This window comes from Artibeus jamaicensis, unplaced genomic scaffold (genome assembly GCF_021234435.1).
Source record: "Artibeus jamaicensis isolate MK-2021 breed Jamaican fruit bat unplaced genomic scaffold, CSHL_Jam_final scaffold_916, whole genome shotgun sequence".
Taxonomy (NCBI): Eukaryota; Metazoa; Chordata; class Mammalia; order Chiroptera; family Phyllostomidae; genus Artibeus; species Artibeus jamaicensis.
Window position 1 is genome coordinate 25,199,144 of NW_026522059.1, and position 120,922 is coordinate 25,320,065.

The 120,922-nt window shown below is 47.6% G+C and overlaps 1 protein-coding gene across 7 annotated transcripts; it reads right to left on the reverse strand.

Annotated features, from left to right (window-relative positions):
- Positions 1 to 10,486: 10,486 nt before the first annotated feature.
- On the reverse strand, positions 10,487 to 80,974 carry BAALC (BAALC binder of MAP3K1 and KLF4). Of its 7 annotated transcripts, none has more exons than XM_053661248.1 (4): positions 80,680 to 80,974; positions 69,847 to 70,011; positions 25,578 to 25,744; positions 10,487 to 13,360 (listed from the first exon to the last, which is right to left on the reverse strand). In XM_053661248.1, exons 1-4 carry the CDS (start codon positions 80,837 to 80,839, stop codon positions 13,250 to 13,252), a joined length of 603 nt encoding a protein of 200 aa, XP_053517223.1. In that variant the 5' UTR covers positions 80,840 to 80,974; the 3' UTR covers positions 10,487 to 13,249. The 7 variants fall into 7 exon arrangements, 6 of the variants coding, with proteins under 6 accessions (XP_053517223.1, XP_053517224.1, XP_036989302.2 ...); XM_053661249.1 differs by lacking the exon at positions 80,680 to 80,974 and adding an exon at positions 73,421 to 73,477; XM_037133407.2 differs by lacking the exon at positions 69,847 to 70,011 and having other exon boundaries at positions 10,489 to 13,360.
- Positions 80,975 to 120,922: the final 39,948 nt, after the last annotated feature.

Consider the following 120,922-nt stretch of genomic DNA (forward strand, 5'->3'; position numbering starts at 1 on the left):
ATCTGCCTTCACTTTCTTCCTTCCTTTCTTTCTTTTTAGAGAGTGAGGAAAAGGAGGGAGAAAGAGAGGGAGAGAAATATCAATGTGTAGTTGCCTCTCCACACCACATCCTGGGAACCTGGTCTACAACCCAGGCATGTACCCTGACTAGAATCGAACTAATAACCCCTTGGTTCACAGGCCAGCATTCAATCCACTGAGCTACACCAGTGAGGGATCGCTTCCCTTCTAAACAGAAGGTCTCTATGCTTTGCCCTTCTTTTTATAAAGCAATATCACTTGAATCTGCTCAAAAAATAATCTAATATAAAAGAGTGGAAGAGCACAAATATTTGTAACAAATTTATTCTGTGCCAGGCAATTTCACATTTTACATGCCAGTTAACCTCACTTAACTTCCATACAAACCCATTAAGCAACACCTCATCTTCCTTTTGATGGAGAAGAAAATTTAGGCCTAAAATCTTTTAGGCAATTCACCTCAAGTCATACAACCAGTGAATGGGAGAACCAGGATTTGAACCAAAGTCTGTTCAATTCCAAAGCCTGTGTTCTTTCTTCTCTATCGGTGGTTCTCAGCCCTGGCTTCAGACCACTGTCACCTGGGGACCTTCTAAAACTATACCAACACCTTGGCCCCACCCTAACCCACTTCACAAGAACCTCTGAGATTGGGCCTGGTTGCGGTATTTTTCAAAGCTCTTCCGGTTACTCTGATGTGTAGCAACGGCTGAAAAATCTCTGCTCTCTGTCCGACTTAATGTTAAATATCAAAGTTGGAGAATAAACAAACCATTACAGAGCCCAAAGTAGGTATGACTAATGTGTAACAATCTGTGAGTTTGAAGAAGTTATTTTGACACTTATCCCAAAAAGGCTTTCCTTCCCATTTTTTTTGCTGCTGTGAGAAATGCAAACAGCACAGTTTTTTTTTTCCAACTTGAATTCAGAGTAGGAAACTGAGCACAAAGACCCAAACTGTTTTCTCCAGGTTGCCTCGGTAGTAAACAGAGAACTTGGCAGGAGAGTAAGAGAATTCTCAGTCTTTTGTGCAATCCCAGAGCCCCTCCACTTTACTGCCCACTGCCCGCTGTGAGCAAGCAGCCTGACTCCAAAGCACCAGGGGCAAATGCATCTTAAAACTGGGGCAAATCAGAAACTGCTTCCCAGGGACAAGTAGAAAATATCTTCAGCACCTTGTTTCAACACCCATGTTTCTGAAAGACTTCATAAAAGCTAAGGAAATGATGCCCCAGCTTGTAACAACAATTTACCAAGAAGGAAGAGAGAAGTAACAAGTTCTACCAACTTTGGATGCAGGGAGTTGAAGGCTGGTTGCAAGAAAACCTATCAAGCCGTGAATGAATCCTCAGAGGCAGGAAGGTTTGAAGTTTCTCCCGTATCGTCTTCTTAAGATCTTCCAAAGGTGTCAGGATATAGGAGTCAACAATCCTACCAACAGCTCGGCAGCATGGAGACATCAGGCAACGAGAGCTTAGAAGAGGAATTACTGTGGGGAAGGAAAGAGAGCCAAGAAGACTTTCCGAAGGAGTAGAGAGCACTCTGTTGCATCCCAGTTCTTTGCTTGACCTTCAGGTGTCAAGAAGGGATGAAAAGCATTTGGAAGAGCTTTGTCTTCCCAGGCAGTAAAGGCAACGCCCTTCACTTATGTCTCCTGAACTGAAGAAGTAATCTGAGGAAGGGGAGAGCCAGACAACAGCAGGCTGGTGAGGAGCAGGGCGGGTCTCCTAATTGTACTCCCATCATCTAAGTGAGATCACCTGCTTTGCCTCCTTTGCTGGCCCGGGCGCTCTCAGAAGAAGGTCTGGGGCTGCTGTCTTCCCTCCTCACTGGGTGAAGGACAAACACCCAGGTGTGCAAGCCGAGTTAGAGCCATTCGGCCTGTCTCAATGTGCAAGGAAAATGGGCCTCCCCTAACTGAGTTTGTGTTTCCAAATGGTAAGTTGTCCCTGGCCCCAATATCTCAACATAAAGCATGCCAGTGACTCAAAGCATCAGCATCTTGATTTCCCTAAGAGAAAACTAGTATTTGTAACTATCAGAAATACAACAGGTCAAGAAAGCTAAATAAATTGCGCTACAAACACTTTAAAATGTATCTTTGTCATTGAAAAAGCCCACTGGTTTTTGTTTGTTTTTAGAAGAGGAGGTCATTTAAACTCAACAACGAAACAGACTATGAGTCCGTTTCTGGGAGGGACCTACCTAGTCTTTTCCTGCAGTCGTTTCCAATACCCCACACCCTCCCCACCCCTTTAGTCAGGCTTTGGAGTTTTAAAGGTGCCACCCTGACAGGGACAGGGTCAAGAAAACCCGAGGACACATTTGTAGGATTGAAGTGAGCCGACGAGGGGACCAGAGGCTCTTTCCCAGGTGAGCCCCCGGAGGGAGGGCAGACAGTGACAGAGAAGGAGCAGCGAGGTCTGTCCGGGCTGGAGGGCAGAGCCCATGCCTCCGAGCCCGGCCTTGCACAGAGCAGAGCGATGGAATCACCCGCAGGGTCTTAGCAACACAGAGTTTCCTGTGCCCAGCATGGCTTAGACACCACAGAATGCTTCCCAGCCACCCAAGAGGATGTGGGAGAACCACTGGGTAAGAAGGGACCTTGCAGACTGGAATGAAAAATTGCGCAGTCCGAAGCCCTGGCGCTGTCTTACACGAATTGACGGAGATTACATTTCTTTCATCTGGATGAATGAAGACTAAATTGTAGTCCAAACTAGAACTTCATTAAAAAAATTGTTACATTTCTTGAATGCCTAAGTGTGTGGAGTGATCTTCATTCCAGCTGCGGTACCTCCGAATCTATTCTTGTATATGGTTGTTATGATGACCCGTTAGACTGGTTGCTCCCTGCCCCCTCCTGACGGGGAAAACACATGTTTAGTGGCACTTAGAGGTCTTTGGGTAAAGACAGAAAAATACAAAGTCTGCTCTTAACCTCCTCACATTCTTATATACAAATGAGAAAACACTTTCACATCATGTCATTTGTTTCTGTCTATTTTATGGTGTAAACATCTGTGTTAGGCATTATTACATTTTATTTCCAGAAATCCATCTTCATAATCTTTCCACAGAATCTTAAGAATGTTTTTGCTGCTTTTTCTCTTTAAAATCACAGCGTAATGCTCCTCTTAATGCAACTCCAAATGGCATCGTTCTGAGCTTACACTCTCCTTGCGTCTTCTGGCCCTAATAGTTGGGTGAAAGCTAGGGTTAGTGGATAAAAATGGAGACCAAGAACAGGCCAAAAGAGGCAGGACTTCAGGGAGGGCACTCTGTGTTCCAACTTCAAAATGGTCCTTCTTTCCTGAGTTGTCACCTGGAATATTGTACCTGTCCTGGTTGAATGGTTCCTCTAGGTCTTACTGTCTCCAGGCCAACCTGGAATCTCTGCCTTACCCAAGTTATGCAGCAACTCTTTTTTAATATGATTTATTTTATTTCTTTTCAATTACAGTTCACATTTAATATTACTTTGTATTGGTTTCAGGTGCACAGCACAGCGGTTTGACAATCATATACTTTACAAAGTGTTCCCCCGAGACTTCCAGGACCCACCTGGCACGACTGGACAACAGTTCTAGTGGATCACTGCCACGAATCTCAGACATAAGGTTATCTCCCATTTCCCAGTGAGAAGATTCAAAAATGATTTTCTGATCTGCTAGAGAATCCGATTAAAGGTGATGGAAGGAGCTAGATTCTGAAGCAGGTATTTAGCAAGCCAGTCTTATTGGAGTCTGTTTTGAGGGTGGGGAGTGCTCTTGAGGCAGGATAGGAGGGAAGCCAGGGAAATTCCTTGGCTAGTGGAATTGGGAAACTGAGACAGACAGCTAAACAAACTGGCTGAGCAACGTACAGCCAGATGCAGAAAGTCACCAGGGCAGAAAGCCCCGGGGTGCCTGGCAATGGGCAAAACCTCTGGCACTCGGTTTAGACCCCCTGACCTGACCTCTAGAAAACCTCTAGGCCTGGGTTGGATGTCAGCCCCAGGCCCCAAAGCAGCAAAACCAAGTGAGCAACACCCAGAACCAGCTGCAGTGACTGATGACCCCCTGCCCACACCTGGGAAAGCTGATGACCATTCTATTGAGATCCTCCCCCAAGACTTCTAAATCCCAGGCTGTAAAACACTCAAGACAGACAAGTGTGGCCCCCCTCCCGGGAGCATGCCTACCCTTTTCCCTCCCCTCTCATCTTCCCTTCACCACAGGTGAAGCATCTCCTAAACTCCAAGGGACCCACGAGACTCGCAACCAGGGGAGCAATGGGCAGTGGCAGCTGGTCCTGGGCTTGCCCCTTGAACCCCTCTCCAAGTCCCACCTTTCTCTGACTTTCCACTGAGCTGACAGTTGCCCGCCTTGGCTCACTCTTTCCCATAACATTTCTAGGAAGTCAAAGCAGCCCAGCCTAGGTCATCCCGTTGCTGCTTCTATCCTAGGCCCTTTCTTGTTCCATCATCCCCAGCAAAATAAACAGACTCTCAAAATCACCTGGACTCCCACTGTGAAATCTTTCCTACACGAAGTTAGGAACCCACACACCACAGGCTGGCCAGAGGCAGACCCGCTCTGGGCCAGTCCACCTGCAGTAACGCTCCGATCGGATTTGCATTTTAGAAAGGCAGCTTTGTCGGCAACGTGGAGTCTGAAGCAGAGGCAGGCTGGGAGACTTCTGCAGAAACCCAGCCCGAGCGAAGGTGGTGGTTGTAAGACAGGAGTGAAAAAGGTGGATGTGAGGGGACAGCTGGACAGTGTATGAGGCAGGAGTTGATAACAGAGGGAGACAGAACAGTCAAAGGCGGCTCCAGGTTTCTGCCCTGAGCCACTTGGTGGAGAGTGGGCCCTCGACAGTGAGATGCAAGGCGCGTGGATGAGAACAAACTTACAGAGCTGGGAGGTGGTGTTAGGAAGGCAGAGATAAAGGTGAAGGGTGGGCAGAGAAAGGACCTGGAGCAGGAGAAGCAGAAGGGTCGGGAGGAGTGGCTGAGGGGTGGGAGTGGCAGCCGTGTCTGGGGAACTTCATTCTCTCCCGCCTCTCTCCTACTGGCTTAGGCTTCAGTATTGTCGAGAGGGTGAACGTGTGGCACCCTCAGAATGATTCTCTTTGTTGCTCTGATTATCCCAGGAAAACATGGCAATTGCTGCTCCGCAATTTCCTCTCAGGAAAAGCGATATCTCCTTGGAAATGAGCATCATATTTCATTGACAGAAAAAAAATGAGACAGAACGAAAACTATCTTCCTTTGAAGACAAGAATAAACAAAGTCACTGCCCGTGATCACTTCCGTCTCAGAGGCCCTCACCAAAGGAGCAAAAGGCTAGGAGATCATGGGGCCCGGCAGAAGGTGACCCGCTGGTCCTGGCTGCCTGGGGATTTCATGGTTTTAACCCCAAAAGGGCCACAGTCCTTCAGTGGTCACCCTCCCCAGGAATTAGACTTGGATTCTAATCCTGATTCTACTGCTGACCGGCCGTGAAAACTGGGGACACAGGTTTTTCTGAGCAGTTTTTTCATCCTTAGAGTGAGGGAAAGGACTCTTCATGCAGTCTCTCCTGAGACGAGCTCCAGTAGCTCCATGAACTTAAATGTCATGTACTGCCAGTGTGATATTGTGGCTTAGAATGAGAAATAGGCCTTTGGTCTTTGTCAGATTCTTGGCTCCTGAAACCCTTGGCATTTCCTAAGAGATGACAGCAGGGGTTAAAAGGGTTTCATATTAAGCTAATGAGGTGCCAGAAAGTCCCCAGGTAACCTGAGGTTGGGGGCTGGTTTCCAGGGAAACCGACCCTGTGATTAGGGGGTTAAAAGTTTCTGGTTCCACCTAATGACCTCCTAGCAGGAGGGAGGGCCTGGAAGTTGAGTTTAATCACTAATGGCCAACGATCTGATCCATCTTGCCGGTGCAATGAAGCCTCCCTAAAACTAGGGTTTGGAGAGCTTCCCTGCCGACGAACACGCGGAGGTGTGGGGACAGTAGTACCCCTGAGAGGACAACAAGCTCCGTGTCCTTGCCCCCATACCTAGCCCGTTACGTATCTTCTACCCGGCTATTTTTGAATTACATCCTTTTATAATAAACCAGCAATCCAGTAAGCAGAATGTTTCCCTGAGCTCTGTGAGGTGCTCTAGCCAATGAATGGAACCCAAATAAGGGTGTTTGAACCTCTGATCCATAACCTTTCAGTCAGAACCACACAGGTAACAACCTGAAGTTGAAATTGGTGTCTGAAGTGGGAGTGGGGGTGGGGGTGGGGCTGAACCCTTAGCCTGTGAGACCTGGAAAGAGCTGAATTGTATGCTCCAGGCCTTGCCTGTGTCCTGAAAATTTCGGGGCCGGATCACAGTTCAACAACAACAAATAACTTCATGTGTGAAATCACACGCTGGGCACTGTGCTAAGTGCTTTACATGCACACCCCTACCAAACCTTCCCGCTACCATGAGGTGCCATCAGCAAACAGGAGCATGGTGAGGTTAAATGAACTGCCAAAGGCCATAGAGCCAATAAGTGGTGAAACTGGGATTCAAGCCCAGGGAATCCGATTCAGGACCCCATCGTAGAGTTTCAGAGGCACCGATTCTGGTGACCTGCTAAGCCCGCTGGTTCTCAACCCTGGAGGCGCACTAGATCCTCCGAGCAGTTTTGAAACATCTTGATGACCAGGCTGCACCCTGGACCAATCAAGCCGGCATCTCTGGGGCGGGGCCCCAAGCAGGAATAGCTGCGATAGCTCCCCAGGTGATTCCAGTGTGTGGCCATATTGCAAACCGTCGTGCCAGTCAATCACAGGTATTCCAGCTGCTAATTGTCTTTAACCAGAAAACAATTCTATTCCATTTTGTTCCTTTCTACAAGCAGTGGCTGAGAGGTCACTGCGTGCGAGACATGGTGCTGCCCCCGGCACTGACATGTCCTTCCTCCTTGGGGACCCAGCCAGCCCAGGTCTTCATTTTCCTATTACATGGAGGGAAGAGTGATCACTCTGGTAATCACTGCTTAATCACTCAGATTACTGTTACTAAATTACTTAATACTTAGGTTTGCAATACATCCCAGAAAGACTCAATATTTTATCAATATTACCCTCTAAAGGATTTTACTATTGTGGCACGATTCAGAAGATAGCTCTTGCCTTTTTGGTTGTTAAGGGGAAAAGTTAAAAGAAACAAAGGCGAACTCTGGCAGATTTGTATTGAGGCTGCTGTCACTGATCCTGACATGAGCATTGATGACTGGGAAGTGCTGAGACATGATGCTATAAAAAGAGCTGTGAAATCAATCGCTACCCATTGTGACAGGAAGGAAATGCACATTTACTGATCACTTAGAGCAGGGGTTTTTATAGACAGGCAGACATGGACTCAAATCCCAGCTCTGCCCTCTAATAGCTGTGTGGCCTTGGGCCTTGGAGTCTCAGTTTCCGCATCTGTAGAGGGGACCCGGCAAGGCTCGCCTGGCAGGACTGCTTTACTGAGTAGAGAGAACGTGTGAAGCTCCTAGTACTGGACCTGGCTCAGGGCCGTAATTATCATTATGATGGCAGGCACCATGTGATCTACATTCGTTATCCAGCTTAATCCTCACAACCCCCTCTCAAAAAAAAAAAATGCTGCTATTTCCACCGGCAGGAAGTGAGCCTCAGAGAGGCCCCTCCGTTTGCCCCGGGGCACACAGCTATGAGAGGCCAGGTTAGAACTAGTCCCCTCCGCCTGAAGCCTGTGTTCTCCGCTTGTCCTGGCTGGCTGGCTGCCACCTCCTGTTTCATAGGCCACCCCACCGCCAGCTTATCTAGGAACAGAAGGAAATATCCTCTGGATAATGACATGTAATTAAAAAGGCAAACAGAAATCTTCGGCTATCTCCCTGGCACATGGCAATGTTACGAAAAGGGCTATTTGGATCAGAAAGGGGAAGAGTCCCCCTTCCCCTTGTAAGTGGCGTTCTGCCGGAGAAGGCCCAGCCAGGAACTGAAGCTGCAGAGCTCGCTGTGGCCACGAGTGTCCAGACTTAGCTTTTTGCTGCGTGATCTGCTGTCTGATCATGTCAGAATCTTCCAGTAGTTCCATATTCCCAAGAGAATTACGTATACGTTCCTCCTGATTCTGGCTTTATGCTCTTCTATTGGGGGGCGGAGGTACAGGGAGGCTCTGGAAACAATATGGAGTGACTTAAGGAGAATTAAATATTGGTGAAATAGTTTAGGAACTCACTGCAAGGGAAACTGGGAACTATATATAGCCCAGCTGGGTGGACCACCCTCCCCACCAAAAACACCTTCTCTTACCCCATCTCACCCTGTCTTACCAAGAACCCTCTTGATCAAACCAAAAATGTAGAAATCCCACTGATTTCTCCCTTCTCTTCACTTTCCACACCTGATCTATCAACAAACTAAATTAATGTTTCCATTTCCAAACTGTACTCAGCACCCGCCCACGTTTATCCATCTTCACACCCATCACTAACCCTGTTCCTGGTCACTACCATCTGTCTCCAGTGCCACTGTGGCAGCTTCCTGAATGGTCTCCCTGTAGCCCAATGGTCTGTTAACATTGTTTTGAGCTTCTCCATCTTATGTTGTTGTAATTTACATCTCCATGTTGCGCCTGCCTCCTCCAGAGGACGCCAACTCCCTGAGGGCAGGGAGTCTCTTTCACTCCTCCCGTTATCCCAACTGCCGACACACTGAAGCCTCTTGAGAAACACACATGGGGTAAATGAAACAGGGTGCCGATACGTTGTTTTACATATTAAGTTATATCTGAAATTTGCTAGCTCAGAGGTTCTCCTGAGACTGACTTCCTAGACCAGTGGAAAAGATTCTTGAAAAGAACATGAAAACGATATATCAGGAACAGTCGGGATCAGGGCTTACAAACACAAAGGTCTCAGGGCTCAAGCAGGGAACAGGAATGGGGAGGCTGCATCATGTAAGCCAAAATGATTGGGGGATCTCACAACCTGGAGACCCCCCAGCTTCAGCGGATGCAGCTTTATCAGCTCCAGCTGACTGCATGTGAGTGGCAACATGCAGGCGCATGAAAGGTGCTCTAAGTTTTGAAAAGAAGGTAGAAAGTTTATATATCTATTAGAATTAGGTTTAGCGATGAGTAATGAATCAGCTTAAATAAAGTCAAAGTGTATTTCTCTTTCTCAAGAAGATGCCTGTGGTGTACAGTCCTGGGTTTGTAGGGACTCAGTGGAATCAGGGACCCAGACTTCTTCTAATTTGTATCTCAGCATGGCATGTCTTCCATTCCAAAAGTCACCTCATGGCCTAGTGGGCTGCTGTGGATCCAGCCATTGCCTCCTTATTCCAGGAATTGGAGGGAAAAAATAAAAAGAAAGGGCCTGATCATTCTATTATGCCTCATTCATTTCATTTCGCTGGCCCAAGCTTAGTCATGTAGCCACTCCTAGCTGCGGTGGAAGCTGAGAAGTATATTCTTTATTCTAAGTGGGCATGTGCCCAGCTAAGGAAGAAGGGGAGAATGGAGTTATAAAATAGGAGTCTCTGCCAGAGCATCTTTATCTGTACATCTCTGAAGTTTTAACACCACTACAGCCAAATAAAGCATGTCTGCCATCTGGTTTAGCAGAATGGAGTTTTGTGAACCCTGCTTGCAAGGGCAAACTTAGATGGGGTTCATTTCTGCAGCATGTGGGCAGCCAGTGAGTGCAGCTAGTGAGGGTCATACACAGGCAAGGTTAGCAGGGCTCAGACAGGAAGGGCAAACAGTTCAGGGACCCTGGGAAGTTGGGGGTGGGGCAGCAGGAAAAGGGTGAGGATAGAGTCCTTCTCCTGTGCATCTAAGAAGTGCATGGGGTGCTGGCAGAATGGGGAGGTCCTGGCTGCCATGAATCCCCTCGCCTTTAGGCCTTGGCAGCAGCTCTGAGGGATGCAACTTCAATCTCTTCTGAATTGTGTAGGGGTCTTTCTTCTTTATGACCTTCACCAAAGGTGTCCTGCCACAGGTCAGTCATCCCTCTGGGGGAATGAGCCACACCCAAACCCCCCAAGAGCTCATTGGCCCTTTCTAGTTACTGACACCACCTTCTTAGACTAGGGCTCAGTGTTGTCTCAGGCTCCAGGACAATCCCCCTCTGAGTGGCTGCATCTCCCAGCCATGCTAGACGTCCTTGCCGGGAAGAGCACCGTGTGACCTGGGGGAAAAGCACTGGACTTGCAGACCAAGTTCTCTCGATTGAATCGCAGTGCCATCCCTTGCTGGTTGAGTAAACTACAAATATAATACTTTTATGACTATAACTTGGTGCTAATAGTGTTCTCCTTACCTTTTTTGGAGAACACATAGGGTCTCTTATGTGAAAGGTCTTTGCTTAAAAGAGAAAAACATCGAAGCAGCTCTGCATACAAATTTAAGGTCCTAGTAAAGATTCGTTGTAACTGTCCGTATGTTTGAAATTGAGAACTTTATTGACATAAACCTTGCAATAGAAAGTGTTATGCTAACAAGAAAGTAAGAATTAATTCCTATACCATCTACCCATGAAAATTTGCTAGATGCATTTCCGGTAACATCGTTGAGCTTCTGGTCGCTGTCTCGGTGAAACCCGGGTTGTTCTGCAGAGGTGCAGATCTCACACGCCCTTTATTCCCTTCTCCCCGGAAGTGAGAAACTGTTTCTATGTACTGGGTTGGCCAAAAAGGTCGTTTGGTTTTCCCCTAAGATGGCTCTAGTAGCGCTTAGTTGACTTTAATTTCATCGAAAACAATGTTGTTAGATTGTATTGTGACAGCTGCCATATCAGTGTTGCATGTAAAAAAAAATCAAAGTTTGATTAATTTCTGCGTAGCCATTTTAATATTGAAGATGGAAGAAAATACATAACATTTTTGGCATGTTATCCTTTATTATTTCAAGAAAGGTAGATATGCAATTAAAATGCAAAGAAAGATTTGTGCAGTGTATGGAGAAGGTGCTGTGACTGATCCATCATGTCAAAAGCAGTTTGCGTAGTTTCCTGCTGGAGATTTCTTGCTGGATGATGCTCTGTGGTGGGGTGACCAGCTGAAGTTGACAGTGATCAAATTGAGACATTAATTGAGAACACTTAATGTGATACCACACAGAAGATAGCCAGCATACTCAAAATACCCAAATCAATAAAGTTATTGGTGAACATGAAAAAAATATGTCTTTTGTTTTATGGCAAAAACCATACGGACTTTTTGGCCAACCCAATAAAACAGAGACATCCTTTCAAGTCAATAAATTCCGAACAACATGTGGCAGCTAAGTGACGGAAAACAAAGCTGTAAAAAGAAATGAGGCTTAGCCAGTGGCTGACAGCCGTGAGCAGCGAAGGAACCGCCCTACACAAAAACCCACGCATGCACCCTGGGAGAGTGAGCCCTTGACCTTGCAGGAGCAACGCCGACTTTGGCAGTTCAGGCTCCTGCTAAATAATGCCACTGGGGGCATAGGAGTCACAGGTTTTGCTTTTATTTTATTATTATTTAAAAGTTCAAAACAAAATTCCTAAAAAGCCCTTTCTCAAAGAATCAGATGATAGAGGGTTGGGAAAACTGTAGTTTTGTGTATGGTAAAAGTCTTGTACAGTGATTCAGAGGAAACTCAGAAGTTAAGGCAGAAATCTGCCCCGAATATAAAAGTGAGATCACCCTGCAGGGCAATGCACAGCACAGTGTCTCAGTCACCCTCCTCGTCATGAAGTCCACCATGGGATTCAGGACATACAATGGTGACTAGCCAGACTCCAAATCTCTCAGCATCCACATGGGGCCTGACACAGGGTTGGCATTCAACGTTTTATGAATAAACAATCTCCTGAAGGAAGGCAGGAAGGAAAGAAGGAAGGGAGGGAGGGAGAGAGGAAGCGAGGAAGGGACACTGCCTACTTGTGTTGGAGGAACAAGGGGGTTGGCAGGCGAGGAGACGGGGTATCTGGGCCGTGGCCTGCTGCTGTCAGTTCTCTGGACTGCGTGTATAAGCACACACCATCAGGCTGCCTGTTTCAGCTACACACAAGTTTATTGGTATCATTTGGTACAACTTTTGTCCTTCCTTTCCCAAGCCCATGCTACATTAATTACTTTGGAGGAAAATACTTCCACTTAACCATGTTTAAAGAAATGCTAGAAAAATTTATTTTTATTAAAACATATGGCTGGGGGATTTTTTGCTGCATCAACTTCCTGACTCCCAACACAGTGCGTGTCGATCTAACGTCAGTGTGAATGCACATCCGCCAGGCACTGACTCTCCAAAGCGATTCCTTTGCAGGTGCCAAAATGGCATCGTCCTGGAGCTGCGCCCAGAGAGGGTAAGGGAAGCCGTGTGTGCAGCCAGCATGTTCTGAATTTCTCTCCCTCTTGTGAGCAGTGTCCACTCTTTGAGTAATAATTGCAACTGACCTGATCAGAGAGAGAAAATACTCAAGAACGCAAGCAAAGGGAACTGGAAAGCTATAAAAAATGCAATGTCTGGCTGAGCCATTGGGGGCGTCCCTGATTGGACGCACTGACCGCAACAACCGTGGTTTTATGGCTCAGTGGCCAACATGGATGCCAGCATGGGGTGGGGGCGTGGGAAGGGGCGGAATGGGTGTGACTGCATCCCAGAGACCTCCCAAAGACATGCTGTGGGCGTTGGCAAGGTTAGTCTGAGCTCAGGAAACAAGAGTAACAGGGAGTTTTCCTGCTTCTTGATTTCTGCTGTATCTGGGTTTAAAGTTGGGTGAGAGCCAACTTGTGAGCGAACACAGCTCGCATTGTGGTGGCGGCATTCAAAAAGAAAGGATGGAAGAACAAGCTGGCCTGGAACTGCACACACCACCGTGGCCAGGAGAGCACAGAGCTAACGCATGACCCTTTCACCCCCAGAATCCACCTCTGCTACCTTCTCTGCACCATAAACTGGCCTGTGGCTTCAGCTCAGCACTCCTATGTCAGACCTAAGTGCCGACATTGCAGAGAGGCAAACTGAATAGCTCTTTTCAGTTTATTACCATAGGTGAGTATTGTGTCAATACATTTATGTGAAAAACAGGAGGCTGAGAATGTCCCAGCAGCGCAGGCAGCTGTTGGCTGCTGGGTAAGACAGTCAGTCTCTCAAGGCACTCAGCCCCACTCACGCTCGGCAAGGGGCACACGCTTCTTCAAGGTTCCTTGGGGGGGCCCCGTATGTGAGGGGCACCAAAGACGTCCATCTGCCCTTCTAGTTAGACGCTCAGCTAGTTAACGCAGTTCTTTGTGATTCTTCGACTTCTGTCCACCTGTTGGATGCTGCCTGTAACATTAATGGTCACTTCTTTCGCAGGCATTCGCTTAGTATCTCTTTTAGTCTGTTAAAAAATTTAACACGGTGAATTAGTTACTAGAAGAGATTCAAAGGTCTTCACATTTGCATCAGTCTCTTGAGATTGTTACACACATGCATGCATGCAGGCAGGACAAATGACTTGGGAGAACACATGCACCCTAGCTGCTTTTCACGGGCTTCTCTGTTGAATCTCTAATACCAAAAACCAAGCCCAGCACACAGCCTGGCATAAGGCATGCTCAGTAAAGTTTTGTCAAATGAATGAATGAATGAATGAATAAGCTAAGGTTCATCAAAGAGTAACGTGAAAGATTTCACAGTTGGTTTCAGTAAAATAGTTAAGGGTTTTTGATCTTCGGAGTCAGACTTTGGTTTAGACACTGACTACATAACACTATGGGCAAATTTTTTTGAACCTCTCCAACCTTCAGTTTCCGCTTCTGTAACATGGGGAGTAATAATAGTACTTTCTCCATAATGTTATTATTTAAGGATTAAATAAGGTAATGCATGTAAGGTACTTAGTGCAATCCCTGTCACTAAATAAAAATGAAAAAAAAAAAGACTTAGTAAGTATAACGAGTGAAAAATGGAATAGAGTATCCACTCCTCAGTGAAGGTACACCAAGGATAAAATTCCAGGATTCATATTAGGTTCTTCAGTCATATGTCCTCAACCCCCCCCTAGACTCCCCCAAGTGGAAGCAGCTTTAACTAGTGAGGACTGATTCTGTGCCCCTTCCACCCAATGACCACATGCTTGGTGTGAGTCAGATGTGCCCTGGGAGTGGTCCCCACTGTGGCTGGACAGAAATGTGCCACCAACCCCCATTCGAGAAGGGACCTGCCGCCCAGCCAATGGAGGTGCAGTCAGCAAAGAGCCTCCAGCTGTCCCTTCCTTGTGGCTTCAGCTGCAGAGAGCCACCTCACCCAGGGCCTTGACCTTCCCAGGGTGGCCCAATGAGGGGTGGTAAATGCAGGGGTACAAAGCCTGGCTATTTGGCCCAAAGCAGGACATTTACCTTCAGAGCTCTGTGTGGAATGTGGTCAGCCAAGGCGGTAGTCAGGCCTGGACTGTGGCTCAGCCTCCCCATCTGCTGGCTCTGCTTCCAGGCCCCCCCCCCCCACAGGTGGTGACAGGGCACTTTCAGTGAACACCCCACCTAATGAGATCCCAGGGTCTGCTCCCTGGGAAACGCACCCAGTCGCTGGTCTACTGGAGCAGCCCCCAGGGCATGAGTATCTCCTCATGCTGGGTGTGAGCCTACTGATGACAAGTGCATATTTTTAATATAATGCAGCCCGAGAACATAAGGCAACTCCTTCCTCCATAGTGCGTCCAAAGAAATGGTGGGCTGTCACCCCACTGAAGAAAAAGAAATTGCTCTGTTGTCTTTATCAACAGATGACATGTAGGCTTCTCTCATGTCACACAAGCGCTGTGTAGTAGCTGTTGGTGATACCCCTCACAATTTCCTTTACTTGGCTGGTGCATCCATTCCCCAGCTGCTGGGAGTTGCTAACTGCTCACAGCAGCACCCTTCTTCTGAGAATTATCTTCACTTGATTGGAGTCACTTTGCCAGAGACGCCCAAGAGGTTACATCCTAATTCCTGGAGACAGCCCAATGCCAATACCTGATTGTAGGGGACATACAAGGCTGGCCCTTTTGTCTCAAGGGGTATAAATCTAGGGCGCCACTCATGCTCCGGAGTTCCCTTGGAGCAGGCTGCAGCCTTACTACAGCTGTTCAGCTGGGCTGACATGTTTGCCGCTTGGCCCTCTGCTCCACCCAGCCCCGCCCACTCTTTGTGGGTTTCACCTAAGACTCTTTCACTCACTCACTTGTATGAGAATCCTGATGCAGGATCTGCCTCTAAGGAACCTGATCTAAGGTAATGCTCTCTAGGTAATTTAAGAGATGTTTAAAATAATTTTGAATATATGCAATTTTAGCTTCGTTCATTGACTCCATGACATAGGATTTCCTCTTCATGTTCCCGCCAGTGCCTAGCACTGTCTGAGACACAGCAGGCTCTCAGTTTAACTATGGCTGAGTAAAGAGATGAATGAACGCACAGCACACCATGTTTGTCCTTGTCCCCTCGCTTTAACAACCTGTAGTCAGTGCTAAGCCATCAGTCTGACACTCAGCTCTTCCAAGCCCAAACTGGCACCAGGGTTAGCAGTGATGTTGATGGGGTTAGTTTTCCCTAAAAGCAGAGAACTCATAACGTCCCACAACCAAATCTTATTTCCTAAAGAAAAGTGTGGCAGTTGTGAAGCTAATTCCATCTGATTTCAGGTGCTTTGCATACAACCTTTGAGGCTCGGGATGGAGGAGAGACACAGAGGCCCTATTGAATGGGGCCAGGTTGACGGCCCCTTCACTGGGGCAGGGTGCAGGGGAGGGGGGAGTGAGAGAGCTTTCCGGAATGGAAATGGAAAATTTCCAAGCTGCCTAAATGCTTTCCTTAGAGTTAGAGTTATTGGCAAGCTTTCACAAATGGCTATTAAAGATTATACACAGCAAATGTGCTTCCCTATATTTCGGTCTGTTTTTCTACGCTTAAAAACCTAAGCAAATATCCAGTAGTTGGTTGATTCTTAATTTTGCAACCTGTCTGAGCAAAGCATAAAAGGCTATAAAACAGGCATTCTCAGAAACAGCCACAGAATGTGTATGGTGAGCATCCCAAGTGCAAGGGGGCAATTTCTTAGTCCTGTGTATCACCAGAACAATTCGGGGGCCGGATAGACCTAGACTTGGCCCAAGGCTCGGCCACCCACCTGTTTGCTGGCACAAGACCTGTTGCTTTGACTTCTGAATCTCAGCCCCCTTCCCTTAAATTGGGGAAATAATGCCAGCTTCTTCAATTTTACCGAGATAATGAGCGTGTCACTCAGCATTGATAGGGTGACCCACTTCTTCCCAGTGTGCCCAAGAATGACCTGTTTGAAAGCAACGTCCTGCCCCCTGGGAGCCTCTGCAGGAAGGCAACTCACCCCAGTGATAGCCGTTAACGTTAATCCCACTCACAAAATGATGTCAGTCCCGCATACCAAATTTACAGAGAAAACTCGAATTCTTCGGAAACCATAGCTATTGCTACTTCTTTTAAACAACGTCACTAATAATAAACCTTGAAGACATGCAGGTGGATAAAGGACAGACTATAGTTCTCTCTTCCAGTGATGGGCATAGTTTTCATGCCCCAAGCAAATCCATTTTCCAATAATTAAATTCTATTACATTTAGAAAAGTAAACAATCAGAGCAACAGTGTTTGCTTGGAAGCATTTTATAAAAGAGAAGCTTTAAGTCTGAGGCATCAGTGGGGAGGAGGCCATCCCTTGCACAGCAGCTCCGATATTCAAGGGGTCAGGGTCACTGCACTATAATTATAACTGGGAAACCTCAGGTTTCAAGCCCAAGTGAAAGGGAGAAAGAAGATGAGAAGGAGAACCACGATGCTTTTCTATAGAAGTTCCAAGGAGTTGCTTTGCCCTTCGATGAGAAAAGAGCAGTGTAGACACACAAGACAATTATACCATTTTGTTCCTCAGGGTTTATGAGTTTTTTAAAAACATACAGGTTTTCCCTTCTGATGTGGCTTTCAACCAGCCAAACCTTTTAATTTAACCCACTCTCTTTATTCAATGACAGGGAAAATGAACAGAAAGTGTCCTTATTGCAATTACTGCCTTTAAAAAAATCTTACGGTTCCGAACTCAATGATGACAGAAACCTGTTTGGCACCTTTAGCGTTCTTTGCTGCCTGCTAAGTCAATCCTTCTCCCACTTCTAAAATTCTTGTTTTGTGAGTCTTACCACCACTGGCTCTTGTTAATGGGCTTCCTCTTGTTTCTCACCCAGTTTTACAGCTTTTCCATTCTCCCCTTGCCTCTTTTTAATTTCCACAGGTTTGGTACTCTGTGAATCATCTATTTTAATCCTCTTAACACTGTCTCTTTAATTAGAAGTAATTCATTGGCTGCCATTTCTCAAGGGTAAGCAGATGGACTTTGATATCTTCCTGGCAGCCTCAAACACAGATGGACTTGTTTCTCTTGGGGTGGAAAGTCAACACCGCAGGTCATTCCCTGCAGAAGTGGGGACAGCCGGCTGCTCCTGGGGCGCCCAGACTCAGGAGTGCTGCCCAATCTGCTTGGCCTTTTCTCACTCACCCCAAAATGGAAACAGAGATGTTTCCACAAATACATCTATACCTAACATAAGGTTGGATGACTCTTTTCACAGTTCCTTGCAGACAACAAAGAAACAAACAGCTGAGATTATGATTTATCAGACACTGATTTTCCTGTATAACTAGTATTTTAAGTGCACAAGCAATACAGAATTATGCTAAGCAAAACCCAGAGGAGAGAAGGACACAGTGGAAAGTGACACTGGCTCCCACGTGCTGGCCACGCCTGTGCCTCTCCCAGAGGTAACGGGTGAATGATTTCTTATGGAATGTGGCTGGCTTTCCTGAGCACTTTCGAGCAGACAGCTACCTTATTCTCTCTCCCCGTACTAGGTACCTCCTTCCTGGCCTCGGATCATGGCTGGATTACATATCTCTTTGCTTGCTAACTTGCTTATGTTCTACACCCTCATGAGATTATAAACTTTAAGGAAGTAGGGACCCTGTCTGTGGTGTTCACCACAGAATCCCCAGAGTCTAACTTAGTGCCCGTCTCATAACAGATAACTGTCAAAGAACACATGTATGAACATAAATCTTCAGGGGGCGGGGGGATCTCTAGAAATAGAACCTGTTTCCATTGTCCTGCCTAAACTTCAACTTTCCTACCGGGTTCAGTTATGCTCCTAATTGACTATTCCTTGCACTGTCCCTAGGAGGTGACAGGGACTGTCGCTGTGCTCCCATTCCTGAGAGGTTGGTGAGGTCACTCAGGCCATACAATTTGCCCAAGGCCAATGCCAATATAGGTGGTGTGCTGAACTAAAAATAGTGGCCCCAGCTCCCACATCCAGCCCCCCACAATGGTCACAGCTCACTCAAAATCCTCCACCATTTGGTTTTAGGTCACGGGAAGGGAGATTGTTGGTTCCTAGGCAGACAGACCTGGGTTTGTATTCTGACACAGCCGAGTCTCCACTCTGGCCGCCACGTTGGCCGAATATTGCCTTCCCAAGCGTGTTTTCCCGGGTGGGGAGTGCCACTGCTTACCTCTTACAGAGCGTGTCTGGCTCCTACTAGACACTGAAAATGCTCGTTTCCTCCTCTCCTCCTTCCCAGAAGATTAAAGACTGAGACTTGCCAGCTGTAACTCAAGACATTTTTCTTCTTTTCAGTCAAATCCCATTAGAGACAGACAACAACAAACTTGTAGCTGTTCCCGAATTCCATAATTTACTTGCTGCTGCTTCATACATTTTATGGCATTCATTCAAGGTTAGTCAGGAAAAAATTTAATCTCAGCAAGCCCACCAAGGGCCAGGTTGCTGCTTCCAGGCAGGGACCTCAGACCCAAGGCTGGAGAACGTCCAGAGCCTGGAGCGAGTCCCGTGCAACCCCCAGCCCCAGGTGAGGCACTCACTTAGGCAGAATCAGCCTGGGGCTTCTATCTATCAGGTGTCAAGTGCTAAAAGCAGGTGTTGCTTTGCAACTTGAACCTGAAATAGATCAAACACTAGGAAGGCAGTAGAACCTGCTCTGGAAAAGCACCGGGCTCCCACAATAGTCATCGATCATATGACAGTGGTGCTAGGGTGGGGGGGCAGGTAGAAGGGAAGCCTTTTTCATTTTAGTGAAGTATTAGCCGGTCTCATTCAATCAGCAGGTATTTAGTGAGTGCTTATGAGGCCCCTAACCCTGAAATCAGCTCATGGGGCAAGGGAAGAATACAAAGAAGAAGGAAGTTTCTGCCCCAGGAGGCGTCTAATAGAATTGGCTTCTCTGCAGGACCTTAGATGAATAGTGAGTCTTGCCATTCTTCAACTACATAAGGTGGCAGCCAATGGCCAGATGCTTGGCGGAGATCACTGCGCATGCTCACGCACACACATCCCTAGCCTGCCAGGATCGAACTAGGGAGTACCTCCGGCTCCCTTCTAAGAGGTCTCCCTCTTTTTTGTTTTCCCCAGTAGTTTATTTTATTCTCTCTCCTTTTAATGTCATGTTTTCATTTTTCTAGGAGAACTTCATAGTTGCTCTGCAAACTCTTCTCAGAAGCCTCACGTGGCTGCTGTCCAGGAGGAATTCTGGGTGGGCCCTCGCCTCCCTTCTGGGTCAGGCGTCTCGCTCCAGCCACAGCCATCTGTGTGACAGGCTACACCCGTCACCCCTGGACTGGACCAAACCTTGCCAACAGTCAGACATGGCGGGGAGGGAGAGTAGGAGGAGGAAACTAAACTGAGACTCAGCCCAGGCATTGGCTCACTCCCTTAGTGTGATCTGGTCACTTGGCCACGAATAATAAAGCACCTCCAAAAGACGCAGGCTCTGAAGATACGAAGCTCCCTGGGAGGCCAGCCACGTGCCCGGAGCTTCAACCTCCCAGAGCTGTGGCCACATCCAATTTCTGCCTTAGCTGAATGCTTGAGGAGGTAGCTTGGGGAGAGAAAAACACAAGGCCTAAGCCCGAGGAAAGGGCACGTGGAGGCCGGAGAGCAGAAGTTTGGAGGCAGCCACATTTCCCGACAATCACTTAGCAGGAGAGAACAAGCAGCGACAGAGCTTCTTTTGTGTTGTTTGCTGAGCTGGGAACACAGACGAGTCAGCGATTTGTCAGTGCCTTAGCATCGAAGGGGTCCCGGGTGACTGGAGGGAAAAGGTGCCACAGGAAAAGAGAGCTCCCCGCTAAGACAGCCAGTTCCAATTTGCGAAAGATCACTTTGGTCACACCGTTTTTTGCCAGTTAGCACCTATTAACACCAGGCCAAGGACAGGGCCAGAGGGAACTGAGGGAGGAAAGGTCCGGTTGGTTTGATGGAACAGAAGTGAGCCCTTCCGCTCCGAGCACCAGACGCTGCTGTTTGCAGGCCTCGCAGCCCCTCCTCACTCTTCGGAAAACGATCAGAACTGCGGGCTGATCTTGCCTGTGTGAAATGGAGTGGCTGCTAACACCTCCAGGTGGACTTTCATGTCTTTCAAAGCACCATTTATTTCGTATTATCTGGGTTCCCACCCTCGCCGCATTAGTGTTGGCAGCTGCTTCATACATGCCTTTTCCGCTCCCGGATGGTTGGTGCCTGGTACCTAGAGGGTTCTCAATAAACGAACAGTAGATGAATGACCCCAAAGACTGCTTGTGGGAACTGGCAAGGAAGTTTCCGGGCCTAACAAGGGTCAGCTTTAAGGCACAAATGTTTTAAATCTGAATGGGGATACCGCAGTTGGCCTGTGTGTGATAATGCATGCTTTATCTAGGGAATGCATCTTGTTCTGGGGAATAAGTTCTTCTGGGGAAGGGAAGCTTTAAAATAGGGCCAAAGACCCATCAGCCAGGCGGCCCGATGACACACAGGGAAATGCTGTGCCACACTAATAGATCATCTTGGGGGAGCAAAAGAAGACAGGAAGAGGCGACAAGATACTGCCTGAGCCAGACACTGAAAAAGCAGGGAGCTTCAGCCCAGGGCGTAAGAGACAAGCTAGGAAGAAGCAGTACATCAAAGCCCTGGAGGAAAGAGAAAGAAAACTGATTTTCTTGGACAGAGCCTAGGCAGCTGAGAGCTGTGTCCGTGTGAGCAGGCTCTGCTGACCAAAGCTGACATCAGAGGGAAGCTTGTGCTGTAAGCCAACACCTTGGATAGAAAGACTTTGCCACAGCCTTGCAGGGACCCAAGGTATCTGGTGGCTGGTGGGGCCTCAGCATAGGAAGCCCACCACTGGGCTTCAGCAATAGTCTGAATACTTACCATTAAAGTGACTTAAAGTGATCTGCTCTCTGACCTTATTTTGGAAACAGTTACAACACAGCCACTGTTCATTGAATTGTGAAAACAAAAGCTGCAGGGATGGCTTATCCACACAGGCCACCTGCCTGTGGTGCTTGGTTGGTCAGGGGGGTGCGGTCCTCACTCCCCTGCGGCGCAGTTTCCATTGCTGCTAGAGTCAGGGGTCTGGACCTGCTTTAATTACCACCCAAGACTCCAGAGCATGTGTGAGTGTGGACCGAGGAGGTGCCTTCCTTAGCTATCTACAGGTCTCCATTTTCACCTGTGCACTGCAGACGACAATGTCGACAGAGTCATTGGGAGGATTCAATGAGATCACAGAACAGTGAGCTAGCACCCCGTACTATGCCTAGGACGGGCCTAAGGAAGAAGGACTAGACACAACTAACTGGCTTGAAATTCTTATGTTCCGCAACCAGAACTCATCACCTGCTGGCTGGCATGTAAACTGGTGTAACTGCTTTGGAAAACTGTCTGTTGGTATCTATTAAAGCTGCATACGTCCGTGTCCTACGAGCCAGCAGCTTCACTCCTACCTATCACACGCAAAGAAGAGAATTCCCACAGACAGGCATGCACAGGAGTGTTACATGGAAACAACCTCGTGTCCTTTGGCAGACGATCAGATAAAGACGACGAGGCTCACACACACAGTGGAACACTACTCAGCCATAGGAAAGAGGAAATGCCGCCATTTGTGACGACACGGACGGACCTTGGGGGCATCGGACTAAGTGAAGCCAGTCAGATGGAAAAAGACAGGGACAGTAGGGTTCCACTCACATGTGGGATATAAAACATAAAGCAACACGAAGGAACGAAGTCCAGATACAAACAACCGAGTGCTGGTCAGCAGAGGGGAAGGGATGTGGGCGGATGGAGAGGCTGAAGGGAGGCTCAAATGTATGGTGACGAGAGGAAACTAGAATTTGGTGGTGAGCACAACAGAATATACAGACAGTGCACTACAAAGCTGCACACCTGAAACATAATGGTATTAACCAATGTCGTCCCAATAGATTTAAATTTTTTTAATTAAAAAAAATTTTTAAACACACATACAACCAAAAAAAATGGTAATATCTGTATTGTTCACAATAGCCCCAAACTGAAAACAAACCAAATGTCCTTCCAGCAGAATGAAATACGCATAATGAAAATGAGGGAATTTCTGCACCTCACACCCATGTGGAGGAGCCTCACTAACATAATGGTGAGCAAAAGAAGGTGAGTGCACGCTGTGTCACTCCCTGGATAAGAGTCTTGAGAGTAAACAAACCTGGTGTACGGTGCTGGGTGCAAGGAAAGTGGTCACGCCGTGGGCGGCAGGTGGTGACCGGGGAGGGGCACAGGGAGGATTTCTGGGTTAGTGATGATGTTCTACGTCTTCATATGGAAGATGGTTATGTGGGCGTGTCACTTGTAAAAATCCATTGAACTTAGGACTTGTGCATTTCTCCATATGTACGTTATATGTGGTAGATTACATGTTTGCTCCTCACTATCTCTCCACTGGGAACAAAGAATATTTCCTTTCCCTACTGATGTAGAGCTTGCCCACATGACTCACTTTGGCCAATAGGAGGCTGGTTGTTATGATGTGAGCAGAGACATGAAATGTGCCTTGAATAGTCAGGTTATGGCCCTCTTGGGTTTCCACTGTTGGGGAGGAAAAGTATTTCTTTATGCCCTTCAGAGTTCTGCTGGCTGGTTTAAGAATTAAATTGATGCAAGCCAGATGAGGAAAAAATCAAGTTTAATTTCATACCTATTGAGGTCTCACAGATATGAGACCTACAGAAATGACCTAAGCAGGCAGCTTTGATACTTTTTAAAGAAACCATAAATTCATGAAGAATCGACAAGACTAAGAAACTTAGGCTTAGGGGCTTAATTAGTGAGGAATCCAGGCGAAGCTGGTTTGCACGCCCTCCCGGCCCCAAATTTCCCATCTCTGGAGATCAGGGGATCTTTCACCTGGGAGAGTCATTTCCTGCTTCAGAGAGACAAAGAACAGTCAGGGTGTCCTTTTCACACCAGCTATTTCTTAAGTAATTTAATTCAAAATAATCGATATGCTCAAGTGGCATATGTGGGACTCAGTGCCTTGAGTCCCAACACTGTCATAGTCATAAGAAGAAGACACCTGGGGTGCCCCTGCCCTTTTGGCCTCATTCTCAGAATAATTCACATGGGAAAGAAGGTTCCGCTCGGCTTAGAACGGGAGCCTAGAACCTGAAGTCAGGCCTCGCTCATTCAAGTTGCAGCGGATTATGAAGGGGGAACAAAAATTGCTGTTGTAAGTCAGTGAACGTTGATGTTTTTTCCAGCATTATTATGATGATAGCTAATACACGTAATTCTTCTATTAAAAAGTACTTTATGATCTGTATGCTCCCCCTTTGAAATAGTCACCTGTTTCATTTTAAAGTTATTGACACCCACCTCCAGCACTTAAACAGCCCACTCACATCATGTAATTAAATGAGCTTCAGTTTCTCTGTCTATAAAATGGGGATGATGCTTATTCGCCAGTGCTCTTGGGAAGATTTAATGAGCCAGTAGACCTAAGAGTGCTCTGTAAATTGCAGAACACACCTTTGAGGTGACAGATGACGAGGGATAGGAAGTGAGGTGGGAAAGCAAATGTGAAGACCGTGTCACGCACCAGGCAAGGCTGCGTCCTCCCTGCCACAGCACACCCTGGCTCAAAGGGTAAGGTCACAGGTGAGGAGAGTAGGCTGGAGGACACATGTCAGGGCCCAAACTGGCACTTCTGAGTGTAGCTCTGTGGGGCCCAGTCGGCCTTGGGAGATAGCAACAATTAGGCTTCTTGAAGGCCAGTTTATACACAGGCAAAGTAGGCATTAAGAATTCCAGGACGGCCACTGAGATCTTCCGGTCTAGTCCCTACCCATTGCCTTCTACAGTATCCATCAGTGTCATTTCACTGAGTTTTAGCACTTGGCGTGTAACCATCCCTGGGAATCCTTACCGCCTTTCTTTTCTTTTTTTCAGTCCTCACCCAAGCGCATGCTTATTGATTTTTTAGATGGGGGTGGGTGGGTGGGAGGGAGAGGGATAGAGAGGGAGAGAAACAATGATGTGATAGAGAAGCATTGATGGGTTACCTTACATGCTCCCCAGTGAAGGCTGAACCCACAACCTAGGCATGTGCGCCCTGACCGGGAATGGAAACTACAAACTTTTCATTTTATAACACGATGCTCCAACCGACTGACCCACACTGGCCAGGGCCTTATTGCCTTTCTTATGGCACTTCTCAGTTTACAAAGAGCAGGCCCATCTGTTCTCTCATTTTGATATTATTTCCATTGTGTGGATAAGGAACTTGAGATTCTGAGAGATGAAATGATTCCTGCAAGTCTACTTAGTTAATTAGCACTAGAGCTGAAGTTGCAACAGGTTTTTTGACCAAAACTTTGAGTGGTAACTCACTGACATGAGCAGGAATTCCATCATTAGATGACCAGTTGTAGCCTCAGAAAACTGGTGGCATAGCCCTGAGGGGACAGGACCAGTAGGTTTTGACAGGGGAGAAGGGAAAAATGGGTTTGGAGCATCCAGTAGGCAGTGGACTTTGAATGGGGGTGGGGCATGGGCAAGACAAGGAAGAGGGACGGAGAGGGATGGAGTGGACAGAGGAAGAGCCTGCAGAGCCTCAGCTGGCCTCCAGGGGCGCTCATCCCACAGGAGGAGCACTTCCCAGCAACAACTCTAGGAGCAAAGACAGGATCGGAAAGGATGCTAACTAGGCCTGCTTCCTTTCTAACAGCAACAGTCTGGGGGTGAGGCTTCCACCACGTTCTGCAGCAAGAGTTGCCCTTGGGGAGTCCCACTGCCTCCCTGTCGGAGGGTCTGAGGTGAAATGCCGGACTTCCTCCACCACACTGGTCGTCCCTCTCTCCTTCCCTGCCCACTCCCCACCCTGCAGATAACCCTTGAGACTGGCCAACTCAGCTGTCTGGCCTGAGACTGGTTGCTGTAACTAGCACAGTCCTCATTATCAAGATAGCTAGACCTGAACAAAACTATATTTAAACAAACACACTTCCTTTAGAGTGCAAATATCAAGGACCCACTTCAGCTGATTCAACAAACAGCAACCCTCAAGGCAGGGGTTGCTGTTTTGTTTGCAACAGTTTTCTCCTGGGTGAGGCAGAGCATTTCCTCAGGCAAGGAGGGTCTTCTCTGATCCTTCCCTGGGTACAGGCGCAGCGGAGCCCTGCCCTGAAGCCAGCTTCTCTCCCTTTATCCAGGCCCAGGTTGGTTCTGTGGCTGCGACCTACCTCTGTGGTTCGAAAACCATTCTGTTTCTGGGTCTGGGTGCCTGAGCTGAGGCTCTGAGGATTCGGGCACTGGGTCCCACAGCTCGTCTTCTTCTCTGGGTTGGACATTCCACCTGGGGCTGTAGGTCGGGGCGCACCATTGGAAGGCAGTCCGTCTTCCAGGACACCTGGCGAAGGGAAGCGGAGAATGGCACTAGAGTCTTGCACATGGCAATTGCTACAAACGGTCCCCAAGAGCCTGGAAAAAATACAGCCAAAGAGAAGAAAGAAGAGTCGCCAGAATTCCTGCCTTGCCAAGTTACCCTTTTCTAGAAGAACATGTGCTTCTTTTGCTTTATTTTATAAAAATGAGATTAAAAAAATTTTATAACCTGAAAATTTTACTTACTACCTCAGTGGCATTTTGCCATGCCATGAAATATTGTCATATTATTTTTTTGTACATAGCCTGCTGTTGTGCGGAAGGGTCACCGTTTATCTTGCTAACCACTTCTGGTTGGATATGTGTTTTCACTTTTCCAAAATAAATGTTTACTATGATGAAATTCTTTGTAGTTAAAGCTATACTCCTAATTACTTCCTTAGGATGAATTCCTAGGAGTGGATCACTGGTTTGAAGGTTATACAGTTTTTTACCAGAATTCCACCTCCAGGTGTTGGACTGTGTCCCTCCCATAACGAATGCCAAGAAATGACAAAATAAGGTTTAAATGGCCTTACTGAAACACAAGAGGGGGACCACAGGGAGGAATTCATGCCTAAAGAGTGTCTGATGGACAAGAGAAGCATAAAAGCACGAGGGGGAGCACCAAGGGGGAGACCAGAACTGGGCCGAGGCCGTACGACAGCCACAGGGAGGCCAGGAGCAGCCAAGTGCGTTGCTGCTCCACTCCACCAGCTGAGCCCAGTCAGCACGGAGCAGCCTGTGAGGGTGGGATACTGTGTAGCATAAGAACTACATATTTGGTCTTCATCCCCAGTTCCTGGTGCAGAGCTTCTAAAGCCCTTGTAATGTCCTAAGTGATGGGGTGATAGGATCATCTTTTGTCATGACCTTGGTCTTGCTCCTGGTACAGGACACAGAGCTCCTACACCCCTTGGAACTTTGTGAGTGACAGGACAGGTAGGAGCACCGTTTTTTCTAATGAGGCAACTCGTGTCCCCCTCTTGCCACACCCCAGACAGCTTCAGGGGGGGGGCCGTTTGCCAGGAAGGCTTCCCTTGATGAGAGGCTTGGGACCTCCAGTCTCACCTCCTAACCCCTGGGGAGGGGAGAGGAGCGAGAGACTGAGTTAGTGCTTGATCATACTACATGATGAAACTCCATACCCCCCCTAAATAACAGTGTTCAGGAAGCATTAAGGTTGGTGAAAGCACCCTACGTGCGAGGAGGGTGGTGCACCCCAACTCCACGAGGACGGAAGCTCCCACCTTTGCGACTCTTCTGGGCCTCACCCTACGTTCTTCTTCCTCTGGCTGCTCATCGTGTCCTTTGGAATGTCCTTTACAAGAAACGTAAGTACAGTGCTCCTGAGTTCTGTGACTCATTCTAGACAAATCTGGCTTAAGTATTTACCCAGATAGATCTTCATGAGATTTCAGAATGTCACTGATAACAGGAAAAGCTCCAAAAAGGGGGGAAAATCGAGAATGAGATTCACTTCAGAGATTTCATCAACAGCCAACGGATATAAGACTGAAGTAATGTGTTCAAGACTTCAAAGAATGTGTACATTTTAAGGTCTTTTGCAACGTATTGCTGAATTTATCCCTATAAATCTCCTATTACCCTACTGCCCTTTTACTAACAGTATATGAAAGGACAATATTCCCCAAATCCTCACAAACACTGAATATTTTCTTTTTTGTTTCTCATCTTTGCCAGTTTAAGGGGCAAAATAAAGTGCTCATTGCTTGGACTTATACTTCTTGATTTCCTAGAGATATTACAATATTTACCTGCCTATTGGCTAATAATGTATGGTTTTTAATTGTCAAGTCGTTTGCCTGTCTTTCCTTTTGGGGTGTTTGCCTGCGTTTGCTTTCCATCAAACTTAAGGAAAACAAACAAAATCCTTCCCCAGAGTGTTGAGAAATTGTTGGCTCGAGGCGCAGCACAGTGTCTCCACTATGCCAAGGGCGGGGCGGGCAGGCCATGAGGCAGGGCCGATGAGGCTCCAGTCCCGACACAGCTGAGGGAGTGGTGAGCCAGAGGAGGCACGTCCACAGGCCACCCACTGAGTCTGCAGACTGGTGACAGGCTCCCACCTGCGGCCACAGACAGAAATCAGAATTCAAAATGTTGAGAAAGTCATGACCGAAAGTGCTTGGTCCATTGTTTCCCAACTGGCAGGCTAGGTACAAGGGAACACTGTGAATGGGTTCCAGATGTGCAGAGAAATGGGCTCCTTCAGCTGGGCTGACCCCAAATCTTTGTGCCCCCTTCCTCTACCAGCTGGGAGCCTGCACCCCTTTTCTTCCCATCTACCCTCCATCCTGCACCAAAAGGGCCTCCACTGCATGTGTATGACACCCCAGCACACAACTCAATCTTTATCTCCCCTTCTTCTTGCGAACGGCTGCCCCTGGGCCCTGTGCAAAGCTGCAGAACCTGGGAATAGGCATGGTGTAATTTGGGCTGCTGATTCCAGGGCACCCACACAAGAGTCTAGAGCAGAGCTTCTCAGGGTGGTCCAGGCACCACACACTTGTTACTGTTCTGCTGTGGGGTAAGAATGAAAAATGCAAGCACTTGGAAATGTCTATGGCAACTTGACATTGCTGGAACATTCCAGGGTGAGCAGTGCATTAGTCAGGCACGTTGGCCACTTGCTGGTCTGTGACGATGGGAAGGAAAAGCAACTGGCCCTGAAGGAGCGCTGCGGGCTCTGGTGGGTGTGTCCCCTTGGCCCCTAGATATTTTGCTCTGTGGGGAAGGGTGGGGTCAACGTGGGGACAGAAAAAGGGCTTCTAACACACAGACTCAGCTTAATTACGTCTAGGGCACAGCTGCCTTTGGCCCTTGGGTTGGCCAATGCCACCCTGGCCGTTTACCTTGGGCTGTATGCATGTTACCCTTTCCTTTTCCTTCAAAAAAATTTTTTTAACTTCCTGTTACAGATTCATTTGATAGTTGAACTGAATCAACAAGTTCAGACCCCCCATGTGCTTCAGGGTTGTCAGAGGTGAATGTCACCATTTTCTATGTGGGTCATGACTTGGAACCTGGGCCGAGGGTGGGTGAGAGCCACCCAGTGAGTGCCCCACGGTGCTCCCAGCCTGGGTGAGGACAGCTACCTTTTCACCCAGAGACACTTCAGGACGCGCATCTGGCCGTGGGACAGTGACCTTTAATTTAGGGAGAAGAAACAGATGTTCAATCCAGGTTCTGTATGTTTCCAAAGCTTGTAGTTGTAGCAAATGTTTACAGCTCCTTAGAGGAAAAACTCCTGAGTAGGCAGTTTTCAAATTTTAATGTGCCTGAGCCCCACCCGTGGTCTCTATTAAAATGCAGATTGCTCCTGCCAACCCCCCAAACTTCTGATTCAGTAGGCGTCCCAGAACAGGCACTTACCCAGTTCCCTCTACCCCGTCCTACTCACAGGGATGCTGAGGCAGGGAATTCTAAAGGCTGCAGTTTGAGGCTTCCACAACACCCTGGCGGGTTTTGAGGGTCGCATGCAAAGTGCCCATGCACATTTCTTCCCACCGTGAACTCAGCAGCAGTAAATGGAGGGACATTTGTGTGCTGCTTGAGTATGTCTTTCTTTGATACTCCTCACAAAACTTTCATTCCATCCAGAAGACAAGCCAAGTCACTGATTTTCCCAAAAGATAGGAAACAGCTGTGTCCAAAGCAAGCTGGGTTTTTTGCCATTTTGGAAGTGGAGTGAAGGGGGCAGAGAATGGAAATTAAAAATGATAGCTGCACACCATGTGGAGAGCAGGCCAAAGGGCAATTCCTCCTTAACTCTAGTCCCTGGCTTTTTCTGATGACAGTGATCACAGAGTCTATCCAAAGTCACCGCAACCACCTGGAGGCTATTCCCCTAATGACCGAAAACCAAAGTACAAGATATTAGCAATCTGTCTGGGAAGAAGCTCTCGAAGTCACATCAGACAAAACTCCGGCTCATCAAACAGTGACCAGGCTCAGGCCCCGAACAAACGGCCAATGATAATTTTTGTCTGAATGGCGGTATGTATGGAATAAACCGCAGCTGCAGCCAGCTACTGAGAATTTGTCTCCTCATTTTTCAAAATGAACTAGAATAGGAAGGTGTTTGTCATTTCCAATCTGATGAGTAATTTTTGAGCGCGCACTGTATAAAATAATGATGTATGGCTTTCGGTGTGGCTAATATAAGAAAATCCTTTAAAATGGTGCATAACCATTACATTTATGGTCAGTTGATTTTGGGCAAAGATATTAAGATGATTCGACAGGGAAAGAATTGGTTTTTCAACAAGTGTGGAACAACTGGATATCTACATGAAAAATAATGAAATTGGACCCCTACCTCATACCATATACAACAGTTACTGAAAATGGATCAAAGATCTAAATGTAAGACCTAAAACTATAATACACTTCAGAGAAAACATGGACATCAACCTGTATGACCTTGGGTGAAGCAATGGTTTTTGAAAGATGATTTCAAAAGCACAAACAACAATGAAAAATAGATAAATTGGACATCATCAAAATTTAAAACTTTTGTACTCCCAAGGACACCATGAAGAAAGTGAAAAGATAATTCCCACATATATAATTTGCAAATTGTATCTCTGATGAGGGATTCTTATTCCCAAAGAGCTCTTACAGCTAAATAATAAAAAGATAAATAACCAAATTAAAACAAGGGCAAAGAATCTAAGGAAACATTTTTCCAAAAAGACATGAAAATGGTCAATAAGCACATGAAAAGGTGTTCAATATTCTTAGCTGTCAGGGAAATACAAATAAAAACCACAGTGACATACCGCTTCACAGCCACTGGGGTGGCCATAATAAAAAGACAGATAATGACAAGTGTGGGCAAAAATGTGGAGCATCTGAAACCCTCAGACACTGCTGGTGGAGATATGAGATGATGCGACCAGTTTAGAAATCAGTCTGGCGACTCCCCCAAAGGATAAACATAGATGTACCTTATTACCCAGAGATTCCACTCCTAGGAATCTACTCCAAAGAAATGGCAAAGCCTGTTCATGAATGTTCACAGCAGCATTACTCAAAATAGCCAAAAGGCAGAAACACCCTGAATATCCATCCACTAATGGATGTGTAAGCAAAATACGGTATATAAATACAATGAGATATTATTTGGCAATAAACAAAATACAGTTCTGATACATGCTACAACGTGGGCAGGCCTTGAAACATTATGCTAAGGGAAAGAAGCCAGTTACCAAAGGCCATGTATTGTATCATTCCATTTACATAAAATGTCCAGAAATGGGCCAATCTATAGATAGAAAAGTTGATCAGTGGTTGCCTGGGGCTGAGGTTGTTGGGGAGAAAATAAGGAGTGACTGCTATTGGGTAAGAGATTTCTTTTTAAGGTGACGAAAATGTTCTAAAATTGACTGTGGGGATGGTTGCACGTTTAATTGCACACTTTAAATAGATCAGGTGTATGATATATGAATTATAGCTCAATTTAAAGAATGGCAAGCAACACATTTTGAAGTGTTATATTGACTCAAAAAGCACATTTGAACTTGAACAGCATTAGTTGGGCAGAGGAACTGGCTAATGGACCTATAAAGTCTGTAAGGACAACTGCAGTACTAGCCTAACTGTCCCCAAAGGCCTTGGGTCCTGAAGAGGAGGGCTGTGCTCGCTGAGATGAGTCATCAGCCTGTCACATCTGTACTTGGCCTTGGGAGCTGGTGGTGGAAAAACGCTTCCCCTGGTACCCAGCAGCGTGCAAGAAAGACGCCTGCTGAGAGCAGCAGCTGGAACAGAAAGGGCAGCGAGAAGAAGCAGGCAGAGTCCTGTCTGTCCTTGGTGAAATCGGGCCTGGAGTCTTTTTCCCAAAGACACACCGGGAAGCAACAAACAAGCTAATGACCTGGGAGGCAACCAAGAGGAAGAGTCAGACTCTCACTTGCCTTTTTCCTACTGATGACCCTAGAATCGGATGGAGATCTCAGAGGGCTCACTCACCCTTCCCTGTCTCCTCCCTTTGATGGGTCAGTGGCACCTTCCTTCCTGGAAGTTTCCACCTCGGCTCCAAGTCACCACACAGTGGGGCTGGTGGGGCTGATGACTGTCCCCATCTTTACCTCAGTCCCCCAATTTCACACCAGAGAGGATGCTGGGAGATGGAGGGCAAAGGCCGAATTCTCACCAGAGGGAGAAGGAGGACAAGAATTTGAATGAACATTAGCAAATGCTCTTTTAGAAAGGGAGAGAGAGGCAAGGCAGAGAACATTAAGATTATACATCGTATCTGTCCATGTATTTGACTTCTCCTTCCTCTTTAAAAAAAATTTTATTGATGTTAGAGAAAGAAAAAGAAACAGAGAGAGAAACATCGATTTGTTGTTGCACATACTTACGCTTTCATTGGTTCATTCTTGTCTGTGCCCTGACTGGGGACTGAACCCACCACCTCGGTGTATCCAGGCGCTCTAACAAACTGAGCAACCCAGCCAGGGCTCTCCCATTTCATGTGACTCAGTTTGGATTCCCTCTTCTTCCTCAGGCAGAAACCGCCTCTCCAGGGGACAGTTTACTATGCAGTCCGAGGCATTCTGACAAGCGCACCACTATCAGTGAATGTTTTCCAAGGGTGATGCATGGGAGGAGAGGAGTGAGGTGGGGGGAGAAGGCCCTGTGGGTCACACAGCACCTCCCGTGGCTCGCACAATCGTCGTCCAAGGCCCAGTCCACGGTGGCCCCATTTCTGCTTGGACGGGGAGGCTTTCTTTGATCTTTTCTTCTTATCCTTCTGTGTGCAGACCAGGCACCCTGCTTGTGGCCTGGCTGCTTCCCATGAAGTCGGCAGACTAATCAGTCAGGGATGTAAAATCACCCTCGCACAGCTCCAAAGTGGCCTGCCCTTTAGACTCATTTGCTTAGTCACTGAAATTTTTCCATAGGGAAAGAGTCTTCCAGTGCAATCTTCCTCCCTGTTTCCTTTCGTTCATTGGTTTACTCACTTTGGGGGTGCTAGCCCTTTAAGAAAGTGGCAGCTGGCATCTGTCGTGTTTTCCCTCCTTGACATTTTCCGAGTTCAGTACAAGCAGCTTCTGCAGCAGGCTCTTTCCGGGGATGGGTGTAGCTGGCACTGAGTTGTTCTCTTAGGTGGACGTTAGAGCTTAGTTGTATGTCTTTGTTAGAGATAAGAAGTATATTTGGGTCCATCAGAATTAGGAGAATTAGGTCAATTGAATTGTTTTATTTCTGGAAATTTCAAAAATCATCCAAACCAATCGAACAGTCCTCTAGCCTCTATCTACCTCTAGCACTGTTATTAGAAGATACAAAACGCTTATCCAAAGTCTTTATGCTTCTGTAACTTAATTGGCAATTTAACAGATTATTTAAGAATTACTGAAAAATGGAGCCACGCAAAATTTCAATCACAAGGTATTTTTTTCATCTATCAGAATGGCAGAAGTGAAGAAGTCTGACAATATTAAATTTTGAAAGGGTGTGGGTTGGTGGGTCTCTCATCTGGTGCTGGTGGGAGTGCACAGAGGACTGTCTATCGGGGGACAGCCGGCAGACTCTATCCAAGCCTAATCTGCACATACCGTTTTGACCCCGTGGCTCCGGCGCTCAGTGCCCGCTGCAGAAAACCTCTCACGGCTGCCCAGAGGCTGGTGGAGCCCCACTACTAGTGCTTCGTCCCACTACTAGTGAAAAATAGTGAGAAATGGAATCGATGCCGCCATTCATCAGCTGGATGACTAAATAAGCTGTGGTTTACCTGTACCGTGAAATCTGACTCAGTCCAGAGCAGCCTACCCCAAAGTATCCCACGGTAGGATCCTGATAACCTCGATTTAAAGTGGCTTGGCTGGCAGCAGGTACAAGAGATCGCAGGCTGACCCTCCCTTGTCTCCTCGGACGCAGGAAATAAATCTCCCCTGTGACTTTGCCCTCCTTGCCCCGGGGGGCCGCAGGGAGTCACCCTTGTTTCTAGCGTGGAGGAATCCAGGGCCGGCAAGCCGACATAAACAGACGCTTCGTTACCCCTTTACTAATTTACTCCAAGCCTAAACTTTGTTTAGATTCCTCACTAATGAGCACCCAAGCCCGAGAGTCTGTCCGATCAGTTCTTCACAAAGTTATTGTTTCTTTCTCTGAAAAGGATACAAGGCAGGCTGGTTCATCACTTCTCTGGGCATGACTTATGACCTCCTGGGCACGTGCACTAAACTGGATTACCTCATGGTAATCTGGCCTTCTGTAAGTTTTATTGTAAGTTTTATTGTAAATTGTATTGTTAGTCCAGCCATAAGAACTCAAGGAGGGGAGAGGGGGGACTTCCCCCTGCCCAACACTACAGAGCAACCGAAAAGTATAAAGTAGATTTATACTGATAGATATCTAATGCATAATAATGACTGAAAAAAGCAAGTAGGTGGCAAATATGTATAAACCACAGCTTTTGTATAGGAAGGAAAAACTACATTACATACTATGCTCTGATGACTATGCATTTTTCACACAGATACATACGCGTGTGTGCATGTACATGTAACAAGTTGACGACTACATCTCTGGGGAAAAGTCAGGGGACCAAGGTCAGAGGGGGGCCAATGGGGGGCCTTGTCCATAACCTTTCTACTTTTAAAATATATTACTTATGAAATAAAAATGATTTTTAAAAATAAAGCTGTCATATTCTGCCTTTTTTCATTGGTCAAGGCTTTGGCCCCACCCAGAGTGTTTGCCTCTGTGATTTTTAGTGATTGGATCACATTAAATCATCACATAGGCTAGCAAAATTAGTAATCGAATATAATGACACACAAGAACAGATAATAATGAACACCTGGCTTTTAGCCCGTCTTACGAAGAGAGTTCGGTCATTTTAAAACGAAGAGGGGCAGGTCTGACTCCGCACAGCCGTCGGTAATGTCCACTGAGACACCTAACAGGTCAAGGGGACGGGATGAACCGTAGTTGTTTGTAAGAAGCCGGTTGGCCCCGTGACTGACATCAGGCGGGCTTAGTCCGCCCAGAGGAGAGGGTTCCGGAGCAGTGCTTCAAAGGAAGGCCGGGGGCGGCTGGCGCGAAGGCGGGTGGAAGGAATGAAATGCAGGTCACACTTGTGGGCTCCTGCTGGGTGCCAGCCCCAAGCTCAGAGGCGAGGACAGAAAGGAAGACTCCTGCAAAACTGCTCCACTTCATCGTCACTGGCACCTCGCAGGTAAGCGATACTGTCCTCCTCCAGCTCCCGTCCCTTTATTTTTCAGAAGAGGAAACTGAGGTTCAGAGAGGGTGGGTCACCGGCAGAGATCCTACAGCTGCCGCCCCAGCCAGGCTCCCACCCAGGTCCCAGAACCTAGAACCTTCAGTTTTACAGGCATTTGTGCTGACTTTCATCATTTTAAAAAAATCTTCCATAAAGCATATTCTCCCTTTTCAGGGCTAGGCAATAACGAGGAGATGTATGATGTCATCAAAATAAATGAAAGGCTTTTTGTTTGTTGTTTTAAAGGTAATCTGCAGCACAGAGGTCTTATTCCCCAGGGTGGGGCAGATCTTTAGAATACTTTAGAATCCAAGTAACTTGCCAGCAGGATTGGGTGGGTTGCACTGAAGTGCAGACAGTGAGTGGGTGTATTTATTTAAACTTCCTTGGTGCATTTTGTAGCCCTCAGTGCTCTGACACTGTCCTCCTGCCGGTGCCCAGCCCTCAGGGTCACCCCGTGAAGATTCGCCGCTTGTCCCCTCACCCTCAGAAGCCGCTGCCAGGCCCCCTTCCCCACCAGCTCCTGCCCCAGGGGTGCGGCCGACTGGCCTCTGCTCCAGGCAGGATCGCGACCGCTGCTCTGGGGCAGAAAATTCCAGAGAAGCTCACAAACCCAGCGTGTACAGACATTGGGGATCCAATCCAGGGGACAGAGGGAGGCCGCCAAAGTACGAGGAAGGAAGGCAGATGTGAATCCCAGTCTCCCAGGGCAGCCAGACGGTCTTTTGGCAGCAAGAACCTGATCCTGGCCCAGGCCTTCATCGACTTCTCAAAGCCTTGAGGGTAAGATCCCCACTCCCTGTGTGCACTGCAAGGCTATGTGACCCCTCCTTCTGCTCCCTCCTTCCCGGGTCTGTGGTCCCCCTACGCTCCCCTTGTAGTCTGTATGTCCCAGTCTTACTGGACAGCAAAGGTACCTCACTGCCTTGACAACTCTGTCCCTTCCACTCAGAATGCTCTCTCCTCGGCCTGGTGAACTCTGTCTCAACATAAACGTGACTTCCTGAGGGGCCCTTCCCAGACTCCTCCCTCATGTGTGTTGGGTCCCCTGGTCCCCTCCTATAGCACTCGTACGCCTCTTTGGAGCACCCATCACTGTTGCAACTTTTTGTTTCATGCCCACCCACCCCACTAGCCTGGTTGCTCCAGGACGACAAGGAGCTTGTTGTGTTCATTACCATGCCTAGCATATATTAGGCATTCAAGAAATGTTTGGAGAAAGCCTTGAACCATCGAGCGGAGGCCAGAGATGCATAGAGACCTCTACGAGTGCGGTGTTTTCTCCCTTGAGGTACGAAAGGGCTGCAACACCGAAGGCAGCCATGCAAACGTGAAAGGAGCTTGCTGTTCTGGCCTCTGGGGTGCCAGAGGGTGAAGGGAAGAGCTCACATAACCAGTGACCTGTCCTGTGCCTCCCCGTACACCTGTCCAGGTGGCTGTGGCCCCCAAAGGCTCCCAATCAAGGCTGGTACATTTCCAGGGGCTGAGTAAAGGTGCGACCATAGCTCCGTGGTCTCCCCAGATTTCATTTGCCCTTTGGGGATTTGTGCTGCAGGAAGGAAGGATGGCTTCTCATTGTCAACATCACAGCCCTCTTGCAAAAGCAGTTCAACAACCTCGGCTCAGTGAAGGTCACCCTGAAGCAGCTACAGAAAGGGCTGGGGCAGTGCTGGGCATTGCTGTCCATTGGAAATGGGTTTGATGAGAGGCGGTCACGCTGGGCTTTCCTTTCCTCTCTCCACAGGTGGCTGCATCGCTGATGGGAGGTGGAGGCTGACCACGGGGCACCAGAAAGGTGCCGAGAGCCAGACGCCTGGGCCTTCCATTCCAAGCTGCAAGGTTTACAGAGCAAACATGCGCCCTCCTTTCCACAGATGCTCGAAATTCCTAACCAGGGAACAGTATCTTTACACTACGATTAGCACTAAGGTTAAATTTTAGTAGGAATCTCATCTGCTAGGATGACCCCACAGTGTACTTATGGGTGGAAGAATCCAGGTGATTAACCACTGGAAAGGAAGTCAAAGAAAAGGGAGACATTAAGATGATTTACTTCAGAGGGTTTAGGTAGAGAAAAGATGGGAAAGGAAAGAGAGGTGTCAGGAGGAGAAGAGGAAGGACAGGGACTCTCAGGGACGGTGTCCCAGCCTGGTCTGTGAGAAAGTCTCAGTCACAGGATTTCAGAGAGGTTTCGTGTGTGTCAGAAGTACACTCCTTCCAAAATCATGCCGTCTGCGACAATATGGATGACCCGGAGGACAAAGTGAAGTAAATCAGACAGATAAAGACAAACACTGCGTGGTACCACTTACGTGTAGAATCTTAAAAAGAGAGAGAGAGAAAGAGATAAGAAAAGTGGTTGCTGGGCAGAGTGTGGGGAAGTAGGGAGAGGCTGGCCAAAGGTAGAAATTCCAGCTGTAAGAAGCATAAGGTCTGAGGGCCAGTGTATAGCCTGGCAACTATATATCATTGATCACGGTTATCGTATAATTGAAGTTTGTTAAGAGAGTAGAACGTAAACGTCCTCACCAGAAAGCAGTCAACGTGTGGTGGTGGATGTGTTAACTGGATTGGGGGTAGGGGAATCCTTTCACAAGTGTACATATATTAACTCACAGGGTACACTTTAAATATCTTATGATTTTATTTGTCAGGTAGGCTTCGATAAAACCCCCAAATAGTGAAATCCTTCCTTCACGATATCCTCCTGGGAAGAGCAGGATTTGAATCACTATTGATTCTTCATTCACTGTCTCTGAATCTGACTCCATGATGAGACTGAACCTCCTGGCGTTCTCACTGTCAGTGAGCTGAATGATTCAAGTTCACGTTCATTCTGCAGGCATCACTGGTAGCCAGCGTGCTGTGTGCCTGGCAGGAGGGTGCTCCGGCGAGGTAGGCGCTGCCCTTGGCGCCAGGCGGGCCTGGGATCCTGTTCCAGCTCCAACCCTTGCGAGCTCTGCAACCTTTCAGAAGGGACTAAATAATAACATTTACCTTTTTTTCCCCCGGTCTACCATGTGTCAAACTCGCTGCTGTGATTACTGCCACTTTACAGACCAGGACACAGTGTCTTAAAAAGGGCCAATGGCTTGCTCAGAAGCGACCAGACAGTGGTGGAGCCAGGACTTCAGAACCCAGATCTGCGTGACTCCAAAGACACCTCGTGTCCATCTCCTGTCTCTGTCACTGCCCCCTTGCTTAGAATCACTATGCCTTGATTCCCTTCGGTATAAAATAGGAATAATGCTATCCGCATTGAAGATGGGCGACCGAAGAAAAACAAGTGAGCCTGGCACACAGTCAGGGTTAATTTCACAGCCTCCCGCGCTGAGCATGGCAACGTGCAAGGGACCGATGTCAGATTTTTTTGTGACAGCAAGGGGAGGGCACCAGGTAGATGAAAGGAAATGGATAAAAGGAACAAGCAAGTATCAGCAAAGATCAGCTTCGGTAAGTCCACAACTCTGTCCCAGGTGCGGTCAGGGTGTAGCCATCCCGAAAGGGTCTAATACCCAGAGACTAATGGGCCCCAGGAAGCCATCAAGAGGTTGGAAGGTTTAGCTGAAGCGGAGCCCAGATGACAGAGCAGATCACTGCTACCTAGGGTCCGCTCACTGCATGTTATCTGAGGGCTGACATGTTAGGAAGCCTTCACAGCATCTCACCTTCATTAAAAGGACGGATCATTTGGAGCTTAGCCAGCCCCAGGACCTTTGCTGGGCTGAAGAGAAATGGACGGAGCCAGAGAAAACCAGGCCGTGGCAAGACGGTTCATGTGGTCATGAATATTTATTCATCTCTCGGAGGTGCCCAGGTCTATTCCAGGGCTGGGGAGGCAGAAGTGAAGGAGAGAGACTCCATCCTTGCCATCTGGCAATGACACCTGAATGTGGAGAAGAGAGATGTCCAAGAAGTATTGCTGGTGGCAGAGTACAAGACAGGCCAAAGAGAGGCAGAGGCCAAACCACAGGCGGCTGTATGCACTTTGTTAAGGAGTTTGGACAGTGGCCTGTGGCAACTGCAGCCTTGGGATGGTGTGGAGGATCCATATGAAGGGCTCAGACCTGAAGGCAGGGAGTCCAGCCAGGGGAGAGCCTCGCCCTCAGGGACCTGCCTCCATCGAGTCTCCCTCAGCGGTCTGCATGCATTTTTGAAATGACTGTCTTCCCAGCCGGACTCACCAAGCTGGCAACCACACTCATAAGGCTGCAACTGGAGATTACGTCCCTTCAGAAAGGTGGCATTTGCCAAAATACACCCCTGACGCGTGCAACGGAGTATTTAGAAAGAAGGGCGGGAGAGGGGAGAAAAACAATAGTAAATTAGGATAATCATCTATAACCACAATCTAAAAGGTTTTCAGTGACAATTTCAAAAGAACACAGCCAGAATGAAGGGGACTGAGCTCACTGTGTAGCTCACGCTTCATGTTTAAGGAGTTGCGGTATCCAGAATCCCTTCCGAGGCAGCCACATGGGGCGGAGGGGCTGCGGGGGTTCTATCAGCAGCAAAAATAAAAACTTCAGTTGGGCTGATTTGATTTTGTGTTTCTGTAATGCAATAATTGGCTCTCAGAACCCCAGTTCCTCCGTTTGCAGCTTTGGCTGGATAAAGCAGGTTTAGGCTTTCTTTTTTTTTTTTTTTTTTTTCCCTGAGAAGTCAAGTTCAAGCTCTCCCTCCTTTGGCAAGTTCCTGCAAGGTTCTGGGAGTAGGTACAGTTAGCTTTGATTTAAGTCATATTACCGTTCTTGATATTTACAAAAGGAGGTGGCCTTTCTAATGGAAGAATTTGGACAACCTGATTCAGAAAGTCAACAGCTGGCCCGTGAGGCCTGGCCCCACGCCAAATGCATGGGTCCCCTTGTGAAGCACTTCTGCTGTGCTTGGCTGAACAGGCCTGGGGGATACGAAGCCTCAGAGAAGTCAGTATCCTTTCTGGGGATTTTCCTCCAAGGCAGCTTTTCTTTGGTGTAAAAAAATAGCAAAAGTGATTTTCTTCAAGTTGCACATTCTAAATATCTAGATCAGACCTTAGGGCTGTACAAGAAGGTAGGTAGCCCCATGGAAAACTTCATGAACCCAAGGTCACGCACGGATTATATGATGCACATGCTACTGGACCTTGGCTCTGTAGTTCCCATCCCCAAAAATCAGGACATGGCGCTCAAACATCACTGGGAAGATGGCCACCCAAAAACTCTTGTTCTCCACTCTTCGTTCTAGTATTGCCCTCCGTCAGAGCACACAAAACCATCTTCACTCACTAGCTCGCAGCTGATCCCCCAGTCCATGCTCCTATCAGTTCATCTCAAGCAGTATTTGCTGAACCCCAACACATGCCAGACACTTCACCAGTCTTGGGTGACTCACAGCAGCACCGGGTACAGTCTTCACCCTGCAGGTATCCCATCTACTCGAGTCAGAAACAGAGCAAGGCAGTCCTTAGAGGTCAAGCCAGCCCCGTGGTCCAGGCTCAGAAGTGACGTGAGATTGAAGGGAACAATGTTCAACGCTCACAAATTGTCAGAGAGGAATCTAAATCCCTTATGTGCCCTTCCTGGAGAAAACCGAAGGGAGTTCGACTCATAGTCTCCTGCCACACTTTGTAATATCCCCAGATAAATATTGAATTCGTGATCTGGAAAACAAAACTATGGGCACAATGAAAACGCTAGGAATGGTTTGAAGACATGATGGGGGATGGATGAAAGAGGAGCAGATCGGAGGAAGGAAAATGATATACTATCATTATATATCTATCTGATATACTATCAGATAGTATAGGATAGATATACTATCCTATAGTGTATAGGATGATATACTATCTGAAGGCAAGAGGCCGTGAAGACCTCAGCTCGGACAGTGGGAGGGAGGTGCACTGAACAGGACGGATTCAAGAGAGTGGGGGCAGCAGAGAGGGGGAGATTTAGGACGGGCTACGGACGGTCCTGCAGCAGCAGCCGCAGACCCATTTTTCCACCGGGAGGCCTCTCACATCACTTTGGACTCAATGTGTCCAAACTCATCATGTTCCCCTCGACCCAGTTCCCCGTCCTGCCTCTCCCGTACCACGCCAACAGTTTTCTAGCCTCTGGCCTTAAACACTTGGGAGTCGTCATTTCCCTTCCCTGCTCCTTCATGCCCTACGATCACAACCGAGCCCTGTGCTTCTTCCTTTCCCACAGCTTCCCAAAGGGCTCTTTGCCCTCCAGCAAGGTTCTGTGAAGAGGCCCAGGTCACCGCTCCCCTTGTCACTGCGGGGGCCTGCAGCGGGCCTCCTTGATCCCCTTTTCCCTTCATCCCAGGTTTTAATGACCCTAAAAATAAGCCAAAGGGAGTTCCTATTTATAGAGAGCCTGCTACGTGTCAGGCACTGGACCGGTTGCTCTGTGTTATTTAAGCTTCACTACTGGACTGAGGCAGGTACACAGGCATTATTTCCCTTGAAAATAGATTTTCATTTAAAAGTTATGCTTAGAAACAGTACTTGCATATGAAGTTGAAGTGTACTTTAAAGTCTAATGAAAATTAAACATACTTCAGTTGCCATATATTTTGACTTTTCAGAGAAAATAATGGAATATTGTTTTAGAAAGTTGCCAGTTAAAGAGTGAGGTTCCACAAGCAATTTTTAGGAAAAGTCTGACACACGAATAAATTAAGATACAAAATACTGTTAGTACTCATCACGGTCAAATACATCTTAGCATACTGTCAAGCAAAAATCAAGATGTTGGTAAATTTCAGACACTGAAAGGCTGAGGAAGCAGAGGGTGGGCCTGTGGGGGGCCATGGAAGCTGTAACTGGGGGAACACTTTTAGTAGAAGTCTCTTTAGATCTCCCTGCACTTCCCGGCCCTCGCCCTGCCCACACCGTGCAGTTCTGATTTGCTGAAATGCACAATTATCCATCCTTTCTCTTATTTTGGAAAGATGTTTTCCTTATTAGAGCCCTCTTCCTGACCTATCTAATAAAGCCACAGCCCACTGTACCTAACATTCTCCAACCGTATCCCCCACCCCACCCCCCACCCACTGGAGAGTCTTTTCCCCAGTAACCCGCCTCCCACTTTCAGACCAGGTGGCCTGGGTTGGAGCATGTGACCAAGGGCAGGGCCAGTCCCCACTCTGCATTCTCGGACCGTGCGGCTGGTGCAGGGGCCTCACTAGACATGAGTCACCAAATGTCAGGACCTCTCAGGGCTACTGGAAAAGAACCTCTCTCTTTGCCATTGGACTTGAGTCTGGCAGCTGTGAGGTGGGGCTGTGGCAGTGCTCTGGCCCCCGTGAGGGGAGAGCCTCTTTGACAATGGAACCCACACAGGAAAAGGGGCTTGAGAGATGAAGAGGGGTCAGGAGTCCTTGACAGCATCTGAGCCTTGAACCCTGCCTCACCCTGAGCCAGCCCTACCCTTGGCCTTTCCGTTCCCTGAGCCAATACAGTCCCTTCTTCCCTCCATCCTTTTTTTTGGGCTGACAGTTTCGTTTTGGTGGCTGTTGATCAGTTCATTACTTGTTAACAAGAAAGTCCCAGCTGACACACAGTGCAAAACACAGCTCTGTCCTTCAGTAGCATTCACCCGAGCTCCCTAGTACCTGGACATCGATTCACAAAAGATTCTCTCTCGTTGGAGCTTAAGCTGGCATCTGCCTGGAGTTCAGACATGTCAGGGCGAATGGGTGGGTGCTAGCAGCGTATTTGCATTGGGAGCAAAGGAGCCTCCCCCAAAATAACTTGCCTTAAGGGAAGGGAGCCAGGCCCAGCAGGCTGCGCCCAGTAGTGAGGAGAGCCAAGCTTCAAGGTTGGAGGAGAGAAACAGCTCTAAAGAGAATCAGCGTCTGTCCCTCAGATCTGTCTTCTGTCCACAGCCTGACCTCAAGGAGAGGGGCGGGGGCATTAGCAAAAGTCTCAGAAGCTAACTGCCGCAAATTATCCGAGAGATATAGGAGATAAGCGACATGACTGGGAGGTCCCCTCTAAAATCACCGCATAAAACGAAAAGGGGAGAGGTCTTCTCCCTCTTTATAAGATGCTCATGCTAGGTATGCTGGATCTAGAGAAGGGCTTCTCACCCTCCGCAGTATCGACATTTGGGGATGGATAATTCTTCATTGTGGAGGGCTGTCCTAAACATCTCAGGATGGGTGGCAGAACCCCTGACCTCTCCTCCACTGGGTGGCAATAGTGGGCACCCCCAAATTATGATACCCCAAAGTGTTACCAGACCTTGCCAAATGTCCCCTGGGGGGCAGATTGGCTTGGTTACGAATCGCTGCTCTAGAGCAGCTGTGGCGATGATGAACAGTGCAATAACTCAGTGCCCGCTGGGTGTGGGCAAAATAAATGCTGCAAAAATAAATGTGCCTGGACCACAGGCCCAGGAATGTGCAGGAATGTGCAGAGGGTGGAAAGTTAGCGAGGGAGGGGGAAGTTTTTTAAGTAGAAAGTTAAAAGCCAAAAGGTGAAAAACAGGACCCCATGGTAGCAGAACAGCAGCTGGTGGGACTTACCTGTGAGTCGAGCTCTGAGATCTCACGAAATGCTTTGGGAGGGTGCCAAGGGCTCTCCTGAGAGGACCAGTTGTGGCAAGAAACGATGCAACAACCACTTCACTTTTCAGGTGAGCCCATCTGTACTCAGAGGCCAGTGAGACCCCGCAACATCTGGATTGACTTTGGGACGTCCCGTAGCCTTGAACAGCACTGAATAGCCTGATTCTTGATTCCCCGCTGCTGTTCTCTTAGTCGCAAGTCAATTTACCAACGGCCGCGGGGTGGTAAACTGCAGGCTCCATTTCCGAGTCACGGGGGACAGAGAAAGCAGGGTGGTGTTACCCGGGCAAATGTGATCGACTGTCCCCAGGGCAGCAGGAAGAGGAGGCATTGAGACTGACAGAAATGAGTTCCTGTGGGCAGTGGAAGTGCAGTGTGGTGACAAGAGGCAAGCCGCTGGAATTTTTAGAAGGAATGACATTCATCTAGTCACCACATTTTTTAATAATTTGGCCTCTTATGTCTAACACTGAGGTGCTAGAGCATAATGAGTATAAGGAGAATTGGCTTTGCTCTCAGAGCTGGGGTCCAAGCCCCTCGCCCTCTCCGCCTTGTTACATGCTGTTGGGCAAGTTGCTTCTTAAAAAGCGGCGAGAGCAGGCCTAACATTTAGTAGGTGCCTTACCACGCTAGCTGACCTTTCACAAAGGGAAGCAGGAGGTGACTCTGGGCATTTGCTGAGTGGACAGTGATCACTTTGTGCTGTTGCTTGATAGACCCTGGGGGGAGTCACAGACAGATCAGGCTTGGTCCCTGCCCTGACACAGCCTGACATTTGTGTGTCAGTCCCATCCAGCAAACCTTTAGATTGTCTACAAGTACAGAACCCAGCACGTGGGCCACGGTGAGCCAAACACAACTCCTTGGCAACAGGTGGAGAAGAAAAAAGAGGTCTCCCACAAAAAAAGAAATGGAAGGTCTCTAGGCACGCACTAAATAACCAAAGAGACAAAGAAGCGAACCCAAGTTTCCCGAATACTCACTCCCACTGTGCAGTGCATCTGAAGTTCAAAGCCCTTTGCACACTTGTGACTATTTCATTAATGATTTGGTCAGTGTTTTTTCTGGGGTTAGAGGACAAGCCCTGTGAGGGCGGGGACCAGGTCTGACTTACTCTCCATTACACCCTTAGCAACAGCACTTAGAAGACACTCAGAATAGTGCGCAGTCACGTGCCACGTAAGGCTGTTTCAGGCAAAGACACACCACACTCAAGGTGGGGATTTCGTGAAATCATAACTCAGTATAATCTTTTAGGCCGCATTTTTGCTGTGCCTTTTCTATGTTTAAACACAGAAATGCCCACCATCGTGCTGCGGTGTCTGCACTGTCCAGTCTAGTAACGCACTGTGCCGGGCCGTGCCGAGCAGCGACAGGCTCCGCCAGATAGCCCAGGCGTCCCGTGGGCTGTGTCATCTGCATCTGTGCAAGGGCACTCGGTGGTGTCCGCACGAGGACGAAATCCCCTAGTGACACCTTCCTCAGAGTGTGTCCCCGTGGCTAAAGGAGCACATGGCTATACGCCTTGAATTTTAAACATCACATTTTGTTTCTGAAATTAGAGCTTAGTTCTAAATTGATGTGCCCACTTAACCTCCTCAGTGTCTTTTCTCCTAAAAGCTGTTATTAAAAATGATTTCACAGCCCGCAGAGTTCCTGGAGTCACAGAGAGGGGTTTTCTAGCTAACCGAGCAAGGGAAGCAGTGGCTGATCAATTGCCCTGGGTGCCTCTGCTCCCATTAGAGATGAGGGATGGGTTTGCATTCTACTTCTAGTGCCCAGAAAATTCAGGGAGCCAGATGCCCCATCGTTAAACCATGTCTAAGGAAGACAGTTTCCCACAGGTGTAATGGGAAGGTGAGAGAAACAAACACAAATTTAAGATAGGTGCACCTAATGAAACATACCTCTAGGTGAGCACAGGTACCTGTAGAATTGCAATACGAGCTATCCCCCAGAAATAAGGTGTCTTCCATGGAAATGCAGCAAGCGGTGTACACCTGGTGCTTGATGGAGGCCACAGAGGTCTCCGTTCTCCCAGGACACCTGTGAGGCAGTGAGGCAGGCCACCTGCCTGTGGAGGCCTCAGCATAAGGTGTACGGCTTTCTCAGGGGGAAAGATAGTCTCATCAATAATGGTCTTGGGAAAAGTGGATATCCACAGGCAAATGAATGAAACTGGACCCTCACAAAACTCAAAATGCATTAAAGATCTCAGTGGAAGACCTGAAAACTGTAAAACTCCTCGAAGAAAACATAAAGAAAAAGCTCTTTGACATTGGTCTTGATGATGATTTTTTAGAATTGACACAAAAAAGCATGAATAAATAAGCAACAAAAGCCAAAAGAAATGAGTGGCAATATGCCAAACTAAAAAGCCCAGCACAGGAAACCATCAGCAAATTGAAAAGGTAACCGGTGGAATGGGGGGATCAGATATATATTTTCAAATCATATATCTGATAAGGGGTTAATATTCCAAATATAGAAGGAAGTCATACAGTGCCGTAGCAAACAAATAAGTAAGCAAACATACAAATAACAACAAAGAAACCCAAACAACCCAATTCAAAAGTGGGCAAAGGACCTAAACAGACATTTTTCCATAGAAGATACACAAACGGTCAACAGGTACATAAAAATGTGTTCGACATCACTAATTATCAAGAAAATGTAAATAAAAACTACAGTGAGATGTCACCTCTCACCTTTCGGAATGGCTATCGTCAGTAAATCCACAAATAACAAGTGCTGAAGAGGAGGTGGACGAAAAAGAACCCTCGTGCACTGTTCGTTGGTGGGAGCATAAACTGGCGCAGCCACTGCAGGAAACAGTATGGAGGTTCCACAAAAACAATGAAACTGGGACCGTCCTATGATCCAGCAATCCCACTTCTGTATGGGAAACCTGCATCACATGAACTTGACCAACTGGAACTTGGCTGATGTTTCCCCTCTAAGTTAACAGGCACTGCCTGTAATGCATTTCTGTGTTGCATGTCTCCCTTTCTTTCTGCAGGAGTTTCAGGTATTTGAGATCTTGGACCATCAAGTTTGAACTTTAGAGAGCGATTCTGACTCAGATCCTCTGTTTTATCAGAAAATGTGTCTTTCTTGCTGGAAAAATGGCCATCTGCCAACTTTATATTTACTCATTTTTGACCCATGGAATACAGCACATACATTGTGCAAAGGGTTGATCCAGTAAGACTACAAAATAAAACAAAACTACTGAGGACCTTAACAACTGCCGCTACCGCAGCAGCGTTTAGTCTTCCGAGCACAGCCAGTGTTCTGCCAGCTTCTGATTGGCACCTGCAGCCTGCCCTGTGACTGAAGAGCTTTTCCCAACCAGCTTTACATCCTTCGGGAAAAATCCCTTGTTTGCGGCTGGATATTGACTGTCTGCCGGGAAACTGGGCTCCAACATGTTGGAGCTGCAGTGGTTTCATGGTAGCACACTTCCCTGACCTGCTCCTTTTCCTCCCATCGCTGTCACTCTTATTTTAACTTTTAAAATATCTATAGCCATACTTATGAGCTCTTGATTTGGTGATTACACCAATTGATTTCACTGAAGTCCAAAGATAGCAGCAAATCTTTAGGTATATTTTGTACCAAATTAATTTAGAAGAAAAAAATGTGCTTTAATAGTTGTTACAAAGATAAAGAATGGAGAGGTTTGGTGGACAGCAACAAAATACAAAAATATATGTATGTTAGTTACATGCGTGTGTGTACATATACACATACGGCTTATATATAGCTAATAAAAGTACCTGAGGAGTGTAATGGTTGTTTATGTTTTGTACATGCCTTTGCAATCTATTTCTATATATTGACAAAAGAGACTGTAGAATATTTAGCCCAGCGGAACATGTGACCAGACCAGTGCACGTGCAGGAAGACATTGTGGTGATCATTCACTTCGCCTGGAAACGATGGGCTGGCTGCAAGTTATGCTGTGTGTGAGCTACACTCAGTCAGAGATCTTAGCAATGTGGTTCCAAAGGGCAGCCACAGTGGTTTGTTTTCCTTGTACATTTTTTATCCTTGATGTTACAGGGCTGTAACTGGGTGGTCCTTTTTAAACAAACCATTATTTGCAAAACAGAGGGTATTATGTTTTTAAAGCTTTTGTAAATAAAAGCTTCAGAAATGTTTTCTTATATAAGGAAAAGAAAGGAGAGAAACCCTACCATTTGCAACAACAGAGATGCATCTTGGGGGAATTACGCTGAATGCAGTGAGTCAGACAGAGAAAGGCAAATACTGTATGACCTCGCACGTGAAATCTTAAAAAAGCAAAAAAACAAAAAACTGAACTTGAGGATTAAGACCTTAGTCTGCTCTTGCAATTCAAACAACTGCAGTTTAAAAAATTAGCTTTTGTAGTAATGATAAAAATTGCCATCTACCCTTTCGAGAAAAATTAAAAAATAATAAAAATAAAAAACTCAACTCACAGAAGCAGAGTATCATGCTGATTGCCAGGGACTGCAGGGTGGGGGTGAAGTGAAGGGGGTCAACTTTCCAGTCCCAAGACAAATAAATGCTGGAGACGCACAGCTTGGCGACTGGAGTCAGCACCGCTGTGTGGGTACTTGAAAGGTACCAAGAGAGCAGCTTGTAAAAGTTCTCACCACACACACACACACACACACACACGCACACACGCACACACGCACACACGCACACACGCACACACACACACACACCACAGAAAGGTGATGGAGGTATTCACTAACCTAATTGTTAACATTTTGCAATATTTTTGTATATCAAATCATCATGTGGTACACCTTAAACTTACCCAATATTATATGTCAATTATATCTCAATAAAACTGGGGAAAAGATACATTATAATGCTTTATTAGTACCACTGGGGTTAAACCCTTAGGTTCAAAAATACCCTTTAGATAACACTGTGATTTTTTCCCACTAATGCATTAGAAAGTATTACTTAGTACAATGGGCTGTGTCCTCCCAAAATTCATATGTTGAAGCCCTAACCCGCAGGACCTCGATAGGACCTTATTTGGAGACAGGGTTGTTACAGATGTAACCGGGTCATACGGCATTAGGGTGGACCCTAATCCAAGAAGACTGGTTTCCTTATAAAAAGGAGAGATCAGAACTCTGACGCAGACACGTAGGGAGAAGCCACATGAAAGCAGAGATCGAGGCCACGTTCTAAAAGCCTAGGACCCCCGAGCCCCTTTGCCAGCAAACCCCCAGGAGCTAGGGGAGAGCGAGCAACAGAGTCTCCCTCACGACCTCCGACAGGAACCCTGCCCACACCATCATTTTGAACTTCTAGCGTCCAGAGCTGGTAGAGAATAAATTCCTGTTGATTTAAGCCACCCAGTTTGTGATACTTTGTTACATCAAACCCTAGGAAACTCATAGCTTAGGAATCAAAGGAGCAGCAGGAACCAGGGGGTGGCAGGTGGCCGAATCCTTTTCCCATGAGAATGGCGGTGTCTGGGGGAGGAGAGAAGCCGGCTATCGCACAGACTCCCATTTGCAACCCAGTCTCTCCATCTCCCCATGTTTCTTGGGACTCACTTATCTCTGAGGTCCGGGGCAGAGCCCCCCAACCCTCCAACACCATGTTCTTCGCAGCCACCAGCGTCTTTTTTATAGGAAGGAATTGAAGTAACATGGGAACAAGGAAAGGTATTGATAAACTTTAGACTTTGATAAATTAACTATGTATGTGAAAACTTAGGGTAACCACTAGAATATGCAAAAATCCCAACTAGTATATCAGAAATGAGAAATAAATCTTAAAGAAGATTAAAACAGAAAAAGAAAAACCCAGAAAATTTTGAAGGGTAAATCTGAAGAATTTATGTGTCCATTTCTCCGCAGAAGGCAGCGGGCTGCTCCTAGGAAACAGGGCAATAACGGGAGAGGGGCCTGAGGGGCGTGGAAGGCTCCGAGTGGTTAAAGAAAGGCAGTGAGAGAGGCCAAGCCAGACCAAGCCACACGATTGCCCTGCAGTTATCAGGGTCTGGCTGAGGCGTAAAATCGTGATTTTGCAGAATAGCCAATCAGCTATATATAAAATATCAAATCAGGCACAAACTTGCTTCGTGAGCATAGAATCAGACCAGAGAGAGGTAGAATGGAAGGTTTTGAGGCTGCTCCACCCAGGCTTTGGAGTGGCGACACTGGGGACAGTGGGATTGCCCTGCTACCTGTCACTGCACTCGTGCCCTCCCTTTGTACAGGGCTGGAGAAAAACTGAGACCTTATTACTCAGCTCCCGCTTTGACCAGCCTCCGAAGGTGCCCCTACAGCAGGCAAGTCGGAAATCAACTGAGTAAATGAGAGCTGTCTGTGGTTCAGCCCAGATGGGTCCCCTGAGTCTGCACCCCGACAGCCTTCTGTCGTCAGCTGCCGGTCGTCTGTCCTCCTGGGATGAGTCACCACTTCTGGTTGCTGCTCTCATCTATTTTAGATTGAAGATTCTCCTTGGCTTCAAGTTCAGGAGGTGACTTCCCACTGTGTTTTTGTTCCTCACCCCCACATCTGCTTACAGGTGCTCACATACATTTTGAAGTCCCTGGGCCTATAAGGGGAACAGAAGGCAGCATGAACCAGAGGACCACAGTCACCAGCTGTGTGACTTTGGGTAAGTTACTAAACCTCTCTGAGCAGCACGTTCTCACTTGCAAATGAGGGGTTGAATGTGAGGAGATTAAATGAGATCATCTCTATAAAGCATCTAGTTTACTGTCTGATATATAGTAGGTGCTCGATAGATGGCAGATGGCTTCCCCTGCAGCTCTCTACACTTTGACCACAACTCTTACAGGAGATATCGGTTGGTGGGCAGAATAATGCTCCCCCTCAAAAACAGTCTTAGCCCCCAGAACCTGTGAATACTTTAGGTTACGGGCAGTGAACCAAGAAATGGGCGGGGGCGGGGGGAGAACGAGCCCTCCCCTACAGCCTCTAGAAAGGAGCACAGCCTTGTCGGCACCTAAGCCTGGCAACACTGCATCAAGCTTCCAACCTGCAGAACTGGAAGTTAATGAAGTGTTTAAGCCACTGTGTTTGTGGTCATTGGTTATAACAGCAACAGGAAACCAACACATCTGGCCTAGTGGGAGTTTTCCTATCCTGCTTTCAGGGATCGCACATGGGAATTCAGTTAGACTTCTATGCCTGGGGTCTGTTTGAGCAATCCTGGGCAATATTACTTATAGTGGGTAGGGCAGTATGGAGTAGGGATGTGGGGCTGGATAGTCATTCTCCCCAACCTCTGTTAGAAAAGAACTGACCCTGCTAGCAGTTCGGTGGCAGCTGAACTGAAGCCGAAATACCCACCTGCTGCGGGGGAGCGTGCCTTGCGACACTTGGGCCAGAGAGGCTCTCCCAAGGTCCGAACCACCTGGTCTGTGCGCCCTCCCCAGATCTAGTCCTCCCATCTTCTCCTCTCTCCCTACACCTGTGCAGCACATCCTGAGCCAGCAGGGCCCTTGGATGGTTGTGTCTCTGTGCTAGTGCAAAGGCAAGAGGGCAAAGGGCTGGTGACCAAAACCAGGGGAATAAGGACAATGGGATTTGGTGATGGAAGCACTTTGAACACATGTAAGAGAAGTAAGTCGTTCCCTGTTGTCCCCCACTTCCCATCATCTTTAGCTTTCTTACTTGTCACCCACCCAGCAGCCATTCCCTTCCTTCTTGAGAGACCCCGTCTCCTGTGACAGAGGCTGAAATGCCAGCCCAGGTCTCCCAGCTCTCCCAGCAGCAACCTGAGGGGACGAAGCACCTCTGGTTTGAGATAATCATGCTAATATCTTGTCCTCTCCCAGGGATTTGTTCTGGGGTGCATGTGACTTTGTTCTGTCCCATGAGATGCGAAGGTCATCTTCTAGGGGGCTCCTGGGAAGGCGACAAAGGCAGAGACCGCACTCCCTGCCTGTGAGCGTGAGAACGAGTGAGGGCCTGTCCTCACAGCAAAGGAGACCAGGAAGGCGGACCTCGCTGTACAGAACAGTTAACCTGCTCTGGAGCGGCGCCGCCTCCCAGCTCCTTGCTTGGGGAGATGACGAATTCCTTACAGTCCAGCAGCCCTTGGTGGGGATTCTGTTACTTGCAGCTGAAAGCTCTCTCGCAGATAAGCATTTTGGGATTAGTGCAGACCTCAGAGATTCCTGGTCACTTAGCTCCTCCTGATGGAGACATATGCACAACACATGTCCCTACCCTCAGGACCTCACAGTGCAATGCTGTGAGGGCAGAAACCCCTTCCTACCTGCTCCCACTTCTGGATTCCAGAGTCATGAGAAAGTGTGTGAGCCCTGTCGCTTAATTTTCAACCCAGTTAAGTCTCACTAGAGAGCACTGATTTTTGGATGGCAAACTTGTTCTCTTAAAAGCTCAGAAGGTCCATATCTATTCACCTGCTTAGCCTCTCTCTCCCTTTTCTCCACACCACGGAATCACATAGGGTGCAAGAAAAGCCACATGGGCATTACCATGGCTGAAGCAGTCACTTTGCAGAGTTTACCTCAAAAGTGAGTAACCTTCCAACACTCTAAGATTGTGTGGACCTAAACAATAGCCTCAGGAAACATAGTTAGAGTGTAGATGTTGCACAACTGCAGACAAAGAAGTGCAGAGTTCTCAGATGTTAATTAATTCAATGGCAAACCAGGGTGGGACGTGGGGCAGCAACGGAGGCAGAATGAGGACGAAAGGAAGAAAAGCTCTGGATGGAGAAGAGAGCAAATGTCACATTTCATTCTCAGCTAAGTGCTCCACTCAAGATCTTCATGAGAAGAAATCAGGAGCTGGCCCCAGCAGGACACTGGAAAATCCATCTGGTGTATAAGGTCCAGTTATATGTACCCATGGCCAGTGAACAGCTTGGGTTTACTCTATAAGACAGCTCAGTTGCAAAGTCCCAGGTTCATGGCACACAACTTTAACCTGGCAGTAAAATGGGCCCCGCCACCAGGGCAGCACAGGGCCACGCCTGAGCAAGGCACATCTGGCCTGGGGGTGCCCAACCGCAGGGACACGAGCTAGAGGTGACTTCAAGCAGCAGGGAAGTCAGGTTCCTAGCAGTCTGAATTTCGCCTCCTGCAGTTACCCTGTGGGCCTCGAGGCAAGCTGCTCCTTCTCACAACCCTTTGCTTCCCGGTCTGTGAAATAAGACGCAGCACCTACTTTACAGGACGGCTGTGAGAATCAAGTGAAATAATCCATGCGGCATGCTTGGCTCATAGAAAGTGCTAAGAAGGGTTAGTGTCTGTAATAGCTACCATTAGCCAAATTCTCTTTGATTCTGTTAGGGCCATTAGGTCCAAATCCTCTGTAGCTGTGTACTCCCCAGGTCCTGGGGAAATCAGCATACCCAGAGACAGATACGGTTCAGCTACGGCTCATGAAGAATTTCATTAGTGGCATTGAGTTACCTCAGACCACTCACACTACTCCCAGTCACAGCCTGACACCCCCCGCCCCAGGATCTTGTGCAAAAATTAATGCTCTAAAATTAACACTTCCCATCAACCCAGCCCTCCCTTCTCACCCACACCCTTTGACCAGGACAGTGGTAGGGAGGGACCCTTACGGAGGGCCAGTGGCTACTGTACCCCCACTCTCTGTCCCGAGAATGTCTCTCTTCCTTTAAATATTCTGAAAGGCCCTAAACCCCAGGGGCAAACCCCAGGGTGGTTTTCCTCTCTTCATCTTTTACCCCAGGGGGAGGCAAACCATCTCTCTTCCCCTTTCCCTATCAAGCTTTGTTTTTAGGGATGGTCTCACCAAATTAGAGAGTTGTAATCTAATTCTCCAGAAAAGAAAGGAGAGCAGAAAAGCCATAGATTTGGGGTTATCCAGAGTCACCTGTGTTAAAGAGGCTGGGCTGATAATAAAATCTGAAGATCTGAAAATCTTTGTTTTGGTTCATTTTTAATATTATCTTTATCTTCATATAATCTTTGCAATTATACTTCAGCCTATTTTTCTACTTTCCAGGAAGGGTTTCCCCTGGAAAGCTTGCTGAACTCCAAAGAACTTAAGAGCAGTACCCCACCTTGCCCCTCACTCTCTCCCTTATTCAGTCCGATCCTCCTCTGAAACCCCACTGGTCTGTAGTTTCCATGTTACCTCTCCCTGGACCCTGCCATGAATCCCAGGAGAGGGGCCAGGGCTCCAAGCACACTGAAGTTGGAAGACTCCTTCCTTAAGCTGCTCCAGTGTGTGAGGTTGATGCTCTGCATGTAAAATATCTGGGAGGCAGCTCCTGTGCCAGCCAGACCTGGACTCATGCTCTGCCAAGATTTTATCCAGAGGTTAGCATCCAAGTCCCGGTTCCAGAAGCCATTTCCTCCCTGGAGCCAAGCACAGGGGCCCTGGTGCAGCCAGCCTGGAAGTCCCAGGTTCAGGTTCCTGTGTAGTCAGTTCCCTGAGAGCCACAATGACTGGTACTAACGGGCCACTGGCAACCGTGCTCCGGACTGCACAGGGCTTAACCCACCCATTTTCTTCTTCCTTGGGCTCCAGTTGTCTTCCGTTCTCTGTCTTGCAGTTACACTCCTCTCACTAGCCCACCTGTCCTAGCATTGGTCTCTTGGCTCTCCATCTGCTCCCTTGGTTTTACGGCTCCCATTTCTGCAGACCTGCCCTTATCATGCTCTGCCAGAATCTCAGAACCTGGCTGTAATATAGAAGTAATACTTGTGAGTGAAGTTTTATACAACATAGACTAATAAAGACAACTTAATCTTTCAAAAGCGACACACACAAGGAGCTGCCCATCTGCCAACACCCTTGGCACAGCTGAATTGCAGGGTTTTTGCTTTTTTCATACTATTTCCTCAATCCATTATTATGGTTCTAATTTGGAAAGATATTCACAGAATAGGTTTTAATACAGGTTCTTTTTTCTAAAGACTGTTTTGTTCTTACTCACAAAGAAAATTTTCTTTTCATGCAAGTAAAAAATGTAATTATGCTCTGCCCTGGGCCAGAAGGCCCTGAGACCACGCTGACCTTCCACCTTCCCCCACCCACCTTCACACTGCTTCCACTCACTGCTGATTAGGCATCTCCAGTAACGACCTGCCCACAGCCTCATCTATCCTTAAGGCCACCAATGTTTTCGGGACACAAACCCAGTGTCAGTCATTTTCCAAGCCTGGAGCCCAGTACAGCACCCAGCACATACCTGGTGCTCAGAAGTTTTAATGACTCCAAAATGACCACCTCAAATCCGTTTTGGAATAAGACAAGGTTTAACTGAACACACTCCGCCACGAACTGGCTGTTTGCCTTTGGGGAAGCCATCTCCACTCCCACTGCTCAGCTATAAAATGAGGAGTTGGGACCAGGACTAGTGAATCTCTAAGGCTCCTGTACTGCTAAGTCTGTGACTCCTCCTACGATGTATTGCATTTCTGCCCAGCACAGCGACCCTGTGATTGGTGGTTTTATTTGTAAAGAGCAGTTACCCAGAGCTTGCGAACGTCAAAAGATGATTCATGCCACGTTCGGAGCACTTCCTAAGGAGCTCACCGGAAAGCCCTCTGACTCTGTGGGCCCTCCGGTCTGGAATCATTGTTCTTCGGACTGTGAGTGGTGAGTCTCTCTTCCATCTGATAGAGAAGTTAACCCCCAGACCATGAGGTATTTCTCCCCTCAGAGGATATAACAAGTTTTGTATTTAATTTAGCAATCTCATCTCGTATTTCCTTCTTTCCACTGCCTCCTTTAAAATGTTCCTAATATTCTCTTTTTCACTTGAGTTATTTATTTTGTTTTTAAACTTTTTATTTTGAGACCGTGTGAAGATTCACACACACTCGTAAGAAATAATACCAAGAGATCTGCGTGCCCTTTCCCAGCTTCCCCAGAACTATAGCTCAAGATCACGTCCAGGATGTTGACATTGGTACAATCCACCCATCTTATTCAGATTTCCCCAGTTTTACTTGACTCTTTGTGTGCTTGTAGATAGTCCTATACAATTTCTTCACATGTATAGGTTCACATATCCATCACCAGTCAAGACACAGAACAGTTCCATCAGTACCGGGACCCCCAGTGCCGCCCTTTTAATAACCACACCCTCGAATTCTCTTCTGACCTGGCTTTATCATCCTGCTGTGACCCTCATCAGTGAGTTAACAGATCTTTGCACCTGCTGACTCTTTGTACGAGAATTTAAGTTTTTAATATTTTGAGAAACATACATTAGTATATTTGTATGGCTTTAAATGAAGTTATCCAATGACGTGGCAGCTCCTGGCTGCGTTCCAATGACAAGGGTCAACCAGATGGCTCCTAACTGCTCCACCCGAGACTATATCAGTGAAAACCACCCTATGTGCCCAGAACACAGGGTGACCTTCGGAAAGCTTCCATTTTCTTTGTGGTTCAGTTCCTTCTTCTGTAAAATAAAGACAATAACAAATCCTATTTCAAAGAGTTCATGGAGAAGTCAACCACAAATGCTTCTCAGCTTACAATAGGCTTACATCCTTGTAAATCTATTGTAAGCTAAAAATGTGTTTAATAGACCTAACCTACGGGACATCATAACTTAGCTGAGCCTACTTTAAATGCGATCGGAATGCTAACATTAGCCCACATTTAGGTAAAATTATTTAATACAAAGCCTATTTTATAATAAAGTGTTGAATCTCTTATGCCGTTTACTATGTGTATCACCTTTGTACCATTATAAAGTCCAAAGAATCTAAGTCAAACCACCTTAAGTTGGGAGCCATCTGTAGCAAATATATAGGAAACACTTAGAATAGTATGGCATGTTCTCTTATTTAATACCTGTAACAACCCTATGAGATAAGGACTCTTGTTATCCCCAAAACAGATCAGAAAACCAGAGTTAAGGAAGTTCAAATAACTCTTCCAAAGTCTTGATTTAGTAATAGGCCGAGTCAGAATTATAACTCTGGACTCTGTGATTTCATGACTCCTACTTACTTCGTGAGGACACTGGGCAGCTATACTCAATAAAAACTAGAAACTGAGGTTCCAGAGGAACCGGGCTGCTGAGAAGGTGGGGGGGATTTTGTGTGGAATAGGTAGCTATCAGAGAAACAAGTTCTGAGATCTGAATACTCTACCATCTTATTTCTGGAGTTTGAGAAATATCCCTTTGAACAACAAATCCAACAACAAAAATATACAAAGGAAAAACCTAGGTAAATTGAGTGAAAGAATGTTTTGCCTACATTTTCTTCCCACCCAAAGCTGGAAACACATGGGGAAAAGACACCAGGACTCATCAGCTCCAACTCATTCAGCAAAGAGAAAAGCAGTGTAGGAGAGAGGCTCCGGGAGGCCCCAGAGCCTCTACCCTCAAAAAGCCAAAGTTTTTGACTCATAGTTCTTCTTTAGAAATATTAATTTAAATTGAGGCACAATGAAAACTTCCTGGATTGTATCTTAGGCAAGATAAAAACTTCAGCCAATCAACAACCCAGGAATGGAAAGCTCATAATTGGAAAAGGCCGGGACAAAACCAACCAGAGGCAGAACTTGAACTATCCTCCCCGGTCCTTCCCATCTCAGCTTCTGTGGAGCTCAGATCACACAGGGTGAGGCCTCCAAATGCTGGGCCACAGAGAGGAGTGGGTGCCCCAGGCCTGGCACAGTGAGAAAAACGAGTTAGTACCATGGGCGTGTCTGGGTGCTAAGATGGTCCGTGTCCTTTCTTAGCAAGATCGGTGTCCTCTCCCACCTTCTTCAGCAGCGGCCTCTTCCTCCACACACTCACATCCCTCTTCTCTGCCCTTTTTTTCCCTACGGCTCTCATTGCTAACATACCAGGTATTTTCCTTTTATTTATTTTTTAATTAGTCTATTATGCCTTATTTAGGATTTAAGTATGAGGACAGGGATTTTTGTTTATTTTGTCACTATTATATTCTGCAGTGCCTGGAACAGTGAGTGCCTGACATGTAATGGGTGTTCCATAAATACGTGTTGAATTAATTTGGAAGTGATTTTTCTCATGTGTGTAAAATATCCTTTCCAATGAAATGGCCTTGTTCACGCCCTGATGGCAAAATTTAAAATTAGCAAATGTATATTAGCCTTTGCACACACACATTTTTTTCCTTTTTAACTTTACACAATTTTTTTTTAAAGTTTACTGGCCCACCCTGCCTGGTGTGGCTCAGTGGATTGAGTGCGGGCCTGTGATCCTAAGGGTCACTGGTTAAATTCCCAGTCAGCGCACATGCCTGGGTTGCAGGCCAAGTCCCCAGTAGGGGGCGTGCAAGAGGCAACCACACATTGATGTTTCTCTCCCTCTCTTTCTCTTACCCTCTCTCTAAAAATAAATAAAATCTTTAAAAAAAATAAAAGTATAAAACAAACCCTGTTTAAATTATCTCTGGGATCTATGAACCTTTATACCTGGGAAGTTGGCATTAATAACCCCGTCTCATTATTTATTTATTTGCTTACTTATTTATTTAATCCTCAGTCAAGGATATATTTATTGACGAGAGAGAGACACGGATCGGTTGCCTTCCGTTTGTGCCCCATTTAGGGGTCGAACCCACAAGTGAGGTGTGTGCCCTGACCCAGAAGGAACCCACAACATTTCGGTGGACAGGACGATGCTCCAACCAGCTGAGCCGCCTGGCCAGGGCAAGAGCCCCTCTTTATAGGGCAGCTAGAGATTTGGAGATGCAGAAATTTGCCTTGGCAAGTAAGAAGCAAGCCAGAAAAGAACTGAGTACTTAATCCTCGCCACCTTCTACTGATTTTCCTAAAGTAAAAAAAGATGCTCCCTTTCATAGGATGTTTGGCCTCTGGGTCAGTTTGTCAAAAAATAATTCACCCAAAACCAAGTCACTGAAAGACCAATTTGCCAAAAGCTAATTAGTCAAATGCTCTTTTCACTGGGGGGGGGGGGGGGGGGGGGCGGGGCTCACGATCAATCACTGCCCTGAGCACTACCAAAGCATTATCTCTGGCGTAGTCCAGAAACGTGGGCTCTGACTGTCTGCTGCCTCCACACAAGGAGAAGCAGACAAGGGCAGGGCAGGGCAGGAACAGGATCAGGGCAGACGCCAAAGAGAAAGCGAGGACAGCAAAACTTTTGGTGAAGGAAAGCCCAGTGGCTCCACCTGAGAGAATCCTGGATTGACATGCTGAGATAAAGCGGCGGCAGCAAAGTCGAGGCAGCACCAAAGCCGGTGTGTGTGGTAGGTTTGCTAACAAGCAAATTAATTCATAGTGAGTCTGCTTTTGGACTGCGACAGAGTCAACTCTTGTCCCGTGTAAGTCTCGACTTTCATTGGGAGGCCCGTCCTGCCTGGGCTTCCTGAGCTCACTCAGGTCTTCGCCCCGACCAGACCCCGACCAGACAGAGATGGCAGACAGCAAGTCCTCTAGTGAATCCTCTCCCCCGGGCTCCCCTGTCCTCGCCAGCGCTCTCTCTCCACAGGTCCCTGTGGTCCGCCCAGCACTTATTAATGTTGGCCTGCCCTTTAGAATTAGCGTTCCCAGCACAGCTGAAAAAGCCTAGTGATGGGAGCCAGGCCAGGTGAGGAAGGGACTTAGAAAAATCCCTGCCAGGAGATGAGAATCCGATTGCACAGGAGAATTTGGGGGACTCAGACTGCACTCTAGGGTGGGTCCCGGTAACCTCGGAAGGAAGGGGCAGCGGGAGACGGAGAAGGAAGCCCTACTGGTTTCATCGCTGCTGGAAAGTTTTCTGGTGTTTGGGTCTAAACAAACGAATATTAGACACAGTCCCCGCTCACTTTTTAAAAAAGATTGTCTTTATTTATTTTCAGAGGGAGGGGAAGAGAGGGAGAGAAACATCAATGTGAGAGAAACGTCAGTTGGCTGCCTCTCCCAGGCCCCCAACAAGGGACCTGACCCACAACCCAGACAAGTGCCCTGATTGGGAATTGAACCCATCCATTCACAGGCTGGTGCTCAGTCTACTGAGCCACATAAGCCAGGGCTCCCTCTTTGTTGCTCTCCCCCTTCTCTCCCCTTCTCTCTCCCTTCCCCCTCTCCTCCCCTCTCTCCTCCCCTCTCTCTCTCCTTTTTTAAAATTCCCTGATTGGTTTTCCTAAACTTTAGCTAGCTCCGTTTGGCTTGATGGTTTTCCAAAGATATCAGGCAGGCATTTTAGAAGCTAGCCAGAAAAATAGGACACATACAGACAAGTGCTGCACTATGACGATTTGTAGAATTGAAGAAAACTTAAGACAAATACTCAGTGAAACTGCCAGATAAATGATACAGAGAAAAAAAAAATCTCTGTTTCGGAGAAAATCACCTTCCATTTCTCAAAGCACATTTGACATCTAAGGACACTGAAAACTTCTCAAAGCATGTCCCATTTCTAAGAACACTAAATCACATAATTTGATATTCGTCTGTATTACTTTCCTGGAGCTGCTATAACAAAGAACCGTGAACTAGGTGGGTGGCTTAAAACAAGAGAAATTTATTGCCTCACATTTTGGAGGCTGGAAGGGAGGCCTGAAATCAAAATGCTGGCAGAGCTGATTTCTTCTGGAGGCCCTGGGAGAGAATGTGGCTTCTGGTGGTTGCCATCAATCCTTCACGTTCCTTGACTTGTAGGTGCATCGCTGTAATTTCTGCCCCTGTGTTCACACCGTGTTCTCCTCTCTGTGCCTGGGCCCAGATTTCCTTCTTTGTGTAAGGACATTAACAACTGGATTAGAGCTCATCTCTACCCGGTACAATCTCATTTTAACTTGTTTACTCCTGCAAAGACTCTTTGTTCACGTAAGGTCACACCCACAGGTACTGAACTTGAACATATCTTGCTGGAAAACAAAATTCTATCTGCTACTTGGTTCGGAAAAAACCACCCAAACCATCAAATCAGTTTTCTGCACTATAACCAAGGTGCTTTTTAAAACACAAACAAATCCCAAACAGCCTCATTGAATTCCAATTTTTAAAAGAAAAACTGTATAACTGCCTTGCAATTAACTCTGTTCTACTCCCAAATCCCACCGAAACCCATGTAAGCAATCTTTTAAAGGCATAAACCCACAAGGACAAAGAGAAGGGGAGAGAAGACATGCTGCAAACTTTGGGAAGCCAGAAAGGTTCCTGTGGTAGCAATTGGAGGAAGATGAATCGTAGGCAGAAGAGGGGAAAGCAATGTGGTTCATGCATCTCTGTCCCCAAACAACACAGGAACTGGACACTTTCACAAGTGCAAGTGAAGGGATTTGTGGAAAGTCAGCCTAAGAAGCAGTTAGAACCCAAGATTCTCTCCCCTACATAGCATATAGGGGTGAGCAAAAGTAGGTAAGAACTCTGTGCCAAAGCGTGCTTGAGTGTAGCTAGGAGATTCCCAGACTGTGTACATAGTGAAGGCCAGCAATTTGGGACTTATGAGATTGTACCTAAGTGCACTGAGCCACTGTGACATTGATTAATAAATATATTCTCAGCCCTGGCTTGTATAGCTCAGTGGATTGAGCATGGGCCTGCAAACCAAAAGATCAAGGTTCAATTCACAGTCAGGGCACATGCCTGGGTTGTAGGCCAGTTCCTAGCAGGGGCCAGTTCCCAGCAGGGGACACATGAGAGGCAACCATACATTGATATTTCTCCCCCTCTCTCTTTCCCTTCCCTTCTAAGAAAAAATAAATAAATAAGTAAATATACTCTAATAATCACAACCTGCCTGTCTTTTTCCATACAACTTAGCAGTCCATGTAAACCACACGACCTGTAAACTTGCATATGCCCATCCCTGTATTTCAATGACCGCCTTTTCTCTGATCTGAAAGAGGGTATAGTTTTATTTTCTGGTTCAAGTTTCTGGGCTAAAGATCACTAAGAACAATGGAGGTCAGGTCAGGGTCATTGTTCTGAAAAGGGAGCATGTAGATACAAGACTTCTTCCCCCGCTCATGCACAAAAATGTCTTCAAAGTAGGAAACTGGAAGAATCTGTTCAGTGGAATGTAGTCACCCCCTCCCTCCCAGGAAAGTCCTAAAAAATGCAAACATCAAGAGTTCTTCAAAGGAATGACCCAGCCAGACACTCTAGTGAAGAGCATTAACCCTCAACCTCGTGTGCAGAGCTTCCAGCCAACATCTTAGTTCCCTCTCCTTGTACCTGAGCAAACAGCCAAGGGCCACCAGACGGTTGAGGGAAACCTCCAAAAGAGAGACAGAGAAAAAAATAAACAGGGGAGAAACAAACTTTAAGTAATGAAGGCTACACAGGGAAAACAACCCGATTTAAATTATCATCAGAGAGAGAGCTTCTGCAACTAAAGAATGAGAATAGGACGCCATAAAAAGGAACACTCCAAGAAACAAAGGACAGTTCTTAGAAATTAAAAGCAAGGTAGGAGATACGTCCCCTAGAGCAGGGGACATAAAGGAAAGAAAAAACAAATGGGATCTCATCAAAATAAAAAGGTTCTGCATGGCTTAAGGAAACAGTATTAAAATAAAAAGAGAACCAACTGTATGGGAAAACATTTGCCAGTGATACCTCAGACAAGGGTTTAATCTCCAAAATATACAAAGAACTTACACGACTCCACTCTAGGAAGACAAGCAACCCAATTAAAAAATGGGCAAAGAACTTGAACAGATACTTCTCCAAGGAGGACATACAGAAGATCCAGAGACACATGAAGAGATGCTCAATATTGCTAACTATCAAAGAGATGCAAATTAAAACCACAGTGAGGTACCACTTTACACTGGTCAGAATGGCTATCATAAACAAAAAACAAACAAGTGTTGGAGAGGTTGTAGGGAAAAGGGGACCCTAGTTCTCTGTTGGTGGGATTGCAAACTGGTACAACCATTATGGAAAACAGTATGGAATTTCCTCAGAAAAATAAAAATTGCCCTGCTTTTTGACCCAGCAATTCCACTGCTAGGATTATATCCTAAGAACACTGAAACACCAATGCAAAAGAACATATGCACTCCAATGTTCACAGCAGCACAATTTATAATAGCCAAGTGCTAGAAGCAACCTAGGTGCCCATCAGTAAATGAATGGATCCCAAACGTATGGTACATTTACACAATGGAATTCTATGCAGCAGAAAGAAAGAAGGAGCTCCTACACTTTGCAACAGCATGGGTGGAACTGGAAAGCATTATGCTGAGTGAAATAAGCCAGGCAGTGAAAGACATATACCATATGATCTCACCTTTAACGGGAACCTAAACAACAAAACAAACAAACAAGCAAAATATAACCAAAGACACTTAAATAGAGAACAGGTTGACAGGGACCAGAGGGGAGAGGGGAGAGAATTTCAGGGGGAAAAGGGAAAGGGTTTACAGGAACAGGTATAAAGGTCACATGGACAAAAACTACGGGGGGGTGGAAATGGGAGGGAGGTGGGGAGCCCTGGGGGGGTGGTGAGCTGGGATGGGAGTACAAGGCAGAAAACTGTACTTGAACAATAATTTAAATAAATAAATAAATAAACAAAAAGAGAAATAAAAAACTCAGCAGGAAGGTTGGAAAATAATGCTGAGGAAACCTCCCCAAAAGTAGAGCAAAACACCAAAGAGGAAGAAACCAGGAGAGAAAAGACAAAAACATCAGAGGGCCAGTCTCCGAGAAAAACAAACTTCTGAGAAAATGTGTCCATAATTGAAGGCTCTCAGGTTCCCAATCAATGAAGGAAGGCCCACAGGAGGGAGGAAGGAGGCTAGGGTGAGAGGCAGGGGCTGGGGTGTGGAAGGGGGTGAATTTCATACCCCCATTCGTCATACAAAGGATGACGAATCACAATGACATCAACTTTCTAGACAGCAACACTGGAATCTAGGAGACACAGAGCAGTATCTTTAAAACTCTAAGAGAACATGATTTCCATTTTAGACTTCTACATCCGACCAAACTATCAATTAAATAGAGAAGGCATAAAGAAATTTTTGAAAGTCAAAGACTGAAAAAAATGTCACCTCCCACACAGGAAGCTACTTGAGGCTGTTCTTGGCCAAATAAAAGGAACAACCAAGCAAGTGGAAGACACAGGAATCATGAAATATGGGATTAATTCAACACAAGAGAGAGGCCAAGGGGTCTCCGGGTTGATGGTGAAGACAGACATTGAGGCAAAGAGCTGTGGAGCCAGCCTGGGGGCGACCGGCCTGGACAGTAGCAGGTCAGAAAGCTCCTGGGCAATTCTTCAAAAAAAAAAAAAAAGCAGATACAATTCCTAACGTGCTTAAACATGTTGAAAGGAAGATGATACAACCACAGCATCATTTAATGTGAATTAGTGAATTCAAATTTTTAAAAAATTCTTAGTGCAGCAAAGATAAAAGTACTTGTGAAATGAAAAGTTATAATAGCATATCCTATGATTCAGCTGTGAATAGCATTTCAAAGTCATCATAATACAAACATGAACACTGATCTAACCAAATTATGATGCAACCATATTGGGAGTCAAATCCCCAACTTCCATGTGAGTCGTCAATAGACCAGGCCTTAAACGTGGAACATCAAGAGGGAAATAGAGTTGCACATTATTCAGAAACATGGGTGTAAAGACCAGGAGGATTGGCTGGAAGAGTTGAAAGTGGTTACTTCTAAGGAACTGAGAAAGTAGGAAGCATAACAGAGGACTGTTGATTTGCATAGCAAGCCTTTTAGAAACTACTAGTATTTGACTCTAAAGTCTGGCATGTATAACTGAAGAAAACTTATGTATTTTTTAATGTAATTGGATCAAGTGACTTTCCTGCTCAAAAACCTTCCAAAGCCTCCCTTTGCCATTAGGATAATGTCTCAAGATCCTTAGTATCACTGTGGGGTCCAGTGGGATCCGGCCTCCCTACCACCCAATGCTGTCTCCTCTCACTCCTGCTCTAAAGATGCTCCAACCACATTGGCTGTCTTTGACTCTGTTCTCCACTATGTAAGTGCTCTCTAAATCACTGTTGAATAAATAAATCCATTCATTCATTTAGGGCAGCGATTTTCAATCACTGTACCACAGGAGGCCATACTGGTGTGTCATAAGAAATTTTAAAACATCTAATACCTAACTATTTAGTCAGAGGCACTGATCTTCTTTCCCTTTAAAAAATGATAACAGTCAACACGATAGCCATCTGGTGTGAATAAATCAAAATTATACCTATTTTTTGTGAGGTTGGCAAAAAATATATATTTTTGGTGTGCTGCAGAATTTCAGTAGTTTACGTGTGCCCTGAAATGAAAAGGGTTGAAAAATCACTGATTTAGGGTAAAAAGTAAGGTCACTTCCCTGAGCGGGAGAGACTAACATTTGGTCTCTCTCAGTCTCAAGCCCTTTAATAACATCTATTTCCCTGTCATCTCAAGAGTAAAACCTGCATTAAAGAAAATTAAAAGTTAGGTAACAAAATAAACAAATACTCATGGCACTATTTGGGGTATAATAGTGGAGTTAAGTGGCTTATTAAGGCAAAAGGATCACATTTCACCTCAATTACTACTCATAGAGTTAGATCCTCGTTGTCTTATGAACCAGTCATTAGAAATGATCTGTGAAAGGTGTATTTTCAGAGTCTATTTAGATTGAAAACATTCTGATGTGTCCCGTGACTCTGGCAAGCTAAGTCACTGTGGGCATCATGGAGTAAAAACCCAGTTTCAATACTATATTTAGCATTACACACATAGAAAGATTGACTAGGTAAGGTTTCCTTTTAAGAGGATTATCACCAGGCTTTCAAAGAGGCACAAGCACCTCATTAATTGTTAATATTCTCATTGGGTTTGAACAAATTCAACAGCCCAGAATCATACTCAAACATATTTATTTAAGCACTCTGGAGATTCGTTTTGTTTTGTTCTAAATAAAATCAGGTCTTCCAGGATGACAGTGAGTCACACTTGCTCTCCCCAGTATGCTGGCTGTGGGAGAAGCTCCTTACCAGAGTTCTGGCCCATTCCGCAAAAATGGTACCTGCCCTCAAGCCCCGCCCTCTCCCTACCTGCACATATGTCCACTTTCAAGCCCTGGTTTAAAGAGGTCCCTGGCAACAAAGGAAGTACTATTGGGCCTGGGGCGGGGGGTGGGGAAATAACAGTTTCGGGAGGCAGGCCTCTCTCTCTCTCTTAAACAGTAGCAATTATAGTGTTTGATTTCTTTATAAAAATATATCAAAAGCAGTTTGAACAGTGCCTGCTTTCTTCTCATAACATAATTTACCAGCTTCCGACATGTATCCTTTGCACTTTCAATGGTAGGAAGTATCTCTGAGAGTTTCTCTAACGTGACGGTTGTCACCTGCATTACTTCCTCTGAGACACGGTCATCCTTCACAACACAACCACTTACAACTACATATACATGTTTGCCTTCACTAAGTTCTTCTGGCTGTATATCCAAAGCCACTTCCTGAACAGAGGCAGTGTCCACATTTCCACAGTCACCTACCTCTTCTGTAACTGCATTTCCATTCCACACAAATCCTGCAAAGGTTTTGGCACAATACAGATTTGCACTACTGTACAGAGCCAGGAATGCCTGTAATTCTTAGAACCTGAGTACAGATGTCACAGTAGCATCCCTGCCGGGGCTCGCAGTTTCACCAGGTGGTTTGACGTTAATCAGTTCGTGCAGACCTGTGAAAGGAGGAAACCAGGAAGCCCCACCTCACTCTGGGTGGTGCAGGGATAGTGCTTTCTTCCCAAATCCCACTCAGCTCAAGGGCATGATTTGCATAATAAAATAATGCCTTCATGACCTAATGTAGTCAACCATGCTTGAAGAATCTTAAAAATTACCTTCAAAATGAGAAATGTGCTTAACCCCATTTATTTGTTCATTCAATATTTTAACATTGTTTGAGGGCTTTGTGTGCTGAGCTATTTACAGGTGTGTTTGAGGGCTAGGACTAGTAGTAACTGTGCGTCCTGTGCTTTCCTCTCGTCTACACTTCCTCCCGGTTAAAGACAGTGGCTCCTAAACCTGCCTGTCCTTTAGAATCGCCCATGTCAGGAGCAAGCACTGGCACACAACCACACTCATTCATTGCTGTATGGCCTGTGGCTGCTTTGGAGTGAACAACAGCAAAGTCAAGCAGTTGCAACAAGCAGCACGTGGCCCGCAGAGTCTCGAATACTTACCATCTGGTGCTTTGCAGAAAAGGTTCACCATCCTCTGATCTAGGAGAGGTCTCTGGGCCAGCAGCATCGGCACCCCTTAGGAGTTCATTAGAACAGCAGACTTCTGGGCCCTGTCCTAGAACTATGGAAGTCCACTCTGACCTCAAGGACCTGTTAAACAGGTAGGTTTTTGAGACTCACCCCACACTACCATCAGAGGCGGCCAGAAAGGGGCCTTTATGTTCCCCGAGAGCATCTGACAGATGAACAAGGAGCATGGGCCCAGCCTGCCAAGGTTGCTGTGGTGCCTCTTGGAATCTCCCGGCAAGGCTGACAGCAGATCCTCCAGTTGCCAGGAGAGGTGGGCACCGCTCTGGGAATTGCCATCTCTGGAAGGAGTGGCCCCACCCAAGGTCACTTCCCCTGGCTAGAGGCAGCCTGCATCTCACACCTGGTTGATTTGGGGAAAACACCTCTCAATGCAATAGCTGCAGAGCTCCCCAGGTGATCAGCTGAGACCCTTTGCAACAGCAATTCAACTTCTCCCTCTGCCCTCTCCTGCCTCCCTCACCCCTCACAGGTGTTCCCTAAACCCCTCCCCAATTAAAGTCTGTCTCAGAGTCTTCCCTGACACTGCAGTTAGGAGTACAGAGTGTTATGGCAGGGATAAGCCGTGTCCATAAACACGAAAATTCAAGACACAATCAGCTTCCTAGAAGGTGAGTGCTGGAGGGGAACAGGTGACTGAGATGGGTGTGCAGGAGCTGCAGGACTCTCAGGAGGTGGGGGAGCAGGGGGTGGGACAGTGGGATAAGGTGCTTCAGACAAGGGGCAGCCCCAATCAAGCTGAGAGGAGCAGACTTGCAGGCAGCTAGTACAAGACAAGGCTAGAGAGAAAGCCTTAAATGCCTGGCTAAGACATTTGCATTCAGTGGGCAAAGGGAAATCATGAAAGGCGCTGAGCAGAATAACATGATAATGATACCAGCTGTGCCGCAGGAATCATCCTAGCAATGGTTTAAAAGGGACTGCAGTGGCAATGACCGGAGGTAGGGGGCCCATCAGAAAGCTGTTGCAAGTGACTAGAAGAAAGGCAATGAGGACAGGAGCTAGTGATGTTCTCAAGGGCCGGTTTAGAATCAAGACCACAGGGCTCAGAATAATCCAGACCTGCCTTACAAACCCCACTCAGCCACTTCCAACCGGCATGCACTTGGGCAGGCACCTCACCTCTCGGACTTCCCCCAGCTGTAAAATGGGGTAACAGAATCAGGTCCTGAATTTGTAATGCCTGGCATGTGCCGGGCATGCAGTGAACAAACCACTGAGGCAGCGGCTGTGCTCCTTTGTATCCGCACACACATCGCTCATCACCTCCGCGGGCAAACCTGAGCTGGCTGCTCTGAAAACTGCCCTTGAAAAGTGATTATTCTTGGACATAATAATTTAATGAGACCTGCATTTCAAACTCGCCTGTTGTTTATTGAGGTGCTTAAACCTGAATCGTCCCTCTTCTGGTGCGGGGGCGATCTCCAATTCCACTGTAACACCTGCCTACCCTGTTGTTATGACGACCGGTTTCCCAAACAGCCCTGCATTTTCAACAAACCCTTCAGGCTTCCTCAGGCCCAAAAGTCCATAAGCCCTTGAGACAATAGCAGGGTGATATTTTTGAGCTTCCATGGGAAATACTGCCGATTCTTTAAATTAGCCAATTGGCTATCTGCTCCTTCTCCAACAAAAGCGCTGGCCTGGGCATCAGTGTGACCCTGCACAGGGAAGCCCATAAATGTTCCTACTATTTGGAAATTGGTGCCACAGTGAATCAGCTGTCACTGACGTTCCCACTGATGTTCCCTATGCGGGAAAATGAAGCAGAAAACAATGGAGTGTCTACCGCGTATCTCACATCAGGGTCTGACATCAACAGGCCGTTCTAAAAGTTTTAAGTTTAGGAACTGTTGCATTATTTCTAAAACTAGTCCAATCCTAGTACATGCATTTTCCAGCAAATAGTCACCTTTATGAGGTCACTTAACACATGGGAACGTTAGAAACACAGCTATTATCATTAATGTTGCAAAATCTTAACACCAGTCATTATTATGTCCCTGTGGCTTCCGGCAGATCTTCTCTCCCTCCTCACTCATTTACTTCCTCTCCTCCTCCTCCCTTCTCCTAACCTCCTCTCCTCTCTGACGTAGCCCCAGGGAGAGAGGTGCAGTCTCCCTGCTGCAGCCTACCCAGTATCTGTTCTCTCTTGAAAAATGCAGACAGTTGTCTGCATTTTCCCCCATCACTCCCCTCACCCGACCCCAGCCAAACCCCCCCATCCCCCCACTTGGTTTTGACTTTGTGTCCTTTATAGTAGTTCCTGAAAACCCTTCCCCTCATTGCCCCCACCCCTGGCTACTGTTAGATTGTTCTTAATTTCAGTGTCTCTGGTTATATTTTGTTTGCTTTTTTCTTTTGTTGATTATGTTCCAGTTAAAGGTGAGATCTCTTTTTGTTCCCTGCCAAAAGGACTCAATATTTTAAGGGTGGTGTGTGCCCCGCTAATGTGGTGTCCCTCACTCTTGCAGCCAGACAGCCACATAACATACTCCTGGCCAAGGAGATTCAAGCAAAGCTTGCTGAATTTAGGACAGCTATTGTTTTACAGATGAAAAAAATAATAAAGACAGGTAGATCGCTCTTTTCCACATTTCCTCACTTCCTATTTAAAATAAGATGCTGCAGCCCCAGCTGGGTAGCTTAGTTGGTTCAAGTGTTGCCCTGATAGGCCAAGGTCTCAGGTTCAATTCCCAGCCAAAGTATATACTGGAAGCAATCAATGAATGCACAGATAAGCGGAACAACAAATCTATGTTTCTCTCTCTCTCTCAAATCAATAAATAAATTTTAAAAATAAAATAAGAAGATGCTGCAGCATCTTGCAGCTCCCAGGGAGAAATCTACATACCAAGGATGGAAAGCAATACACTCGAAGAGCATGGGTCCTTGCGAGCACCCTTGAGCAGGGCAGCCGCCCACCTCCAGACTTCTGTTAAGTGCAAAAATAAACCCTGGATCGCTAAGCCACCTATGTCTGCTTTCTGTTCATTTCCACCAAACACAATTCCTACCTGAAGCAACGGGTGAGGAGGGTTCCCTTCATTCAACAAATATCCCCTGAGTACTTACTCTGAGCTGGACACCATGCTGAGTAAGGAGATAACCAACGAATGAACGAGACAAGGACAGGCTGCGGTGTTAGGAAGGAAATAACCAGACAGTAACAGGAGAAGGCTGGTCTCTCTAAGGAGGTGACATCTGACCCGACAGCTGAAGGGTGAGGTGGAGTCAACCCTGTAATGAGTGGGAAGAAGGAGAGCAACATTCCAGTAAATGCAGAACCCTGGTGACAGGACAGTGTGTGTGTGTGTGTGTGTGTGTGTGTGTGTGTGTGTGTGTGTGTGTGTGTGAGGCGGTGGGGGTGTTCAAAGAACAGAGGAAGCCAATGTGGCTGGGACACAGAAAAAGAAAGAGAGGAAGGGGGGGAATTAGGAAGGGAGGGAGGGAGGGAGGGAAGGAAGGAGGTACTGGGTCACGGCTGGTATTTTATTCTATGCATAACAGAATGGAAAGCTACCAGAAGCATTAAACAAGAGAGTGACAGAACCTCATATATGTTTTTAAAAAACTATTCTCTCTGTGACATGATGAATAACTTGTCAGGATAAGAATGACGGCAGGCCACTGCAGAGGTCCCCGTAAAGACAAGGGTGGCCCGGGCTCAGGCGGGCCAGCGGAGATGCAGAGCAGACCACCCCCCAGTGGGACTGCCTGTGCTGTCCTCACCTGGAGTGACAAGGAGCAACTTGGTCACTGCACTTAGAATCCAAACAGGCTGATGTGCAGAAGGATGGAGGAAGGCGTTTTCAGAATGCTGAGGTGGCAGGAAGGAAATACAATTATAAGGTAACTGGAAGAAAAGATGGACAAATTCACAGTGAATGTTTTGATTTTTTTGGTATTCAGAGAGAAAGAACAGGATAGTGTCAGGAGCTATTACATGGGGACTGTCACAGCATATTGATGAGGAATTAATAGAATTTCCAAGAGGTTGTAAGAACACTGAGGTCCTATATCACTGACGTCATGACTTGCCCCAGCAATGCCAGGCAGCTGAGGAACAGGATGAAAGGATCAGGGGGCGAAGGTGACCCAGGATTCTGACTGGAATGACCAGCCCAGTGAGAGACTAAAGGGGGGGGATCCTGGGTGTGTACTGAGCAGCACTGAAACCCCTCACATTTGTGAATATACCAGTTCTTCTACGATTGCCATCCTATACTGTAGAAACTGGAACCCAGAAGAGCTGAGAAACTTGCTCACTTTCACACGGTAGGTACATGTCTGTTGTTCAAGTTTAATTCCTTAACCACTGACCTATGCTATCTCCAAGCAAAATAACAAGGAAGATGGTGCTGGAAAGAGCAGGAAAATGCCAAGGGACTGGAGGTCAAGATGCACGTGAAAATCTGTTGCCAAGGAAGGTCTCCCTGCCCGACACACATAGAAGCCAATATAAGACAGCACTGGCTTTTGAAGGGGGAGAAAAAGCTTTTGCTGCAAGGTCACTCAGCAAGCAGAGAGAAGTCAAGGCTCAAATCTTCTCCCCCCGATCCAGGGTTCAAGGTGAGATTTAAAGGATTTCGGCACCAGATCATCCAGGACAACAAACTCTTTGCTTGTGAAAGAGTCCCAGCACTTGGGTACCGGTCGTAATCCAGTCCCCTGGTCCCACAGAGGGGAGCAGTTAAGATTTTACAAGTACTACTTGTGAGTGGTGGTCACAGTGTTACTCATTAACTTTGGTTCTGGATCTTGTTAGAAATAGCACAGGACCAGTTTGAACTGGTTGTATGGTTACAAAGCTGGCCCGCTGGAGGAATTGTATGAAGTTGTGAACTGAGAGTCCAGATCTGGCCAGGTGGCCCCATGGTGTGGCAGTGCCACAGGGTGCTGAGTGGCTTAGAGGAGAAGGTCATGAGGCTCTGGGTGGAACTTCCGGGCTGGAGGGCAAGTGGCTAGCTATTGGAAACCATCCTGACTGGTTTCAGAAACTGTAACCCCCTGTGGCTAAGGCTGAGTAAAAAAAGACCTTGGGACCCTATGCCACTTAGGAGACAAAACTTATCTTCCTTGTAGGGGCACCGCCTCTGCCCCCTTTCACCTCATCCTTCGTGGCCCTGGGCAGATGACTGGTTAGCCAATGACGGGTAAGATTGCTCAAAGGAGGGATGATCTAAAACAGGCACAGCCACAAAGGGACCCCAGGGAAGGACTTGGGGGCTATAGAAAAAGGGGGTGATGGACCCTCACCCCTCGGCTTTTCCATAGCCTGAGTCTTTATTCTGTCTGCCAGAAGTCTCCTAATCTCTTGGCTGCCTTACTTCCCCTGCCTGACTGAAGACTGAAACAATGCCTTAAGCCTGAAACCATGCCAGAGGTGGGTGCGGCCCTGTGCTGGAAAGGGCAGGTTCCCCGGGGCAATGAGGCCTAAGAAAGAAAGCATAAAACCCTATGAAACCTACTTTGCTTAATACCCTCAATTTAAATGATAAAGGTCCAAGCGTGAAACGAGTTTGTTCCCCAAAGTTTTATTGCCCTTTATCGCTACCTGACCCTGACTCAAAATAAGCCCTTAGAGTTCTTTGAATATTATCTATGGTTTGATGATTACTGCCTGACAATGACTGATGAGCTTTATGTATAAGCCCTGTATTCCTAGGGAAATTAAACCCAGTAAAAGCCCCTTGAGGAAGGGGCTCTCGGCCCTTCTCCTTTGAGAGATAGGCCACCTTTCCTCCCCAAGCAGATCATGTCTTGGTAGACTTATTCTCATCTGTGGCAGCCGGAGGGGCCATGCAGGCAGAGCCCCCCAACAGCTAGCAGCCACTGACTCGGCCTCACCCAGCTGCCCACTAAAATGACCATGAACTCAGAAGACCAAGACCCACAACATCACCCAAAACAAAGACTTATAAATAGACAATCTAGCCCCAGATTCTGGGAGAATCTGGCACCACTTGTGAAGCAGATGGATCTAGATTAAGAAAAACCTACCCAGGCTTCTGTCTTTGCTTTATTACTCAGAAAGCACATGGCAAGATGTAGGCAGACACTCTGTACTTACCCCATGTGATGCAGACCCAGAGCTGGAAGCACTTGGGGCTGAGAACACTGGGCGGTCATCCGGCATGACCTCAGGGGCACCTGAGACTCAGACAGAGAGCTGGTCCCAAACACACGGACACAAGGACACCACACACATTCACATCCCGTACACACACTCATGTACCACAGATATCACACTCAATTCACACACACTCACACAACCCTACACACACCACACTCATACTGATGCATTCACACTACATTCATATCACCACACACTCACACTCACACCCAACACATACCACACACACCACACTCACACTCATACCACACATTCACATATACTCACACATACCACAGGCCAGGTTTCTACATCCATAAAGCAACTGTAAATTCCAGAAAACAGCTGGGCGGAATATATAATAAACAGCATACTTGGCTGAGTCAGTTGTGGAGGGTGGAAGGTAGTGAGAGGGGGCTGCAGGAGAATTATCTACAGTGGAGCCACAACGTGCGTTTACCTGGTATGTAATTTACCTAAATTCAACTAACGATCGTTCAGTATTGGAAGAGGAAAGGGAGAACACCCCTTTACCTTCTGCTCTTCCTCCTGCTCTTTCCCCCTGCTCTTCCTCCATTCAAACTAGACTTCAGCTTTCACAGCCTCCAAATACTTTCCTAAACACAAAGAGAAACAAAACAGTTTTTCCCTTTAATTCTGAACTTCCAAGCAGTTAAAGGGATTCTCCCAGACCCCTCCACACCTAAACAGGCCCCCAAAGAGGATGCAACACGCACCCTAGATGGGACCCAAAGGAAGAACGTGAGTGCTGACAGGGGCGTTGTTCTCCCATGTGCTTCTCCATACACTAAATTTTCTATGACGAACATGCATTACCTCGGAAGCCAGAACACAGCATTATTCTGCTCAAAGACAGTTTACCTTTAAGGAGCCCATCAGGTGCCTGGGACACAGGTGATGTGCTGAGCACCCCCTGAAGACCTGCTCAGGCACCCGGCACAGGGAGGGGCTGCATGAGCCCAGGAGGGGGTTCTCCTCAAGGACTCGAGTGCTTAACCTTGTAAACACTCGCAGGAGGCCCCCACTCCAAGTGGTTCATATTTTCAAGAAAGCGTAAGGCGGGTGGGGTGGAGGGGGCACTCCACTCATGCTCAGCAGCTACGGACACTGCCCGGGGTCAGAAACAAGAGACCTGGATTCTGAGGCAGGCTCTTCACCACTTAGCTGACTGACCTCGCTAAAGCGCTTCACCTCACCGAACGTGTTTCCTCATCTGGTACATGCTGATAATATTGGTTTTTGAGGTTATTTTAGAGTTATGCAAACTAATGTCCAAAAGAAAAAAAAAAACCCTCACCTATAGCAGATGCCCAGTAAGTGCTGTTCGAATTCAAATGATAAAGAAATAGACCCAATCTCAGGAAAAAGGGTGAGACAATGATCGAAGAAATCCTCTCATTATTTCTAAACGTTCACAGCGTTTGTGCTCATAAACATGTTTGCATTAGTTTTCTAGGCTGCTGGAACAAACTACCAGACACTGGGGAGCTCAAACAGCAGAAATGTACTGTCCCGCAGTTCTGGAGGCAGAAGTCAGAGGTCAGGGGGTCAGCAGGGCGGGGTCAGAGTGTTGCGAGGGAGGACCTATCCCATGCCTCTCTCCCAGCCCTTGGTGGCACTTCTGGCCTTCCTTGGCTGGTGGGAGCACCATCCTGATCTCCTGATCTCTCTTTCACCTTCAGGTGGCATTCTCCCTGTGCGTCTGTGCGCAAACTTCCTGTTTTACAAGGACATCAGCCCACTCGAATGACCGCATTGAACTGATTATCTCTGAAAAGACCCTCTCTCTCCAAATAGGGTTCCATTCTGATGTACTGGGGGTTAGGAGGGGGACACATAAATTTGGAGGGGACACAATTCATCCCCTAACAATAATTTTAAAAAGTTTTATCTCCAGAGAGATGGAGGGGTTGGGTGGGGGAGTGCGGGGAGGAGAGCATGTGAATGCCGTAGTAGCTAAGCTGGAAGGAGCTAGACCACAACGCAGCTCAGGGCCCACCCCTCCTGTCTCCTCTATAGATGGAAGCAAAGACCGCACTCAAACCGGCCAGAGAACCTGTGTAGGAATCCCGCTGGAATAGGATTTTCAACAGAAGCCAAATGGTCTTCCAAGAGTGGCTAGAGGCCATGGAAAAGCCCAGGCACCATCGATTGGCCCAGACCAACAGGTTCAAACACCAAACTTCACTAAGGACAGCACAGCCTTCTCCACAGGAAGGCACTGTGGATGTAGGTGCACAGGTCAAGGGTGAAGGCGGGGCCTCCAATGGTCCAAGCCAGAGGGCTTGCTGAGTACAGATAAGCCAGGAAAACACACTTCTTGCTGACTAAATTCATCTGACAGCCTGGTTAGAGTCAGAATAACTTTATCTGATGTCCAACAAACAATGGTTCAGTGGACTGAGGTCTAAGACAAAATCATCTAAGATAAGACTTAGGAAGGAGGGTACAAGACACACAGAACTGCATGTGTACAGCTGGGCCATTCACCCACTTCTTTATTTTTACAGTGATTGAACAAACGTGTGGTAGATGGCAGGCATGCGAATGTCGAGTCCATGGTCCCCAACGCAGCAGGGCTCACAGACTGACTGGAAAGCAAGAGGCATGGACAAGCCCCAGCAATGCAACGTGGCCAGTGGTGAGCCTGTGGCAGAGCGTGGCCCTTCTCTCGTGGGCCACGAGAACATGAGACTTCCCGAACTTTGTAAACAGCCTAGGTTTGCTGCCACCTGTTTCTGTAGTGGTTTTTGCAAAACCCTTCTAACAAAGCGGCAAAGCGGGCTGCAGAGAGGCAGGCGTGTTTTCTCACCCTGCAACCCGCCAGGCAGACAGGGATCCAAAAAGGAGGAACTTCTGAGGAAAGACAATGTCATCTCTGGGGCTCCAGGAAGACAATAACACACACACAGAACTTTTAGGAGATTTATTCACGCAAGAGACAGCACGTAACGTCCCGCTGTAAATGGCACAGCATCGGGATAGGGACACGGTGGTGAGCGGAGAGACCCCTTACCTAACAGGGCTTGTCCTTCCTGGGGCGGGGGCGCAGACATCAGTCAATAATTATTGAAACCATAACCACAAGTGTCAGAGGTGTGTACAGAGAGCTGGGGAGAAGGAGGAGGCCCCAGGTGGCTCTCCACAGGTCCCCGCATCTCAGGGAAGGGGTCTAGATGACCTCCCTCTGCCTCAGAAGGCGCCTGCAGGAACAGTGTGGCTTCCTCCGGCTGCCACCTGTGGGGGCCTGTACACACGCTCTGCTGACACAAACTGCTTGGTCCCCTGCGCTCGCCCTGCGTCCTTCCCTCCTGCTGTGCTTTTACATCTCCCCTGTGTTACTGACTTACTTGTCTTTGCACCAAGTGTATATTGAATGGACAAAAGCAAATAATTGTCTTGTATTTTCAGTCTGTCAACACAGGGTAATTAAGACCCAGAATCTTTTTTTTTCATGGCACTATCAAAATGAATCAAGGTCAAGTTTAAAACATTAAACTGAAACCAACAAAAATAATTTTAACAAGAATAAATTCCCAAACCCCAAATTTGAGTTACTGCAATCAGTAGTATAAATGCAGGATTCATAGAGGGGTGGACGACGATTCATTCAACAAACACTTATTGAATGCCACCTGTGTTCCAGTCACTGTGCCAGGTGCTGGAGCTACCCAGTCCCTGTGCCAGGACCTGGCTGTATAGCAGTGAAAACACAATGATGTCACGGAACTCAAATGGGACTGGAAAGAAAGACTGAAGGGCTTTAACTAATCCCATGTGAGTCTTCGGTATGTAGCATGCATCTAGCCCTGGGTCCTCTCATATCGAGAAGGACTCTGATGAACCAAACAGTGTTTGGAGGAATACGGTGAATCCCACGGAGGTCTGAGAACTGACTGGAGGACCGACGGTGAGAGGAGATGCAACAGCGGTTTTCAGCTATTGAGAGAGTTGTCTATGCATCCTTGATCCCAAGGGCCCAGGGTCCCCTTGGGGAGAGATTACCAGGCAGCAGGAATAGTTTCTCACAAGGGAAACTGCTCCATGAAGGTAGGGGACAGTCTTGGTTCCCAGGGAGAGCTGTCCCATCCTCAGAGCTGCTGCAGGAAGAAACTGCTTAGACCCAACTAGGATATTAAGAGATCGGACTAGTCCCTGAGTCCAATCACCAGTTAAGTCAAGAATTCCAGTTAATCCCCCATTAATCAGGGAGGCGTGTTTAGGAGAATAGGCTTTGGATTCTGGTCCTGGACTGGGGCAGATGGCTGCAGCCTAAACCTCGTGCCCTCGCCTGTAAAAGAGGGGCAGTAATAGTTCCCACCTATTCCAGTCCCGGGGATGAATCCAGGTGATTCATATACGTGCCGCTGATACAGCGCCTGGCCCTTGGCAAGTCATCGACACATGCTAGCTATGGGGGACGTTAAGTGCTTGTGTTTTATTTGACATTCCATTTATTTAGAGAAATCATTTTGCTGTGAGTCTCTAATTTTGCAATCTTTTATGTCACATTTATCAAATCAATTATTACAGCAATTTAAAACTATAAAGTAGAAGCACTTTAGAGAAATTTGAAATGTTTTATCCTCTAGAGAAGTCAGAAAAATAGCAGCACAAAAGGGGACATTTAAGGATATAATTAAAGAGACTTGTGATTAAATCAAAGGGAAGCCGGGAAGCTGTGAACGTATGGAATGGCTGAGCGAGGCGGGGGCAGGACAACCCGACTCCCCTCCTCTTTGGGAGACCCCCATCAGACAGCGGAAGTGAAAATCAATCCGGCAAACTGATTTTACGAGGACTAAATCTGGCCAGACCAATTTAATTTCCTCCTGTGACAGAGAGGCAGGCTTCGGCGACATGGAGAAGCAATAGCTATCAGATACCGTTGGCTTCAGCTGAGTCTTTAATTCCAGCCTGCATAATAGCTGAATCTAAAAACTTAACTGAATCCTGCTGGCTAGCGGGAATGACCTCCAGAAATGGGAACTGAAGGCTCGGAATCCCTTTATGAGTAAGGAGGCAGGAAGCTCTCTCCTTGGTGGCACTGACAGGAAAACATGCCCCCCCCCAATATTTACTGAACACCTGTCAGGTGACACACACCCCGTTGTAAGACATGCCCCCCATGGTGCCAGCACAGAACACATAGAGATGAACAGTCCACCCCCTCACAGCTCCTGAGGTAGGGGTGGCCAGCAGAAGGTAACTACAATTTGACACTAAAGGAGTGACCAGTTGGCTCAGAAATAAAGGACCTTTGAAGACAGAGGGAACTGGGGCATAAGTAAGAACTACGAAAGGGTTGAGCGAATGTGTAGACCAGGGCAATTTAACTGAGTCCTATCTACTTGGAATAGACCACCTCCGAAGAGCCTCTCTAGCTTTAGAATTCTAGTGATGAAGCCACATTTGTGATTTTTACAATCTGGACTCTCCCGAATCCAGCCCTTCTTTTTGTCCCCCTGTCAGAAAAGGGTTGATGGAAATGAGGGGGGATGGCATTCTGGCTTCCTGTCACAACATGTTCACTGTGGGCAGTAGGTGCCCCCAGAAGCCTGGGACTGAGTTCATAGGCGGGGCACTGGTGGGGGTGGGTGAGACGGGGCGGGGGGGGGATGGGGGGAGCAGGGAAGAAGAAAAGAAAAAAGAACCCTGGCTAGTCTCCCAGGGTGGCTGAAACCCAGGAGGTCTGTAGTTTTCTCGCATGACCACATTAACTAAAGATGTCCAGTTCCCAGTCTGAAATAGTCACAGGAACCAGGCCATTTTTCTAAAGACCGAGGGACTGCCAGGGTACCTCTGGGGGGCCCTGATCCCATCTTGATTTCAGAAATCTCGCTCTCCCCTGAGGCTGATGGAAATTTCTAGGGAATTGAAATGACCCCACCCACCTAAGAGTCTTGCCAATTTTAGGCTCCTCGCTGTCGTGGGGCTGGGGGAGCTCTTCCTGTGAGGATGCTGGTCTGTGGGAGCACCTGCCTGGCAGGGCTGTCCATGTTCGCAGAGGTACCACAGATGAGCGGGCTTGTCCCAGGCCCCACCTATTTGCGGGGACCAGATCTCATGATGATTGATGGGATCTGACTCAGGATGGCAGAGTAATAAATAATAAGCTTTGGAAATGAATAAATATGTACATATTTAGCCAGCACATAATAACTCTCTCACACCCATAAATATGAACTCAGACAACACACACACATACCATACACTCCCCAGTCACCTAGGCAACCACTCCCTGATGCTGTACTTTGTTCTTTTGCACACTAGATCTTCTTAACCTTCTTTCCTCTGAGTGCAGCTCTGGCCTCTGACTCCGCAGAGGAGAGGCTGTTACGTGTAACACTAATCAGGTCCACTTTAGAGGCTTACGTCTTATCCTCGTTCTGACACTGAATTCAGCCATCATTCAGAAAGTGGCTGAAAGCATCCGCAACACAAAATCACCGCTCTGATTGCTACTGTGAGTCAGAAAAATTAGAGATGAACATAGTCTTATGCCTCGAACCGCTCTCACTGACAGTTCCCCCTTTTTTAAAAAAGGGAATTGCAAGGCTCATATGAAAAGGAAGTGGCTTTGGTCCTAAAAGATGAAGAGACCAATTCTCAAGATTAAAGTGACAGCTTTCATTTAGGAGGCATGGATGGAGGATTATTGATCTTTTAAGAGTAGTCCACATTTCTTTCCTCTTCCTTACTCTATACATTATACTTCAAATTAACCTCTTTTTCTATTTTAGATGTCATGATTCAAAAATACCAATAACATTAAGGAGTCAGGAAAAAGTTAAAAACATTTTAATCCAAATAGTGACCTGGTTTTTGACAACATCCATGTAATAAGTAGTGAGATTTTGCCTTTTTGCCTCACCAACAGGTCTCACGTCGCCAAAGGCCAGCCTGTGGCAACATTAGTCCATTCTCATCTCTATCCTGCGGTTATCAGTGTCGGCTAAGACATAATAATAATAACAATAATAATAATAATAATAATAATAATAATAATAATAGCACGTGATATTGTGACTGGGCCAGAAAGTTCTCTGCACAGCCTTCCCTCGGAATTCTGCTGAGGGGAATTCTAGGTGGGAGGATGGAGTTTACAGTCCTAACCACGTCCGTGTCCTGCCTCCTGCAAAGCGCTGAGGCACCGGGGTAGGGAAGGAAGTCCTTTCCTGTGACACAACTGCCTCAGAAGTGAGCTTCAGTGCAGAAGTGGTGGAACCAGAGGGTGTTTATTTTGCCCCGAACTAGGGTTCTGGTTTCAGAAGCTGTGGAGGGGATACCTTCCCAGCAGGGAGAAACGGGGAGGAGACCAGGAGGACTGAACCCAGACAATCTGGGTTCAGTGCATCGTCTCTAAGTCCAGAGAGAGAGTGGCCAGGTGGCCAATGTATGGAGAAGTGACCCCGCTGGGTACACAGGAGGCCAGAAAGTGACATGTACCAAAGTGGGGACGGAGGTGCCCCCGGGTGGGCCAGGAGGGGGAGGGGGGTGTGCGGGGGGAGGGGGTGCTGTCCTCCCACCCCAACCCGCGCCAGCAGAGAGCCTGCCCTGGCGGAGCCAAAGAAGCGCTGGTTTCTCCAGCCTCTGTAAGGGTCCCTCTCTGACCCTGCTCCCTGGGCCTGGGTCCGTCAGCCTGTGCAGGCGCTTACTCGCTCGTCTGTCCGTCTGCCTGTCTCCCTCCTCCCCTCGCCCCACCCAACCCGCTTCCCACCCTGGACCCGGCCTCTCAGCACCCGGGGTCTGCAGGAGCCGGGCTCACTCACCGGCGTGCAGGCCGCCCGCCTCGGGGCCGCTGTCGGGGGCGGCGTTACTGGGCGGCGTGTCCGAGTCGGTGTAGGTGAGCCAGGTGGACTCGGTCTCCCGCGTCCAGCTCTCGTAGTAGCGGGGCTCGATGGCATCGGCCCTGCTCCCGCCGCAGCCCATCCTCCCGGGCGGCGGGCTCACCGGGCGGCCGCTGGGCTCCCGGCTGGGGCTGCGGCTCAGCCCCCGCGGAGCAGTCTCCGCAGGCGAGACGACGGCGGCATCGCGTCCCGAGCCCTCCCGCACCGCAGCCAGGCGCCCGCCGCCCCTCTCCCCTGCGCCCCTCCCCTCCACCCCAAGGCCCTCCCCTTCCCCACCTCCCCTTGTCCTTGCCGCTCCCCCCGCCCCGCCCCACCCGTAGTCCCCTCTCCCCGCACCCTCTCTGTCTGCGCCAGAGCTGCTGGGGTGTGGGGTTGGGGGGGGGGGGCGGCACAGAAGGGGGCGCGCACGGCCCAGGACGGAGGGTGGGTGAGTGAGGGGTTCCACCAGGGGTTCAGCCTCTAGGGCCCGAGTTATGACTCTCAGGCTCTTGCGCATTTGCCCATTCACCCATCCACCCACTCATCCATCCAGCCACCCACCTACCCAACCGCCCTCCCTTCCTTTATCCTTGGGTCCAGTCCTCCATCCTGGGGAGAACGGAAGTACTTAGGAAGGGACCCCAAGCTTTCTGCCACTTGTTTCAATAGCAGTGGCTACTGCTCACCACATTTCCTAGTTCAAACAGAAAGAGAGCCTGAGTCGGGAGGTGCCGGGCAGTTCTAGAAAATGAAAGAAGGTCCCCAGAGCTGGTTTCAACCCGGGACAACTGGGGGACATTATTGCTGCTAAAAATTCAGGAGTGCTGCCCCCGTTATGTCTTAGCTGGTTTGGAGAGCAGGGAGTGGGACCTATGACTTCTGAAAGAGTCGGACCAGACTCTGTCACTAACACCCTTTGCAGTTCCGCCACTTCCTTGTCCTACCTCTCTTCTCAAGAAAGCAAAAGACCAGGAACCTGTGACATCCTGACACCCTCTCTGGACGGGGCTGCGAGGCAGAGCTGGCTTTGCTGCCGTCATTCCAGGGTGCACTGCCCAGCTCTCAACCTTTCGTTCCCTGGTGCACACCTGGCCCAGACTCGGATGGGCAAAGGAGACGGGTTAGAAGAATACATCCTCAATGACCAGGCACTGCCAGAGTACCTGGCACTGAATGTTTTTCCTCATTCAACACTTAGTAAACACCTATTATGGCAAACCACTGATAGTAGAAATGATACCAATATAGTATGTCGTGTATATTACCCACTGTCTATAAACTGTAGTGTGTAGTGTTTAACACATCTTATAAAAGATACAAAATATAGGTGCACTATTCATTATATCCTATATAATTATAGAATGCAGACTAAAACACATTGTCTATAACATTCGGTATGTAGCATCCAATGGATAGGCCAAGCCTAGGGCATTGCATGGCACACAGCAGGCCCTCGAAAAATGTCCACTGAATAAATAATCTTTGTAGTAACTCGGTTCACTTCAATTATTACAATTTAAGCTAAAGAAGATCCTGTTTAGGGCAGAGCTGTTAGCGGTCCCTCTGGCAGGCACGACTCAGAATCTGTGAGGCAGAAGTGAGTCAAGGCGCAGAGACCCTGCCCCAAAGGCTGAGCCTGCTCCCACCCCGGAGCCCAGGCTGGTCTTTGCCCGGGAGGCTTTGCCTCTGCTTTTAGGATGGCCCCAGCAGGTGACCTCCGTTGGGCTGTGTGAGCTGGTGGTGGTGCAGTCATCCAGGATGTCCTTGTTGCCCAGCCCAGTGGAATTCAGGTGCCCTGTGCCCTTTTCTTCTTTGTGCCTGAATAGTTTGGTTTAAGAAGAACCAGCTTTCTGGGACAGAGCATTCTCAAAAGCTTCTGCATCCCTTGGTTTTAGGATGAAGTGCTCCTTTGTGATGTCACCACCTGCAGCGTAGTCCAAAGAGAAAGAGAGGCTGCTTCAGGAGGGGCCAGGCAGTTCTAGAAAGTGAAGGAAGGCCCCAGAAGCTAGAACAGGGTGAGCAAGGGAAATGATGTGAGCATGAGGGGAGGTGGAAGAGGAGGCCGGGCCAGCCCATGCCTGGAAACAAGCACTACAAGGGGGTCGGACTTTGTCCTAAGAGCAGTGGGAAACGCAGGAGGGCTTTAAGCCATACACTGCAAGCGTCAGATCTGCTTTAGCAAACTGTCACGTTGGGGGCATGTGCAGAATGGGTGGGCAGAGGGGTTCTGGGGAAGAGAGGCAATGATGGTGGAGGATTCGAGGAGCTGGGTTGATGGGATTGCCGATTATGAGGCGAGGAATACTAGAGGCAAACTGGTATATCAGCATGGAGAGGTCTGGCAATGACAGGCCCATGAGGAGCACTGTTCTGATCGAATTGGAGAAGCCTGTGAAGTCTGAGTTTACATTTGTAAAGCAATTACCTTTGTTACCGGAACACAGCAAAAGTAGCTTCATATATCCTAGCTTTCGTGGTCACATGGCTCCAAATCCAGAACTCCAGAGAGAGGTCTCAGCTAGAAAAACACATTTCGGAGGCATCAGCATGGGAAAGATATGTGAAGAAATATCTCTTTCCCCAAATATCTTGGCCTTTCCTATTTGGTCTCCTAGAGCTCAGTCTTCCCACTTCCTGATGCCCCATTTCCAGCTCCACCTCTTCTGCCCTCAGCCTGGCTCCCTTTCTTAGGAAAGGCAACTATTTTCTGTCCCAGCATCTGACTCCAAGTTCGATATTCCAGTCACTGCGCAACACTCTCTTCGGGTTCACCAAAGACTCTGTGGATGACGTATCGTCCACACTCAGCTCTGAAAGATCCTCCAGGTCGTCCTGCCTCAGTTTTCTCACCTGTGAATGGGGATAATTACTTATGTGAGGATGTGCAAACAGGGCCTGGCACACAGAAAGCCTCCATCGATGGTAGCTGTTGCTGCACTTTTGGAGCAAGGAGCAACCATGGCATCTGTCTCCCTTAAGGAATTCCTGAAATCAGCGTTTTCACATGTCTGTGAATTTGCTTAGCATGCTGCAGACGTTTGGTAAACGGTAGTCTTTTGCTATTTCTCTCCTTCCTTTTTCCTTCCTTTACAATGTTCCTACTGACAGCCTTTCTGCAAACAAAATTTCTCACCACCATTGCTACATGATCATTATTCATGGAACAACCATCTGAGTTGGTTTTTTTTCCATGGAATCTCTTCTTGCTATCACATGACGCCATAAATTCAGTGAAATTTTAAGCCCCAGAAAACTCAGAGACCAGTTGACCCAGTCCTTTGATTTTACCAGGTAGGAAATCACAGCTCAGAGAGGCCTGTGGACTCACCCAAAATCACAGAGCCTCTGGCTGATGGCCCTGCATTCTTTTAATTACAACTTCTGGTGTTGAATTTTGTCCCAAAACTTCAGGGATAAATGTAATAAATTATCTTAAACCATCTCTTCAGACTCTGTCTTGACTGGCATGAATTGGTCATCTTTTTCCATCAATTTTTAAAGCAACAACAACAATAACAACAACAAAAAGAATTATTCTAAAGGGGGGAAGGTCATAACAGGGAATTGAAAAGCCTTAGCCAAAGCCACCAGAGCAACACAGTTGATTATGTTTTTAAAATCTATCATCTAATGGTGTTTGTCACCTGACAGGATCCCCAAAATTATGCTCTGTGACTTTAGACCCTTTGTGGTGAGTGCCACCCCTGGCTCATTGCTATGGAAACCGAAGCAGTGGGCCAGGGCCCCAAAGCCATTCCACCTCCAGGTCCTGTTTCTGTGTCTCTGCCCAACTATGTAAACTGAGAACGGAGCCCTTCAGTGAGGCAGTCGGGGTCCAGCACAAAACGGAAGCCCCACAGGACCCCAAACCTGCCGTCGGGATCAGTCATCTGAAAAAGAGTAAACATAGATTCACTATGTTTTTCCAAGTGAAAAAGTAATACAAATGAGCAGCAGCAGCAATAATTCTGACCAACAGGTGCAGACCCCAGGTAAGTCTCTCTAGTCCTGGATGCCCCCGCCCCCCAGACACACATACTTCATGCAGTTTGCACTGAGTGCCCCGCCCCACCTCGGTCCTCAGTCCTGGCTAGCTGGCACATCCTCATTGAGCTACAAATTGTAATTTTGTGGTAAAGGATGAGAGCTCAAAGTTACACCCCAAAGCACAAAATGTGATTCCATCCCCCACACCTGGGTAAGAAGGCCTAGGGAAAAATGACACTTGTCATTTGACACAGGCTCGTTCATGCATCTCTGGCCTTTGAAGAAGGACCCCATCCCCTGGCGGGGAGAGGGGGCACATGGTGCACCTGGAATTCAGGCTTTGCAGGTAGACGGGGTACATAAGGGAAACTGAAATATTAAAATGGAAACAGGATGAATGGGTTTCAACTTGGTTTAAGACGGTAGAAAAGGTGAAAGAGAAAATTTATAACAAAAAAGTAATTGGATACATTACCACAAATATTTATATAGGAAATGAAATTTAAATGTGAAACTAAACACTATAAATTCTCCCTCCACTAATCCTTACACAAAATAATTCTCTTGAGAAGAAAGGTCTGTTCCTTTGGGTTAATTCTAAAGAGACTCAGCGAGTTTTTTCAATGTCTTCAGAACTTGTCTCAGTGCCTGCATTAATGTCCAGTGGCACTTTATCCTGCCCCAGATGGGAACCCAGGACAAAACAGCTGCTGCTCTTTCCAAGTTTCTGACTTCATTACAGTTCCTTTCATTGACGAGGTGTAATGAATAACTGGTTTGTTCTCTCACAAGGGAATATGAGCCATGTTCCACTGGAAAGAGCCTGGAGAGAACAGTCTGGTGTTGATGAGGTGGATGGGAATTTCTTTTTAATGACAGAACAGTTTCAGGTTGTGGATAGTAACAGGAGAAAAGGGGACTGAACTAGAGGTGAGACTAGAAAGCCATATTCCCACAGGACTAATTCCAAAGAAAATTCTGAAAACCCAGAGAAATTTTGATAAAACATCCCACATGGCATTACATATTCGTAAGGATCTTCAGAGCCATTGTATGTCTTCAGTCATTGCCCTGGGTGGGCTAATAATATTGTTCTCTGCACTTCCTCCTCACCTGGAATAGGGAAAGGTTGAGAAACTTGCCAAAGGTTCCTCTACACGTCAGGGAGAGGATGACTAAAACCTAGATCTCCTATTCCACATGCATGGAGCCTTGTATTTAGGAAAAAAGGAAGGGCAGACTGATACTTCTTCCCAAGTTGGGTGAAAGAGGGTGTCCTACAGATTTGAATAATGCCCTCCATAATGTCAAGACCAATGGTCCCATTCTCATGCATCTGCTTTCTCGGAGGACACCTTCACCTTGAACCCATGAAGATTTCAACAACACGTGAAGCTGAAGAGTAGTTTGAGAATCAGCAGGCACCTGTAAGAATCTACTCTGATAGAAAGAGCTGAAATAGGTGTGCAAGACCTGGGTTTCTGAGGCAAAGCTCAAGCTGTGGAACAGAATGTTCTCACCTCTGGCCATGAGCATGGAGACAGTGTTTCTTGTGTTTCTAAGAACCTTCAAAAAGGTTCTTAGAAGTGTTCACATAGCACAAGATAGGCCAGGTCATTGAGATTCTTTCTCAGAAAGAACAGAAAGCACTTTCAGACCATTTTTACTTGTTGTTTGCTTAATTACTCAACAGTTAACCTGAACCTCCACTCATTAAAGAGATATGATACATCTTACTAATTTCCTTTTGCTAGGAGTTGTTTTGCATGTAAAAGTGGGTCCCAGGCAAGTGGGAAAAACACACAGCTATTTTCACGTGTATTATACAGCTCCTAGGGAGAGGCTGGCTGTTAACTGTGTAGGAATAAAGTTAGGCCACACCACAGCGAAGCTCAGAGGAACAGAGGGTGACTTCTACTCACCATTTTTCAGGGAAAGGGGAAAGGAGCACAGCCGTTTGCACTGTCAGTGCCATTTGGCCGTTGCTGCTGTGACTGATGCCGGCATCAGGTAAGGTGGAGATGTGAGGACAGGAGTAGAGACGCTGGGAGCCAGCCTCTCTCTCAATCCTGTCCCCTAATTCCCGTGGAAATGAGGCACAGTCTGCTTTCTGCTAGTCTTCAGTCGACAGAAAAGTAATTGCCTTACTCTAAATGAAAAACATGATTTCCTGATTATAGTAAATAGGGGGAAGGAAAAAAACATGAGCAGACAACCATGTCTCTCATTTATAATTACCCGGCGACAGGGCCGCCCCCGGAGGGAGCTGGCAGCTCCGGGGCGGATGGAAAGGAGGACAGAAAGGAAGACAAGGCGCCGGAGGAGCCCTGGGAAGGCAGACACAGGCCACGGGCTCGGAGCGGCCTGTCCACTACCCAGCAGAGGGTTGACCGGATGCTGCCTGTGTGGGGGGGTAATTAAAGCAAGGATTTAGATGTGGGTTTTTTTCGCATTAATTTTCCCTCACAAAAAAAAACTGTGTTCAAATTCTGGTTCTGCTGCTCACCAGCTGTGAGGCCATAGTCACTTTCCTGTCTTTCTGTCTCATCTGTGAAATGGAAGTGAGCGTGGTACCTGCTTCACGGTGTTGTCAGGAAATCGGGGCAAGGCAAGGTAAGTTCTGAACGTGCTATTATTTTCATCTTTTAAAATGTCTTATTCTTGTCATTATTATTCCTTGACCAACTGGGATAGCCGGGTGTAATTTTTGTTCTGCTTTTGACATTGCATGACTGTCCTTACCTGCTGCCTCACAGTGTCCCTTGAAGTCCTGGCATCCTCAGAGCAAGACCAAGAATTAACCCCCTGTGGGGCTTCAAAGTGTGGAGGCAGGTCTCCCCTTCCTTGTGTCCCCACCTGTGGCCAGAGAAGCAGAGGTCACAGATAGGACCAGGTTTCCACAAACATGCAGCTGTGTTTTGGACCCAGAGTCAACCATGGAGACCAAGTGGAGGCGCTGGAGGGAGCACATCCCTGCAAGGTCACCCCTTCTGATAAACAGTGAACCAGCTGTCCCCTTGGTGCATGCAGACAGGCTTCCCAGGCTGAACAGGTACATACAGAGCAGGGCACAGTTCTCCACCCAGCTTAATGACTAATAACAGCTAACCTTTACGGAGCACTTATATGCCCCAGTCTCTGTATAATAAGTACTTCAAACACAGGTTAGCTAGCTCATTTCATCTTCACAGCAACGCTAGGAGAAAGGTGCTATTAAAAGGCCATTTCCATAATGAGAACAACAAGATTTAGGGAGGTTAAGTGACTTGTGGTTTGTCCACTGTCAACCATAACACCAAAGCCAGGATTTAAGCCCAGGACTATATGACACCAAAGTCCATGCATGGGTCACAATGCCCATCTCCCACTTGACAGCTGTCCCCATGGGGCTGCAAACCTCTAAATCACTGTGCATGTCACTGACCCAGGTGGACAGCCCATGAGGTCTTCTCCAAGGGCAGCCTCACTGTAGGGGGTGCCATGTGCTCTCCCACTTTTCCAGCAAGGAAAAATGAAAAGTATTAATGCCCTTGGGAGAAATTTTCCAGTTCCAAGCAGTGTCTATGCTGTGAATAATTCTATTCTGAATTGAGAAAAATGAAACAGATATGGGCAATAAGGTGAAAAATACTTCCTCCACACTTTAGAACTTCCTCATAAATACATAACCAAATCTGACTAGAAGAGTGATGCTTTGATTGTGTTTATTATCTGTGTTGCGTAGGTGTTATACTGGCAGTGCTGGGGGAAAATGAGCCTAGTGAAAATTGTATGGGCTGATAGAACACTTGAATAATCTACACTGTTGATTTTACCTCCGGATAGATTCTTTCTTAAGGCTGAATTAGCTGATGGATGTGCATTTCAAGTTCTCAGCTACCAGCAAGAAACAAGAACAACAAAAAGGACCTTACTGAATGAGCCCTATCCAGAAATCAATAGTGTGTCTTTCTTGGACCCTCAAGAATATGTGCAGATACTCAAGAGGGCAAATGGCGGTAATTAGAGAATTAAAGAGAAGTAGGTAGTGGTACACACCCACCTAGGCAAAGGTTCTGGTGGGCTGTATTTGCCTGAGAGACTGAGAAGCCTCTTGGAAGGAAGATTTGAGGAAAGTAGACTTGTTCAAAAAGCTAAGGTCTTGGCTGTCAGAAAGAGGGCTGGCTCTCAGAGCCACACGGTGCTGTTACTGAGATTCACATCTTACCCCAGCCTCCCGAACTCCCCTCCTCTGTGAACTTGTGTCCAAAATCCTATAGAAAGGGGGAGGCTATAAGCAAAACTGGAAAATAGTTTCGCTCAAAGCCGTTTGCTATGAGGGCATCAGTTCCACTCCCTTGGCACTCCACTGCCAGGGGAAACATGTACAAAAACAGGAGAGATCTGGGCTTTGGCACCCCTAGGGCTCCGTGTCCCAGCAGGAGACTGTGGTACCCAGAAGAAGTGGTGGCACCCAGGGAAACGACAGGATGCCCTGCAGAAAAGCCATGGGGGTGTCTGGTGTAGATCATGGTAACAAGTTTGGATTTTAGGAACAATTAAAACATTTTTATCAGAAAAGAATAATCCAGCTTGGGTTTTTTTTTAAAGATCACTTGTGTGGGAAACAGATTTTAGGGAGCCAAAAGCAAAAGAAGAGAGACCAGTTTGGAGACAGTTGCATTAGTCAAGGCAAGAGAAGATAGTGGTTTATAGATTGAGGTAATGGCAGTGAAGGTGGAGGGGAGACACATTACAGAGACGAGATGAGAAGGCTGGGTGGTGCTTTGGATGTCGGGCTAAGGAAGGGGGAGAAAACAAGAATGACTCTCTGGTTTCTGCTTGTATATCTGCATAGGTGAGGAAGACTTGATGAGGAGGAATGAGTTTGAAGAAAAAAATCAGGAGTTCTCTTTTGCAAATCAGCAAAATTATAAAAGGAAAAGGAGACATTGCAACCGATGCCATAGTTCATAAGAGGCTACTAGACACAACTAGACGCCAACGAATTCCTGGACAACCTAGAAGAAATGAAAAAATCCTAGAAACATAAAACCTATTAAGACTGAATCAGGAAGAAACAGAACATCTGAATAGACTGATCACTCATAAGGAGATTGAATCAGTAATCAAAAGTCTTCCAACAAACTTCTGTTCTACATACTTTGAAGTTAAACATGCCTGGGAGATAAGCACAGGCAATTGGATAGAAAACATGGGAAATCAAAGGAAAGGCAGTGTTGGCGCCACAAACAAAAGGGAGAGATACCGTGAAGAGAAAGTATGGGGTGGAGAGAAGAGAGGGTGGCTTGGGATCAGGCCTGGAGGAAGCTGTCACCCTGTAGAGAACGGGCAGAGGAAAATGAACTTGAGAAGAAAACAGAGAAGGGGAAATCAGAAAAGCGGGAAGAAAAACCAAACAGATGTGTTGTTCCAGAAGCCAACAAAGGAGAACCCGCCAAGGAGAGAGTATTCAGTTGTAACCAAGGCTGCTGAGAGTCTGTGTAAGTCAAGGATGAAATGCAGCCTGCTGGGCTTGAGAACGTGGAGGTCACAGGCGACTCGGTGGGTGTGAGTGAGAACAGTGGAGGGGCAGAGTCAGAGACAGAGTGAGTTAATGAGTGAGCATGTGCATCTAATTTTATTCTGTCTTGAAATCCCACCAAAACAGCAAGAAAACGATTGTCTTTAACATAAACCCATGAGGATGGTGAGATGGGGAGAGGACAAAGCAAACACAAACTTCTGAGAGCTAGAGACCATTTAGATCAGTGTTAATGGACTCAGCAGCCCGAAGAAAGCTGAATACTAAGTCAGTGGAGAGGAAACAACCAATATGATTGACACTTTCGAAGTCTCAGAAATTGGTAGCACCAGGAAACTTGAAATGTGGATGTGAGGCAAGGAGGCTGAGAACTGGCATTAAAACCAGGAAAACTGGTTGAAAGCCATTTAGAAAGAAATTATATTGCAGAATCTCTACCATACTCTGTGTAGTCTTTTAATGGCTCATCCTCGCCTGGCAGAAAGCTCGATTTACTATCTGCAAAACACACACAATAAGGCCCTAGATGGGGGTACCAAGTGGGAAGATTAAGAAACCGTATGCTTACCTGGACTGCGACTCCAGGGAGTCGTTGGCATTGGCATTCTTCCCTGCCTCACCTTCCAGACCCCGAGCAGAGGAGTCTCTTGGGAAGCTAATCAGTCCAGAGGGAAAATACTGACGTCGGGGTCACCCAAGGAAGCGGCCAAGCCAGACTGCCCTCCCGAGAAGCTCACAGTTGACAAGCTCCACTCATGGTAACAGAGCTTCAGACCAGCTTTTTGGTCCCCACTATCAGGTACAAGCAGACAGCAACTATTGCAAGGTATCTGAAAATATATTTAATATGAAAGAGCTACTTGGAGATAACAAGAGAAAGAAAACTTCCAGAAAAATTATTTATATTTAATATCCTCAGAGAGATTAAAGAAGATATTGCAACCACACACACACACACAAAAGAACAGAATGCAAGTAAAAGAGGACCTTCAGAGGGGGAGAAAAAAGCAGCAGCAGCAACAACCAAACACCCTTAAGAGTTAAATATTTGATGGCAGAAATTAAAAAGAAAAAACTCAGTAGAAGGGCTGGAAAAATAAAACTGAGGCCAAAATGCTAAAAAGAGATGGAATATGGGAAAGAAAGCATAAGAAAATTAGAGGACCAGTCTGGTCTAGGAGGGCCCGTGCCCAAATGATAGGAGCTCCAGAAAGAGACAGGAAACATAGAGGGAGGAAACTGTCGAGGAAACAATTCAAGAACGATTTCTAGAATTGAGCTACCAGAATGGACAGAGGTAAATCTATCCCAGAGCACATCACTGTGACATTGCAGAGCACCAGGGACTCAGAATAGATTCCAGAAGGTTCTAAAGAGAAAAATAAGCTTCTAAAGAGAAAAAAATATGGGGAATTAATCAGAATGTTTCTGGACTTTTCAATCACAACACAGGAGGCTAGAACACAGTGGAACATTGCCTTCAAAATCCTGATGTTAATTTCCACCTAGATTTTTCTTATTCCCACCCCAGCCACCAATTAAGTAAGAGGTTCGAATGAAGGCAGTTTGACTGGCAAGGTCTCCATAAATCGACCTTCCATACACTTTATCCAAGAAGTAACTAGAAGATGTGTTCCACCACAACAGGAATAAAGAAGAGTTTGGAGTCAGGGCCCAGGAAAAAAGGTTAAAGAGAATCTCCAGGAAGATGGCAAAGGAACCCCCCAGGAGACTGTACCACACAGGGTCTAAAGAGCAGACTGGAGGAGGACCTCAGTTGGAAGAGGTACAGGGCCCTGAAAGATATTTCTTCAAGAGGATGAAGTTGATGGCTGAGTTGAAATATTTGCAGAGGAGAGTTAATAATCACAGTTGGGGATGCACTGGTGATAAGTACATAGAAAATTAAGCAAAGAAAATAAAACATTATTCCCAAGAAAAATTACAAGCTGCATAAGAAAGAAGTAGTAATCTTGATTTACTACATGGCTCAGCTCTCAATATCACTATATAATCACAATGAAGTAAACACTGACTTCTGAACTAAGCAAAACGGTGACATAACCATAGTCTTCCCCCGATGCGAGGACAATAAAGCAATGGGAAGAGCAGATGCATGCATTACAGCAAGAGGAACCACAAAGTAAGGCTTCCCCTCACCCTCTTTAAGGGGAAGCTCACAGATACTGCTTAAAACCCAGGGATCAAAGAGTAGAATAATACTAGTGTTTTATGTAAAAACACAGTTAAGTGCCAAAAAATGAGCAAAAAGGGTTATAAATAGCTGTCTGATGGGGGAAGTGCTGTGTTTCACAGGTCCATGGAATTACTTGAGTCTTTACGGTGTGTGTGTGAATCACCTCACTGAAAATAGAAACCAAATAAAAGCAACTGAAGAAGAGAAGGTGGCATGCACAGACAAAAGTTCTGAGAGATTTGGTTCTAGAGGGGAATGGAAAAGTGAGTTGGGGTAGCTTGGGTCAAGGGTGGGTTCTTCTAAAGAAGGGAAAATAGAGCACGTTTGGGATGAAAATTGTCTCCCTGGTGCAGTGCAAAGTAGAGGGATCCCCAAGGGGGTACAGTCTGTAAGGAGATTAGAGGACGGATCTAAACCCACAGGGTGGGAATGGACTTGATACGGGAAGAATCCCCCCCTTTGCTGAAATGAGAGGGAAGAAGGAGATAGGTGCAGATGCAGATAGAACTGGAGGATTTGTCACAACCCCAATCCCGGTCTTACGAGCCTCAACAAGACGCGCACAGCAGAACACACTGGCGACCACGGCAGAAGTGACACAAACACTATTGCCAGGCGTGCTCCTTCCACCCTCCTGCCGTGCAGGACACCAGACCGCCTCTGCTGGCTGACTAACTCCCACCATGGCGGTACTTCCCTCTGCCTCACAGAAACAAGGGCATCTACATTGGAAAACAAAAAGACTTCTCCTGGTAACACATTGGACTCAGTGTTCTGGTGGACCCTCTTCTGCTACAAAACAACTGTATCCCAGGTAAAGGACACCTATGGGTGCAATGTTGGGCTTTTGGGAAACAAAGGCCGGAAGATGCTCACAGATGAAGATCTAGCAGATACGAACACACTCCGAAGCCCAGGAGGGCAATGCCACCATGAGTGAGAGTCCGCAGACACACTTTAAAGAACAGGTAAGAAAAGGAGATAAACCAGGAGTGTTGCTTTCCCCCCGTCTGGTCTTGGGAGCAGGCGTACCACTATCACCAGGGTGCTTAATAAAATGCACATTCCTGGGTCCCATTCCAGACCTACTGAGTCTGGCCTCTGGGGGTTGAACCTTAGAATCTGTATTAATGCTCCATCCCCACGGAGCCACCCAGGATCCCCATACCCGGCTTTCCTTTCCACAATCACATTCCTGTAGCTTTTACTGTCCATTCGTGGTGATTTGAATACAGCCAACCCATCCTTAGAAGGCTAAAGCAAAACTAAGAAAATAGCTAGAGAGATAGCACCCCCTAGTGCCAGCAAGACATAGGAACTGAGCTGGCCTGGGCGCTGCGTCCGCCGTGAGGTCACAGCCGGGCCCAAGTCCAGACCCCAAGCCCCCCCCCCCCCCCCGACGCTGCTGCGCTGGAATTCGGGTCAGGGTTCAGTGACGACCGTGCACAAAATACTGTGACTGAAGGTGGTGGGAAGTGGGGAAATAATAATAGCCAACATCACAGAACTTAACGTACACTGCGTTCACCGGGAGCTCAGAAGCATCTAGAGAATTCACACTGGGCTGTCTGGAGACTGCGGGAGCGACCGCGTGGGGCTGGGAGAAGAGCTCACTCTGAGGCAAGAGAGTCGGGCAAAGAAAATGAGCCTGTTTCAAACAGAAGAGCAAATTCTGAGTACAGCAGAGGCCGATTCTAATTTTCTTTGCCCACCCTCCATGGCCCTTATCATACAAAGAATATTGGGGGGGGGGGAATTCAAACAAACGATATCATAGCTTTGAAGTTTTGTACTTAAGGAACCCGGGCCAGGCTAAGAGGGAAAGAGAAAATGCCTTGTGGGAAAACTGGTAGTAACAACAATCGCCCATCAAAGTTGAAGCCCACTGTGCGCCCGGCAGGGCGGGGAGTGTACAGCGGCGCCGCCAGGCAGGCTGCACTGGTCATTCTGCAGGTGAGGAAGCCGGGTTCAGAGAGGTTGAGGAACTTGCTCAACACTATCCAGCGATCAAACGTGGAGCCAAACAAACTAGGGGCTGCTCAACTGTGAGGCTACATTCTTGAGATTTTTTTTTTTCTGATTGGATCAAGTAGTAGGTGACATAATTTCACGGTTTAAGATTTAGAAAAGCTCTTACAGGATGTTCAGTGACGATTCCTGCTCTCACTACTGCCGCGGCCGCCCGGCCCCACTCGGCGCAGACAGTAGAGTCACCAGATTGCACGTGCCAGTCCAGAGCGAGTGCACGGATTTCACTCTGCTACACGAGTGGTGGCCACACACCGTCCTGACCCTCACACTCTCCACGTAGGGGAGTGTCCTGAAGGTCACTCTGCGTCAGCCCGTGGGGAGCTCCGCATTCTGCTCTCCAGCTGTGGGCTTTCACTGCTGCGTGGGTGCTGTGCTCCTGGGCGCAGTCCCGCGTCCATAGGCTTCGCCGAGATTCCTCTCTTCCAGCAGCCCACGTGCTTTACTCAGAGCAGACTCCACCCCCTCTAGAGGGATGTTGAGACTTTCCCATGATAATTAGACTCCTCTAAGCTGCAGAACATGGCAACACGCTTACCTCCACTGTGGGTGTTGGTGGTGAAGGCACTGAAAGAAAGGAAGCTGCCGAGAGCTGGAGGGCAGCCGCAGGCAGTGCAGCTCCGCCCTGGCACCCGGCCCCTTTGCTGGGCCGGCTGCGAAGCGCACCATGAGCTGCCCTCACCCTGCCACCCAGGCTGCCGCTCCACCAGTTAGTGGGGCACCTGAGGGCAAACTTCCCACGGGAGAGGGGCAGGGGCTCCAGGGCATGGTCCCCTTGGACTGGACCAACCCCCCCCCCAACAGGTGTAGCCAGGGTGTTGGGGTCCAGCAGGAGAGCCTGTGCCTAAGGGCCCCCTTCCTCAGAAGGGGCTTGGAGACCCTTGCTCAGAGCTAAGTCCCATAGCTCCCCCTTACCCATGGCTTCACATTCCACAGTTTTAGTTACCCACTGCCAACTACAGTCCAGAAATATTAAATAGAATATTCCACAAAAAGACAAGTCACGGTTTTGGGGTTCTAAGTGGTGTGACAGACTCTCCCAAGTCCTGCTCCACCCTGCCCTGGATGTGGGTCATCCCTTTGCCCCACGTATCCACACCGCACACCCTCCCTGCCCCTTAGTCACTTAGAGGTCATCTTGGTCAGATCAACTGTCACCGTATCACAGTGACTGTGTTCAGGTAACTGTTATTTTACTGGATACCTAACAGTGGCCCCAAAGTACAAGAGCAGTGATACTAGCAACTCAGGTGTGCCAAAGAGAAGCTGGGCAAGTGTTTGTTCTGAGTGATAAGGTTTGCATTTACAGGAAAAAACAGTGCATCTAGGGTTTGGTACCAGCCACAGTTTCAAGAATCTGCTGGTGGTCTTGGAACTTATCCCCCACAGGTAAGGAGGGACTACCATGAAACCCTTTGTGCTACCTCCTGCCCAGGAATCCCAGAACTGCCTGGGAGGGATTTGACTGTGGTTGAATTCCTGCCAAGTAAGTGATACCAAGAATCACAGAGTCCCTCTTAAAGTTGCCTTGTTTTCGGGTCCAGGCTGATTCAGTCCTGTGGGGGAAATGACCACATGAGCCACTTATAAGCCTTTCTGGCTTTAAAAATAATGTTGCATACCTTACCTCATCAAAGTCTCCTGAAGTAAGCATCATTAGTAGTGCTCCCATTTTGCAGAAGAGAAAACTGAGACTTAGAGAGGCTACACGCATCACCCAGGCCAGTAAGTGAGGGAGCTGAGACTCAAACCCAGGTCTTTGGACCTCGGTTTGCATCTCCTGATTTCTCATCACTAGAAGCCCTTTTGCATGTTCCCCTTCCCCTCCCCGGCCCTCCATTTCTCTCCCTGGTCATTCTCACTGACTTCCTTGCTTTGCTGTGATTCCAAAAGGTTGATGGGCCCTGGTTTCTCTCCCTAGCCCAGGCTTTTCTCCCGAGTTCCATACCCGTATGTCTCATATCCAACTGAACACCTGCCCGTGACTGCCCAAGACTCCTCGGGTGCAACATCTCTGAAATGAAACTCACCATCTTCCTCCTGCGCTGCCCCTCCTTCCATGTCTCTATCTGAGCAGGAGCAGCTCTTCTGTTTCTTAAGCACAGGCCATGTGTGGGTCACATTATACCCACAAGACAGGGGGTATTGCCATCCCATTTTACAGATGGAAAAAACAAGGTTCTGAGATGCTAACTTGCTTGCACAAGGCTATGATACTAAGCAGTTGACAGAGCCAGATTAAAACTGAGCTCCATCCGCATTGCTCCTATGGTACCAGGCTGTCTGGAAACCTTAAGGCCACAGCTGTTCACTCTGTTGAACCAACCAGGAGGTGTTTCACCCCTGACTCCACCCCCAGCCACGCCCCCGCTTCCCACTCCACAGCAGCTCCAGAGCCAAGTCACCCAATCTTTCCACCTCAATGCTTCTCTGGTGGGACCTTCTGTCCATGCTGTGGCCACTCCCTTAGTTTAGCCCCTAAATTATCTCGTCTCCATTACTGAATAGCTTCTTAACTAGTTTCTGTCTCCAGCAATAACCCCCACTCTAAATCCTCTCTCCATGAGTGAACTTTCTAGAAGACCCATGATGATTGCATACCCCTGGTTAAGAGCCCCCAGAGGAGGAAGCCCCAGTTCCCTGTTCCCTGCACTGCCTGTCTGTTGGGTGATCTCTTGCTGGGTCTCTGCAAACCCTGCGGCCTCATTATAAAATGGGATCCTGTCTTGGAGGTCCCCACTAACTGAGCCAACAAGCACACAGTCTCGTCACACATGGCACTTGTCCAGGACATCTATATTGGGCACCAGGGACAGCCAGTCGCATGCAGAACAAAGCCTGCAGGCATTATTGACAAGTCGACAGTCATCCATCTTGCTGTTGTCTACCCAATAGATTGTGTTCATATTGTTTTTGGTATCAAGTATTAATAATTTGGTTTTATGACGGTGAAGCCATTGAGACCCCAGATGGCAGGGTGTGTTTCTGAGTGATTTATTACTACTCCACCCCTCATGGAAAAGGGCTCAGCATAACCTTCCGAAACCACTCCACAGAGAGAACACTCTGCGCTCGGCAGACAAAGGTGTCTGCTGGGGGATGCGCATGCCTACATTTCAAGGCTCCGAGGGAACCAGCAACGCAGAGAGTAGAGCAGTTTTGTTCTCAGGAAGTTCATCCCCCGTTTTCTCTCTGCTCATTTCTCCAGCAACATCTTCTGAGTTTTCCTTCAAAAGATGTTTGGGGAAGCCCTGGAACAAAGAGCACTGGCCCTAAGGCTTCGGAGTTTTGCCTCCTCTGAAGTCAGGAGTCAGGCTCAGACCTGCCACTCTCTACCTGGAACATCTTCGGTTAACTTCTGCCGGTCAAGGTCTGGTTCAGGTGTCACGCCTTCCCTGAAGCCATCACACACACAGGCGCGCACACACACACTTCTGACGCGTAGTCCTATAGCATCCTCTTACACCCCTCTCTCATAATACCTCACTGTATTTTCTACTGGTCGATAGAAAATTCTACTCAGACCGACAGAGCCGAAGAAGAATTTGTAGCCTCCAGCACTAGGGGCATGTTGCCACAACAGGTCCTGCCTTACTCCCTCCCAGGTCCAAGTTCAGCCAGAAGCAGACACCCAGCTCAGTTATCAGGCCCCTCTCATTGGTCACATGCCTAATCACTGTTGCTGCAGGAATGACTGCAGGGTGGTTAATACCTGTGGCCTGGACAACAGGGGCCACCTCTGAAGTTGGGAGGAGGCAGTCTCTCAGGTATGGTGTGGTCTCCAAGAGAAAAGAGGAGGGGAATGGAGAGTGGATGTCCCCAAACCATCACAGTGCCATCCAGTCTCCATTGCTTCTCCAAACCAGAGGAGCAAACGCCGAGAGCATCCTCTGTTTACCTTCCTACCTCCCCAGGCAGATTGCGAACTCCCTGAAGGTAGACCAGGTCTCTAACCTCCATATCCAGCCCCTAGCACCTTGCCTGACATACCTTGTTTTGGATAAATGATAAATAGGGACACAAACTGCTCAAAGCAAGACTCCTACTTTGAAGGAATTTATGGACTATCCCAAGAGTTAGTACTTACCCAATAACAATCAAAGTAACACAATATAAGTGCCAAGTCAGTGAGTGAGGTAGTATTGTCAAAAGGAATTCAAAGAAGGGGCAGCTGAGGAATGGGGCTGAGGAAACCTGCGGCCACCGCCCTGGGAGAGGCGCCAAGCAGACTCCCTCCCACCGCCCCTGCATGAGAACTGCACCCAGTGCCTGGCTCCTGCTAAACTTCTGGGAAGTGGGTCTTGCTGCCTCTGTCCCTGACAGTCTAGGCTTTGACATCCTAAACCCCAGGCTTTGACATCCAAGAGCCCAGGCTTTTCCTTACTCAGGCTCCGCCTCTCTTCTTCCTCTCCCAGCCCCTGGGTGCTGAGGCCCTCGGCTGGGGCCTCAGCTCCCTCTGCCCAGCTCTCCTTGTGTCACTAATGTGGCCAAATCTGTGGATCCAGCCTCCACATCCCAGCCCGACACAGCTCTTCCCCATTTTATTTTCATGGCTGTGAAAATTTAAAAATTTTAATAATCTCATTTTTCTTTCCCTAACTGAGCATTTGAAAGCTGTTCAAGTCACTTAAGTCTTGTCCAGAGAAGCGGGCTGGTGGTGGTGGTGGCAAGCCCTCTGCCAGGAGACCACCCAGGCAGGAGGGCTGATCCCACAGAGTAACTGCGGACACCCCTCGGGAAGCTCACCCTGGCAGCCCACTTTGCCCCTTTGATTTTCCCACTGGAATTTGCCCGAGTTTGGTGTTAAAGGGAGAGTCTTCAACCTGTAGAATGTAGACAAAAATTCTGCCTGGCAGACGTTGGCAGAAGTGAGGAAGGTGAGCTGGCCATGAGCGATTTCTCAGAGGCCCCCGAAGACCCTCCGGTGGTTCTGCATTGCCCAGAGGACAAAGTTCAAACTCGGTAATGACTGCAGGCCAGGCTCGTTGCCCAGAGCAACCTGATTTGCACTTCAGCCTCCGGCAGGGCGAACCGCTCCTGCCCCACATACACCATCCTGTGCCTTTGCTCAAGTTGTTCCACCTCCTGTTTGCCTGGTGAGCTGCTGTCTTTGAAGCCTTGGCTTTACTGTCACTCCGTCCCAGAAACTTTCCACGGTTTCTCTGCCCACTGAGGAGTAAGTGTTCCCATAATTCACTGACTGCTTCTCATTCCTATGAACAAACTGAGGGTAGGAAACACCCACCCTCAGCATTTAGTGCAGGACCTGGCATGTTGTGGACATTCTACAGTTTTTAAATGACAATGAACGAATGAACACATGTGTACATTACTGCATGTTTGCCTCAACTTCCTATGAACCCCTTTCTTTCTGAGTGTCTGTTCCACATTGCCACTGTTTTCTTCCTTTCCTCCTTTCTCTCACTTCCTCCCTCCTTTCTTTCTTTCTAATTTCCTTCCCCTACTCCCAGCTGCCATTAAAATCAGGAAAGCTTCCTATAAACTCATCCTCACTAAGTATAAATGACTAATATGACATAACATGTCTCCGCCCACCTTCACCACCACCTGGGAATTTTAAGAAACAATCTTGAAGTTAAAGGAATACAACTATAATATTCAGTAATTGGCTGCAAGTGATCATCTGGGATCCCGGAAGCCCTGCTGACCCCTCCTCTGCTCACTCACTACACTTCTCCACTGCTGGGAACAGAGCCACAGGTGTGTGGGGTCAGAGGTCATGCTGTTACCCAGCAGAAGGGTCGTGAATGAGGGGCAGGCTGCAGGTGGGAGGCCTCAGGGGTCCGGTGCTTGGAGGCTGGATATGACCGGATTGCAATCCCAGATTCACTATTGTGTGACCTTGGACAGATCTTCTTCTCTATGGGTGAGTAAAGATACCTATGTCATGGGGATAGTCAGGATTCAATGGGGTAATCCCTATGATGCAGCACTTAGCATGAGTACTATGAGCACTTCGCTCATAGTACTTGTCAAGTATTAAATATTGGTAGTCATTGTGACATAACAAATCACCTCAAAACGTAGTGGCTTGAAACAATAACAATTATTTATTACTATCCCATGGATCTAGGGTTCTCCCATCAGACATTACAGTCGGATGGTGGGCGGGGCTAGACTCATCTGAAGGTTCACTTCTGTGTCTGGCACCTGGGCGGGAAGACTCAAACAGCTGATGTTTGAATAGCAGGGCTCCCAGCATCATTCTCTATTTTGATGTCATTTTGCTCTGTGGACTCTTCGGCATGGTGGCTTCAGATAGACACGTTTCTTACATGAAGGCTCAGGGCTCCAAAGAAAGCATAGGGGGGAGGGAAGGGGAGAGAGAGAGAGATCTTTATGACTTAGCTTAGAAGTCTCAGAGCATCACTTCCTCCATCCTCTGTTGGTCCAGGCAGTCAGAAAGCCCAACCGAGTTTAAGGGGAGGGAACATAGACTCCACCTCTTGATAGGGAGTGGCAAGGTTCTAAAAGAATATATGGGCCCTGGCTGGTGTGGCTCAGTGGACTGAGTGCCAGGCTGCAAACCAAAGGGTTGCTGGTTGGATTCCCAGTCAGAGCATATGCCTGGGTTGCAGGCCAGGTCCCCTAGGGAGTACTTGAGAGGTAACCACACAATGATGTTTCTCTCCCTCTCTTTCTCTGTCCCTTCCCCTCTCTCTAAAAAATAAATAAATAAAATCTTAAAAAAAAAAAAAGAATGTATGGGGTGGAAAATGTTGCTATGACCATTTTGGAAAAATATAATTTGATGAAGTATTATAGTTTCCATTTACTGAGCACCTGCCATATATTATATGCCTTGTAATTTCCATCATGTATTATCCTGAAATATCTCAAAGCACTGGATTGACTGATTAAACTAGGCTTAGGAACTAGTCCTAGAAATATACATAATATGAGGGATCTGAATAAATAGAAGAAAGTAAAATTTTTTTCCACAGAAAGTGGGATTCGAGATAGTTGTTTAATAACAAATATACAAGAGCTACATAAGCAAATTGCATTCAATTACTCAAAGCAAAGCTTAGCAAATTTGTTAAAACTACTTGAGAAAATTAAACTAATGTATCTATACAAGTTGCAAGTGATTGGCTGTATTTCTAACCAATAGCATCTCTGAGGCTCCGGCCGCCTCCCCTGGTCTCACTGTGCAGTGGGAGGATGTACCAGTGCTTTCGCTGACATTCATGAGTTTCTTTAACCTTCCCCGGCCTGGATGGGACGGTGTCAAAGGAAAAAGGAACATCCAAGCAGCCCCAGGTTGTCTTCTGCGTGGACAGGGCACACTAGATGGCCGTGTCCGTGTGCGTGGAAACCAAAGGTCAGCCACTGGGCCTGAGCAGTCCTCCACTTCTGACATTCCCTACAGGCCCTCTGAAGAAGCATGTTTATCTAAACCCAGGAAGTAGGTTATCTGGGAGGGAAACCTTCTAACCTCATAGCATCCCAGGGGATAGTTTGTCTTACCCGAGTCCGAGACTGCCTATCAGAAGGCGGTCCCCGAGGGTGCAGGTGATGGGAAGGAAGCCTCTATGGCTGGCAGGGTGGTGCCCGGGCCACCGCATGGCCACAGCGAGTGTCTGGGAGTCGGAGCCCTGAAAGGGAGCGTCCTTGATCCAAGCACCAACTTCATCTTTACAACCTTTTTCCACAGCCTCCCTTCACATGATGAGCAGTCTCCCAGGAATGTGCGCAGTTGGGGGCCCGAAAACAAAAACCACATGAGCCGTTCTAACACTAAAGCAAGTGTTGAAAGGCTTCAAACTTCAAAAGAAAAATTGAAGTCACACGGAGACAGTAAATGCAGGAAGTGGCTATCACCCCTAAGGTTGGCAACAAGGAAAGAGTCTGGGGTTATCATAAATTAAATGCTTAAAAGAGGGACCCCCAAAGAGGTAGAATAACAGTCTTCTAAGAAAGAGACACCGCCCTGCTGGTGCATATGCAGGCAAGTGTTGAAAGAAGTTGAAGACCAGAAATTGCAACTGCCAAGTGAAAGAGCCAGGGAGAATGCTGGACTGGTGAGCAGGCAGAAACGAAGTTCCTTGTCCACCCTGCAGCCTCCCCATCTCCCTCTGGTGCTTCCTAGAGGCAGAACCTAACAAGAATCCAGCCAGCAGAGAGGAAATGTAGTTTGCAGGGCACCCACCTCAGCATCACCGAGCAAAGTGGAGAAGGGCCCTGGAGCTGAGAGACGATGGGTTAGTAACGGCACCAGGTGTGTTTCAGGGGCTGGCTCTGAGCGCCTCCTGCCACACAGTGTGACTCTTCGGGCGGGCGGTTCCGTCAACAACGTTTGGTTTCCCTTCCTGCTTTGGTTGGCAACAAACTTAGGTTAAACTTTGTTAAGTAGAAGTAATCATCTTTAGATTGGATAATTTCCACTGAACTATCTTTAAGTTCAGAAACTTCCCTCTTTCATCTCCATTTTGCTCTTAAGCCCAACACCGGATATGTTTATTTCAACTATTGTGTTTTTCGGTTCTGTGATTTTCATTGGATTATTTTCATTGGGTCTATTTCTCTGCTGAGATTTCCTATCTGACCACGTTCACGAACATATTTTTATGTCATTGAGCAGAGTCATAATAAGTACTTTAAAAAACCTTGTCTGCTCACCATCTGGGTCATCACAGGGTAAGCCTCTGTGCATGATATTTTCTCCTGATAATGGGGCACCTTTTACTGTTTCTTAGTGTGCTAAGTGATTTGGGATTTTACCCTGGACATTGCGAATTCTGCCTCGTAGAGATTCTGAATTCTGCTACATTCCTCCAGTGAGTATCGATTTTGTTGTAGCGGGGAAATCAACTTGGTTGGATGCAAACTGCAAACTCCATCTTTTGGACTTCAGCTTAAATTTCAGTTTAGTCCTCATACCCTTGGCCGGGCTGCTTGAAGTCTGCCCTTTGTGTGCATGGTGTGAGGATCAGTCACAGATTTGGGCAAAGTCTGTATACAGAATTTGGGGTTCCCTGGCCCCCTTCATTCCCGGGCTTCCCTTCCTCACTTCCCAGGAGTTGCAGCAGGTTTTCTGCTGGTGTTTTAGCCAACTTGCCTGGGGTGCAGTGAAGCCTGCTTTCAGTGTAGAGGCCATAGAAGCCACAAACTCACCCCGTGTCATTCCCATCTTCCGAGTATTAATTCCCCACCAGTTTCTTCAGGTAACCAGTTTTGTACTTTGTCCAAAGCTAAGTGGTATTATTTGTGGGATGCTTGGTCTCATAACACCATACTCAGCCATTATCAATAGCAGAACTACAAGCAGTCCTCTTTAGCTTAAATTTTATTATCTCTCCAGTATCTTCTTACTGGTAGTTGCTATGTTTTGTTGTTTTTGGTTTTTTTGCCTTTATCTTAGTGGTTATAATTTTTTTGTTTTAAGATTTTATTTATTTATTTTGAGAGAGGGGAAGGGAGGGAGAGAGGGAGAGAAACATCAGTGTGTGGCTGGCTCTCAAGCACCCCCTACTGGGGACCTGGTCAGCAACCCAGACGTGTTCTGACTGGGAATCGAACCAGTGACACTTTGGTTCACAGTCTAGCACTCAGTTAGTGGTTATATTCTGTTTGTGTTACTATAAGATGCCTTAAATTCTTTCCATAAGCAAATAGTGTATAAATGATTTATAAATAAGTGGATAGAAGGATTAAAAAATAAACTCTGCTGCCTTAAGGGAAAGCTACACATACTCGGAACAAGTTTGCTGGGCAGACAAGTGGTTTCATAACTGGGGCTCTGACGGGTAGGCTGAGTCTGAGTGGAGGGGACAACAGCGGCACGGGGTGAAGGCATACAACTGCAACTCCAGAACCAGGCAGTGCTGACTGGAACACTCTCTGGGAATGAAGCAGGAAACGGCGTTGTGGTGTGCCGAGGTAACACGCTATTCCAGCCCTTTTCATTGGTTGCTCTGTGGGGAGTTCTTGCCCATTCTGCAGGGTCCTAAGGAGGCCATTGACCACTGTGCAGTGGCCTCCCTTTATAGAGATGGCCATGCGACCCAAGGCCACCAATCAGAGCTTCCCAAACGCAATGCATCCAAAGAGGTCGGTACAGGGGTGGAATATGACCTGAGTTGTCTTTGGTTTATAGACACTCTGTGGACACCACGGAGACAAGTTCACTTTCTACTGTGGTTCCTGAACTGGGAAGAATGGAGCCCAGGAGACAGGCCCAGGAGACATCTCAGCCACCGCACGAGGAAATTTTGACACACAAAGTCAAGGACACCTAGTAGGGCTGAGAGAGAGAAGCGGCCCTACATCAGCCATGAGTGAAACCAAACCCACCCCTGGGCGGCCCCGGTGACTGAACCAGTGCATTCCCGTTCAGCTCGAGCAAGTCTCAGTTAGGTTTCTGTTACCCCCAAAGAAGTTCTGACCAATGCCAAGAGCAGTGTGCAAGCACTAGAGTTCATGGTTGTGGAGACACGTCAGATTCTATGTGGACTGTGCTGCCACTCTAACAATGTTTGATGATTTAATGCATTCCTGTCTGTTTCATTTTTTTTTCTGTCTGTTTCAAAATGCCCAAAAAACCTGTAGAACTTCATTGTAACCTCTTCCAGTCATCTCGATTCACAAACATCTTGGTAGAGTACAGTGTAAGGGCCTCATTTCCTTCTTTGGATGCAAATAGCATTTTTTGGATGGATACCTACGGTTTATTGCTGACTCAGGATTCAACCTAAATAAAATCAATAAAAGAGAACAATGGTCCCCAGCAGCCCATGTAGGATAGTTGTTTCAAAAGTGTCCCTTAAGTGAATATTTATTTAGCTACAATAAGGATATTGGACTCTGTGGATACTTTTATTCCCAGGAAAGGAGGTTTCCAGGTTAACATTTTTAAGAAATTAAGATTCAGTGGGGTACAAACAGAAAAACTCTTGCTTCTTTCTGACCAGTGTGTCTTTAAAGCAACTGTTTTCAAGTTGCTTTTCTCTGTCCTTGGATGAATTCTAAGAAAATTTCCATAGTTTTTCCACAGTCACCCTATTGATGCATAGTCTCCTTTTCAGGTGTCGGGAAGCCCAGCACCGTCTACCATCAAAGCTATAATCCCACCTCTAATTGGATACAGGCCTGACTCGGGCTACGAAAGTCAGAATACAGGGGAAGCCTGAGGACTTCTCCCCAACTCCCCCCTAGTGCAAATACTGCTCTGGTCCCTCTGGACGTGGAGCAGGAGGTAGAACAGGCAAAGGACAGAGCTCAGGTACATTACCTGATCAGCACAGGAAGTTCTGGAACCAGTGCCACAGGTGCGCTCTCTCCCTCCCACGTGGAGCTTCTGCAGGCTCCTCGGAGATCCACCTGCAGGGTGTGAGACTCAGGCCATGCTCGGCAAGCTGGCCTTTTATGGAACGGCCCCGGTCCCTGGCTTCTGACCTCTGCCCGCCCTGAGGCACAGTCTGCTGGGGCCACCTTGCCTTGCAGATGCTCCTCGGGGCAGTGTCCCTTTCAAGGAACTCAGCTCCAGTTCTCTTCAAGGGCGTCACCGAGCAGTGGTGGGAAGCGCCCCCCTAGGTCCTGTGATGCACCCCTCTCCTGGCCGTTCCACAGCGGGCCACTCCGAACTTTACCGTTTGAGTCTCAGTCCCTCTGTCCCTCCAACTCCTGAGGGCACCTGTGGAGCTCCCAGTGGGGGGTTTAAAGCCTCAAAGTCTCCCTGGCTGATTGTGGGGGCGGGTGGGGGTGGGGACAGTCAGGAGGCATCGAGGAGAAGCACCCAATTCATTCCTCCAACGGCTCTCACTCTAAACAGCTCTCTGCCTACCCCTGTGTCCCAGCCCCTTCTTATGTAGTCTCCGGGCAGGTAGCAAGCCACGGGTCTCGGAACTGATTTCACAATCTCTTAGCAAGTCCCGCATAGATACGCAGCTCTCGCTTTGGGGTCTCTGCTGAGACTCTCACACCCCAGCATGTAGGATGCACCACAGGCTTCCCAACAGCGTTCTCTGCTCCCCACTAGCACACTGAGAAAAACAGCATCAGGGCCCTCCTCCGTGTCACAGGTGAGGAAAGTGAAAACGCCAGTTACACAGCTGCAAGCCGAGGGAGGGAGAGGCCGGACCCAGCTCCTGGGACTCACTCTGAATGCTCTTTCCAGGGCAAGTTCTAGCACGGGGTTGGGAGCAGCTGCCAGCATGCTGGTCACGGCAGCCCACAGCCCGGCCAGCCGGGTCCCGGAGGCCCTCTTCTCAGCTTCACCTCCGGCCACATGGGCCTTCTGACCTTCCTCCAGCCACACCGGGCGCTTTCTCCTGCTAGCACCTCTGTGTCAGCCTCCTAGGGCCACCAGCACCAAGCAGCCCAGCCCGGGTGCTGGAACAGCTAGCTGCACGGGACTCTCACAGCTCTGGGGGCTGGGACTGTGGCTGGAATCAAGGTGGCGGCAGGGTGGGTTGGTTCTGAGGGCGAAGCTGTTCCGTGCCTCTCTCCTGGCCTCTGATGACATCCAGAAATCCCTGGTGTTCCCTGCTTCACTTCAGTCTGCTGTCACTTTCTTCTCCAAGTCTTCAAGACAGCCCGTGCTTAAGGTGGATGGAAATCTGATGAAGCTACAAAGGCCTCTTGAAAAATCTCTCTAGGCCTGTTCCGATTATCTGCCGGCTTCATGGTGTCTGCTCTTAAACACTGAATGACAATTCAGGCCCATCTTGCCCTGCCTGGCCCTTTACTGAGGGAGGAAACCAGCCAGAGAAGGATGATGTTACCGCCTTTTCTCACCAAGCCCAAGAAATAGCTCCTAACGCAGAGTCAGGGGATTTTCCTGCACCCTACGCTGTCTTGCTCCCAGGAAGAGTTTTCTTCACCAAATACAAAACCTGACAGGTATTTCTCCCAAATGAATCAGTGGGGAGGAGCTGAAGTGACATTTTTTTAAAAAAGAATTGTAATATTTAAAGACAGTTTTTTCTTCCCACCCCCAGCCCCCGCCACCTTGGGGAAGGGAGCCCTTAATATTCCCATCAGCGCTGACACGTGCGAATCCCCGACATTTCGTGCCTGCGAAAGCGCCCTGATTCATCAGGAGCCCCACCAGCCGTGGGCGGCGCGCTCTCCCCCTGACGGAGCAGGCCTTCCCCAGAGAAGGGATCGGAGCGCACCGCTCCCAGCTGCAGGTCGTCCGAGCTGAGCCGGCCTGCTGTTTACTTCTTCCCAGGCGTTGGGGATGGCTCGGGGTAACCTCAAGGCCGCTTCGGTCCGCAACAGGCGCAGAGGGCTCGCAGTAGGGCCTCAGCACGTGAACCAGGTCACTTCGGCCGAGAAAGCAAACTGCGTTTTGGTTTCTATTTCAGATTCAGTGCATAAAAAAAAACACAATGTATTACTTTTCAAACAAACTTTACTGGAGTATAATTTTCACACAATCAGTTCCATCCATCTTTTTTTTTTTAGATTTTATTTATTTATCTTTAGAGGAGAAGGGAAGGAAAAAGGGAGAAAAATATCAATGTATGGTTGCCCCTCGTGCATCCCCTGCTGGGAACTGGTCTGCAACCCAGGCATGTGCCCTGACTAGGAATTGAACCACGATCCTTTGGTTCACAGGCCCGCACTCAATCCACTGAGCTACACCAGCCAGGGCAGCTATATCCATCTTATGAATAGTTTGAGTTTGGATAAATGGGTATACCTGTATCCCCATCACCCTAATCAAAACATAGGACATTCCCAACCCCCACCAAAGCCCCTTCATGCCTGTTTGCAGTCATTTTCTCCCACTTCCACCCTACGTGACCGCTGAGCTGCTTTCTGTCACTAAAGGTCATTTTTGCTTATTATAAAATCTCATGCAAATGAAACATACAGTGTGTGTTCTTTCATGCCTGGCTTCTTTAGCTCAGTGCACTGTTTCTGAGATTCACCAATGTCATTGCATGTATCCATAGTTTATGGCTTTCAGTGGCTCAGAGGTATTCTGTTGTGTGGAAATGTCACAACTGATTCATCCACTCACCTGCTGATGGGCCTTTGAGTTGCTTCCAGGTTCGGGCTATCATGAAGAACACTGTTGTGAACATTAATGTACAAGTCTTTCTGTGGAACTATGTACTCACTATTTCTCTTGCACACCTACCTGGTAGTGGAACGAACTGCATTTTTAAGAATTCATCAAGTGTGATGATGCAGACTGTGGCCGGGAATTTGGAGGAAATGTGATTTCTAATCACACTGCAAGTAATTAGAAAAGAAAATTGTACTATTCTAATACAGTGACAATCTAGTAGTGGGGGTCCCTGTGGATGGGGGGACAGGGATTTGACCAGTGGTGGCTTTTCTCCAGTCTCCATGAGCTTGGACAAGCCCATCACCTTCTGGGACCATCTTTAAATTGAAAGTATAGCATGTCCTCAAATAATGTCCTTTCATTCAATGTCATTTTGATATGTTAATGGGATACCATAGAATCCTAACTCATTTATATCAATTAATCTATGGTCAGATTGATTTCTTGTACGTGTTTCACTTGAAGTCGTAGAACCTACGGACGATGTTCACTGAGGACTTGCTGTAAGCGTAGCTGATCCTTCCTTCACTGCACTTGAAGATCATCTCTTAGAAAACTTTGGGTCCTTTAAGAGAACTTGAGCTATAAGAAGCCCAGACACGTGGTGGGCATTGCTGGGGAAACACAACTAGAGCCAAAATCTTCTCCCAACCCAGAAATCCTCTCCACAAAATCACTTTTCTCACTGAGTAATCGCTTAGTCAGAGTAGCACATACGGTGCCGACGGCCCAGCAGAGGTCAGAGACAGGCAGGAATCCCGCCCGTTCGCAGAGCCAAGGAGACGCCGCCCAGTGCTGACCTGTTCTCCAGGACAGCCATTGCGAGGCTTCACTGAGCGGACTTGGTGTGCATTTGTCACACAGAGTTCATCCTAACTTTGCCTGCTAAGTGGGGCGACCATCTACTAGCTGACCGGCTTTATCCAGAGGAAAAATAAACTTCTACTTTATGACAGGAGCTCGTTTCTTGGCTTGGCCACCGAGGCTGGTCTCCTACCCTCCCCCTAAGCTGGGAGGCAGGGACACCATCTCCCTCCAGGTTTGTATTTCAAAGAGATGGCTTGCAGGGTCCCTGCATCTGAAGCTAGCAAAAAGCCAACCTAGTTTTGAAAAGGATTTATACAGGGTCAGGCAGAAGTAAGGCCTGCTTGAGTGTGGTCGGTAGGGTAATAATACAAGTGTAATCATTTATAGTTTTAATTTGAACATTTCACCTGAAATGTCATGTGGTGTGCTTGAGTGTGGTATTGTTATGTTACAGCATTACATGCTTACGATTTTGTGATAAAAGATTTTGTAATAAAACGGGGGTGTTATTTGTGCTGGACCCTGTCCGTCCTTCAAAGGGGAGAAAGCACTAACAGTGGCAAGTTTTCCAAAGTCAGGGCTCAAAGAAGAAGGGAAGGAGGGAAATCTCTTCCCATGTTTTCAACAGGGGAAGTAAACCTCTTCTTAATTTGCATTTGTCCCAATAGTTCACCATGAGTGTTCTTAAAGTGATGCACAAAAAATAAATCATGTTGGGGCCCAGATCCCAATCTGGAACATCTGGCTTTGGGCTGAGCAGGGGGGGGGGGGGATGGGAATGAGCTCCAGCCCCTGCAACCTTGGGCTCATGCAAAGAACTCTGTGCTCAGCCTCCTTCCGCCAGCCCAACCCTTTCCATGTCCGGCTCGATCTTATTCACAAGGCAGCTGCTCCTAAGAAACCGCCCTCCTCTCTCCTTCCACTGCTCAAAGGCTTGGAGTTTTACGTGACTGCCTGCAGTCCTTCAGAAGCCCCAGCAAAGTCCTGACTAAGCTTCTCACCTCTGGCGGCATCTGGGGTCAAGGACAACACAGGACTCGCAGAGTGGCCAAGCACAACCTATGCTCCAGTCACAGGAAAACTCTTCAGATTCCAACCAGGCGTGACCTGCGCCCTCTTTCTCAGCTGAGTCCCCCATTGTTCTGAGAAGAGGCCTCTGTAAGTTGCCTGATCCAATGACTGGAGTTTCTCTCTAAAACGCTACCAACTTCTAAGTGTTTTTAATAGAAATTGGGTGGCTTCCCTTTCTAATAAACTCAAGTGGCCTCTTCATTGATGGTGACAGCTATAATTATGTCCCACTTAACTCAGAGAGGACTTTAAAATTGGGGGATGTTCAAGGTGACCTTTCTGTCACCCCTTGCTTATCTGGGCTGGGTTTCTGGGGAAGAGATGGATGGTACTCGACAGATGGGTTGTGTTCTTCCATTGGCTCAGCGGGGTGCACTGTGATGTGCGTGTGCCATTTGTTCCCTTCCTTTCGGCCCTGAGAGCAGCTGACTCAGAGGGGGCCGCGGCCGAGAGTGTGTGTGCAGTGATGCGTGACACTGCGGGAGCAGGAAGCGGTTGGTCCTGTCATTATGTAAAATCCCTTCCACCCACTGGGCTGAGTCACTGGAACGTCACTGCCGGTTGGGGGGGGGGGTTGCATCAGTCTCAAAAATACACCTCAGTGGAGCTTTCCACTCTCAGCCATGTGCCAGTTCCCTCCCTCGGCCCCTTGAAAGGGGGGCTGCGGGGATCTTAGGCACAGCTTCTCCCTCAGGTGCCCGCATGTCCCTCTGCAGCTTCCTGACGACAGTGATGCCCACGCCTGTGCAGCACCTGACGTGGCCAACCTGAGCTCTGGGGGAAGCAGAGTGACCCCACGTCACACAAGAAAACTGAGATTTGAAGAGGTCGAGGGAGAGGCAGCTGGAGGGGCAGCCTGGCCAGAATCCGGGCCTCCTGCCTCCTGGCCTAACCCTGGCCCAGCCAGAGAAGAAAAGGGGCCTTTGGGTCTGAAAACACAGACCCCTGTTGTCAAATGCACCTGCAGCAGGTCAGGTGAACAGAGACAAAAATCCACTTTGGCTAAAATGATTTCAACACCTGCCATGTGATTTCAGATTTCAGAACAAATAAGACCATTTCCCTATTTTCCTTATACCTCAGGTGATGATAAGTACTCTCTCGCTGCCCTTCAAAGTCCAAAACAAGAATACGGCTATAAAAGACCTGGCTGGTTTCCAGAACACTCCAGGACAATCCGAAGGAAAAGAGCGATTTCCCAAGCAGCGGGTTCTAGTGGTTCTGGGAAGACAGCTGTGGGCCCAGCGGCCTTGGGGAGGAGCCCTGTGTGACTCTGGGCAGGTGATCATGTCAGGTGCCTTAATGATGCGACCTCGTCTGATCCAGTGAGGCAGAGAGGAGCACCGCACACTACTCAGGAACAAAGGGGCTACGTGCCAACGTCACCATCCTCCGGAGTGACTCAGGATATGCGACTCCATGGTATGTGACTTTCCGGAGCCCGTGTTCTTCCCACCACGCCACACTCAGCTGAAGGAGAAAACCCCAAATCAGCTAAAGACAGCACAGCCGCCAAGCCAGAGGCACACCACCCCGCCGTAGGGGCTGGCCAGGGACATGGAGAGGCAGGGAGAGAAAAGACTATAGAAAGAGACGGGGCCTTTGAGCTGGTCTGCAAGGAGCAGGCACTTCCTAGCAAAAAAGGAAACTCAGAGAAGGGGGTGGGAGCCGTGAACCCTTTAGAGAGAGAGAGGGAGGGAGGGTGTGTTGCAGGGAGGTGGGTGAGCAGACCGAGCAGGTTGACAGCCAGCCAGCTTGGAAAACTAGATCTGAATCGTATTCCCAAAGAGTTTTGTAGGCCATGCTGCGGAGTTGAAGTTAGCTGCATGTTCAGTGGGGCTCCATGAAGATTCCCACACAGAGCGACCTGGCCAGGCTGGGTTTCGGAGGCTCCTTCCGCGGAGGTGCCGAGCTAGGGCTGGATGTAGAGACGGACAGGAAGAGGACAGCTGCTGCGGTCCAGGCAGAGATGACCAGGCCCGCAAAAAGAGTTGTGACTTGCTGAGTTCCCCGCTAGTGTCGGAGGAAAATGCTCAGTGCTTCTAATCCTCACGGTGACCCTTCAGAGGAGCTCCGACCTTCCGCAGATGGGATAGATGGAGACTCAAAGAGGTTATTTAGCTTGCCTGAGGTCACTCAGTTGCTAAATGGCCAATTTGGGATTTTAAATTGCACTCCTCTTAAGGAGCCAGATTTTAACACCTGTGCTTTTATCTAGTCTTATGTGTAATGCAGAGGAGAGAGCAGAGTTAGGAGCTATTTTAGGAATAAATGGATGGGGTTTGGTGACCAGTTAAAAGTAAGGAAGGTTGAGTAGGAGAGAGAGACTGCTGCTCCATTGACTTCGTGTGTCCCAGAGTGGGCTGGGGGTGGGGGAACTGGATGGAAGAATCCAGCGCTTCTCAACCCAAGGCAACGCCACTATGGCATTTAGAAATGGGGGGAGGGGGCGGATGTTTGTTGCCATTGTTCCAGTGAGCAGGCAGCACCAAATATCCTTCAAGGCACAGGGACGGTCCACTCAACAGAGAACTGTCGAGTCCAAAATACTAAAAGTGCCCCTTCTGAGAGAGACGCAGAACACAATCACAAAGTGGAGAGATGTGGGAATGAGTGACAGAACCTCAGAAAACAGACGATACCGGGCAGGACGACACAGAGGAGAGCTCACAACCCAGAACATTCTGAAAACCCAGCAAGGCCAGTGTCGGTGTCAAAGTGGAGTCTCTGCAGCCGCTGCACGTGGGGTCCATCAACATCACCTGGGACTGGTCCAGTACAAAACCGTGGGCCCCTGGACCAGCTGCACCAGAAGCACCGGGGCAGGGCCAACAGCCCACGGTGCCACAAGCCCTCCAGGTGATTCCGCCCAGCAGTCAAGTGTGAGACCCACGGGTGGAAGGCCGGATGGGCTGTAGAGGAAAGCAGTGCAAGAAAGGAGAAGAAATGAGAGTTTCTGAAAAAAAAGGAGTGATAAAAAGTGGCAAATGCTATGGAGTCAAGCAGAGCAGCCACTACATTTGATTAAACAGGATGCGTTTGATGACTTCCCCAAAATCTCGTTTCAGTGGGTGGACTGACAGAAGCTTTCAGCAGGCGGAGGGCTTATGTGGAGTTAGAAAGAATAAAGAATGCAGAGCAAAAGCAACAGAGGAGTCAGTAATAGCTCTAAGGAACGCAGGGTTCAGGGAGAGTTTTAGAATGAAAGAACAGACTTATATGTCTATAATACAAATAAGAAGAGGAATAATAAACAAGACAGAAAATTATAGGAATAGAAGCCTGCCAGAGACCTGTGCACCAAGAGGTGGGTGCTAGATGGTTAGTTAGGTGGGTGCAGGCCGAGCTCTGCTGGGTGGAGCAGAGCACCACATGCAGGAGGGGCAAGGACACAGTGACGAACAGGACATGCCTTCCCAGAAATGGGGGTGGGGAGGGGTACCACAGAGGCACGGAGCGGTCTGGAGGAGCTGCAAAACACTTGACACGAGCCCACAGTGGGTTCCCAGAACTAACAAGCCCGGCTGCTCCCAGTCTCAGTTCCCCCCACCTGTGGAAGAAGAGGGCCAATCTTAAGGGGAGAGCCAGGGGGCAGGAGTTGGGACGAGACCTTGAGAAAGGGGGAAATTTGAAACAATCCCTGTGGGGAGTGGAAGACAGTTGACCAGAGACTCGTAAAAAGAGCATGTACAAAACATGGTAAAAGGATGCATGACCGGAGTACAGAACCAGAGTGATGTAAACTTAGAAAGTAATGTTACAGCTCTGAACTGAGGTTTCAGGGGTTTTTTTTTTCCTTCTTTTGGTTCAGCTTCTATTATATGTCAAACAACAAAGACCCCTAACCCAGGATGGTGTAGTTACTACTGAGAAAGCAAGAGCTGCCTGTGATGGGTTAATTTGATGTGTCAACTTGACTGGACCATGGAGTGCCCAGGTAGGTGGTCAAACATTATTGGGAAAAGTTTTGGGAGGAAAGTAGCCTTTAAATTGGTGGACTTCAGTAAGCAGATTGCCCTCCCTTGTGTGGGTGGGCCTCACCCAAACAGTTGAAGGCCTGACTAGACCAAAAAGCTGACTTCCCCCAAGTAAAAGACCTCCTGCCTGATGGCTTTCAGCCTGGGACATGAATCCTTCCTGGTTCTATAGAAGCTTCTGGCCTTTGGACTTGAACTGGGACATCGGCTCCAGAGATTTTAGGCTTTTCATCCTCTGTAACCCTGTGAGTCAATTCATTATAAAAATCCACATGTATATCCATATACACATACATATGTATATAGGTATACACACATGCATATATGCATATACATATATACATACATGCATACATCTGTGTGCGGTCTTCTGTTCTCTTCCTCTGAGAACCCCGACTGCTACACTCCCTAACTGCAGGATCGATTATTCCTCCTCTCAACTGCAGAAAAGATGTAAAATGGCTCCTCAGCGACATGACGTTTCAGGCAAGTGTGCCTTCTTTTAAACAGCAACCCGCACAGGAGAAAAAGCAGATTCGTTGGGAAGGGTCCTGAAATGAAGGGGAAAAATACACAGAAGAAACTGTCCACGTGAAGAAGTCAAAAGGGCATCAGAACGTTAAAAAAATTTTTTTTACCATATAAAATTAAGAAGAAAAAAATAGAGGGAAAACTAGAAAACCAGAGAGGCAAGCAAAATAAATTAATATAAACGGCGGCATTAAAGGAGGAGGGAAGACAGGAGTGTAGCCACTCTCACTGCTGCTTGGTGACTCGCCCGTGGGCTGTAACGGGATCCAGAGGCTGACACCAGGACGACACCGTTGCTGCGTCACCGCGGGAGGAGTTAACTTTCCCGCAGGAGGCACTGAAGCCGGTGCCTGGGTGTAGAGATAAGAGCCTTCCAAATCATTTACTTCAGAAAAGAGATTCTGACGCAAGGGCAAGCGGCCCATTACAATCTGGAAAGCCATGACGATGGAAAACATGACACTTCCTTTCAACCTAAGTACCTAATTACACAAGTCCCGTTCCAGAGCCGCACACTTGCCAAGCCATCAGTTGTACATCCCAGTGTTATTTCCTCCGGAAGAACCTCAGGGTTCCGTTGGAGCTGAAACAAATGAATACCTTAAATAACTTTAGAGGCAGATGCAACAGAGAAGTTAGAGCAGCAACAACTTACGTGACAGACTTGACACTCCTTATATTAGTGAGTGGGAAGGGGATGCAACAGTTTGAAGCAAAAAGGCAACTTTCCTAAGAAATGTGGAAGAGGGAAATACAGGCACATTGGAAAAATGAGAAGGAAGCCAGGGCCCCCCACCCTCAAAAACCATTGTCTTCTGTTAGTTATTATCAAGGGACCCCGTGCAATGAGTACTGGGCTGCAGTTATCTGGGTATGTAGTGAATATGATTAAAAATGCCAACTAATTTTATAAATACACGAAGGCTGTGATTTGGAAGAAATCAGGGCAGCTGCAAGAAAATCAGGACTAAAGCTTACAAATTCCTACACGCTGCCTGGATCTTCACAGGCATTTGGAGGACAGCACAGGGTGGGGGGCTTTCGGGCACAGAGCCAGGCACACTTCCCAGCATAGTTTACGCTCAGTAAATCCGTCCATGGCTTCTATTGGAATGTGCCCATACGTGTAAGAAATGGGGGTTGCAAGCTCATGAGTGAGACCACTGCTGGGTGGTCCTTGAGAAATGTTAGACCCCACGATGGTTCCCATCCGACCCTGCCTCCCTTGCCTTGGTTGCGTGTCCTACACCCCCCGACTCCCTAAGCTACTGCTGACCCCCTCCTCACTAAGCAAACAGGGCTAGCTCCCTCTCGGGGCCCCTAGCATCCGCTGGTTCTTCAGCCAGGGGTGTTTCCAGTACATGGCTGGCATCTTGGGCAACTAACCGCCCCCCTGAAATAGCTCTCCTCTCCTGGCCCAGGTCACATGCCAACACAAGTTCAGAGGTGAAAGGTCTTGTTTATCATGGGCTTGTTGCCCCTCAACCTCTAGCAGGTAAGCTCCAGGAGGACAAGCTCCTTTTCCTCACTTCGCTGCTCTTGCCCCAGCACCCCCGTGTTCAGTAACCAGTAAGCATTTGCTGAGCAAATGAAGATTCCCCTCAAGGACCTTGTAAGCCCTCAGCAAACGGTCGTTTGAGTGAATGAACTAAGGATACTCTGACCCAGACAAGGCGTCAGGGACAGAGATACTAACACAACAGAATGATCCGACCAGTAACGTCTCAATTTCTCTCTTCCTCAGAGAATGCTGGGAATGAGTGCTGACCATGGAGGTGATGACCAGTGACTTCAGAGTTTGACGTAAGGGTGACGTGGCCCGGGAGATGCAGGCCTGGCTGCTGCAGCTGCCTCTCACTGGGATGCGAAGCAGGGCAAGGGAAAGCCCGACACATGAAAAAGAAATTGGCAGAACAGGAGGCCATAAAACCTCAGAAGAAATAGAGAGGGCATTGAAAGCAGTAAAATCCCAAAGTGCAAAACTGCTTATCTTTCATTAAAGAGAATTCAAATTAATTTTTAAAAACCACAGTGATAGTAAACATTATAGTAAGCAAAGAACTGAGAGAATATGTAGAAAATCTGAGATAATTCTGGTAGATTTTCTAATTGTGAAATAACATGCATTGTAAAACACACCCCTTCCCGTAGAATTTCGCAGTGTTGTGGGACCACCACCCTTGTCGAATCCTGGAACACTTTATCGCCCCCCAAATAAACCCCCAAGCCCCTCCATCTCCCTGGTCCCTGCCATCCACGGATCTCTTTCTGTTTTTGGATTCGCCTATTCCTGACATTTCTTATGAAAGGAATCGTACAACGCACGCCTCCTGTGTCCGGTCCCTTCACCGAGCCTGATGTTTCCACGGCGCAGACGGAGGCTCCGCTCCTTTGACAGCCGAGTGACACTGCGCGGTGCGGAGACACACCCCGCATCGCGTTTACCCTTCATTTATCCTCAGTAGGTGGGCACTTGGGCTGTTTCCAAATTTCGACTATGATGATGATGTGGCTACAAACCTGTCTGTGTGTACGAGCTTTTGTGTAGATGTGTTTCCAATTCTCTTTGAATTCACATAAAATACAGACAGCAAGAAGCAAAAAAGAAACAAACAAATAGTGTGGGAAAAAAAGGATAATACTAACAAGAAAATAGCAGTTAATACAGGATGGGGCAAAAGGAGGTTTACAGTTGTGAGCATGCAGAAGCTTATTCTTGTATCATTATTATTGTATTATTTCACATATGAATAACTGTAAACCTACTTTAGCCCATGCTACATGTCAGACACCTCCCCTGTGCCGTGTACCTCACTAGAAATTCATGTGTACCACGAGGTTTAATCCTCACAACAATTCCTTTTCGTAGTTATCCTTTTTCTACGAATGGAGAAACTGGTTCAGAACCCAGGATGTCAGGCTGCCCAAGATCCCGCTCAGAGAGAGTGCAGAGCTGCCCCTGGCAGACGTGGCGGCCGGGGGGCGGGGGCAGCAGACCAACCATGGTCTAATTCCCCATCAAAGAGACTCGGGTTAAAATAAAAAACAAACAAACATGAAATACTATTCTGCCTTCAGAAAAGAGAGGCAAATTTGAAAGCAAACATTCCAGTTTGAACAAAGGGGCTTTATTCTGGTAAACGAGGCACCCTTCAGGACTTGTGGGCAGTGACTTGACACTCCTCTGGCGCTGGGGTTGTTAGTGGACAGCTAGTTAGTTATTAACAGAAGAGAAAGGAGCTGAACTGGCCAAGCCTGATGGACTTGGAAGGGACTGCTTCCAGACCCTCCGGGGGACAGCAGCATTGCCCTCCTCAGCGGATTCCTCCCTCCACCGAATAGAGAGGAAGGACTGAGTAGTGAGGAAGGGACGGCCTTTCCAATCTCCCTCGGGACTGGGGGTCTGTGGGTGGGGGAGGAGGGGAGGGCGGGAGATGGTAAGCGGGAAATTCCTTTGCTGAGAGATGCACAGAAGCCAAGATGGTGCACAGAGAGGGCCCAGCAGGAGCCCGCAATGAGCCAGGATAGGGCTTGGATAGTTTGAAAGCAAGCTTACTCCTTCCCAAACCCGGGGAGATATAATCAAAGCTTAACAAAGGCCTGGGGTTTGCTTGTTCCTTTGCTCATTCTCTCCTCTTTACCAGTTGCCTGGTCACAACCCCAGAGCCATCAAGCCTCAGCAGCAGACGAACCTACAGGGAGATGAGACACAGGCAAGGGCAGCAGCCAGGAACAGAGACTAAGCTAGACTACGGAAGCTGCGGATGCTGATGCCAGGATAATGGTGCAGCATCTCTGGGCCCTGGCCCTCCTCCTGGGATGGGTGAGGATAAGTGGGGGCCTGTGGCTCCAGGGACTGGACTTTTTTCTCAGCAAGACAGAGCTGAGCCATCTGGTCTTGGATGAGATATCGGGCACCTGGGGACAGTCCTTTGTTTTCGCTCCAATAAATCTTGCCACAATACCGCCCCTCCTCCTATGCATGTATCCTTGAAATGTGTCTCCTGCGATACCATGAAAGAATCCTGTTTCCACCAGCAACAGGGTGAACTGACGGTGAGCAGAGAAGGGGGCCAACGGGTCACTTGGAGGCTGAGGAAAGGAGGGAAATGGCAGAGAAGAAAGAGGGCCCCTGAATGCTTGAGGGCCTGAATGCAAAGCATGAGAGACAATAAGCAAAAAGCAGAGGTGGGAGCAACGGCTGTAAGGGAGGAGCTTGAGCACTGAGTATACTCCTTCCTCTCTCTGCTGGGTTCCTGTAGTGCTGCGAACAGACTCAAGAAAGGGGTGAGATCCATGCCAACAACCACCGAGAACCCACAGACAAGGTGCTATCCCATTGGTATACAACTTGCCTCCCACCAAGGGCTCCCTATAAGTTGCTATACTTCTTGCTGAAGACCTGCGCTGTTCACTGTTTATGAACCTCTTAAATCCCTAAGAGAGTCAACAGAGACAAATAATGTTGAAGAACATGTGCTGAGCGTCTCCTTGCTGTCTCCCCACAGAGCCTGGCATAGCAAAGGCCCTGCATGCAATGAGCTCCGAGTGAGCAATGACTGACAGCAGAAATTGCACTCCCGTCAGAACCACACAGCTGTGTTTTCAATCCCACCGATTCAGTATTTTCCATCAGAAACAGCTTTTGGGCTTTCAATATTGCAACCAGTTTGCTCTCATGCACATAAAGGCACAAAGTACGTGTTGTCTTTTGTGATGAAAGAGAAAGAAAACTGTCTGTCTAGCAATCCGAGGCACATCAACAGTTACTCAGAAAGCAATCCTTTCCACATTCCTCAGATTCATGGGGAAATGACATCTGGCAGTCCGAGTGACCAGAAAATCGGCTGGCTCTTCCAGTTACAGGAACAAAAAAAAAAAGCCAAAGGATATGGGGCATATCGGAAACTTAAGAGTAAACTGGCTCATCACTCAGGTGAAACCAACCACACCCGCACTGTCCAACGCAGCGCCCCCTGGCCCCATGTAGCTACTTACATTAATTCAAGTTAGAGAGGATTTAAAGTGTGGTTCTTAGACCCGCCACATTGCAAGGGGCCTACAGCCACAGGTGACAGCAGCTACCACACTGGGGGAAAGAGGTACATAATGTCCACCATCACAGGAAAGTCTTTGGGACAGTGCCCAACCAGAGCAACTGTGCAGTCAGATTTTAAAAAAAAGGGGGGGTCTATTCTCTACCCACTGACTAGTACTATAGGTTGGCTTCTCAACACAGATATCCTTAAGTATGTGTTCAGACTTTAGAGTTCACAGATCAGTAAAGTGCTCTAATTTTGGGTTACCAAGTTTGTATTTTGTCAAGTAAGGCTGCCACCAGATTACTAGGCTTCAGGGCCCATCAAGGCAGGCAGGCACTGGGCCTTCTTACCACTCAGGGTCATAACCCAGCCTGGTTCACAGTATGTGCCCAGTAACTATTTGCTGAATACATGCTCATGTATGTACACACATAGCTTCACACTTTTTCATTTTACCTGTGGCACGTGAAAACTGTCACTAGTTGACATTAGTCACCTGAAAGGTGTATGGGCTCTATGCACATGCGCACACACGCACATGCGCACACACATGCACACGCACGGACAGGCTAGGTTAAGTCACAGAATGAATGTGTCATCCAACATTTTCTGAGAACTTAATGTTAATAAACACTTCTAGCAAGATATTCCAAATCCAAATGGGCTTCTCTAAATGGGCTGTTTCATAACCGACCATGAGGGGGAGTAAGGGGGAAGCTAACTGCAGTTTTCGGTGGCACCACATTGCCCTCTAGTGGTAAAACTAGCACCTGTGTACACAGTCAACTTTTATTTTATTTTTTAAAAATATTTTATTTATTTTTTAGAGATGGGAAGGGAAGAAGAAAGAGTGGGAGAGAAAAATCAATGTGTGGTTACCTCTCACATGTCCCCTACTGGGGACCTGGCCTGCAACTCAGGCATATGCCCTGACTGGGAATCGAACCAGTGACCCTTTACTTCACAGGCCCATGCTCA

Coding starts and splice junctions, on each gene's coding strand:
- BAALC (XM_053661248.1), bottom strand. CDS start 80,839: ATGGGCTGCGGCGGGAGCAGGGCCGATGCCATCGAGCCCCGCTACTAC. Junction 70,012..80,679: donor GGCGGGCGGCCTGCACGCCG/GTGAGTGAGCCC, acceptor CACTCATTACAG/GGTTGACTCCACCTCACCCT. Junction 13,361..25,577: donor ATGGTTTTCGAACCACAGAG/GTAGGTCGCAGC, acceptor ATTTTTTAACAG/ACTAAAAGAGATACTAAGCG.